The sequence below is a fragment of the Thalassophryne amazonica genome, chromosome 17 (assembly GCF_902500255.1).
Source record: "Thalassophryne amazonica chromosome 17, fThaAma1.1, whole genome shotgun sequence".
In the NCBI taxonomy this organism is placed as follows: Eukaryota; Metazoa; Chordata; class Actinopteri; order Batrachoidiformes; family Batrachoididae; genus Thalassophryne; species Thalassophryne amazonica.
In genome coordinates, this window is record NC_047119.1 from 51,913,909 (window position 1) to 52,055,557 (window position 141,649).

General features: G+C 42.7%; 1 protein-coding gene and 1 long non-coding RNA gene across 6 annotated transcripts; one reads left to right on the forward strand and one right to left on the reverse strand.

Annotated features, from left to right (window-relative positions):
* Positions 1-13,294: 13,294 nt before the first annotated feature.
* LOC117529317 lies at positions 13,295-20,584 on the forward strand. Its single transcript, XR_004565991.1, has 3 exons — positions 13,295-13,795; positions 19,581-19,587; positions 20,573-20,584. It is a non-coding gene; the product is annotated as an uncharacterized LOC117529317 (long non-coding RNA).
* Positions 15,734-92,370, reverse strand: grin1a (glutamate receptor, ionotropic, N-methyl D-aspartate 1a). Of its 5 annotated transcripts, none has more exons than XM_034192065.1 (21): positions 92,032-92,370; positions 78,906-79,040; positions 72,403-72,579; positions 55,633-55,730; positions 53,568-53,689; positions 52,400-52,574; positions 50,783-50,927; positions 48,534-48,620; positions 44,535-44,670; positions 44,283-44,410; positions 42,581-42,745; positions 41,668-41,786; positions 41,212-41,324; positions 39,836-39,984; positions 38,436-38,593; positions 37,753-37,914; positions 37,333-37,442; positions 36,845-36,990; positions 22,767-22,793; positions 21,939-22,048; positions 15,734-16,209 (listed from the first exon to the last, which is right to left on the reverse strand). In XM_034192065.1, exons 1-21 carry the CDS (start codon positions 92,278-92,280, stop codon positions 16,002-16,004), a joined length of 2,919 nt encoding a protein of 972 aa, XP_034047956.1. In that variant the 5' UTR covers positions 92,281-92,370; the 3' UTR covers positions 15,734-16,001. The 5 variants fall into 5 exon arrangements, with proteins under 5 accessions (XP_034047956.1, XP_034047955.1, XP_034047953.1 ...); XM_034192062.1 differs by lacking the exon at positions 21,939-22,048 and adding an exon at positions 56,588-56,650 and having other exon boundaries at positions 16,074-16,209; positions 92,032-92,280; XM_034192063.1 differs by lacking the exons at positions 21,939-22,048; positions 22,767-22,793 and adding an exon at positions 56,588-56,650 and having other exon boundaries at positions 16,075-16,209; positions 92,032-92,280.
* Between the last annotated feature and the right edge of the window lie 49,279 nt (positions 92,371-141,649).

Consider the following 141,649-nt stretch of genomic DNA (forward strand, 5'->3'; position numbering starts at 1 on the left):
TGCTCGGAAACCAACAAACCAGAGATGTTTTGTAAAGAAGAATGGTCCAAAATATCTTCAAGCAGAATCCAGACTCTCACTGGAAGCTATAGGAAGCCTTTAGAGGCTAGTATTTCTGCAAAAGGAGGATCTACTAAATATTGATGTATTTTTTCTGTTGGGCTGCCCAAATGTATGCACCTGCCTAATTATGTTGAAAGAATTATTGAACACTTTCTATAAATCCTGTAAACTTCATTTCACTTCTCAAATATCACTGTGTTTGTCTATGTGATATATTTAGCTGAAATTGCTGATCCAAACAACCAATGATTTACAACTCCAATTCCAATGAAGTTGGGACATTGTGTGAAATGTAAATAAAAACAGAATACAATGATTTGCAAATCCTCTTCAACTTATATTCAATTGAATACACCACAAAGACAAGATATTTAATGTTCAAACTGATAAACTTTGTTGCTTTTGTGCAAATATTTGCTCATTTTGAAATGGATACCTGCAACATGTTTCAAAAAAGCTGTGACAGTGGTATGTTTACCACTCATTTAGAGAATCTGGAAAACTTTCTACACGTAAGCGGCAAGGCTAAAAACCAACATTGAATACCCATGACCTTCGATCCCTCAGGCAGCACTGCATTAAAAACTGACATCATTGTGTAAAGGATCTTACCGTGTGGGCTCAGGAACACTTCAGAAAACCATTGTCAGTTAACACAGTTCGTGGCTACATCTACATGTGCAAGTTAAAACTCTACCATGCAAAGCGAAAGCCATACATCAACAACATCCAGAAACACCACCACCTTCTCTGGGTCCGTCTCATTTGAAGTGGACAGACAGACGCAAAGTGGAAAAGTGTGCTGTGGTCTGATGAGTCCACATTTCAACTTGTTTTTGGAAATCATGGACATCGTGTCCTCTGGACAAAAGAGGAAAAAGACCATCCAGACTGTTACCAGCACAAAGTTCAAAACCCAGCATCTGTGATGGTATGGAGGTGTGTTAGTACCCATGGCATGGGCAACTTACACATACGTGATGGCACCATCAGTGCTGAAAGGTACATCCAGGTTTTGGAGCAACACATGCTGCCATCCAAGCAACGTCTTTTTCAGGGACGTCCCTGCTTATTTCAGCAAGACAATGCCAAGCAACATTCTGCACGTGTTACAACAGCGTGGCTTCACAGTAAAAGAGTGCGGGTACTAGACTGGCCTGCCTGCAGTCCAGACCTGTCACCCATTGAAAATGTGTGGCGCATTATGAAGCGCAAAATACAACATCAGAGACCCTGGATTGTTGGACAACTGAAGTCGTACATCAAGCAAGAATGGGAAAGAATTCCACCTACAAAGCTTCAACAATTAGTGTCCTCAGTTCCCAAATGCTTATTGAGTTTGTTAGAAGGAAAGACAAAAACAATAAAGTCTATCAGTTCGAACATTAAATATCTTGTCTTTGTGGTGTATTCAATTGAATATAGGTTGAAGAGGATTTGCAAATCATTGTACATTCTGTTTTTATTTACATTTTACACAATGTCCCAACTTCAGTGGAATTGGGGTTGTATAAAGGAAAATCACTGAAATCATCAGGGGTGCCCAAACCTTTACATACAACTGTATCTCGGTGACAAATATCTGAAGCTTTTGTCCAACAATCATTTCCACATAAATTAAGCATTATTTCATAATAAATGACAGAGGGGAAGCGATCAGAGCACAGCACCCAGAGAGTTGCTGCTGTGTTCAATGTACCTCCGTCATTTCAAAGCATCAGTGGTGACTCAATGATTATCACCTTGTTTCTGCTTAAAACTGACTTTTGAATGATTTAAGAGGTTTTACTTTGTCATCTGATGATTAATAATCACATTATTCCCTTTGATCGCTTTGGGTGTAGAGAGTCAGTCTCAGACAAACTGCTGTGGTCCCAAATGATGCATGCACAGTGAAGGCACGGTGGACCAACTTTTAGGGGGGACCGTTTGGTCTGCGACACCATGCTTGGGACTGGCACTCAGAATGTACTGGCTGCACATCCCATGTGGTTAATTACACACACACAATATAAACAATTCATGTAAAAACATTATGTATGAAAATTCTAAATTTTACACACACAAAACAAACAATTTTGAAGTTTTACACATAATGTTTTATGGTGTTTTTTGTTTGTAGACTTTTCTATTTTCTCCTCCTCTTTTTGTATTACTTGTATTTCACTTGTTTTGCTGTAATAAGTGAATTTCCTCATCATGGGATCAATAAGGTTTCATCTCAAATGGAAAAAGCACTTACACACACACACACACACACACACACACACACACACACACACACACACACACACACACACACACACACACACCTGCATCAAGTATACATATAGTCACGTCTTGCCAGTTAAAAAAAATGCTTGCAAAGACGGAAAGAAAAAATATATCACCTGCAGAACATGTAACTGTCAGGCTGCGTTAGGCTTACAGACACAGAGTGACTGGACACAACTGCAGGACTCACAGACACAAGCGTTGGAGTAAGAAAAAGGCTTTATCTTGAAAACAGCACAGGTTCGATACATGGGTGGACAGTCGGCACAGGCAGGGGCAAGACAATGGCGTGGTCAAAAACAGGCAGAGTTCAATGGCACAGAGAGAAAATGTAATCAGAGGTGAGGCGAACGCAAGGTCACAAAAACGAGGCAAGGTCATACACAGCTGGTTGGATCAAAAACAAAACAAGAGCACGGATACTGAGGCTGGGACGAGGGCTGAAACACGGGGTGATGAGCACAACAAACTGGCGGGGAACAAGGCAAGCAGGGTTTAAATACACAGACGGAAATTATGGAAACTCGACACAGGTGTGGAGAACATTGTGGAAGGGGGGCGTGGCAAACAGAAGGGACTGACACACCCACACCAAACCCTGAATACCAGACAAGAGAGTGCAGCAAGACAAAAGCAAAGTGAACAGGGCCCAACTCAAAGGTGAACCTAAAACCAACGTGATCTAAAAAAAATGCCCAAACCACTAAAGAACAAAACCCAAGTTCTAATAAATAAGAAATAAAATAAAGAAGACCTAAAATGAAAGAACAAAGAATTAACCACCAGAAAACAAATGTAAAGTACTGAAAAGAGATCTACAACAAAATTAAAGGCTCAGATTAAAATTGAATGGAACTCTCAAACTGCAATAGCAAAATAAACAGATAATTCAATATATGATAAAAACAAAACAAACAGTTGATTCAACTAATGATACACAATGGGACAAAACAAAGGCTGGACACAAACTAAAATGGAACTTGATTCATGACTAAAGTGTGATAAACAGAAAACAAAACTAATGACCTCAATATAACAAACAGAAAATCAAAGACAGAGGAAAGTATTCACAGAGTGGCACCTCCCTACTTAGCTGACCTAATTTAACCCTACGTACTGGCCCGGGTTTTGTGTTCTCAAGGTGCAGGACTACCTACAATCCATAGTGTGAATAAAAATTCTGCAGGTCACAGAGCTTTCTCTTATCATGCCCCTGTTCTTTGGAATGATCTCCCTGAATCAATAAAACAGTCAGATTCTACAGAGACTTTCAAGTCCAGACTTAAGACGCACTTAATTTCCCTTTCGTATGGCTATACTGGCATAGTATTGTAATACCCCTAGCTGCAGGGTGGTCAGCCAAAGACCGTGGTTCTCTTCCAGAACTTTTATTTAACACACAAAAAGAGAACAGAGTTGCTGTTGCAGCCACAACTCACGCTGAGGACACCTCCTCTTCAAAAACGAGCTGCTTCCTCTCACTCTCCTTCTTTTTTTGCCCACTCTCTCACTCCCCCTCCCAACTCGTGAACAGTTAACCCTTGCGTGCCAACGTGAACATTAGAACTATGATCATTACACTGCCCCCCCTTTATTAAGCCCCTTGCCCTCGAGGGGTCAACAAATAATCCTCAAACCGTGGAGGTCTCCGTCTCTGTCTCTGTGGCCTGCATGGGGCTGGCCCATGCTCATTCCCAGATGGCAGCAGAGGCATAGTGGATGTTACTGGAAATGAGACTGGGGAATCTGGTCCTGCTGAGCGTTCTGGGCTACGGAGTGGGGTAGAACTTTGTTCAAATGAAGGGAGAGCCCCTCCCCTATAGGGTGCCAATCTATCCCGGTGGAGGGCTACTTTCCTGCCCTTTGGGGGCACTTGGACCCTATAAACCACCTCCCCGACACGCTCTAGCACCCTGCATGGGCCATCCCAGTGACTGTCCAGTTTTGGACAACGCCCCTTCTTACGTTTGGGCGTATAGACCCAAACCAGTTCACCGGCCGTGAAGCTTCTGCCCTTGCTCCTCAAATCGTAGTTCCTCTTTTGTCTCATGCCAGCCTTCTCCAGCTGGTCTCTGGCAAATGTGTGGGCTATCTCGAGACGATCCTGCAGCTTCCTTGCATACTCCGGTCCTGGTGGGTCCCGTGTTGTGTCTGGTGGCCGCCCAAAAACCAGCTCAGCTGGGGTCCGGATTTCCCTAGCCAGCATCAGCATGGCAGGGGTGCAGTTTGTAGAGCTCTGGACAGCAGAGCGGTAGGCCATCAAGACCAGGGGAATGTGTCTGTCCCAGTCACGCTGGTGGGTGGCAGTAAGGATTGCTAGCTGCTGCTGCATTGTACGGTTAAAACGCTCCACTAACCCGTCACTCTGTGGATGTAACGGTGTGGTGCGTGTTTTCTGCACATTCAACCGGTCACACAGAGCTGTGAAAACCGTGGACTCGAAGTTCTGGCCCTGGTCACTGTGGATTATGTCAGGTGTTCCAAACCGGCTGACCTTGCCCTCCAACAGGGCGTCTGCCACTGTTTCTGCTTCTTGATCTGGCAGAGCATAAGCTTCTGGCCATTTTGTAAAGTAGTCCATCGCACAGAGCACATACTTATTTCTTCGGTCAGACACTGGAAAGGGACCCATGATGTCCACCGCTACCCTCTCCATGGGCTCCCCAACTGCTTGCTGCTGTAGAGGGGCCCGGGACTGATCAAGGGGTCCTTTATAGGCTGCACAATCATCGCAGCACCGACAGAAATCCTCGACATCAAGGCGATGCTGACCCCAGTAGAACCCCTGGCGCAGCCGACGAAGGGTCTTATTACTCCTGAAGTGTCCTGAGCCTGTACCCCCATGGCACGCCTTCAGCACTGTCTGTCTAAGGGTTTTGGGGACCACTACCTGCCATCTCTCTTCCCAGGTGGCAGGCTCCTTCCATGCCTGCTGGAGCACCCCATCTAGCATGCGTAGCATGATAAACTTACTCCACAGGCCCTTAACAGTCCCTGACAGGCCCATCACCCCCTCCCAGGATGGTCTGACCCCGCTTTGGACCCACTGCCGCACAGATTTCAACTCTTTATCGTCTTCCTGCTGAGAGGCCCAATCTGCAGCCCCAACAACCTCTAGAGAGCAGCATGTTTGTTCAGCAGCCAACCCCTCCCCCCTGAGTTCCATTTCCCTGGCATCCCTGTGGTCGCAGTAGCTACAGCCATCCACTGCACATGGACGCCGGGACAGGGCATCAGCATTGGCGTGCTGGGCCCCTGGTCGATGCACGACACTGAAGTGAAAAGACTGCAGCTCCTCCAGCCATCTTGCAACCTGGCCTTCCGGCTCCCTGAAAGATACCAGCCACTGAAGGGCTGCATGATCAGTCCTGATTGTGAAGGGCACGCCACATAAATAATACTTGAAGTGCCGGGCAGCCAAAACAACAGCCAGAAGCTCATGTCTGGTCACACAGTAGCGTCTCTCACTCTTATTGAAAATGTGGCTGAAATATGCCACCACCCGCTCCCCTTCAGGACCCACCTGCGCCAACACTGCTCCCATTCCCACATCACTGGCATCCGTATCCAGCAAGAATGGCAAAGTGGGGTCCGGTGTGGTGAGAACAGGGGCATTTGTGAGAGCCTGCTTAAGGGTAGAAAATGCCTCTGGGCAGTTTGGTGTCCACATGAAAGGCTGGTTGTTCTGGAGGAGACGGAAAAGAGGGGCTCCAATGCAGAAAAAAACCTTCACAAACCTCCGATAGTAAGAGGCCAGTCCGAGAAATCTCTTGAGCTGCTTCTGGTTATCTGGGACTGGCCAGTCCCTGATAGCCTGAATTTTCACCTGGAGCGTGCTGAGGCCTTCGCTGCTCACTTTGTGGCCAAGGAACTCCACCTCCCGCTGCATAAAGTGACACTTCTCCGGGTGCAACTTCAATCCGGCAGCAGCAATCCTTCCCAGCACCAGCCTCAGGGAGTCCAGCACAGCCTCGAAGGACCTCCCATGGACAAGGACATCGTCCAAGTACACCAAGCACTCCTGTCGAGGAACCTTGGCCAGAACATTGTCCATAAGCCTCTCGAAGACCCCAGGCGCATTACACAGTCCAAAGCTGAGAACCTTGAACTGCCAATGTCCCCTGGTGGTGCTGAATGCTGTCTTTGGCCTGGATTCCTGGGTGACGGGCACCTGCCAATACCCACTGCGCAGGTCCAGTGATGAGAACCATGAGGAGCCGGACACCAAATCCAGGATCTCATCAACTCAGGGAAGGGGGTAACAGTCTTTTTTTGTCACCTTGTTTAGGGGCCTATAATCCATGCAAAACCTCCACCTTGAGCTATTCTTTTTAGGGACCATGACCACAGCCGAAGACCATGGGTTGTCTGAGGGCTCGATTATGCCCGCCTCCAGCATGGCTTGAACGTCACGATCAGCAGCCTCCTGTCGAATCATAGGCAAGCGACGGGGTCGCACTTTGAGGTCCACTACATACCCTGTGCTTCTGAGAAAGTCCAGGCCCAAGACACATGGGTCTTTCACCTCAGCCACCCATGCCGGAAAAGTCACTGTCAAACTCCCTACTGTGAAAACAAAAGTTCCTCTGCCCTTCATTTCATCCATCTGACCAGTCACTGTCCACAGCCTCACTGACGTCGGCTCTAGAACGGTCCCTTCTGGGATGACATCAGGTCTCATCAATGTGGCAGTAGATCCCGTATCCATGAGGGCTGGGCAGGAAACATTTCCAACCAGCACAGTAACATGGCAGCGGTCACCCACCTCTGTCCAGCCCACAGTCTCTACCGCATCAGCATGCGGATCCCGGTGAATGGTTGACGGGGTCCGTGTCATCCGGGCTACACGGACCCTTTCCCGTTTCCCTGCTGACCTTTAGCTTCTGGACAGCGACGGAGCATGTGTCCTGGCTGGCCACACCCCCAGCAGACAGCAGGCAGGTTGTGTTGCACTCCGCTCACACTAGGTCCCACTGACAGATTTTTCACAGCACGTACCAGCTCCTCTGCCCACACCGGTCTCTGTTCTGGCAGCTCTTTCACAGTGGTAGCCATCACTGGTGTAGGTGTTGACGGCTTTATGGCACAGGTGGCGATCTCCCTCTCTAGGGCCAGTTCAAGCGCCTCACCCAGTGTCACGGGGTGGGCGAGCTGTACGTGTAAGCGCAGCTCCACAGGTGTCAGTGCATGGATGAACTGGTCACAGACTAGCTCATTCAGGATTGTGCTTGGCATTCCTTCATATGCGCGTCTGCTCAGGCTCTCAATCTCATGTGCCAGGGATCGCAGGGGCTCATCTGGCCGCCTGACACAGTGTTTAAACTGACACCGCAGGGAGTCTTTCAGATTAAAAAGTCCAAAGCCTCTCTGCAGAGCTCCGACCAACATAGAGTAGTCCCCTCTCTCCTCCTGGCTCAGGAGCAGGAGGCAGTCTGCAGCTTCCTCTGTCAATGAAAGTGCCAGCTGCACAGCTTTAATCTTCTCAGACCAGCCTGCAGTGGCTGCTAACAGTTCGAACTGTGCCCGGTAAGCTTCTCAGCTCCCTCTGCCGGAGAACAGCGGTGTCGTGGAGCGGGTGACAAAGAGCTGCTGGGCGCCACCATCTTTGTTAGCCTCTGAGCCTGCGCTGCATTGAAGAGTGGGCTGCATGGCGTCCCGACGGCGGGTAACAGTGCTGTCCAGCCGCTGTGAATTCCAGCACTCCGAGGCAATCATGGTGTTTTCTGGAATGTCTATTGTGCACTCATCGGCCTCCTTCTTTACCTGCAGCCGGGGACTCGAGCTGGAGGACATCTTCTCCCCCCGCTTAAAGCAGCGGCTCATGCAGTGGGCAAATTCCGAGCTTCTGACACAAATGTAATACCCCTAGCTGCAGGGAGGTCAGCCAAAGACCGTGGTTCTCTTCCAGAACTTTTATTTAACACACAAAAAGAGAACAGAGTTGCTGTTGCAGCCACAACTCATGCTGACGACACCTCCTCTCCAAAAACAAGCTGCTTCCTCTCACTCCCCTTCCTTTTTTGCCCACTCTCTCACTCCCCCTCCCAACTCGTGAACAGTTAACCCTTGCGTGACAACGTGAACATTAGAACTATGGTCATTACAGTATGTTTCTATGCTTTATACTCTTTTAAATTCATTTTATTAGGAAACAGAGCGGGCCACGGCCTCAACTTTATCTAAATTCTGGGTCTTTTAGTGAAGCTTAAAACAGAAAAACAGAATTTCTTCTGTTTTTCTTTTTCTCTCCGTTTGAGGTGTGGCTCCATCCAGAGATGGGTGTGGCATCTGTTCCAGAAACTGTCCGACGCACCGGCAACACTTCCTGTATGTTCATTTTGTGAATTGTTTTGTAATTTGTGTCTGTAGCATGGTCCAAGCAGAGGGTCACCCCTTTGAGTCTTGTCTGCTTGAGATTTCTTCCTCAGAGGGAGTTTTTCCTTACCACTGTTGCTCTGGGGGTTGGTAAGGTTAGACTTTACTTGTGTGAAGCGCCTTGAGGCAACCTTGTTGTGATTTGGTGCTATATAAATGAAAATAAATTAAATTGAAATAGAGGATCGAAGACTGGGGACATGTACACAGACAAGAGACAAAACCAAAATAAGAAGCCAGATATGGTGCAGATCATGACAGTAACAGATTAATTTGATAATGTCCCACCTGCAAATTCACAAAACACGCAAACATGCAGCCTTGTTGGGAACAGCCACAACACAAGTACTGGAAATGCAAAAAACATTAAAATGCAAAATTATACTGAGCTGAGCGTGAACTCATCAATAACATGACTCAGCTCCACTGACCAGGTAAAACTTGTTGTGTGGGCCGCTGAAGAGGAGGTACTGCTGGCCCACCACCACCAGAGGGCGCCCTGCCTGGAGTGCGGGCTCCAGGCACCAGAGGGCGCCGCCGCCTCACGTGAGCAGCTACGGTGACAGCTGTCACCCATCACCTGAGACAGCTGACGGCAATCATCTGTGGGGTATATCAGCAGGACGGCACCTCCACCTCATTGCCGAGATATCGTTTCTACCTACGAGGTAACGTATCAAAGCTGACGGAGTGTATCCTTTTGGATTAGTGTATAGCTTGTGGAGTACTGTTCCAACGAGAGGTGGAGGTAACTTCCCTGCTGTTCGGAGTCTTGGGTGCAAACGCGCCCCCATCTAACTGTTCTTTGTTCCTCGCCAGCAGTACCAGGTCCGACACGCGGAGGCAGTGGCCACCTGGGAGTTCGGGACTTGGCGGCTCCAGTATTTCCGGGGTCCTGTGGCGGAGGAAGCCGTGTGGTTCGGGTCTTACCTTGGAGAGGCGTCTCCTATCTTCGAGCCTGCCCACACGACACTTTTGTGAATTGACTGTTGTCCATTTCGTGATTGGTTGTATTCGTTGTGCACGTTCACAACAGTAAAGCCTTGTTATTTGACTTTCTCCATTGTCCGTTCATTTGCGCCCCCTGTTGTGTGGGCCGCTGAAGAGGAGGTACTGCTGGCCCACCACCACCAGAGGGCGCCCTGCCTGGAGTGCGGGCTCCAGGCACCAGAGGGCGCCGCCGCCTCACGTGAGCAGCTACGGTGACAGCTGTCACCCATCACCTGAGACAGCTGACGGCAATCATCTGTGGGGTATATCAGCAGGACGGCACCTCCACCTCATTGCCGAGATATCGTTTCTACCTACGAGGTAACGTATCAAAGCTGACGGAGTGTATCCTTTTGGATTAGTGTATAGCTTGTGGAGTACTGTTCCAACGAGAGGTGGAGGTAACTTCCCTGCTGTTCGGAGTCTTGGGTGCAAACGCGCCCCCATCTAACTGTTCTTTGTTCCTCGCCAGCAGTACCAGGTCCGACACGCGGAGGCAGTGGCCACCTGGGAGTTCGGGACTTGGCGGCTCCAGTATTTCCGGGGTCCTGTGGCGGAGGAAGCCGTGTGGTTCGGGTCTTACCTTGGAGAGGCGTCTCCTATCTTCGAGCCTGCCCACACGACACTTTTGTGAATTGACTGTTGTCCATTTCGTGATTGGTTGTATTCGTTGTGCACGTTCACAACAGTAAAGCCTTGTTATTTGACTTTCTCCATTGTCCGTTCATTTGCGCCCCCTGTTGTGGGTCCGTGTACTGACACTTTCCCAACAAAAACTAACAGCGCTGTGATGCACTGAATGGTTCATCAGTAAAAGTACTCTGGGCACAAACCTCTTTTTGTCTTGGTAGTACTGCTGCTGAGTGTTGGAGCTTTTAGGATGTGTTGTGTGAAACAACAGCAAACACTTTATCAAATTAAATACACTACTCACATTTACTAAAGGAGCAAGTACAGCTTTTAGGTTATGTTATAGAACTGCAAGTGAATGTACATAATTCTGCATAAATGTGTTTGTTTTGATACTTGTGAGTAGTCTGGAGTGGTCTGGCAGTTGTTCATGTGATTAAAATCCACAAAATAACCCAAATCCAGATCATGTGAAAATTGCCCCATACCAAAACAGCTCAATATGCCAACAAAACATTTATTAAACCAAAGTTAAACATTAATCAATAAGTGTGCTGCAGTACTAAAACACTCCTGCTGATAATCTTGTCAACAGTACAAAAGCAGACCTGCTCCTTTGATAAATATGAGTATAGTTGCATGTACTGCAGTTTTATTTGTGTCATGTGTTTGCAAATGTTTTCTCAATTTGGTTTCTGAATTCTTTTTCAGATAATTTTCACAGAACATTGGTTATCTCTGCTATTAGTGCAGCAAATAACTGAAACATGGTGATACCAGCACCACATCCAGCACAAATTCTCCTTAGACATTGCTCTTTTGGAAAAGAAAAAAAAAATGGGCCACTTGAATTTTCAATAGGCGCCCACGTAGGGGTCAATTGAAGAATTACACAGGGGTTAAAATATAAAAATGCTCCAATCATATAGAAAACTATACCACATTATTTGTCTGATCATAAAGATTCCTAAAAGGTATAGTTTGGACTATCTGTGACTGAATGTTATGGAGGTATGGGGTAAAAACCTTAAGAATGGTAACAAAAGTCAATTTCAGTTTGTACAGGGGTAGCAAAAATGGTGCAAATTGTTGATTGAGCTACTTGGATTAATAAATGGAATAGTTTTGAATGTGTTGAATGCTTGGTCTCTAAAGTAAAGGTCTAATAATGTTGACGTCCATTGAATTCTATGACATGTAACATACGTTACCCCATAACGTGATAACTAAGCATAATACATGGTGCAAAGTATTCCTTTTTGAAACCCTATCAACTCAACCAATAATTTGCATCACCTTTGAAAAAGATTGGAGCAACTCTAACTTTTGACCCCTGTACAAACTGAAACTGAACTTTGTCACCATTCTTGTTGTTTTTACCCCATAACTCTATAGAATTCAGTCACAGATAGTCCAAACTATACCTTTTTGGAATCTTTACAATCAGACAAATAATGTGGTATAATTTTCAATATGACTGGAGCATTTTTATATTTTGACCCCTATGTAATTCTTCAATTGACCCCTACTTGACCGCCTATTGAAAATTCAAGTGGCCCGTCGGTTTTTTTCAAAAGAGTAATACCTAAGGTGTAATTTTGCCAAATTTGGTGCTTTGTATCACCATTTGAAGGATTCCTCTGTAAATATTCTGTTATCTGCTGCACTATATGCACAATTTGTCATTGCTTTTTGGCACTTGGCTTCCGACTGACAACTGGAAAGTCGACAAACAGGCAGAAAATTGGAACCTCCATCCAATTTTGGTGCTGTAGGTAAATCTATAACAGAAAAATGAGAGTGACTGAGGCACTTTTGATTGAGATAGAATGCAAAATGTACACCAAACGGGCTTTTCAATATTAAATCCAAATGTCCACAAAATCCACAGTCCAGATCAGATCCAAATCAAACTTTGTCAGGTGATATAATGTAAAATATACATTAAAAGGGGTTTTCAATGTTAAATTTAAATGACCACAAAATCTGTAATCTGGATCAGATCAAGATCAAAGTTTGTCAGGTAATAGTGAGTACCAGTCTGCACCTCACTTTCAAATATGAGAGTGATTGGGGCATGTTTGATTAAGATATGACATAAAATATACATTAAATGGGGGTTTCAATGTTAAATTTAAACGGCCACAAAATCTGTAATCTGGATCAGATCCAGATCAAACTTTGTCAGTCGATAAAGGATACCAGCCTACATAACACTCTCAAATATGAAATAAAGTTTATCTTTTTTGACAGTTATTAATTTTTGAAAATTTGTTCAATGTTATAAGATAGGTATTTTCCCAATTTTCCAAGATTTTTCCTGATTTTGACTTATGACCTTGAAAACTGAATCAGTTCTTGCCTATTAGGATATCAGTCTTCAGTAAAAATTTCCTGATATATGAAAAATTGTGGGGTCCAGGTTGTTCACAAACAGACACACAGGGGTGAAAACATAACGTCCTACCAACTTCATCAGTGGCGGTAATAACAGGAACAGGCTTGTTGGCTCTGGCAATGTGTAATTTTATTTTATTTTATTTACATTTGTAAACAAGGTAAGTCAATGTAAGATCTTACAAAAAAAGGTGTAAGTGTGTGTGTTGATGCATGCTTGCATGTTAACTGTTTGTGTGTATGATGGAAAACATTCTCTGTTGCATTCGCAATACATGTATAGAACGATCTCCTCAACCTCATCGACACGGAACAAGTTATTTATACATCATTCATTGTAAGCACACAGTAACACGTGCCAGAAACAGCAAAGTAATGCACTGATAGTATTAAAACACAGAAGCATGCATAGAACTCAAATTCTGTTTTAACACTTTGTGTGGTTCTGCAGAACTGCAATAAGAACCCATGTTGGATGAGCCTGGAGATGTTATAGCAGATTTTGTTTTAAATTCATGACTTTTCAGTATTTCAGCATAAAGTGCTATGCAGTGCCCAAAAAAAACAAACAAAGTACGCAGCAGTTGTTTCTCAGCCCCAGAAAATGGGAAACGGCCTGTTTTTGCATCCAACCAAGATCTGCACACAAGCTCTCACATGGAGCTGGAGGCTGCGTTTAATTTACTCTGGTTCCTTCGTGTAAAAACAGCTCTCTGGTGATTTTGCATGAAAGAACGAGTACTGGTTGGGTGAAAAACGTGGCCCTTTGATGCAGCCCCTCGAGACTGGAAATGAGAAAGACCACCACGGTGTACCCGAGGGAGAAGGGAAACAGCTTGTAACTGAGAACCTCCAACATGGCGACACATAAAAATACCAACCTTTGATCACAACTCTGAATCTGTCATGTAATATGTTCACCTGCAGCTTATCTCTTACAAATGTGGTTAGTCATAAAGCTGAAAGCAAGAAGTTCTTGTGAGAACTGAAAAAAGTCCCATGCATTCTGCAGATACTTTAAAGCTAAAGGGGAAACAACAGAAAGAGTCCGAGTGGAAATAATAATGTTTCCAACACTGCACACAGACACGTAAAGTTCTGTGAGTCAAATATATATACAAGCACACACATGCTTCCATCGTCTTCACCGGCAAACAAAACTGTCAAATCTGCATTATCATCAGTAAAATAAACATTATCAAAAAACAAACAAACAAAAAAAAACAATAAACCAACACACTGTTTCTATTAAAACACTGATATTCATTTAAGATTACACTATTAGGTATTGTATTGCAGTATATCCTAAGAAATAGGACATATTAACTCTAGTTTGTAGCATCTAATTGGAATTGATATATGATGACTAGAACCTAAACTGATTTAACCATAAATTTTAATTATTTTGATGTTTTAGTCCATTATAAATATTTACTGGCAACCATTTTCTGAAACCATATTATTGAACAGTGGAGATTAGAAAATATAAAAATAAAAAAATCCTGTCTTTCCTCCATGCCACTGGCTACATTTCATTCAAGAACACCTTTAAAATCAACTTGCTGATATTTAAAATTATCTTCCGAATGCCGTTAGTCTGATATTATTGGACACTGAATCACATACATTTAGATTTAAAGGTAAATATGAGCTCACAGGTCACAAAGACAGCTTTAATTTGAGGGTTATTGTATCCAAATCAAGTGAGCAGCATAAGAATTGGAATTTTTTTTTGTGTAGTTCAGGGATCATGTCCAGTTTTATACTATTACCCCATTGTTTAATTGACATCAAATTTCTGGCATCGGTGAAATTGTTTTGTACCTGTATTATTGGCAAATGTCCACCAGGTGGAGATATTGCTCCATTTCTAGAACTTTGAGAACAGGCTGCTGTGGGACACGATGAGAAACCTCTTGCTTATAGTAGTAGATGTTTACTTAATGTAGTTATGTTAATTGGTCCCACAAAACATCTGTTTAGATGGAAAACGCAATACAAAAAATTTTATAATGTCATAAATTGCTTTCCCCATTTATATAACCACATTTTGTGTCTACCAGTTGATATAACTAGATGAAGTAAATGTAGCTTTTCATTTCTTAGAGTGTGATCTCTTGGAGTTCACATTCGGTCACTGAGAAATGTAAAGTGTACTGTATATTTGTCAAGATCAGCCCAACTTTATAAACTGAGTGGCCATGCAAAAAGAAAGCTAGTGAAGGAAGCCATCAAGAAACTTTCAACTCTACACGAAAAAGAAACACTGATTTTAATTCGATTAATTTTGTTCTGCAAATTTGTATAAGGGTAATTACAAGTCAAAATATTAAGTTTAACTCAATGAACCTGTAAACATAAGTTCTTTTGGCTTCTCCCTTTTCACACAGGGTCGTAACAGCAGATCAATTGTTCGAAAAACAAATGTTTTTAACTTAATAAAGTAAGACTGAAAACAAAAAGTTAATGTAAAGTGGACAACCCACCTTTTTTACTTTTTTGAGTGTGAAGGAGTCAGAAGCTTCAGTGGTTGTGACTGGAGAGATCGTTGCTTAACCAGTCACAGCTTTATTGTCAGAGTGGAACAGAGAAAGATTAAATAAAATAAATAAAGATGGTCATGGGGTGGGGGTGGGTGGGTCCTTAAAGCATTTAATTTTAAGGTTTTTGTCCAAATAAAGGTAGTTGTTAGGGTATATATCCAGATGGTGTGTTCACAAACTGTGTTAAAAACCTGACAAAAGTGTTATCACATTCAGTTACATCGTAAACACGATGGAAAGATTAAGTTGTGTATCTCTAAAAGTACGGGGGCAAAAACTACCAAACTAAATGATCCCTATTGTGAATTAGTACTCCCTAAAATGCTTCAAGTATCAGGAACTTGGTTTTAATTGCGTACTGGAATGAACTGAACCTTGCGAAACTCAAGACAGGTTGGAGAACATATTTTTCTTCTTTCCAGTGGTTTGGGGTTGGAAAATACTTGCCAGTACTGTAATGTGTATACTAATTGTACATATTAAGCTAAAATGTTCAAATGGTTGGTATGGTCCTTTATCCTAGTTGACCAAAAACCATCAAACATTAACTAAAGTAGAAAACAAGCTTAAATAAGACGGCTGATAATATACAGAAGGAAGCCGTTGTACATGACTCAATGGGTTACTGTGTGCATGCTCAGGAACCCCAAACATTTAACGCCAGGTTATCCTGACTTTAACAAGGTGCAAGTTCGGCATTTCAGCCAGTTCTCCAGAAAGCGGGTTTCCTCAGACGTCTGTTGGCAGGCAGTGAAATGTTAAGCTCGGGTTTTGGGGGAACAAGGAGCAGGGTCTCCCCCACCCTCCTGTTCCTTGTGTGGTTTCCTCTCCCTCCTCGGGGAGTAAGGCTCGGTCGGCGTCTCCCTCTTTATACCACGGTGCTGACTGACGGGTCCGACAAGTTGAGTTGGCCCGTGATGTCAGTGGGTGGGTACTGCTGCAGAGGTGAACACAAAGGAGCAAGGAAGACACAAAGCAGTTTACTCACAAACGCAGCATTCGGAGGTTTGTCGTTCTTTTCAACTTGTTTTTACTCGAGAATTCATTTGGCTATTTAAACCTGGACTTGATTTAAGCGGGAGGGTTCTCCACCCCTCTCTGTGACACGCTTTATTTCTTTATGAGGTGGGTGGAGCAGACATAAACGCCTTGGAACAGCAACCTTTGAACCTTTTTATTTAACGTAACCATGTGATGACATCCTGTCATGTCTCTTTTATTTGTGTGCATGCAGAAAGAAGACTTTTCTCCTGATTGTAGCTAAGAAGGAGAAGACGCATCATGGACGCCTGTGCGTCCCTGCAGACTATCGCTATGACAGCACGTTCTACATTTTTGGGTGTCTGCATTACTGAGAGAGAAGACAGCATCCTGAATCCATGCAGGAGCTCAGTTTCTATGGCAACACTGAATTTCTTCTCTCTCTTCTTTTGAGTAGGTGGTTTTGGGTTTCATGACGGTAACTTGTGTTTTTGCGGCGCTGTGGCCGGTTTTTGTTTTAGGAGCAAAAACATGCTGCTTTGGTAGAAATGATTCCCTGCATCTCTTTGTGGAACACTTTGAAACTGAGCGTTATACTCCAACGTGTCATGTTACTCCAAAAGATGAACATGTTGACGTGGTGTCATTTACACGTCAGTCACACGGCGTGCATGAGTGTGCATTCTGTCAGTGTGTGATTACAGATCACTATGACATAATCACACACGGGTGTAACAATATATCGCAGTGTTGGCACAACAATACTGCAGTTAGAACATCATGAAATGATGTCACGACACATTTCCTGGATGTCTACAACAAGCAGGTTGAGAATGTTTGTGTTGTTAGTGTTGCTATTTCCGCTCCTGCTATTCTGTGTTTTGTCATTACCAGTGACGCAACATGTGGCTATATCAAGGTGCACATGCACAAAATGGTCAGAAGAGTTCTGGTTTGGCGCTGTGCGCTTTACTCTGAGCTATTTGTGTTTTTTCCAGGAGCATTTGAGCAAAAATGCACTGACGAAAATTTGCTGATTGTTGTAATTTGCCTTGCTAACAGTCACCTTGGCTGAAAATGAATGAATTTCTATATTTAAAATTAATATTACAACTGTTTCCTGTTTCTTCACCTTTGTAAAAACCTTGTAACTGTTAGAATGCCCTAAGCAGAAGGTCACCCCTTTGAGTCTGGTCTGCTTGAGGTTTCTTCCTCAATATCATTAGAGGATAGAGGTGGGCGATACTGGGAATTTTGGTATTAAGCTGGTACCAAGTAAATACAGGCCCAGTATCACCGATATCGATACCGATGCCGATACTTTCTCATATTTAAGCTTCATAGATCCAAAGGATCCAAAAGCCCTAGGATAGAATTTCGCCAAACATTGTACGTGACAACAAAATACTTTATTATCACACAATCAACATTTTTTGTTTAAAAAAATATCACTCAACACAACTTAATACAAAATCTCCTGAGGTAGAGGGCTGACAAACCACAATACAAGGGTGTGCTGCTCTGTGTTGTGTGACACAGGGCAGCGCTGCTCTTACAGAGAGAAGACTTTGATGAATCTGCGTGCACAGCAGTCAGTGTGTGCAGGACAGAAAAAAAGCTTGAGTATCGATCTTTTTACAGGAGAATCATTCAATATCAATACCAGCGTTGGTATCGATATTATCAATATTAGGATCGATCCGCCCACCTCTATCAGAGGGAGTTTTTCCTTACCACTTTCGCCTGTGTACTTGCTCTTTGGGTTGGTAAGGTTAGACCTTACTTGTGTGAAGCGCCTTGAGGCAGCTTTGCTGTGATTTGGTGCTACATAAATGAAATATATTGAATTAAATTGAACTGTGATCTCACCATTAATATACCGTTAATACATTATTTAAGCAATGATTGCACATTTATTTATTGTTTCATCTTTAAAATTTGAGTGCAGTTAACTCAACAAATGTAATTATTTTAAATAACAATGTGGTATATATTTTATTACAATGTTGACCAGCTTATATTGAAAACATGCATGCAAACTAAAGAAAACCTTATTTACTTCCATTTCAGTTCAATTCCCTTTATTCACACAGTACCAAATTGCAACAAAAATCACACTAAGGTGCTACACACAAGCAAGGTTTAAGCCTGATGAGCAAGCATGCTGCAAACAGTGGTCAGGAAATACTCCCTCATGTGTTGGTTCATTACAGGAAGAAACATAAAGCAAACCATATGCAACAGGGTGACCATCTGTTGTGCCCATATTAATGACATCTGTGCACTTTGCACCCCAGGGAAGTCAATCAAAAAAATCAATATGGGTGGTTTTCCAACTCTGTCAAAACATCATTTATTTTACAGTATGTCATACTGAACCGTGTCGATACTGTTACACCCCGAGAACTGGAGCAGAAAATCAGGGAAGAGGCTCGCTTTACTGTACCAAGGCATTTTCCGTGAGTTAAACATCAATTAAGTGTTATTGTAAGCTTAATGTGTACCTCCTTTTAAGATGATAGAGTTAGTACACTCCAACATATTGACTTAAGAAACTATTACAATACAACTGACATGTTGAGAGATGAAATGGCATCAAGACTGAATATTAAAATGAATAAATTTTCTAAATTAACAGTCAGCGTGGATGCGACTCATGCCCTTTTACCCATGAATTGCATGAGCATCTTACAGTCTTCATTTGAACCTCCTCCTGTCTTGTACCTTGGAGGCTGTGATATAGCGCACCCTACTGGTGTCAGGAGGAGGAGCATCTGAGAGACACAAACATTTCAACCATACTTAACGCTTATACAGGCGTCTTACTTATTTCTACATCTACAGTGAGTCTACTTACTATATGGCACAGCTAGAATGATTATTTCTACTTGTGTTACTATGACAGCATGCTTGCAGAGGGAGAGAGGAGCAGTGTGGCATGTGGGTGAGGGACACTGACACTCAAGTCCATTGATATCCAGTAATATAAAATAAGAACATTTATAGAAAATCAAAATAATGATCAAAGACTGAAGATGGTAAATCTTTTGATTAGATTACACTAAAAAGTCCTGTTTTGTTCATCCACTTTCAGACACGATTATTTTGGGCTCTTAAACCAGTGTTCAAACCCTCAATCCCACTCTTCTCTTCAAACGCGACCGATTCTATTGAGAAACCTCCAGGAGAGTGTTAAAGTGCGTCCAGTGCAGAAACATCCATAAAAAGACACAAGGAAAAGAGATAAAAACAAGCTGGTAAATTATGTTGTGATATGTTAGCTTAGCTGCTATGTCAGGCTACATCTCCCCTGGGAAACACATTCAGAAACACAGTGTTCGTAGAGAAACGCTTCACAACGCGGGTAATGGTGACTACAACCTCCAGAGGCTTTGTTATTTCTAAACAGGCCTTTGCCAAATTTTTGGACAGCGATCAGGTCTGTCTGGCACAGCGGATGGGGAGCAATGAACTGTGGGTCACCGGTTTGTCATGAGCCTACTAACTGCACCGAGCAGGGCTTTTCAACGCATAAAAGCTCACACTCTTACTGTGGCCTCAAGCAGAGTTGTAGAGGTTAAAATGTTGATACAAGCATTAAAGTCGCACAGAAATGGAACTCTTTTTTGCTCAAATTAAGTCAGGACTGGTTTGAGTTAATCAAGTCTAGATACCATACCACTATACTGAGATGCCTTGGACTATGCGGGATTTAAGTTTGGGTCCAGTTGCAAAAGTTTTCAAACAAAATTTTAATTAAAAAAACTAACTAATTTCAGTGTGATTGGAGCAAATAGCAGATTTATCAAAGAAGGCACGTTAGTGGAGAGTACAAGGCTGTTAGAAACTCATTATCTGAGTACCTGGCAGCTACAAGGACAGGACAGGCTACCAGAGCAGGTCCCACTCTGAGAAAGCACTTGTAACCTTTTTTAACATCTGTGCAATTCCTTCAGAAGAACATTATATACGTGGCTCATTATTCAAATAATCATTGAAATTTCTGACAAATCCATATGGGGCAGTGGAAATACGACACAGATTGTGTACACCATGAATTTGCATGGCAACCTTTTTCACCACTGTTGTGAAAATCATCTCTATGAAAAAAAATACATCTACTGTAATTACAACACAATAGCAGAAATTTAGGGGGAAAAAAAAAAAAGAAAAGTCTACCCACTGACACTCAACAGCTATACCATTGCTATATCACTGTGTCAGTTTGTTGCGTCATTACGTTTCCCTGCCCCTACCTCCTGTCGCCTGGCAACCTTGCCTTTGAAATGGGACCGCCGAGTCTCTTATGATGTAAACAGTTGATGATTCCAGCCTTTGAAGCGTGCACCCACTGAACTGGGACACAGCCGATCACTGATAAGATACCAGCTATGCTCCACATGTTCTTGTAATGTAGCCTTTTAGCTTTAATTCAAAGTGGCTTAACAAAAACAGAAACAAAAAAAATCACATTAACCATGTAGGAATTACAGCCATTTTTATATGTTCTGTATATAACAGAATGGGTTAGCTTGGTTAGCTAATAGCTGAATCACATTAATATGGAATTCAAAACATATCGAGGTAGCTAGCTGCTAGCGAGCTAGCTAGCTTGGGGCCTATGTATACTGATATAGTGACAGGTAAGATATGATTACAACCACAAACAGCATTAAACTTTTAAGGTTCTGTGTGACTTTAAGCCTGGTTTTTGTTTGTATATTTTTTTTCTTTCTTTGTAACACAGTAAGAGTTTAAAGCTTTAGAGTTTGTAGCCCAAAAAACAAATACAATAGGAAAGAAGTCTCTCCACCACCTGAAGTATTCCCTGAAAGAAGCATGCACAGTTCAGACCACAAGGACAAGAATTATGACAAACAAATTATGACAAAGCAAAAAATAAATTGATTAATAGAAATCCATGAGTGTAATCCTGAAATAGACCACACATTAGTTTTCTTCTCAGGAGGACTGGCCATCACGACTACCTTGGAAATGGGTTTTGAAAAATGACAAAACACCGGTGCATGCTGTTCAAACCAAAAGCAACAGCGCTAACTGAAACAAAGGAAGTGCAGGATTTGTGCAAAGAAAAGATGAATATAAAAGGATCAAGCAGTCAAAACAACAGGACACCAACACAAATATATAAATAAATAAATATATACATATATACGCACACCGATATATACAGGACCCACACCACGACACCACCAAAAAGGACAAAATCGCCAGGATCCACATCTAAACCAGAGGCAGGGAGGAAGAGCAGCCCAAGACAAACACCACTGCCAGACATCTTGCTTTTGTCGCCCCCGTCTTCCAAAAATCACTTGTCTAGACCGCAAACACTTGCGCTGGATTCCATCCCCCAACCTCCCAAACCAGACCCCACCTCCTGGCCTGGCCTGACCTGAGTTCCTGCACTGAGTTCCTATAGGAGACAGGCACCTCAAGATGCTAAATGAGATGACTGAGCGATGGTGAACGGACAGACAGGTGGCAAAGGCCTTGGAGCCATGGGATGGGTGAGTTGAACATGGGATTCTCTCAGATTTTATGGGAATGTCGGCAGAGAGGACAGAGGAGAGGAGAAAATGGGGTAGAAGATCGAGAAAGAGACAGGTTACGAGAAGAGAAAGGGAAGAATAAACAAGCGAAGATGCTGCTGCTTCATCTCCTTACCGTGTCTTTGGAGGACCTACGTCTCTTGATGCTGGAGGCCAGGGTGGTACTGATGGACCTAAAAGAGGCTTTCTTTTGGGGTCAGGCTCTGCTCTACCACTTTTCCTATCCTAAAATAAATATATGTAGAAACATTATTCATGTTCACTGGCTGGGGTGATAAGCTTGGTTTCAGTATCACCCATTCTTTCTTACCACCACCACCACCCGCCACCCACCTTACTTTGTTTCTAAAAGGAAGGGTCCTTATGAGAAAGACTACTAAAAATGTAAAATGCGCAATGAGGGAGAAAGAAAGGGATAAAGCCTGTTAGATGTAAGTGGACATAGTCTATAAGTCTGACATGAAAGCATTCATCTACATTTAAAGCAACATTATTACTGGTATTGGTCCAGATGGTAGTCCTCTAACAATGTGCAGACACATTCACTCGGCACCTAGAAATGCATTGGAATGGTTTGAGTGATGACTAAAGATGTCAGTGGGTGTGATAGCTGTGTAATGCTACTTTAACCAGCTAATCTGCCCAAACTTGCCTTAACATAGACTTTACACTTCCAACTTCATCAGCCAACTAGACAGTATGCCAAAATGTATGAATATCTAGAATCCGTTACTCAGTTCTGACTCAGGTCAGAGGTCTGGAACACATATTTTCACAGGCATTCTTTTCAAAATTAGCCAAACAAAATAAAAAGAAACAGTTTAACCATATCCTCGCAAGATTTTGAGTTCCCTCGTGCCATCAGAGTGCCCCACAGCTACTCTCAGCTCAATAACTCGGTGTTTGTGTGGGAAAAAAATAACTCATATTAAGGTATTCTTACATCCTGAGTCTCTAGAGAGGAAGAGGGCTGCATAGGGGGAGAAAAGAAAAATAAAATAAATTTCCATCCACTTAAATTGTTATACTTTAAAGAAGATCCTTAAGCAAAAGCCGAGGGAACCAAAGAGGGCGGATAAAAATACAAAATAAAAAACACTAGCAAAGCAAACATCCACATCCAAAGCCAGGCAGGTATAAAAGGTTTAGAAGCTGTCAGAGGCAGGAGAGCCACTAAAATGCATACAAAGAGGGAAATAAACAACAACAAAAGTCAGAAATTAAAGCCCATTAAAAGTCATTATACCTCATAAGTGGTATAATGGAAATTCACCCCACACACAAGGGAATGAGATGGCGTTTGAAATGATGCACAAAATGGGAGGAAGAAAAGTTTGATGAGGTGTGGTTTCCTAGTTACAAAAAACAAACAAACAAACAAACAAAAAAGGTCATTTTTGCTTTTTCTCTATTTCATGGTAAAAAACAAAACAAAAAAATGGTAAATGGACTGCATTTATATAGCGCTTTTCCATCTGCATCAGATGCTCAAAACGCTTTACAATAATGCCTCACATTCACCCTGATGTGAGGGTGCTGCCATACAAGGTACTCACCACACACCGGGAGCAACTAGGGGATTAAGGACCTTGCCCAAGGGCCCTTAGTGATTTTCCATTCAGGCTGAGATTTGAACCAAGGATCCTCTGGTCTCAAGCCCAACGCTTAACCACTAGACCATCACCTCCCCTCATGATTTATAAAAGAATCTAAGATGGTCAAATATGGTCTTCTGAGGGGGTGGCACAGCTGGACAAAATAACAATGACTTCAAGGCAATTGTGTTACAAATACAAGTTGGGTTTTTGAAGATAAGTGCCGATAAGAAAGGTAATTTTACTAGCTGTCTTCATATACTGTGCTTCATATTACGGTACCACTGACATCTAGCAGAGTTTCCTTCTAATACACAGTATGTTATGGTTCACTAATAACTTCAGTGACAAATCCTCTGGAATATTCTCAAAATATTACACTAAAAATAAATTAAATGACTTGACATTATGATTAATGCTGTTGTGACTATTATCCTATCCTAGGAGTTGAACTACCAGCAAGACCTGTGTTTGATTCCCAGTCACACTACCTTTCTGTGCCCTTGATCAAGAAACTACATAGAGAGGAGATACAAGGAATAGGAGTTGGACTGTGAGACTGTGGACCTGGGTTTGCGTTCTGGTCATGCTACCTCTCTGTCTTCAGATAAGACACTTCATAGATAAGAGATACAGGGGACAGGAGTTGGACTATGAAACTGTGGACCTGGGTTTGAGTTCTGGTCATGCTACCTCTCTGTCCTCAAATAAGACACTTCATAGATAAGAGATACAAGGGATAGGAGTTGGACTATGACATTGTGGACCTGGGTTTGAGTTCTGGTCATGCTACCTCTCTGTCCTCAGATAAGACACTTCATAGATAAGAGATACAAGGGATAGGAGTTGGACTATGACATTGTGGACCTGGGTTTGAGTTCTGGTCATGCTACCTCTCTGTCCTCAGATAAGACACTTCATAGATAAGAGATACAAGGGATAGGAGTTGGACTATGAGACTGTGGACCTGGGTTTGAATTCTGGTCATGCTACCTCTCTGTCCTCAGATAAGACACTTCATAGATAAGAGATACAAGGGATAGGAGTTGGACTATGACACTGTGTACCTGGGTTTGAGTTCTGGTCATGCTACCTGTCTGTCCTCCGATAAGACACTTCATAGATAAGAGATACAAGGGAAACGAGTTGGACTATGAAACTGTGGACCTGGGTTTGAGTTCTGGTCATGCTACCTCTCTGTCCTCACACAGACACTTCATAGATAAGAGATAACAGGGATGGGAGTTGAACTACAAATATGTAGACCTGGGTTTAAAGCTCCTAGTCATGCTACCTCTCTGTATCCTTGGACAAGATACTTAAACTGGATTGTGCCAGTATGCCCAGGTATAAATGGGTGCCAGCCTTTGGCGGCGGACATAACATGCGATTGACTATAGTCCCATTCTGGGGAAGTTGTTGGGTCTCATCTGCATCATGTTATAGTATAAACATATCCCCGATGGGCCTCAGGGTGTGTGTGAGACATACTACTTATTGCTCGTGGAGTATAAACTGTTTGACGTAGTTTTTAGTAAGTTGTAAACTGAGATTACGTTAATAAATTCACACACTAAACCAGCTACCACAGCTAGCTAACACATAGCTTCCTTGAACATGAGCTTCTTAGTGTGCCAACAAAGCAATTTGTAGTGAATGCCCTTTGCCACTGGACTGCCTTCTAAAAAGCTGTACTGAAATTCAAAAAATTTACTTCATGCTTTAGTTTTTCCTGGTACTGCTACCTTCAGTAACCACGAGTAGACTACATCAAGGACCTGTTCTGTTTTGTAAAACTTTGCAAAATCTTGTGGGTCACCCCTCTGAGTCTGGTCTGCTTGAGATTTCTTCCTCAATATCATAGGGGTTAGTAAGGTTAGACCTTACTTGTGTGAAGTGCCTTGAGGCAGCTTTGTTGTGATTTGGCGCTATATAAGCTAAATAAACTAAACTAAGGGCTGTAGCTCCTTCAAAAATATGTGCTCAAAGGAAATGTTCAGTTTATTAATTATTTGTCATAGACATTATAACATTAGGTGCTTATTGGGGCGACATGATGGTGCAGTGGTTAGCATTCTTTCCTCACAGCAAGAAGGTCCAAGGTTCAAAGTCCACCCATGGTCCAATCACTTTGTACAATTGGAGTTGCAACAAGGAGAATGGCAACCAGCCCATGTAAAACTGGAGAAGGCACATGAAAGGAGATTTTTAGCTTTACCGTGACAACATAACAGTGAATGTGTTTGTTTGTCTCTATGTGTCCCTGCAACAGGCTGGCGTCCTGTCCAATGTGAACCCTGTCTCACTCCCTCTGACTGTTAGGATAGGCTCCAGGCCCCTGTGACCCTTAATTGGAGTAAGTGGGTATAGAAAATTGATTGATTTATTCTTTTATTATTAGAGTTTATTTTGTTTTGTCTCTTGATTCCTGACAAAATCATTATAACTATTATTACATTATTTCCGCAAATCCGAATGGTTAATCGTGTGAGATTTCAGACCATAAAATATCGCGTGGACAGTGGCAAAATATTAAAACAATTTCACATCTGATGTGTTACTCCGCCCCCTGACCGTGTTGCTGTGCAGGTGTCAACAATGGCGCTGTTATCTGAGACTGATAGAAACTAGTGCAGCGACGATGATCCCAAAATGTGTGGATTTAATAGATTTAACTGGATTGATTGATGGATTTACCGTGGATTTAACTCAGTGCAGCTGATGGAGAAATCTGTGGGTCTGCTCACAGAATTTCCAGTTTGGCATGAAGACGCTGTTGCTAGGGTGAGCTTTGACGAGCCGACCACACCCTTTCACAATGATTCGCCGACTGAATTACTTACAGAAAAATAAACTGTGCAAACTTGGCTAATGCGTCGCTGGTAAAACTCAATTTGCAACCGTAAAATCCAGCATGAATGTCCGCAAATCATCAGACACAACAGGATTATTCCCTAGGCAAAGGCTATTAGCCCAGCCATTGGGCAGATAAGTCATACATTGAACATTACACGTCCAACCATTGGGCAAATTAATATAATGTCTTATAGTCAACCAACTGTGATCGTGTATTTGACACGTTTTGTGCATCTAAACTACGTTTTTTACACCACTTTTAAGGCTCTACTGCGGCGTATGTTTGACACATTTAACGGTACCGTCTTTAATTACTGCGAAAACACTGCAATGGATGAAAGCAGACAAACTTCATAAGTATTTTGAATGGAAGCCTGTTAACAACGATGAAACAGTTTTTTTAATAAAATGCTGCTTGTTGTCTGTAAGATGGTATTAGTTTGACACAGTTCCCTGGGTGTGATGAGCCAAACAAAACCGCTTTAGCCCCTCCGCGGGCTGTGAACCCTCCCGCAGCCGGTGAGAAAATATCCGCCCTTTTTTCCCTCCAGCGTTGAAACCAGAAGTGAACTTACAAGCGCGCTCATTGGTCGGTTGTGGTTGGGTGTATATGCTCGCGTATTTACTTTATTGAACCAACGGTTGGGTGAATAGCTGCTCTGTTTTCCCTAAATATGAATAACGAATGTATGAATTTTCTGAATATAAGTCACATCAGAGTATAAATTGCAGGACCTCCCAAACTAGTAAAAAAAAAAAAAAAAAAAAAAAAATACAGTAATAAAAAAATCAATGAAGGAAAAGAGAAGTTTGAGTTTGTCTTCTACAAATATCTGTTGTCACTTCCAAAATTTGGACAGTAGGGGCACTACAGCACCCAGCTAAATCTCTGGAATGGATGCAAAATTTAATTGGAAGATGAGTGGGATGATGTACGGAGGGAAGCCCTTTGGGTGGGCTGGGCAGTGTGGTGTGAATTTCAACATGCCAAAAGGTTTATGGATGGAGGAAAAATGCATAAGAGGGATCAAAAACATACAATAATAAACACAAAACAAACAGCATGGGAAATCCATCCTGGCCAGCACTGGCCTCGCAGTACATCCTTTATCATCAGGTCACATGACTAGGGCGTATTGACCCCGCCAACCACCACTGTTCTCTCAGCCTCCTGATGGCGTGATATCAGGTGGTGAGCAGAGCTCGGAGGGGGAGGTTGGAATAAAACTGGCAGATGAGTGATGGGTGCGCCAAAGATAATATAAAGTGTTTTCCTGTTGGAAGATGACATCTCATGTTAGTAAATGGTGAACGTTGTCCTGTGATAACAAGTGTTCCTAACTTGGTTCAGCTAAAAATCAATGGCAAGTTTACTTTCCTCCCATTTGTTACATGCCTGAGATCGCGGCGGTGCAGTGTGGCCACTCTGAGCCCTGATGAGGCGCTGCGTGTGCACAGTCCCGGCCATGCAGGGCATGCTGGACCATCATTCGAAGCGCAGTGTACAGCAGCCGCGTGTTGCTCGTCTAGAAACAGAAGCGAGCTGCCGCGGCGCATCGTCATTCGACGCCATTAGTATCAGCTTTGCTTCCAAGCCAAACTGACACCAGGTTCAGTCTCGTTTCAGGTGGTGCACTTCTGAGTAACATCTGTTTTGACTGGGAATGCCAAATCTAAGATGTGTTGCTTCTTGGCGATGAAGTGGTCAAAACGGTCAGAACCAGCAGATAATCAGTTATACTGTTGGGGTTATGGAATTATTTAAAAACTAATGAGTGCCATTCTAGTATTACCACATAAAATGCATATATAGTAAAATACATTTATGAAGTTAGTTTATGTCATTTTGTAAGAACCTTGAAAGAAATGCTACAATAATATAAAAATATAAAGACTTTGTTACTTATCTCATGTTTATGTTGTGTATATAGCAGAGGCACAATGATATATTGGTTGGCACCACTGTCGTGGCACACTTCCATGAGCATGAGCCAGTGTGTAGGTGCCTCAGTGCCAGCAACTGGAAAAGGCCAACACGACACAGGCACATCATCTGGCTACAGCAGATACATGGTAACGTTGGGAGGTGCGGATGGACCAGAGGTCTCCCTGAATGATTGCCAGTCATTTCCTAGGTTGGTTCCATAGTGGTGGATGTGGTGGCATACAGCACCAGTGCATGTTCTCAGACCTAACTTGACCTGCTAATATTACTGCTGTTATTAGGGCATGGTGGCACCGTGGTCGTGCTCTTGCTTCCCAGCAAGCAGGTCAGAGCAGAACAGGTGGCTCTGTGGGATAGGGCTTGGACAATCAATATATTGACCAGCATTGCATTTCTGCTATTTGTGGATGATGTGGTTCTGTTGGCTTCATCAGACAGTGACCTCCGTTGTGCACTGAGCATGTTTGAAGCAGAGTGTGAAGCAACTGGGATGAGAATCAGCACCTCCAAATCTGAGACTGTGGTCCTCAGTTGGAAAATGATGGATTGTCCCCTCTGGATCAGGGGAGAGTTACTGCCCCAACTGGAGATTAAGTATCTCCAGATCTTGTTCACAAGTGGGGGTAAATTGGAGCAGGAGATTGGCAGACATACTGGGGGGGGGGGTCTGATGTTTAACAGAAACTGTACCAGACCGTCATGGTTTCGAAGGAGCTGAGCCGGAAGGTGAAGCTCTCAATTTACCACTCAATTTATGCTCCTATCCTCACCTATGGTCATGAACTTTGGGTAATGACTGAAAGAACAAGGTGGAAATGAGATTCCCTTCGTCGGGTATCTGGGCTTACAATCCTGGACAGGATGAGAAGCTTGATTATCTGGGAGGGACTCTGAGTAGTGCTGCTGCTTCTTTGCCACAAAAGAAGTCAGCTGAGATGGTTTGGGCACCTGGTGAGGATGCCCCCTGGTTGTCTCTCTGGGGACGTCTTCAAGGTATATCCAACTGGGAGGAGGCCCCAGGAAAGACCCAGGACACACTGGAGGGATTATATTTCCCAGCTTGCTTGGGAACATCTGGGATCCCCTGAGAAGAGTTACAGGACTTGCACGAGGATAGGGACATGTGGGATGAGCTGTTTGGTCTGCTGCCACCGCAACCCGGATCCAGATAAGCAGCAGAAAAGAACTCGTCCCAGTCCACCCAGAAGTAAATTGGTACCTGTAATGGACTGGTGTCCCGTCCAGGGGATGTTGTGGATTCTCATCTGCTTCACACTACGGTATTGGGAGATAAGCACCAGCACCAATAGATCTCAAGACCTGTGTAGGACTTGAGGATGGTTGTTACTGTTACGAGGGCACAGGGGTCAGTTCAAAGCCCCCCGTACTGCAATCACCATGTAAAACTGGAACTGTATCAGGAAGGACATGCGGCATAAAAAGTGACAAACCAACACGCGGATCCATGCAGTCTCTGCAGTGGTAACCCTGAGCAAAAATGGGACCATCCCAAAGAATATTGCTGGTGGTGTTTAGTAACTCTTCTTTTCTTGTAGGAAGATGTCTAGTTTTTATATCTAATACAACCCCTGGCAATAATTATGGAATCACCGGCCTCGGAGGATGTTCATTCAGTTGTTTAATTTTGTAGAAAAAAAGCAGATCACAGACATGACACAAAACTAAGGTCATTTCAAATGGCAACTTTCTGGCTTTAAGAAACACTATAAGAAATCAGGAAAAATAATTGTGGCAGTCAGTAACGGTTACTTTTTTAGACCAAGCAGAGGGAAAAAAAATATGGACTCATTCAATTCTGAGGAATAAATTATGGAATCACCCTGTAAATTTTCATCCCCAAAACTAACACCTGCATCAAATCAGATCTGCTTGTTAGTCTGCATCTAAAAAGGAGTGATCACACCTTGGAGAGCTGTTGCACCAAGTGGACTGACATGAATCATAGCTCCAACATGAGAGATGTCAATTGAAACAAAGGAGAGGATTATCAAACTCTTAAAAGAGGGTAAATCATCACGTAATGTTGCAAAAGATGTTGGTTGTTCACAGTCAGCTGTGTCTAAACTCTGGACCAAATACAAACAACATGGGAAGGTTGTTAAAGGCAAACATACTGGTAGACCAAGGAAGACATCAAAGCGCCAAGACAGAAAACCTAAAGCAATATGTCTCAAAAATCGAAAATGCACAACAAAACAAATGAGGAACGAATGGGAGGAAACGGGAGTCAACGTCTGTGACCGAACTGTAAGAAACCGCCTAAAGGAAATGGGATTTACACACAGAAAAGCTAAACGAAAGCCATCATTAACACCCAAACAGAAAAAAACAAGGTTACAGTGGGCTAAGGAAAAGCAGTCGTGGACTGTGGATGACTGGATGAAAGTCATATTCATTGATGAATCTCGAATCTGCATTGGGCAAGGTGATGATGCTGGAACCTTTGTTTGGTGCCATTCCAATGAGATTTATAAAGATGACTGCCTGAAGAGAACATGTAAATTTCCACAGTCATTGATGATATGGGGCTGCATGTCAGGTAAAGGCACTGGGGAGATGGCTGTCATTACATCATCAATAAATGCACAAGTTTATGCACAGGAACTACTAGAAAAGAAATGTGCATGCCACAAGACTTTTAGCTAAACCTGATGACCACTCTGCCAAGACAGCTTACAGAAATGCCTGCTCCACACTGCAAAGCAAGCTCCGCATACTGCAGAACGACTGGTGGCTAGCTTTTGCGGCGAAGACACAACAACGTGCCGATGCCGGAGACATGCGCTCCTTTTATGAAGCCCTTAAGACCATCCATGGGCCAGCACATCAAGTGCAAGCACCCCTGCGCTCCTCAGATGGCTCCACCCTTCTGACGGACAAGGAAACCATTATGCAGCGTTGGTCAGAACACTTTGAAAGCCTCTTCAGTAACAAGTGCACTGTGCAAGAGTCATCAATCGAGAAGATTCCCCAGGTGGAGGTGAAATGGGAACTTGATGACCCCCCAACACTTGAAGAGATCCGAAAGGCCACCACGCAGCTGAATCCAGGGAAGTCTCCTAGCACAGATGGCATCCCAGCAGAGGTGTACCAAAATGGAGGTGAGGCAGTCCTCGACAAGCTTCAGATTCTCTTCTCCAGTTGCTGGGGAAAGGAAATGGTTCCACATGACCTTCGGGATGCGGTCATTGTCTCCCTGTACAAGAACAAGGGCAACAAGTCCAACTGTTCTAATTACCGGGGCATCACTCTCCTCTCAATAGCAGGTAAGATTTTGGCTCGAGTGCTGCTCAACAGGCTTACCCCTACCATAGCGCATGAAAATACTCCCAAGAGTCAGTGCGGATTTCGTGCCAACAGGGGAACCACCGACATGATCTTCATCCTGAGACAGATCCAGGAGAAGTGCAGAGAACAGAACATGGCCCTTTATGCAGCCTTCATAGACCTAACCAAGGCTTTTGACACGGTCAGTCATGAGGGTTTGTGGAAGATTCTTGCACGCCTTGGCTGCCCTCCAAAGCTCCTCACCATCATCTGCCAGCTGCATGAAGGCCAGATGGGACAAGTGAAGTACAACGGGACTCTGTCCGGCAGCTTTCCCATCTCAAATGGTGTCAAACAAGGTTGCATCCTCGCGCCCACTCTGTTCTCCATCTTCTTCAGCATGATGCTTCGTGAGGCCAAAGAAGACTTGACAGGCGGCATCTATATCCGCTTCAGAACCGATGGAAGTCTGTTTAACTTGTGGCGCCTTCTGTCCCACACTAAGATCACAGAACAGCTAATCATGGAGCTGCTCTTCGCAGATGACTGCACCCTCGTCGCCCATACAGAGCAAGCCTTGCAGTACATTGTCAACTGTTTTGCTGAAGCAGCAAGAGCCTTCGGCCTCACCATCAGCCTGAGAAAGACAGAAGTGCTATATCAACCGGTCCCCCATACAGCATATACCCCACCCCAAATCAACATCGAGGGTACCAGCCTGAATGCAGTAGAGCACTTCACGTATCTCGGTAGTGTTATCTCAAACAACGCATCTGTTGCCAAGGACCTAGACAGTCGCCTTGTCAAGGCCAGCAGTTCTTTTGGTCGACTCTCAAAGAAAGTCTGGCAGAATCATGCACTGCGCCTTTCCACAAAAGTGCAGGTCTACAGAGCCATTGTGGTCCCTCCTGTATGGAGCTGAAACCTGGGTTCTGTATCGCCAGCAGATCAGATTACTGGAATACACGCATGCCGAAATTAATTCTCTTTGGCGAGCTCAAGGAAGGGAGACGAAACCAAGGGGCCCCCAAAAAGCGCTATAAGGACCAGCTGAAGAAACAGCTCTCCCTTGCAGGCATTCAGCATCAGTCATGGCAGCATCTAGCTACAGATAGACTCAGCTGGCGTTCCAGCATCAAATCCGCCAGCCTGAAGTTTGAGGCAGAAAGAAGTGAGGCCTCACGCCAGAAGCTTCAAAGACAGAAAGAGCGGGCAGCAGCACAAGCCCAGCCTACACAAGTGTTCATTTGCCCAAGTGTAACAGGTCTTGTGCATCCTGCATCGGACTTTTCAGCCACCAGACGGCTTGTAGAAAATAAACTAAAAAAAAAAAAAAAAAAAAAAAAAAAAAAAAAGGCCTTCCCACTATCCTCGCAAGCGAGGAAACTGCCAACAACAACAAATGCACAAGTTTATGTTGATATTTTGGACACTTTTCTTATCCCATCAATTGAAAGGATGTTTGGGGATGATGAAATAATTTTTCAAGATGATAATGCATCTTGCCATAGAGCAAAAACTGTGAAAACATTCCTTGCAAAAAGACACATAGGGTCAATGTCATGGCCTGCAAATAGTCCGGATCTTAATCCAATTGAGAACCTTTGGTGGAAGTTGAAGAAAACGGTCCATGACAAGGCTCCAACCTGCAAAGCTGATCTGGCAACAGCAATCAGAGAAAGTTGGAGCCAGATTGATGAAGAGTACTGTTTGTCACTCATTAAGTCCATGCCTCAGAGACTGCAAGCTGTTTTAAAAGCCAGAGGTGGTGCAACAAAATACTAGTGATGTGTTGGAGTGTTCTTTTGTTTTTCATGATTCCATAAATTTTTCCTCAGAATTGAGTGATTCCATATTTTTTCCCTCTGCTTGGTCTAAAAAAGTAACCGTTACTGACTGCCACAATTTTTTTTTTCCTGATTTCTTATAGTGTTTCTTAAAGCCAGAAAGTTGCCATTTGAAATGACTTTAGTATTGTGTCATGTCTGTGATCTGCTTTTTTTCTACAAAATTAAACAACTGAATGAACATCCTCCGAGGCCGGTGATTCCATAATTTTTGCCAGGGGTTGTATGATCAGTTTAATTTGAGTTTGTTTTCTTAACTTCAACAGATCAACTGCACGTTAAATTTTCTCATTTGGTCATCTTGTGCCTGCAAATTTGTTCAAATGCTATTGAATGCTGTGACTTTAGCTCAGTGTCGAGACTAAATATTTGAATCAGCTTCAGAGGGCAGATAAATGATTTCCTGAACTGTTTGTCTCCACTACATCGCTGCACTTACAGCTCTGAAACGCTGCACAACCCTGAGCATGCAATGCTCATAATGCATGCACCATTGCAAAGCATTGTCTGGGTGGGGTGTTATTTCACGAATTTCTCTTGTAAAAGTGCCAAAAGAATGTGGCAGCTTGCACACACACGAGGGAACAAGAACAGATTTATGTTATTCCGAAGTGCACGTTTTCTGACTCACTACCTTTTGCTGAAAACTTTTATGGGTCGGCAATACTGCACAGTGCTTTCCATAATACACCACCCTGATGCAGTGTAAGCACATATTTGCATACAATCACATGTACAAGCAGAGTCCAAATGATGCCAACAATGCAACTGCAGTTTTCAATGATTGCTGCACTAAGGAAGGAGGAGGCCACATAAACTGTAATCTTAGATTTAAAATCAGGTCGGATTGTTTTGTTGTTAAATTGGAAGATGTGAGTAATCCAATCAGAGTGGATGTGAATATTCACTCAAACAGGAACAGACTGGATCAGGTCCACTAATTGGGCTGCATCTACAGTTCTTGCATCAGACCGCATTACAGCAGTTGGATTCAGAGCCGTGGAGATTGTTATTTTGGCTCCAGGCCTCACAGAGAAGGTTGATGAGTGTGCGTGAGTCATTTTTGTTCAGCCGTGCTGAAAAATCAACATCTCTGCCGTCTGATCTAAAAACACGCCTGTCTGTGAGCAGTTTAACATGTCCCTCTCCTTTCTCAGTGAGCCTCCCGCCCCGGCATGCATTCGCCTGCTGTGTGCGCCTGGAGAACGTACACCCATACGAGGACACTCATGACAGTGACATACAGTAGTCAGGTCGATGGCAAACACTCTCAGAGGACACTGATTTGCTCGCAGACATTTTTTTTTTGTATACTGTACCTTCCTCCAGCCCTGCTGTGTCTATTCAGCAGGGCCAAACACTGAGCTTTGTTTCAGGCTTTACAATGACGCTGGCTCCACAGCGCCGCATCACAGACACACAGTGTTATTCACCATCTCACGTAGAACCCGCGTTACTCCCGGCTGTTCAATTGGAGAGTGAATTCATACGGTAAATGAGAGGAGACTGTGGGAGGAGGTGCTGCTAGCATTGGCGTTTGGGGGCAAATTATGCTCAGCTGAGCGTAGCGAATCATTGCTCAGTTGCATCTTAAAAGGTCAGTTCTCCCACATTACACAAAACACATTTCATCACTTACTGCCAGTCAAGCAGACACTTTAGGTATTTATGTGCTCAAATGCCACCAGCGCGGGAACAGGAAGACTGATGGAATTTTGTTTGTGCCCCTCAAATTTGTGACATACTGGATTAAAAGAATTCAGCAGCAACATGCCAACGCTTTGTGTAAATTTTACATAGCGGAAATATGGTGTACCACAAGGATATGTTATGGAGCCTCTGCTATTCTCTTCAGGACATCTCAGCCAAATCCTACAAACTCAAGGATTACATTTCGAACAAGTAGTTCTGTTGCACTAAATGCTAGTTTTCTACTTTTTTTTTTTTTACAGCTGCACACCACTGCACAAATGGGGTATTATTTTTGGTCCTCTGTGCATCAAATAGTTTAGTGAGTGAAGGTCAGACAAAGACAAAGGGATTTGATTTAAGAAACACCCATGGTTGCTATTAAACACTAATATTAAGTCATTCATCATCTTTCTTTTGGTCTTGGGTGACACTGAAAGGTCAAACTCAAGGTTATAAGTGCTGATGACACATAGTTACATTTCACCTGCAAAACTGATCCTTAATTTGCACCTTAACAAATAAATGTAATTAAATGAAACATAAAATGAAATAGCAAAATACAGTGATATAACAGTATGATGAAGTGGAGGGAAAAAATGTTTATATTTTTCCCTCCATATATTATTTTATATTTATATTTCAGCATTTTTCTGGTAACTAAACATGAAATAGTCATAATGAATGCACAAAGAACAATCCACTGAAAAAAAGTAAAATCAGTAATAATCCCATAGCTGGAGTACCAGAAATATACCATAAAATAACAGGAAAAACTATCACTGTCGTGAGTTTTTCCTGTTATTTTACATTAGATGTATAAATTCAGTAACAAGATTTTATATAGCTTTAAACAAAACAAAACAAAACAAAAAAGCATGAACTTAGGTTTTTTTTTAAAACACTGTATATTACAGCATCATTTCCAAGTGGTTAGTGCGCTTGGTTTCCAGTGCGGAAGGTTCCTGGTTCAAATCCCACCCCTGCCCATTTCTCCATGTAATGTGGAGTTGCATCAGGAAGGACATCCAGTGTAAAACTTGTGCCAAATCAACACGCAGAACAAGTTGTGTAATGTGAGTGAACTGACATTTACTTAGACAGTTACGCTGCACGAAACCCCAACATGCTAAATAGTGTTAGTGTTACTCTTAAATAAAAAAACTAGAACAAGAAAAATTGCATGGTTGCACTTTGTGACCTTGTTATGCGGCGCGAGTCGCTGCTTTATGATTTCATTTTAATCTTTATGTTCCGTTTGAGCCCCGGCTGCTTGCCCGAAAGGAATCACTGATGACATTATGCAGGCAAAGGTCATTCATCATGATTGTCATCATTATTGTAATTTGTTTTTGTTGGCTTCAGATGACCGCATCATCTGACCTTATGAAACATGTAAGCTCCACCATGAACCTACTTGTCCATGCCATGGAAGTCTTATTTTGGATGCCCATTATGTTGGGGTCAAAGGCTAATAATCTACTTGTTGCGTAATGGCAAGTGGTGCCAGGGGACTTGAACCTGGCTCTGCTAATTTGTTACATACTAACAAGGGGGTTCCGGCTACTTCTTGACCTCCTGAAGTCTCCCGAGTCTCCTGCAGATAAACACAAACACATGTACGCTATTGACCTCAAGGAGTACTGAATGCCATTAAGAGAAGGCATCTGAGATCACGGCTCGTAATCCGTTGACCTTTGAGCTCCTCGACAACACGGAGGCTGAGGGACAGAAATCAAACCACCTAGCGCTCTAACAGTCTAGCTTCTGGGTGTGAGCTGGCAGAGGGGATCATCCCTACCTGAAGGTTCTTCCTCCAAACATTGACGGCCGCAAAGGCCAGCTGCATCTGCTTCCTGCGGGCGTCTTTATGGCGCTTGTAGGCGATTTCGATGAAGATGAGGAAGATCCCTGCTGCTATACCTCCAGCCACCAGCATGAAGACTCCTGTGGGAGACATCACACACGGACAAAAACAGTACAGTGCTGTGAGTCGCTGGCCTACAACATTGCCTCTGAGCATGAGTGCATGGTTTGCCTGTCATGCCCAGCGGTAGCCCAACCTGTTTCAATCAGCTCCTACTGACGGCAGCAACTGAAAACCACACAATAGAACAACTACACAAACCCACAGGACTAGATATTCTACTGCACACTTCCACAGAGAACCCATGTGACATTAAAACAAGGACTGGTAAAGGTATTGGACAAAAACGGGCTAGAGTACCTTACCACTGCAGTTTTTGTCCAATCACTTTTTACGATTTCGCAACACCATAAGGACCATACCTGCCATGTTCTCAAAGGTGAGTGTGGCTGGGGCATTGCTCCTTGAGTCACACTCCTGGTATCTCACCCAGGTTTTATCTAGGTCCTCCATGAAGCCATTCTCATGAGAACTGCAGGGGGTTGAGGGTAGGAGAAGAGAGGTGATAACGTCAATATACAAAACAATGATGGATCCTTTGAGCCGTATACTCCCAAACTGCTACTTAAATGACACACAGGAAGCTGGACAGGTGAATCGACAACTGCACACAAGCTAGACTGAGACAGAGCAGGAAAAGGGAGACACACAAAGAAAAGATGGCAACATAAGGCGACGGCTGTAAGTCATCGAAATGTGACTCTGAAATTATATTGGTTTAATAAAAAAAAAAAAAAGACCCCAAAAGTCATTCGAGTAATGCAGCTTTTGCTGGGACAGACCTGAGAATGGCCAGGGACACATTCTGTTTCCAGGGGCTGTCCTTGCGCATGCCAATGCCAAAGCCCGAACGGAAAAACAGCTCTCCCGTGGTCACCAGGTCACACTTCTGCGAGGCTTCAAACTCCAGCACCGCAGAGTCCCAGATGAAAGCATGCAGCTTGCTGTGGGGGAGGGAGGCAGGAAGGGAGGAAGGGAGGAGGAGGAGCGGGTTACGGTGCGACAGAACAATGATTTACAAACACGTTTACGGCTCCCAACCCTCTCTTGCACACCAGGGCGTGTGTGTCATTCGGCGTTTACCAGTCAACCTCAGCTTATGGCCCAATTGAAATCCAATGCCAGATGGGCGAAGGCGTGTTGGATTCCCCCCATCTGAAAAAGGCTGGCCTGGTTGTCACCTGTAAAAGGGTGCTCCTGGACTCAGCGTTAGCTCAGGCTCACACCAGTGCTGTTGGCACATCCACACCTGCTCCTGTCCTTGCACCTGTCTGCCTTGGCTGGTTGGGCGATGGACCAGGACCAGAAGGAATGCAACACCAAGTCCTGTTGCTTCCAGCTGGTCCAGAGATTCATGTCCCCTAACATGAGTTGAGCTGTCTGGCCCTGATCTGGGTCTATGTGCCAGATAGCTTGAGCAGTCGTCCGACTTGGGCTCCGGTCGGTTGGCCTGGCCGAGACTCACTTGTCACGCACAGCCTGGATGGCCTCGGCAGCACTCTCATAGTTGTGCTTCTCCATGTGACGATACATGGTACTAAGCTCCACCTGCCGGCGGAAGTAGATGTCGACTGAGCTCTGCTTCACCGTGGCGTAGATAAACTTGTCTGACGGATTTCTTAGCTGCATAAAAAGACAGAAGCAAGGGATTACGGTAAAACACAGTACAGTGATTACATGTGTTAAACTGTAATATTTTTACATAAATTAAACATACACTCAACAAAAATATAAATGCAACACTTTTGGTTTTGCTCCCATTTTGTATGAGATGAACTCAAAGATCTAAAACTTTTTCCACATACACAATATCACCATTTCCCTCAAATATTGTTCACAAACCAGTCTAAATCTGTGATAGTGAGCACTTCTCCTTTGCTGAGATAATCCATCCCACCTCACAGGTGTGCCATATCAAGATGCTGATTAGACACCATGATTAGTGCACAGGTGTGCCTTAGACTGCCCACAATAAAAGGCCACTCTGAAAGGTGCAGTTTTATCACACAGCACAATGCCACAGATGTCGCAAGATTTGAGGGAGCGTGCAATTGGCATGCTGACAGCAGGAATGTCAACCAGAGCTGTTGCTCGTGTATTGAATGTTCATTTCTCTACCATAAGCCGTCTCCAAAGGCGTTTCAGAGAATTTGGCAGTACATCCAACCAGCCTCACAACCACAGACCACATGTAACCACACCAGCCCAGGACCTCCACATCCAGCATGTTCACCTCCAAGATCGTCTGAGACCAGCCACTCGGACAGCTGCTGGAACAATCGGTTTGCATAACCAAAGAATTTCTGCACAAACTGTCAGAAACTGTCTCAGGGAAGCTCATCTGCATGCTCGTCGTCCTCATCGGGGTCTCGACCTGACTCCAGTTCGTCGTCGTAACCGACTTGAGTGGGCAAATGCTCACATTCGCTGGCATTTGGCACGTTGGAGAGGTGTTCTCTTCACGGATGATGTAAAGGAGATGTGTTACACTGCATGAGGCAAATGGTGGTCACACCAGATACTGACTGGTATCCCCCCCCAATAAAACAAAACTGCACCTTTCAGAGTGGCCTTTTATTGTGGGCAGTCTAAGGCACACCTGTGCACTAATCATGGTGTCTAATCAGCATCTTGATATGGCACACCTGTGAGGTGGGATGGATTATCTCAGCAAAGGAGAAGTGCTCACTATCACAGATTTCGACTGGTTTATGAACAATATTTGAGGGAAATGGTGATATTGTGTATGTGGAAAAAGTTTTAGATCTTTGAGTTCATCTCATACAAAATGGGAGCAAAACCAAAAGTGTTGCGTTTATATTTTTGTTGAGTATATATATTGTGGTTGCATCATCGTGTACACACCCTTGGGTCGTTGATGCCGGTGATACGTTCCTCAGGCCGGTCCAACACAAGGAAAGCAGCCAGGTTGGCAGTATAAGAAGCCACAATGATCATGGCAAAGCCAGCCCACACCATACCCAGAATTCTGGCTGAGAAACTGCGTGGTGCACCTGCAGAAAAATAAATTCAGCTTTAATCCCATCAGTTCACCACGTTTCCTCAACTGCCTGTATGCAAAATATTATCACCTGATTTTGATCAAACATTGCCTTTACATTGGGCGTATGGATGGGAAGAAGTGATTTAATCCTGGTTAGGATCATATTTCTGGCCCTATATTAACATATAGGTCAGGTCTAGGAGAATTTGCTGGTGCAGAGCAACGCCATACCCACCACACCACAGAATCACCACGGGTCGTGGATGGCAACGACCCAGGCAGAGAAGTGGTCCATCCCCACCTCTCAAAAGTAACCATCTCTCTGACACAGCCAGGTAAAATATGGACTTCTCCTTGGCCTTGTCTAGTTGCAGGGGTCCTCAATACTGAGGCACCTGGATGCTGGTTCATCTCCAGAAAAACATGCTACATGGCCAAAACGTTGTACCTTATGTTCCTTCACAATGCACCGAGGCTCCCCAAGTAACCAACTGATTGACATAAAGTCATTCCAGTGGTAATCAAGGACCCTCCAAGAAATGTGTTAAGAAGTTTTATTGCAAACAGGAGTTGCACAGAGGAGTCGAGAATTCAACGAGTCAGCTATTCTGCTCTGCATTGCCATTTCACGCTTGACATGGGCTCATCGCTGATCACATGATTTTTGCTGCACGTCATCTGACGCGTGACATTTCATGTTTTGTGTGGTCAACCTCATTTAATTTGTTAATATACTATATCCTTTACTGCATTTAAGGCCTGCAACACATTCCAAAAAAGTTGACACACTAAAGCATTTACCACTTTGTAATGATGCCATTCCTTAAAAGATGCATTGGTGTCGAGGACACCCAGCTGTGAAGCATTTTAGGTGTTATTTTGACCCATTCTTCCTTCAACCACATCTTAAGGTGTGCAACAGTACAAGGTCATTGTTGCATTTTTTTTTAATTCAAAATTCTTCACACAATTTTTTATTGGGAACAAGTCAGGAGGACTGCAGGCAGGCTAGTCCTGTGTCAATACCCTCTGCCTCTTCAGCCATGCCTTTAAAATGTGTAAGAACACAGGTTAGTGTTGTCTTGTTGAAAAATTCATGGACATCCCTGGAAAATGTGTTGTAGACAGCACTTGGTACTCTAAAGTCTTTTCTGTTTTAATGCTACCATCACAGAATTGTAAATGCCCTTTGTCAAGGGCACACAAGCCAGACCATGACAGAACCTGGCTTTCATACCTTCTCCTATGCCAGAGTTCAGCAGCACTCCCCAGGAGAACCACATAGCAGAAGATAAGGTGAGGGCATCTTCTTCTTCTTCCTCACTGTTTACTTTAAATCTCCCAAAGGGGCTAGAAGAAGATATCGGGAGGGTTGCAGGAGACAAAATGAGAACTAGCCACAGATCTGTAGAGGGGAAAACCCTGGCAGCTCCAGGCAGGGAAGGGAATTGATATGAACAAGCAAAGCCAGAGGGAGACAAAGTCCATGTAAAGAAAAGAGACAAGGACAGCAACACAGGGACAGAGCGGTGGGATGGTTGGAGTCGATCTTCACCTCGGTCTCCTTTCTCGTCCACACTGAGGGAAGATCTGCAGCGGTTGGGAATGCACATACTTTCTCTCTCTCTCTCACACACACAGACTGACTGTGAATAAACATTGACATGGGCTCACACACAGATCTCCCTTGTACCTGAACCGGTCTAGTAGATAAAGCATCACCGCCACCACATGCACCGAAAGACCCACCAACAGCCACAGCGTGCTTTGGAATGGCTGCATGAACGAGTCCAATGTACTGCGAGGGATTTCCTGAAAACACAGACCGCAGACAGTTATTGACTGACATTTGCATCTTATAAAGTCACTTAAAGAGGTATCAAGATGAAAACACTGTTGGAAATCAATAACTGGCTAATTAATGTTGGTATTTGTGGATTTTTTCTGTAAGGAGTCATATCATTAACCATCAACTGCTGTCAATTATGTAACCACCTTTTACATGATTGACAGCACTGATTGTGTCTCTTATCGCACAATATGGTTGTCATTTCACTACTCCAAGGCTTGATTACTGGCATCGTTTTAAGGTTGAAAAAAGTGAGCTTGCCTTTTTTATGGTGAAAATATTTCTCCAAATAGACTTTCAATTTAATTAATTTAATTTATATAGTGCCAAAATCATAACAAGGTGCTTCACACAAGTAAGGTCTAACCTTAGCAACCCCTAGAGCAAGCACAAAGGGGACAGTGGTAAGGAAAAACTCCCTCTGATGATATTTAGGAAGAAACCTCAAGCAGACCAGACTTAGAGGGGTGACCCACTGCTTAGGCCATTCTAACAGTTATAAGGTTTTTAGGAAAGCCATGTAGTTGACGGATATGTAGTTTTCAGCAGGTTGATTGAGAATGTGACTTTGTGCTACAAACAGATTGTTTTCTCAGCAACACTTAAAACATTTCCAAGACATTAGCAATTTCTCACTTTCCGCTTCCACATTGTTCTTCAAAGCAGACTTAAAACATTTCCAAGACATTAGCAAATTCTCACTTTCCGCTTCCACATTGTTCTTCAAAGCAGACTTTGAAGGTGGACTCTTACTTACTTTTTTAACAAGGATAGTTAGGCCTTGGTACTTGAACGGTTTGGAGAACTCGATGTACTGGGCTCGTTCGTTGTTTATAGTCAGAGGGGCGACGATCATGTCAGCCAGGCCACCCAACAGTTCTCCCATCATGCCGTTCCACTCTTTCTTGTTGCTGTTATTCACCTAAAATCAGCAACAATCAGCAATGAAGCTTCTGTTGTACAGACAAAGGAACATTCCTCGGCTTCGGAGTAAAGATAGATACATTGAAGGCATGATATTTGTATTTTGTGATGAACATAAACGCTTCGGAGTAAAGATAGATACATTGAAGGCATGATATTTGTGTTTTGTGATGAACATAAACCCGTGTGCCAAAAACTGAGCATATTGTTTTCACACATACAGTAAATTTTGTGAAGTGTACATATATTATGTTTCTATACTTGCTTATTTCATTTAAGGGTCACAGGGGAGGTGGAGCCTAACCCAGCTGTCATTGGGCGAGACAGGGGTTCACTGTGGACAGCGCCCGTCTATCACAGGGCCACTTATAGACACATTCATGCATGCCTACAGTCAATTTAGAGTCACCATGTCACCTAACCTGCATGTCTTTGAAAGTTTGAGGAAGCCAGAGTGAACCCAAGCAAACACGGGGAGAACATGCAACCTTCACGCAGAAAGCCACAGGCGGGAAGTGATCCCAAGACCTTCTCGCTGTGAGGCAACAGTGTTAACCATATTGGTGCAAGAAAAATACAAATGAAAGCAAACGTGTTGCTTTATATTTTCCTTGAGTATATATTCTTGATAATAAGTGGCCTTTGAGATCAGGAGGCACCTTGGAAGAGCTTCTGGAGTCATGAGGTTGCTGGACAGAGGTGTTTGGCGATGCTCACATTTTTGCAGGCGAACAAAGGTCCAAGTCTTCAGTGTCCCAGTGCTTCCTGTCTTACTGTACGGTTATGAAACTTAGACGATAACCACTGACCTAAGGCGATGACTGGATGGCTTTGGTACTAGGTCTCTTTGAAGGATCCTTGGGCACCACTGGAATGACTGTATCAAACGAGCCGGTACTAAGAGAGACAAAGATGAGGAGGATCACTTGCGTGGTGATGGAGCATCGTCTTCAACATTTTGTCCATGTAGCCCATTTCTCTGTGCGTGATCCAGCACGCAGGTGCCTGAGTGTTGAGGACCCTGGTTGCTGAAGAAGGCCAAGGGGACACCCACGTTTCACCTGGCTGCAGCAGATAGATGGTTATTTTAGACATGTGGGGAAGGACTGGTTGTCTACCTGGGTAGTTGCCATCCGAGACCCGAGGCGATTCCATGGTGTCATAGATGCAACAAAGCGGTGCACCAATGCATGCTCCCAGGTGTGACTTGAATTCAGCATCCATTAACACGACTGACTGTACAATTCCCCTCAATTTCCAAAATGTCATTATGATTTACTAAACTGCTGCATTTGTGCAGCAATACTTGAACTTAATGGATAAAGGCTGGACGTTAAAGGTCAAAGACACCTGACTGAATAAATTCTAATTGTTATGAAACTCCCAAGCGTTACTACAACCAATAAATATAAAAGTCAACCATGCAAATGTGGCTTATTTAAGGAATCTCAAAATCAACTTACAAATTTAAAACAATAAGTATGTACACAAGAACATAATAAAATGGAATATTTGCTTGTAGTTGGAAAACTAACCCGCTCCTGAGTCCCAAATTTCCCATCTGCCACCAGGTGCACCTCATACGTAAAGTTCATGGTCATGGCCAACTTAATAAGAAGGTCAACACAGAATCCATAGCAACACTGAGGTACAGTTGGGCGTCCTGCAACAAAAGCAGCAGTTTTCCAGTCACGTTGGCTGAAATGTGGTTCATTTACAATATAAATGAACCAAACAGCAGCCCAGATGTTCTGTAACAGATGTTATTGGTGTTGCTGATGTGTTACCTGGGATGGTCTCATTAGGCCCAGTACAGATAACCTTTTTAATTAAGACTCCGTTCAGTGTCATTTCCTCTTTGCATGTTCCATCCAGCATGGTGGGCTTCACATAAACAAATGGCTCCTGATGTATCGTCACAATCTGCAACATACAAAGACAGACACGTGTTTATCATTCAGGGTTATGGAGCAATTTTACTACACCAGGAGACAAAACTGTATCGCAAAAATCAATGTATTAAGTCAAAATAAACAGCTCTATATTTAATATCACAATTAAGGAGGCTATACATCTCAACAGTGCCAATAACTGTGTGTATCAAACAAATATTAACATTGTGATAGATTATGGGATGATGGGTCTATTTAGTTTAAGGTGGTCAACTCAATCTCATGGTCAAGACTGATTTATTGTTACCAGATATTCAAGATGATTTTCAAAATGCCAACCAAAGTAGGTAGTTTCTTAGTTAAAATGTAGTAAAACGACATACAAAGTGATTTTAAAAAATATTCCATGAGAAGAAGGTTTTACGACACAATAAAGACATCTGCACTTCAAAAGTTTAGAATTCAAAATGGTGCCCAAAATGATCACCCAAACAACCATCGCACCGGAGACCCCATTGCACAACCATGGATCTGCCTGTAGGTTGTGTGATATGGTCTCCGGTATCCCCCATTGTGGCCAATCTGTACATGGAGCTAGTGGAGAAGAGAGCCTTCACGGGCATCTCCTCCAGTCACTGGTTCAGATATGTCGATGACACATGGGTTAAAATCAAGCAACAGGAAGTGGAGGCCTTTACAGAACACATCAACTCAGTGGACTCCAATATCAAGTTCACACATGAGGATGCCAGAAACAACCATTTAGACTTCTTGGACTGTGATGTTATGACTGGAGAGAACAGGCAGCTCCAGACAGGGGTTTACAGAAAACCCACTCACACTGACCAATATCTGCTCTTTGGCTCAAACCACCCCCTTGCACACAAGCTCAGGGTGACCAGGACTCTTCAACACAGAGCCCTACAGGTGCCCACAACTACAGAGGGAGGGGCTAAAGAACAACAACATGTCCGGAAAGCCCTCACAGTATGTGGTTACCCACGATGGTCTCTGGATAAAGTGCAGAAGTCCCAAAGAACAAAGAGACCAGACAGACAGGAGACAGAGACAAGAAGAAGAGGAATGTCTCTCCCTTATTTAGCAGGAGTAGGGGAAAAACTAGAGGCTCTTCAGACAGCACAAAATCCCAGTTTACTTTAAACCTGTTAACACCTTGAGACAGAAATTAGTTCACCCTAAGGATAGGATCCCTAGTTACAAACAGAGCAATGTAGTGTATTCTATCAGATGTCAGGAAAACTGTAACGAACACTACATAGGTGAGATGAAGCAGCCATTGCACAAAAGGTTATACCAGCACTGCAAAGAGGGCGCTGGCGGACCTCTGTCTGCAGTTCATCTCCACCTTAAAGACGCTAACCACACATTTGCTGACAAGGAAGTTAAAATCTTAGCCAGAGAAAAGAAATGGTTTGAGAGAGGTGTGAAGGAAGCTTTGTAAGTGAAACAGTTGAAACCCAGCCTTAACCGGGGAGGGGGAGGGTCTGAGACACGCTTTGTCCCCTGTTAACAATGGGGTACTCAGGTCCAAGCAGTTTCACTCTTTTGTTCATGGTAATGAGTCATTCACGTTGTCAGGGGAGTCGTCAGGAGAGGCGTCAGTCCCATCGTTAGAAGGGACAGCTGCCCTGTCATTAGGAGGGTGCTAACTAGAGTACAATAGGTGCTAATTAGAGCAATTGTTAGTCACTGCCAATAGCAGTCTGCCTCTCAGTAGGAGGGGTCTTGCTAGGTTTAAAACTCCACCTTTTGTTGGCTTCTGTTTGTTCTTCTCTACAAGAGTCAAGACAGAAGTCAGACTACCAGAGCAAGAAATTTAGCTGAGGAAGCTTCTGCGATTAGAAGCAAAACGTCCTCGCATCAAGCAACTCAGTCCAGTCAAAGATTCAAGCTTCTCTACTATGGAAACCACCTGGACAACTGAGAGCCTTCACAGAAACATTGTCTCAGTCACCCAACTGTAAAAGGGTATCAGCCTTCGCTGAGGAAGTAACCTGCGTTGTACTGGTGTCCCACCCAGGTGGAGTTGTAGACTTTCATCCAGTTGATGCTAAGGAATCCGGAGATAAGCACCAGGACCAACGGGCCTAAGGGTCTAGTCACCCTACTGAGGTTTCAAATCCCGCAAAATCTCGCAAAATTTCAGCGAGGTCGCCGCTCTGTGAGATGTCAGTAAGAACTGCACAGAGATGCTTTGATTAGGCTGCACTTTAACCGCTGCACACGGACAACAGCATCAACATCGCAACATAAAACTCTTTGTGTATTGTGCCTAAAACTCTCATGAATATATTATCTGGGTTTTTAGACATTTTTATTGTGTGTGTTTTATGTAAACATGCGAGAAGCTCAGGTTGTTTCTCCATTATTTTCAATGGGAATGTCAGTGAGCCACAATCGCTTCCGGTTCATGTCGTTCTGGTGGAAAGTGAAGTTTGCTCTTTAACACCCTGCTTATTGTCCTTTACAACACTGTTTGTCCTGTAAGATGTCTGAAATTCGGTTTGCGTTTATGAAGTTTCACACAAGTTAAACATAGCAGACATGGAATATTTGGAATATTTGTTTTAGCAAGTTTTCAGGGCTCCCATGCATGCAGTCGCCTATAAATGTTATGAAAGACATAAAAAAAATGTCATGTGGTTTCTCCTTGTTGTTTTGATTGCAGCAACTCTCTGGCGAGCAAGGGATTATGGGATATCTTAATAGGGTGAATAGAGGACTTACTTCTTGCATATTGAGCTTGAGCCCAGTTTTTATTTTTGGGGATACTGTGATTGTTTTGTGGGGGTCGACTAAGATCCTGGTTCCAAACGTGGAGTCTGAGAGATCACAACAAAGATCACAGGTGGAGGTGCAACAAGATTTCGTGATTTGAGGTTGTCAAAAGTAAAAGCGCACATTACAGAAAGTCAGACTCTAAACCCGAATGTTCAAATTAGTTAAAAAGATTAGTGTAAACTCAAAGTTTTAAGAAAACATTTAACTTACTTAAATATTTCAAGTTTGTGTAACATGGTCTTGCTTTTTCCATAAATTAAACTCAGAATTTTTTGATTGACTTGAACTAAATGTATATTAAGTAAGCAAAACTTCAAAGTATAACTGAAGCACAACTTAAAAGAATTAAGTAATTATATATGGAGATATTAGAGGCGACGTAGTGAATACTTTAGCAGGTGTGGTAGAAAAGTGGTTAGTGCGCTTGGTATTGGTGCAGAACGTTCCTGGTTCAAACCCCGCCCCTGCCACATTTCTCTATATAATGCGGAGTTGTGTCAGGAAGGGCATCTGGTGTAAAACGTGTCAGCTCAACATGCAGATCCACCTCAGATCTGCTCTGGTGACCCTGAGTGAAAAGCAAGGAAGCAGCTGAAGGGACTTACTTTTACTTAATGAACGCTTTAGTTGAATTGTAATCATGAGGTACAAGTAGCATATAATCAAAACTTATGTTCTGGGAACAATTGATTTTAGGTTTATGAACTCAAAAATATTGAGGAAACTCATTACCTCAGTGTTTTTGAGTTCTGCTAACTTGTTTAGGTTTACATTGCACATTAACTGAGTCAACAAACAAAACTAACTAAAAAGTTCATTGTTTCACCTCTGCATTGTGTATATCTCACTTAACCTCAGGATGTGAACTCACAACCTCTGGCACTGGAGGCGGGCACTCTGAGCAGACAGCCAAAACCCGGGCTCAGAGTCCTTTAGCTGTCGGGGAGTGAGGTTTACTGATGACCACATGCACAGCGATCCCTACTGGCCTCCATCACATGTGGAGTTGTATTCACTGAGTGTGGGGGCTCCCCTTTAGAAATCTCATGTCCGTGTCTAAGTCCTGTATATACTTTAGTGTCAGTGTTTTACCTTTAATCGAGTGGACATCTGGAAGCCCTGCGGTTTCTCTGTCTCTCCTCCTGGCCAGATGATCTTCCTCTGATTGTTCATTACAACCTGCGGGGAGGCCACGCACACGCAGCGTTGGAGAAGAATCTGACAGAAGGTGTTCTGCTGCTGAGGCTCCAACACAGCAGGTGCACAACACTAATGAGTCAGCTTCATATAACCACAGCTTCATTTATTTCATCAGCTGACCTTTCCAGCATCATGAGGGGGTTATTAAACCTTTCACGGGGGAAATGAAGTGGTGAGAGTTTGTTCCGTGTTGCATGCAGCGTGTAAGAAACGTTTAACTGCTGGATAATCCATGCAGCCTCAATGATCTTTTTATAGACTTCTGACTATGACATTTATAACGACGTCCACAGTGTTGTCTTTTTATTTTTAACACCTTTCTTGAAATTCCATCAAAAATACTGTGATTTCTTATTTGTTTTTGTGTTTTCTAACTTGTACAAAAATGAACAAAATTATTTGTTTTTTGCAGGGCTGCTGTAGTTACAGTAAGTCACAACACAGATCAGATCCCCATCACCCTGACAAAGGTTTTTGTCCATGCGTCTGTCTGAAATACTTTACTCCCTCTAACCTTTGATAGATTTGAGACAAGTTGACCAAATTTGCTGCAATGATGCATCCCTTGAAGGTCTACGTCAAGGTTGATGATGAGTGACCTTGACTAAATACTGAAGGTCACAGAGCAAAAACTAGTGTCTGTGTGTGATGAAGATTGTACTCTCAATAACCTTTCAAGGAACTCAGACAGGTTCATCACATATGCAGCAGGGCTGCATCCCTTCAAGGCATAGGACAGCATCAGTGATGACTGACCTTGACCTAACTTTGAAGGTCACAGGGCCAAAAATATCTGTAACAGTGTACTCCCAATAACCTTTCAAAGGCATAACACAGGTTTACCAAATTGGGAGCAAGGACAAATTGTGTTGTGTATGATGAACACTGGCCTATCTATAAATCTCCAGGGATTTCATTTCTCTCCTCTCCTCTTCTCTTTTTTTTTTTTGTTTTTGTTTTGAAGGGGAGGGGGCAAATTCACTGATCAAACAATATTCTTTATTACTGGCGACCTTAGAATCACATCTCTGCCTACTGTGGATGATGTGGGTCTGCTGGCTTCATCAGACAGTGACCTCCAATGTGGAAAAATTTTAATTCAAATTCAATTCAAATTTATTCATTTATACAGTGCCAAATCACAACGAGGTCACCTCAAGGCACTTCACAAACATCATTTAAAAAGCAGAACAAATTGAATTAGAAGATTAAAAACACAATAAAAGAATAAAAACATAAACAAGTCAAAAGAATAAAAGAAGACACACAGTAACATAAAATACTAGTGATAAAAACAGGGGGAAAATGTGTCTTCAGTTTAGATTTAAAAGTCTCCACAGAGTCTGATTGATGGATCTATGCGGGCAGATTGTTCCACAGAACTAGGGCACGGTAAGAAAATGCTCTGTAACCCGTCAACTTTTTTATTCACCCTAGGGACAAACAGCAGACCTGCACCATGTGAACGTAGGGCCTGAGCTGGTACATAGGGCTCAACCAGGTCAGCCAGGTAGGGAGGTGCCAGTCCGTGAACAGTTTTGTAGGCCAGTAACAACATCTTAAAGTCTGATCTCGGAGAGACCGGAAGCCAATGAAGGGATGCCAAAACCGGTGTAATGTGGTCAAACCTTCTGCTTCGTGTCAGTATCTGGCAGCGGCATTTTGAACCAGTTAACGACCCCTGATGCTGGACTGAGGTAAACCACAATAAAAGAGCATTGCAATAGTCCAGTCTGGAAGAGATAAAAGATATGCACACATACATGCACACGCATGCGTGTATGTGTGCGTATCTTCATCAAAATTTTCTTTTTCATTTAAATAAAAAAACACTGTCTTTAATGATTGTGACAGCTTTGGCAGAACTGCAGAGAGATTTTGAGGAAAAGCGATCATTGTCCTAAATTCGCTGTATTATGTGAGTGGTGGTTGTGAACATGAATTAAAGAGGAATGATTCAGAAATTATGACGATGTATTAACTTGGCAGTAAATTAAAATTAAGGTTAGGTCTTTTTTGGGTCACATTAATATCAAAGAGCAACACAAAAATAACAATTTTAAGCCCCAAACTTCACAATACACAATCATATTCACCATTTTCCAATACAAAATTCCAGTCTGTGCTCAGAGTCAGATTACCTGAGTTCCGTTGTATATTCCGACTTGAATCAGTCGACTCTTCTGGTAGTTGAGAATACTGTAGTGGGCGTACTTTCTGTCTCCGTCATCATTGAACTCAACACGACCCGTGAGGCCTTCTGGGTATTTGGATGACATCAGCACCCTGTGCAAAATAAAGGAGAGGACAAACAATGAGTAATGAAGTGTACATGGACATCATGTACGCTGTGTTGGGAGTTGTGGGCATGTTGTGAAATGTGTGGATGATATCTACAAACTGAATGATAATTAAACTGAGCTAATGGAACACAATCACTTTGAGAGCTTTGTTTGTTTGTCTGTTCTGTCCTGCTTGGTCAGAATTCTTTGCTTTCTTGGGTAATGTTAATGTAGTCATCCTCTGACGTGGCTGAAGAAAATGTGCTGTAAAATGAAGAGTTAATCCTTATTTTTAGAACAAATTGCCCCATCCCAACTTTTTTTGGAATGTGTTTGCATGTGTGAAATGAAGTCATCAATATATATTAATAAATTAAATGAGGTTGAGCACACAAAACATGAAATATGTTTTGGGGTTATGCTGTTTGCAATGAAATAGAAGTCCAACTAAATTCAAGGATCACTGAGGGTTTTTTTTCTTCTTAATTTTCCATAATGTCCCAACTTTTTCTGATTTGGGATCGTGTCTTTCAGTGCAACATTTACTGTGTGTATGTGTGTGTGTGTGTGTTCATTGGTTAATGTTAGCTGCTCCCCAGTGACTTTCTTAGAATATTTCTATTTTGTGATACTGCAGTTGATAATTTTATTTTGCTGTTGGTGGTTGTTGTTTCCTGTTTTATTCTGCTAAGTGGCCTGACCCTTATTTCAATCCATTTTATTTCCTAGCCTCGTGTTGCCAACCATTCTCATGTCTCCACACCTGCTTCTCAACACCTGATTGTCCCTGCTCTTCCAATTGTGTCTCCATGTTCAGCTCAGTTGTTTCCCTTCCTCAGTGCCAGATTGTCTATCATTTTCCTAGTATACAGCTACCTCGCGTTATTCTCCTTGTGTTTCCAGGCTTTGATTATTTTGGCTCCTGTTGGTTACTTGTGCTTCTGCCTCACCATTAGCTCACCATTAGGCCCTGTGTCCATATAGCCCCTTTTTTATTGTGGGTGCCAGCATCTTCTTTCAATTGCCCCCCCCCCCCCCCCCCCCCCCCCACTCTGTCCCCACTGAAACTGCTGGGTAGAAGTGTTTTTTATGTTTCTCTCTGCTTGTTCAGCAGAAAAAAAAAATACTGCATGGACATGGAGCCTTAGTTGATACCTCAGTCTTGGGAGTGCTGATTATTTGTGTATTGACAACATTTCCTGTTTATCATCCTGGATTTAGCCTTGCCCTTTTTAAAACCATTGACTGATGACCCATCTATGAACTTTAATGTAGTAAAGACTTCACTTCTACCTTATTTTCTACCTCTGTGTTATTCTCTGCATCTGGGTGCCAGTTTTGTGCTTATGTTTCATATATTTTATGATTATCTTTGCACTTGTAACACGCTAATCACACCACAATGTTCCAATCCCACCACTTGACTGTGCAACTAATCAATCCCTCATCTGACCGCTTACTAAAAGCATCTCTTACCGTTTAAAGAGGGGCCCTGTTTTCCAGATGTTGGTGTTCCCCACACATCCCTTGGGAGGTTCGGTGATATTCTCCTTCTCAAAGAGCTCCTGGATGGACTGAGCCACCACAGCCACTGCGTCATTGATATGGGCTGACTCATTCTTCCCATTGATGAGCTGGAGGCCAATCAGACCTGAGACCCAGCCAACAAGAAGCGACAAAGAAGATCACTGACCAGAGCGCATTTCATCTTAAGACCCAATGTAGAATTGTAAAATCTTAGAGGACCTCCGGTTTAGGGATCTTTAGAAAAGGTCAGCTGCCTGAACCAACACACTGCCTGCTGAAAATAACACAATTCTGCAAATACTTCATGAGACAGAGCAACAGATAAAAATGGATTCTTTTCCTGATGTGGTCACTGATGACCTTTTCCCAGCATGCATTAAGGCCCCTGAAGTTGGATTTTTTTTATCTCTCAAAATCAGCAAAGTATTACATGTGCAAAACCAAATTAATATACACTGAAAAAAGAACCAATTTTTAAAAAAGCATTACAACTGGGAAAACCTAAATGAATGAAGTTGTTTGAACTTAAGTTAGCAAGTTAGATCAACTCTAACTTACAAACTTAAGTTCAAAAACTTAATTAATTCAGGTTTGACCAATTGTAATGCTTTTTTAAGTTGGTTCAACTGTTCTCGTTTTTTAGTGTACCATCAATTCTGATTTGAAAACAATTAGACAAAATTACACAAACAATCCAACTTCAGCTAAGTTTTTAAAGGAGGTCCATCAGGGTTGAGGACGCCAGCAGCAGAACGTGGTAGAGACGGGACAGACAAACAAAATTTTGCGGGAGGGGTTGGGTGTGTTTGAGTGCCTGGATTTAGATGTTTGACAGTTGTGAGCACAAAGCAATAAGTGAGAGATTTATGCAGAAACCCACGACCAGAGGAAGTCTGCTCTATTTTACCGTTCAGTTACACTTCAGTGTGGGTGCTGCCTTAAAAACTCACCATAAACCACAATCAGAACATCACAAACTTAAAGGGTGCAGGCACATTTAAACAGATCGACAGTTGATTGTGTGCTGCTTGTTTCTCTGTTCGTGCTCTTGTCGGTGTCGGACAAATGCTCAGGTTAAGCCTGCATGTTCTCGCCAATCTGTGTGGGATCAACGTACCGTCTGGTGCCTCACTCAGGGCTTTACCCGACATCTCCCGCTCGCCCACCAGCCACACGTAGCCCGAGCCAGTCATGTTGAGGAAGCGAGCGGCCTTGTACACTGCAGCAGCGTCCTCCTCACTGGGGGGGAACAACAAAAAAAATACAGTGAGCAAAAGTAACAGTCAATTTTAACGTTTTGTCAAAGTTGTATTTCTGTATGGCAGAAGCTGATACCAGGTCTGGAATGATACACTAACTCTACAGTATGATGCATATCACGATACACCCATAGCAATATGATATGTATCATGACACATAATTACATCACTGTCATAATCCTCGATGTTTTCTGTTTCCTATTTGCATCATTGATAAATCATTTACAATTCTTCTGCAAGAGATTGTTATTTCTTCCAGGCAGTAGTTGGCGTTTGGCACGGTGGCTTAATAGGCAACACTGTTGCCTCACAGTAAGAAGGTTGTGGGATTGTTTCCCACCCGGTCCTTTCTGTGTGCCGATTTACACATTCTCCCCCGTGTTCACATCACCTCCTCCCAATTCCGTAGAGATGCAGGTTAGGTGAACTGGTGACTCTATTGACCACAGGTGTGATTGCATTTGTCTGTCTATACGTGGTGGCCTGTCCAGGGTGAACTCTGTATCCTATGACCGCTGGGATAGACTCCATCTGCCCCGTGACCCTTAACTGGAATTAGCGGGTTTAGAAAATGAACAAGTTGATTTTTCACAGTATTGATACAAAGAAAAAAAATATATAATTCAATACAGGCCCCACAATACGATTATCACAATACGTGACATATCGTTCTATGCCTACCTGAGCCAAAGCAACACTGATGCACATTTATTTGTGTTGGGCATGTGTGAATTGGATTGTTAGAACCACTCTGAAACATTACTTTTTCTCTTTTTTATGCCTTTTCCCATTCAAAATGAGCACTCCAAGCTGAGAGTCTCTATATATCACTCCACTGTCAGAGTTTCACTCTGAATGAAATGCCATGAACTGAATCCATGGGATCCAGTAATTACAGATTTCTGAATAAAAACAATTTGTTTCACTTTGTCAGCTAGTTAAAAGTTTTTTGTAAATTAAACTGATGAAAAATCTGTGTTATTGATACATGAACCCCCCCCCCCAACCCCTAAGTAAGTACGCATTAAATCACAATATATAAAATAATGATTGTTTCATATTCAATTGTGTATGTTTGCTTTATTAATTTTATGTACAATGATTGTAATTTTAAGCAATTGTTACTTTAGTGATTAGTCAGTGGATGATGCCAATTACTTTATTATTTTTAAGTAAGTGTGATTGCTGTTGAATTAATTAATTTAGTTTCACAGATTTTTTTAAAAAGTATTTATTTATTTATTTTTAGAAATTTTCTCAAATAATTCTCTGACAGTTTTCCAGACCAATAAGTGAAACACTGGATGATATTCTTTTGAACTCCTGGATTATTATTGTTATATTTTTACTTAAATGCTCTCCAAAAAATCTCATACAATTTTCCAGACCACCAGATCAATATTTAAAACACCAGATGGTATTTTGAACTCCTGGATTTCACTTTATATTATTTTTATTTATTTATTTTACAAATTTTCTTCAATAAATCTCTAACAGTTTTTCCAGACAGAAAAACAGAACTCCTGGATTTTTTTTTTATTTTAATTGGTTTTTTTTTAAACAAATGTTGTCCAATAAGTCTCTATTTTCCAGACCAACATGTGAAACGCTGGATGATATTTTGAGGTCCTACATTTTTTTTTTTTTTAACAACAAATGATCTCCAATAAATCTCAAACAATTTTCAAACCATCATGTGGAACAATGGATGATATTTTGAACTTGAGGATTTTTTTTAATACAAATTTTCCCCAATAAACCACAGACACTTTCTCAGACCGACATGTGAAACATTAGATATTTTGCACTCCTGGATCACATCACCCCTTTTAAATCTGACAATTTACTTGACACATGTAAAACATTGGATAACATTTTCAATTTGTGGGTTTATTATTTATTTCTTTGAGTCTGTTTTCTCACCTGGCGGAGAGGATGATGACCCGGGCTTCCAGCTCTTTGGCCTCCAGCAGCAGGGCAGTTAAATTAGTCTCCTGGCTGAACTGGAGGACTTTCTCTGCCTGTGATCGAGGCATAAGAAAGGTCAAGCCAGCTACTTTTCCCGACATCGGACACCATGCCGCCTCTTTACCTGATCGGTTTAAGCTTGGTTGATTTTGTTTGAAAATGGAAGACAGAGATAAAAAGGAAAGCGATCCAGGGGAACCGGCTGAATTAAAAAAAAATTAAAAAGCTTGAAGGAACAAAAAGAAGAAGAAGAAAAAAAACCTTTTTGCATTTGTCTGCATGCAAACTGAAGGTTATCAAGGCTCCAAAGAAGGACGTGCATGTGCTAGGTAGGGGGGAGAAGGTCAATGCAACCAGTAACTAAAAACGGGTGAAGGGGGTGAGGAGGGGGAGCGTTCTCCCCCAACCAAAACAAAAAACAAAAAACTGCTGAAACTGGGACAGTGCGAGAGAACAGGAGGAAATAGCATCTGGGAAACGGATTTGTCCCACACTACTGGCTCTCCTTCATTTGCAAACTCTTTTCTGTGCGTGAATGTGTGTGTGTTCTGAGTACATGCATCCCTTCATATTTTTTTCTTTTTTAAGGAGAATGAAAATGATAAAAGCGGGTCGCTGTTGGCTGATTTTTTTTCTGTAATGACCGAAAATTATAGATTTCTCATAACAAAATCATTCCTCAGTGAAATCATAGGGAATGTCTCAAACTAAAAAACAATAAAGAAAACACGTGCTACCAAGAGAGAGAGAGAGCGAGAGAGAGAGAGAGAGAGAGAGAGAGAGAGAGAGAGAGAGAGAGAGAGAGAGGGGGGGGGGCATTTCTGGGTCGGCTGGTGACTGGTTTGGGCTGGTTTCTAGTTGCTACGTTTGGAAAGTTGGTGGGCGGCGTGCATTGACCATGCAAATATACCTTGGGTCCTCGCTTGTTGTCAAAGGACAGTTGGTCGAGGTTTTCATAGTTCCTTTTTTTATTCTGATGAGTAATGTGCACAGAGAAAATATGCAGACACAGAAAAATATTATAAACACTTGAAAATGGAGGGCAGTAAAGCATTCCAACAAATCTCCACTTTTCTGCAACAAATTGGGATCTTTAACAGTGGGGCTTGCAAAGAACATCAAATGATTACTATGTACAGTACTTTTTAATAAAGGTAATACTCTAATCAGCAAATCATCAGACACAAGGGGGTTATTCCCATTCTAATCCAATTCCAACGTTTGCATGGATCCGTGTCCACCACTGAAGGCTACATCTTAATCTGCATAATAATATAGTTGGATTAAACTGTTACGTAGACAAAGGGTGTGGTCGGCTTGTCAAAGCTTACCATAGCAACAGCATCTTCATGTCAAACTGGAAATTCTGTGAGCAGAATCCACATCAGTACTTTCGTATGGTGGTTTAAATTAATCCAGTTTTGCATCGTCGTTGCTCCACCACTTTCTCTCACTCTCACCTGACAGCAGCATCACTGACATCTGTTTAGCAGTGCGTGTGGTCAGGGCGCGGAGTAATACAGCAAATGTGAAATGGTCGAATATTTTGCCACCGTCCATGTGATATTTTATGGTATGAAATCTCACAACATTAACCAATCAGATTTGCAGAAAAAAATGTAATTGAATTAGAATATAATTAAATTTGAACCATAATTTTTTCCCACTTGGTTCATTACGAACAGAAACAGTACTTTAACGTTTCCAGTGTCGCCGACCAAACGGTCCCCCCCCCCAAATTGGTCCATCCTGCCTTCATTGCGAATGCGTCATCAGGCGCAGTTCACGGATTATCACCTCGTTTCTGCTTCAAACTGCACTCCAGTCATCATCTATCTTAGCGACAGATACCGAAGCTTTTGTACAATCATTTTCCACATAAATTCAGCATTATTTCATCATAAAAGCACCGCGGCTACACGACCTGCTAGCTGATGCGTTCACTGCATGTCGGGCATTTCAAAACATCAGAGTGTCGCCTCATTTCTGTGTAAAATGGCCTCATTTCTGCTTAAAACTGACTTTAGAATAATTTAAGAGGTTTTACCTTGTCAGCTGATGGTTAATAAACCCATTAATCCATTTTATTGTTATGGATGAAGAGACTCTGTCTCAGACGAGCTGCTGAGGTCCGAAATGATGCATGCACGGTGGAGCCATGGCAGACCGATTTTTAGGGGCGGACCGTTCTGGCTGCGACAATGGTTTTGGGTTCCACCCCAAAATTGGCGTTCCTGAACCAGTTAGAACAAAAAATATCGCTCCTGAACTGGTTAATAATGTTTCATGTCAGCTGTGGGACACTGAAAACATTTGTATATGACAGACCTGTATGTGGTGCTGTAATGCTCCAATGAAAAACTGAGAAGACAACCGAGCGTACTGTGGCAGGCAACAGATAATAAAGCTTTTCAAAATGGTAGAGAAGCTTGAATCTTCGACTGGACTGGGTTGCTTGACGCGAGGACGTTTCGCTTCAAATCGCAGAAGCTTCCTAAGCTAAAATTCTTGCTCTGGAAGTCTGACTTCTGTCTGACTCTTGCAGAGAAGAATAAAACAGAAGCCAACAAAAGCTGGAGTTTTAAACCTAACCAGACCCCTCCTACTGAGAGGCAGACTGCTATAGGCTAGTGACTAAACAATAGCTCTAATTAGCAACTATTGTGCTCTAGTTAGCACACCTAATGACAGGACAGCTGTCCCTCTAATGATGGGATGGATGCCTTTCTGATGGCTCCCTTGATGACGTGAATGACTCAGAAACAGAGCAATGTAGTGTATTCTATCAGATGTCAGGAAAACTGTAACGAACACTACATAGGTGAAACGAAGCAACCTTTACACAAAAGGCTATACCAGCACCGCAGAGAGGGTGCCAGTGGACCTCAGTCTGCGGTTCATCTCCACCTTAAAGACAGTAACCACACGTTTGAGGACAAGGAAGTTAAAATATTAGCCAGAGAGAAGAAATGGTTTGAGAGAGGGGTCATTCTTTGTAAAACGTTTGAAACCCAGCCTTAACCAGGGAGGGGGTCTGAGACACGCTTTATCCCCTGTTTACAATGGGATACTCAGGTCAAAGGAGTTTCAGTCTTTTGTTCATGGTAATGAGTCATTCACGTCATCAAGGGAGCCATCAGAAAGGCATCCATCCCATCATTAGAGGGACAGCTGTCCTGTCATTAGGTGTGCTAACTAGAGCACAATAGTTGCTAATTAGAGCTATTGTTTAGTCACTAGCCTATAGCAGTCTGCCTCTCAGTAGGAGGGGTCTGGTTAGGTTTAAAACTCCAGCTTTTGTTGACTTCTGTTTTATTCTTCTCTACAAGAGTCAGACAGAAGTCAGGCTTCCAGAGCAAGAATTTTAGCTGAGGAAGCTTCTGCGATTTGAAGCGAAACATCCTCGCGTCAAGCAACCCAGTCCAGTCGAAGATTCAAGCTTCTCTACTATGGAAACCACCTGGACAACTGAGAGCCTACACAGAAACATTGCGACCAACTGTGGGCATGAGGCCCTGGCACTGGTACGTAAGCTGGAAAAGACTGCTAAAAAGATAGCTAACTTTAGAAACCACTTAAGATTTAACCTGAGATGCAAACAAAACAATGTTATTCCCAAATGCATGAAGCAAAAGACACTATAAGCAGGTCACACAGCAGAAAAGATCCAGCACAGTTACCTTAGGAGGATTTTGGGTCTTAGAATTAGAAGGCTTCATTTTAAAATATTAGACCTCCAAAATAATCTGGATAGTCTGCACAAAATGTTAGAAACTTTAGTGAGGGAAGAGGCCCATAATAAGATCACAAAGTTCATAGTTAAAATTCAAATGGCTGAGCATTTAAAAAGTAAGGAGCGGCAAATCAGGAAGTTTCACAACCTTTTAGTGCAGAAAAGGCGTACTTTCAGTGGGAGTATTTTTAAAGATACCCCCAGACAAATTAGTGACAACAGGGAAATTGGGTAAAGAATCTCTCCAACAGGGTTCTTACACAGACAGAAAAGGATGTGCTCGCTAAAGGACTAAATTTCTCAGTGACCCCTAAACATATACTGACAGTAGATTACATCACTGCAGTAGAGTCAGCCATTAAACATAACAGTTTGTCAGAGTCAGAAGCTGGGGACCTCCGACTAAGAGTCACAGCAGTGCTGAACAGTGCTAAACCTCCTCCGTCCAACATCACAGGAGAAGAACGGAAAGCTTTGTCAGCACTGCAAAAGGACCAAAGCATCCTTATTCTGCCAGCGGATAAAGGCGGATGCACGGTGGTCCTGAACACATCGGACTACGAGGCCAAGATCAACAACTTGCTCAGTGACTCCAACACATACGAACGTCTGAAGAGAGACCCCACGAGCGGCTATAAGAAGAAAATCATTAGCTACCTCCAAAACCTGGAGAAAGAGGGACTCATCGACAGGCAGACATACTACAGACTGTACCCTGGGGACGCCACTCCGTGCATCTATGGACTGCCCAAAAGCCATAAACATGACGTGCCACTCAGGCCTATTGTATGTAGCACAGATTCCATCACGTACAATTTGGCCAAGTACCTCAAGTGGATTTTGGCTCCTCTAGTGGGTAACTCAGACCACCATGTGGAGAACACACAAGATTTTGTGAACAAGATAATGGACCTACAGCTGGAGGCAGATGAAACTATGGTGTCATTTGATGTGACATCGTTGTTCACCTGCATCCCCACTGCTGAGGCTGTCTCAGCTGTGAGGCAGAGACTGCTGGAGGATGTGTCTCTACTTGAAAGGACCAAACTCAAACCAGACCACATCTGCCAACTCTTGGAGATCTGCCTCAACACCACATATTTCCTGTTTAGGGGGAATTACTACAGACAGATTCATGGTTGTGCGATGGGGTCTCCGGTATCCCCCATTGTGGCCAATCTGTACATGGAGCGAGTGGAGAAGACAGCCTTGACATCTTTCACGGGCATCTCTCCCAGTCACTGGTTCAGATATGTTGATGACACATGAGTTAAAATCAAGCAACAGAAAGTTGAGGACTTTACAGAACACATCAACTCGGTGGACGCCAATATCAAGTTCACACGTGAGGATGCCAGAAACAACAATTTAGCCTTCCTGGACTGTGATGTTACGATTGGAGAGAACAGGCAGCTCCAGACAGGGGTTTACAGAAAACCAACTCACACTGACCAATATCTGCTCTTTGGCTCAAACCACCCCCTTGAACACAAGCTCGGGGTGATCAGGATGCGTCAATACAGAGCCCTACAGGTGCCCACAACTGCAGAGGGAAGGGCTAAAGAACAACAACGTGTCCGGAAAGCCCTCACAGTATGTGGGTACCCACGATGGTCCCTGGACAAAGTGCAGAAGTCCCAGAGAACAAAGAGACCAGATAGACAGGAGACGGAGACAAGAAGAAGAGGAGTGTCTCTCCCTTATTTAGCAGGAGTAGGGGAAAAACTACAGAGGATCTTCAGACAGCACAAAATCCCAGTTTACTTTAAACCGGTTAACACCTTGAGACAGAAATTAGTTCACCCTAAGGACATGATCCCTAGTTACAAACAGAGCAATGTAGTGTATTCTATCAGATGTCAGGAAAACTGTAACGAACACTACATAGGTGAACCGAAGCAACCTTTACACAAAAGGCTATACCAGCACCCCAGAGAGGGCGCCAGTGGACCTCAGTCTGCGGTTCATCTCCACCTTAAAGACAGTAACCACACGTTTGAGGACAAGGAAGTTAAAATATTAGCCAGAGAGAAGAAATGGTTTGAGAGAGGGGTCAAGGAGGCATTCTTTGTAAAACGTTTGAAACCCAGCCTTAACCAGGGAGGGGGTCTGAGACACGCTTTATTTCCTGTTTACAATGGGATACTCAGGTCAAAGGAGTTTCAGTCTTTTGTTCATGGTAATGAGTCATTCACATCATCAAGGGAGTCATCAGAAAGGCATCCATCCCATCATTAGAGGGACAGCTGTCCTGTCATTAGGTGTGCTAACTAGAGCACAATAGTTGTTAATCAGAGCTATTGTTTAGTCACTAGCCTATAGCAGTCTGCCTCTCTGTAGGAGGGGTCTGGTTAGGTTTAAAACTCCAGCTTTTGTTGACTTCTGTTTTATTCTTCTCTACAAGAGTCAGACAGAAGTCAGGCTTCCAGAGCAAGAATTTTAGCTGAGGAAGCTTCTGCGATTTGAAGCGAAAAGTCCTTGCGTCAAGCAACCCAGTCCAGTCGAAGATTCAAGCTTCTCTACTATGGAAACCACCTGGACAACTGAGAGCCTACACAGAAACTTTTCAAAATGGGGCACTGAGTAAAATTTGAAGAGAAAGGGTCAGTGCTGATCATCTGAGATGGGCTTATTGTGTATTTAAAGCGAAGCAGTGTGTTTGTGTATTTTTAAATAACGCTGTCCGTCTCGCAGAGAAGCCTGCGCAATCCCACTGCTGCCTGCTGGTTGATTGGCTTAGCAGTTAAAGCTACAGTCCTCACACAACCATTCATACAATTTGACCGTTTAAAATATTAAAACCATTCACATACTGAGTAAATATAAAGTCTTAACCTGTTATTTAGTTTCAGTCAGATTCATCATCACAGCCTGAGAAAAAGTTCTTGTTTTGGAAAACTACGTCTGGGAAATACTTTAATTCCTTATCGTGGATATTAGTGCACAAATGCAATGTTTTTAAAGAAGTCCCTCAGTGTTTGTATGCTCCAAGTGCATTCCTCAGCATGAGGTACAACACGACAGCACTTTGTCCCACCAACAACAACCAAAATATACAACAAGCGGAAGTGAACCTCACTGGGCTGTCGTCGTCTTCTTCTGTCAAGTTTATACCAACTGTTTGGGTGTGGAGCATTAACGGAGTCTGACGTCCTCTTTAGGTCATTGTAAATGGAAATCTTATCAAGAACGAAAAAAATTAATGGTATTTATTGGTTACCATTATTTTAAATAAACGGTTCTGGTCTGGAACATAAATAAATACAAAGTTTCTGGTTTCAATTTCGTTCCTGACAAAATACCAAATGTTTCTGGTTTTCATTCCATAAACTGGTTCAAAGTCTTGAATTTAATCAACAAGCTTATGAATAAGATGTACTTCGTGACTATCATGCATGAATGTTTTTGAAATAAATAGTAAATGGACTGCATTTATATAGCACTTTCCATCTGCATCAGACGCTCAGAATGCTTTACAATAATGCCTCACATTCACCCCGATGTCAGGGTGCTGTCATACAAGGTGCTCACTACACACTGGGAGCAACTAGGGGATTAAGGATCTTGCCCAAGGGCCCTTGGGGATATTCCGGTCAGGCTGGTATTTGAACTAATGATCCTCTGGTCTCAAGCCCAATAAGACATAAAATAAGACTGGAAAATATTCCTGATTATTAATTCTTACTTGCTGAACAGGCCAGACTTCATTTGAGGTGATGTCAGAATTGAGACCATTTTGGTTTCTGGTCAGATTTTGTATGACTGTAAACAATTCAGCACAGCGTAAGTTCCACCAGAAGACTCAGATCTTTAAGTAGTCATTCAGAATCAGTTAATTAACATCAGCTTTAATCTCTAAATGAAGCAGGTGTTTCCTATTAGTCATCAGCTCTCAACCAAACCAGTCACATTCCTTAAAATTTCAATGATCTCACTCACCTTTCATTGTTTACAGATCACCAACAAGACATCCCCTCCTCCACCCCACCGCTGATCCCTGTCCTCTGACTGAGGGTAGGCTCTGCACTTGATGTTTCCATCGACAGGATTTGTGATCATCTCAACTCTATACTCTGCCATGATGGGGACCAGTGCCAGATCTACATTATCTTCATGTATAAAAATGATTAACTGTAATTTTCCTCCTGAGTCATTCTGGTAGAATTGAGGAGTGCTGCTGAACACACAGAGCCATTCTGCAGAATCTTTCTGCCTCACAGGATCTGGTGCATCTTGCACAGCCACCTGGTTTCACAGTTCACACCTCAGTGTACCCTGGGCCTGTTTCTGTTGCTTGACAAAGTCGACACCGACCACGCATCAGCGCATCATTCAGGCTGGCAAGCAAACTCACGAATACTCCTGTCCAGAAACTATTCTGCTCACTTCAACTGCAAAAATATATTACACAAGCTCATTTGTTCATTTGACTCATCCTGAAGTTGCATGTCAAAATTCCTTTAAATGTTATCCAAACATGATGATTTTCCTCCAGTCTCATGGATAAGTTCACATATTCCAAAAACATCTGGGTTTATTTTTAGTTTATTTTCACAAATGAATTCATGACAATAAATAGGTTTTAGCTGGCAGATTTAGAAGAAACATGCACATGTGCCATATAAGACTTCTGCTATTGTGGAAGACTTCCAGATATGCACAAAGTCATTACAAGGATATAAACATTTGTTTGTTTATTTATTTTCAAATTTTATGACTTTTTGTGCATTTCACAGAAATTAAGCTCTAACCATGATCTTAATCCAAACCCTCACCCCAAACCATGAAAGCGAGAGTGCAGTATTGGCAGGCAGCTCAGACATCATTTAGGAGCCTCCTTCCTAATCCAGAAGTATGTAGGACCCTTCCAGAAATTGTGGTCAGTTTTAGGAGTGCAAAATCTTCCAAGTTTGTTCAGTTTTGCACACTCTGTAGAATTACTAATAACTGTTTCCCACGGTATGAAAAGATGAAAATTCAAGAACTGGACTGGGAACTGGACTGAATTATAATAAACAAGACTTCCAGAAGTGCACAAAATTATATCACACAGATCTAGAAGTATTTTCGCATTTTGAGACATTTCATGCATTTCCGAGAAATTAAACTCCAACATTCATCCTTACTCAAACCCCAAACCAATAAAGAGAAAGTAATTTCAAGGTTTCTAGGCAGTTGAGATGTCAGACTCATTCTGAATCCAGAAGAACACAATGCCCTTCGCTTCGAAATGGAGGTCAGTTTCAGGAGTGCAAAATCTTCCCAGCTGTGCAAAATAGTCCCACTTTTTCAACCTTCACATACTGCAAAGAACATTGAGGACATAATCGTGCAGCGACAAAATTAGTTTCTTTCTTGTGAAGACCAGGGTTTAAAAAAAAGAAAAGAAAGAAAAAAGCAGCCCTGCACTGGTGAATGCCTGCTTTCAAATTCAGCTGTCCCATTTCTTATAAACATGAGGTTGAAGCCTGTTGTTGGGCTAGCAATATGGTTAATGCCAGCAATATTTAGCAATAGGTACAAAGCAGAAAGAACTATATTTCCACCAGTAGTTCAAGGGCAATAAAGACCTCATTGGAACAATGCAGCATGGAGAGTACAAGACAGCAATAATATGAACATACTGTACCTTCAGGCTTAAATTCTGTACGCCAGAGATTTGGGTCTCAAAATAATGCTGCATTTACACATAATGACAACAAGTCTCGAATGCCACAAACTATGTATTCTTGGCCGCTGATTACGAATGTGATTATTTGAGGCAGAGGCATCAGGTGTTCTCAGGAACTGCTGCAACCTGTTACCACGCGTTACGATTAATGGCACATTTTATTACACACGGTCCGTCCTGTTGCGCACATTGTTACGTTCTGTCACATTGTGAATGAGGCAAATTGTCTCCACACACACACCCATATTCATCCTACCATCAGCTGCTGAACAATTCAGATCTCTCCAGTTTGCTCCTCAAAATCCACAGCAGAAGAACATTTTGATTGCACACTTAGTTGGGCTCTGTGCCATGGAGTGGCGCAGAGAGGAGGAAGAGACAGAGAGAGCCAGATGTGTGGCTCCACGCAGCTCTCGTCTCACTCGTTTTCCCAAACATCAAGCACAGCAGCAGGTGGAACACCTGCAGGAGCATGCTGAGCATTGGAACAAGACTTTTAGCTGACTAGGCATCACTGTCCTTCTTCAGCATACTGCATCAGTGAAACTGAATGCGGTGCAGCAGGGTTTAATTGTGCGCACGTGACAGAAGAACGCTGTCACGCTCTATTAAGGATCACCACTAATCAAGACGGATCAACATGCTCAGTTGTGACCTCTACGACATGTGGCAAATGAGGGTGATGCGTGACATTCGTGGAAGATTTTTTGACAGCCAAAAACATGCTCCACGAAAATCATGATGATCACGTACCAACAAGCACTATTAAGAAACCTATTCAGATGTGTTAACTCACGTTAAGAATGTCAGGAATGTGCCAAGAATGATGCGAATATGACATTCGGAAAGCGTCTTGCCTATGTGTCAACGCAGCACAAGTCACCAAATAACATTACACTAAAAATAGCTCCCATGTCTGTTAAAAGTCAAAATGAATGTTGTTCAATGAATACAGAGAATATTCCCTAGGATGTGGCTAGATATCTTTTTTTTGGTGTCAGAGTAAGTCACCAACCACCTTTTCACTAAAAGTAGCTCCTTCATCTTTTAGTAGTCAAACGTAGTCCAGAGAATTACAATAATACCTTGCTTTTTTAGTCAAAGTAAGTTACCAAGCAACTCTACACCAACATCTGTCAGAAGTCAAATGTTGGGGAAAGTGTAGTGACACGGACCCACAACAGGGGGCGCAAATGAACGGTCAATAGATGAGCCAAAAGGTAATAATTTAATGTTGTGAATGTGCACAACGAATATACAGACAATCTCAGAATCTGATAGCAGTCAATACACAAAGGTGACGTGTGGGCAGGCTCGAGGATAGAAGACATCTGTCCTGAGAAGAGCCGGAACCACACGATTTCCGCCGCCACCGAACCTGGTGAATACTGGAGCCGCCAAGTCCCGAATTCCCAGGTGATCACCGTCCCCGACTGTCGGATCTGGTACTGCTGGCGAGGAGCACAAACAGTGAGATGTGGGTGTGTGCACACCCAGTAACAAAAACAGTCAGAAGGTGGAAGTCACCTCCACCTCTAATCACACACTCGTGCAGCTCCTGTTAACCACTTATCTGGTTGGGGTGTGAAGCGAAGCCGTCGCTGATCACACCAAAACGCCAATCCCACAGATAAGGCAACACCCACAGGAAAACGGCTGCAAAGAAGTTCAGACTATAAAGTCAGTGTTAAGTTCAGATACAGCAGAGAATATTACCTTCACAGGTAGATGATATCTCGGCAGTGAGGTGGAGATGACGTCCGGGTTTTATGCAGTAGTACGATGAAGTGTACATGGGTGACAGCTGTCATGAGATAATGAGTTGACCAGCTGTCACCCCCCGGCTGTGTCCGTGGCGGCAGCGCCCTCTCGTGCCTGAAGCCCGCACTTCAGGCAGGGCGCCCTCTGGCGGCCCACACAACATCAAATTTAGTTAAAAGAGCTCCTAGGGTATTACCTAGGATGTAGATAGCTTGGGGGGGGGGGGGGGGGGGGGGGGGGGGGGGGGGGGGGGGTTGTGAGAAAGAAAAGTGAAAGCATGGCAAAATTGAAATTAGCTACATTAACAAAAAGTAAGAGTAATCAGCAAGATGAAATAAACATAACCCAATAAATTCAATTAAAATAATCAGCAACTCAAACTAAATCTGAAATCATGAATAAATAAATGAATAAATAACCCTTCCTCCCACCCACCCACCTACCTACCTCAGGGACCTTGACGCACAACACAAAGCAGCTTCAGTGACCTTTCAATCTAATAAATTCTTCAGTTTCACAGAGACTGAGTTCCACATTTCAATAGTAGTCTCTTGTGCTCCATGCACTCGGGCTGTAGACAGTTCCATGTGTACAATGTCCAAATACGTAAGAAGCCAAGCCTGGCGTAAAAGATCATGCGGTGGCTTCCACCTTGTGGTGACCAGTTTCTTGGCTGCTGCAAAACCAACCAGCAGGGTATGGCGATCAGACAGTGACAACCCAAGGGAAGACAGATCACTGAAAATGAATATGACAGGTGATAATGGAACATTAAGCCCAAACAATTTAGAAAGATTGGAGGCAACCATTGCCCAGAACACAGACACCAGAGGGCAGTCCCAAATCATGTGATAGAAGGTTCCAATACTGTTCAGAGAACATAGTTTACAGTGGGGATCAGAAATGGGCTTCATGGAGCGAAGCTTCTTGGTGTCATATAAGTTCTGTGGACAAAATTAAAGTGGATCTGTTAGTGATCTGAGTTTCTAAAGGCCAACAATATGCTAGACCAGACTTCCCTCCAATTATAATCTGCATTGAGCTTACAAAATTAACCGTTGGGAGAATATTCATTTTAATTATAGAGACTCGGCTGCATAGAGAATTGGGAAGTGAAGCCCATCTATTTAAATCTGAAGTAATTGTATTGAGGGTATTCTCCTATTTGGCAGTAGTGCTAACTGATGGAAAGATCTCAACGCCCAAATAAGTGAAATGTTTGACCACTGGGATGTTCACAGGGACAGGTGCACAGGCTATGGCATTGATCAGGTGCAACATGGCGGACCCTCTACCATTTATACTAAAGCCAGATAACAAATAACAAGTATCCGAGGGATAGATTGGGTCACATTATCCACATACAGTAATAGATCATCAGTATACAAGGAAATGTGATGACATGTTCCATTGATCGAGATTGGAGACAAAACTAGCTTGGGTTTTTTTTTATGTCAATGTAAGACACCAAGCAATTCTACACAAAAGAAGTTCCAATGTCTGTCTGAAGACATATGTAGTCGTGAGAACTCCTAGCATAGCACACCGGATTAAGCTAGCTAGCAAGCTAGCAGTACTCATGTGTCATCCAGTCACAGTGGACAAGAAATATAACATCATCCTTAAAGTGCAGCATGTGATATGCTATGGTGTAAGTTGGAGGGCATAAGACCTCTGAGCCAGTGGTCTGGGTTCAAATGTGTTAAAGATTGTCTGTTTTATTTCCTACGTCAACTATAAAATGTATATATGACAATAATCATAACAATGGATAAATACAAATATTTTGTAACCAGACAAACTGTTTCAGATCATCACTTCAAAAGGTCATTTCTGCCCTACATATGGATAGAAAACAAAAGTAAAAGTACTACATGGCATTATAATCATAATAATCATCATAATCACATGACCTAGAATGACCAATCAGAGGCACTATATACAAATATAACTGTGCATTATTAATACAACTACGTATTGATATCCACTGCCAAATTCGTCTGGAAGATGTTGTAAAAATTGGCAATATTATAAAAGATGTGAAATGAAAACGGCATAAAACTAAGTGCGGAACAAGTGGAACATCCTCATGAAGGCAGCCGACGATTAGACAGATATTTTAATTCAAGTCCAGTCTCATCTAAAACCCTTAAAGCATCGGTGCATCGTTGACAAATTTAAAGAGGAACAGAAAACCTCTTCATGAGCAATATTCCTGCACCACTGCAGACAAATAATAAAAAAACAAAACCATTTTTCCCCTTCAGGAGCTTTTCTGAGGAATCTATTTTTGTATCCCAGTCAGACATTAATATTTCATGTTGCATCGGCAGTAATTTGCTCTCTGACTCTTTGGTGGTGGTGACGCTTCTGAATACGTGACCTCAGTACAAACAAGAGGCCAACATTAAATATCCTGTTTGTTTTTTTTTACTCAGCCACAGCATCACAACCTAAAAAATACAGCTTGAACAGCAAATGCCAATCATAAGACCAAATCATAACTTCAAAAACTCTACATTGTTTTAAATAATGAAATTTAATCAATAATAAATACAATTAAATACATATTTTAGTTATTTTAATGATATCAGCTAGTCGTACATTTTATTGTACTTGTATTTTATTTCACTGTTCTACGGATGTGGGGTTTGGTTTTATTGTTCTGATGTTTTATTATGTTGAAACTGAAAAAAATATTCTTATAAAAATGATTGTGGTGTTACATATTTGGAGAACACATTACAGGTCTCACTCATTCAGGCTCATGCGTTTAGTTGATGCAACTTATTTTTAATGTTTGTGTCTTTTGTATCTTGTGTTGATATTGAAAGATAATCATAAAGTAGAGTTAAAGCAGCTTTTTCTGTTTTAAAATCTATATTCTGATTTATTTTCATCTTTTTTCATAAGTAACTTTGTATATCAGCTGACCCCATGAGGGGTCACGACCCAGCAGTTTGGGAAATGATGGTCTTGGGAGTGGTGCTGTCTGTAGTCACAGATAATATGCATCTATTAGAGCAGGGGTAGGCAACCTGTTCCAGAAAAAGCCATGAGGGTGCAGGTTTTCTTTGCAGCCACTGACTCCACCAGGTGATTTTACTGATTAATATCACTTTGAGCAGATGGAATCAGTTAATCAGTGAAATCACCTGGTGGAGTCAGTGGCTGCAAAGAAAACCTGCACCCTCATGGCTCTTTCTGGAACAGGTTGCCTACCCCTGTATTAGAGCCTTATAGTAGAAGGGACTTAAGTCGATTCCCTGAGCTTTCGCTAGAATTCCTTAAGAGGTACTCAAAGATTTCTGGGTGGTATCAGTTTGACTGTAGCCACCCCAAGATTGGCCACACCAGAGAACTTCACAATTGAAAATCCTGTTTTCAGCCTTCTCAGCACCCCCCCCCCACCCCCCACCACAACCCACAACCCACCTACCTACACACTGAATTGCCTTATGTCCTAGATGGCAACCACCAAGGCAGACAACCGGTCCCTCCCCAGTTCTCCAAAGTGGACATCTCTCTATCTGCCACTACTTTGAGATGTTGTTTGCTGCACTGTGTGGGTTTACACCACTCACATAACACAAGAAGTTTAGTTTTCTCATTATTCCATTTGCCCGGATGGCAGATGTGGCACCAGCACACGCTCCCGGACTTGACCTGATTTGTCTTTGGTGTGCAAACATGATTAAAAATGGACAGTTTCCTTGTCATTTCCCTACATCTCTGAAAGAGAAGTTGTTGAAACTGAGAATCGGGACAACGGCCTAACATTTAGAATAGTGCCACTTAAAGGAGAACAGTCTGGCTGTATTGTTTCTTATTCGGTCAGGCCTGGCATGCGTTTTGCCACGCATTGCTGTATCCCCCACACAACAGCCTCCTTCAGTAGCATAGTTAATGTCAAACAAAAGGTGCAGACATGTCCATCCCCACATCACCAAAGTATCCATCTGTCTGCTGGGGCGTGGTGTGTCGTTGGTCTTCTTCAGAAACTAGTGTCCTCAACACTGAGGCACCAGCAACTTGGGCCCATTGCCCAGACAAATGTGTCACATGCCCAAAATATTTCCTCACAATGAAACTGATGCACTTCTTCTGAGTCTCCCTAAAGAACCATCATTTGACCCAAAGTTATTCCAGCGGTACCCTATGATCCTCCAAAGAGACCTCGTATGAAAGACATCTGGACTTTACGTACATATCCAAGTCTCACAACCGTGCAGGAATACAGAAAGCAACAGGGTCCTAAAGACTTGGACCCAGGGTCCTCAACACTGAGACACCTGCGAGTTGATCCTCCATAGACACCTCGTACCACAACTTCCAGTCTTCATCTTCTGTCACTGGTGGTCACCACGGGGTCAAACATACAGTAAGACAGCAAGCACCAGGACCCAGAAGACTTGGACCTTCATTGTCCTGCATAGGTTTCAGTATCACCAAACACCTCTGTCTTGCAACCTCATGACTCCATAAGCTCCTCCTGGGTGTCTCTTCATCTCAGATACTGTTTTTTTTTTTTTTTTACATCTTCTGGCTGTAGGTAGTAGGCACTCAAAACCTACTTAAAAATGGATGTTTGTACAGTTTCTACAAGTTCTGCTGCCCTGTTAGGAAAACAAAACAAAACAAAAAAACAAACCTTCTGGAACATAATGTCCCAGATTCTCTTAAAACTTATTTTCTCCACTTGAGGATTTGGACAAAAATATCTGCCATTTAAAGGTTGGACGCTCTCACGAGATTCATGCAAATGTGTCTGACGCTGATCCCGCTCATTTAACTTCAGCAGCTTTATTTTTATTTTTTTACTTTTCTCTCAGCGAGGCTCGCATCCCACTCAGAGCTTCATCAGTTTCTGACTTAATTACATTTATGACTCATTTCAGCCTGTCACACATTTACAGCTCAGATCCCCGGAGAGCGACAAACATCGCAGTGGAAAAAGACAATTTGATTTTACTGGACGGAGTGCATTTCTCCGTGTGTGTGTGTGTGTGTGTATGTGTGTCTTTTCCTAAAGGGCAGCATCCAGTCTGGAGCCTGTTTGGGCTCAAAAGAAGATCAGCATTTTGTTGACCTACATACAGCGCTCAGAGCTACACTTAAAATGGACGCATCAGCCGTATCTGAAAAGGCAGAAAAAGTCTGTGCCGTATCTCGTGTGTGGTGTGGGGAGGGCTGAGCCTCAGCAACAAGGCGTCACGTCGCGACCCCTCGGAGAGGAGCCCAACGGCCGACTCTCCAGTGGCCCCCCGATCAAAGCCGTCTTCTCTTTGATGGTTTGCACGGCCCCACGTTAAAGTCCACTATTTGGCTTCCAATGTGGACAGACACAGGATAATTTGGACTATGGCAAAAAGCAACGTGAAGATGAGCAAATAAACTTTTGTCACTTTAGACGCTGTTGATGTTTCTAGGAATGTTAGCCAGCGTTTACACAGTGGTGAGAAAGAGGTGTGGCCACACAACAAAAACAGTTACATACACAGAAGAGCTTCTAAACGCTCAGTCTCTCTGGGGTGGACCCCTGGGAGCCGGAGCGTCTCACCTTTGTTTCTCTCTCCTCCAGCAGGGTCTCGAGTCTCTTTTGAGCGGCCCGGCCCTCATGGTCGTCGCTCACAATCAGGATGATGTGGTTCCAGTTGAACTCACGCATCAGGTCGAACCAAACGTGCGCCTGGTGGGAGTAGGGGGGCACTGTCCGCAGAAAGGACAGATGGATGCTCTGAGGAAACAGAAAGTAGGTTTAGGATGGAGTCAATGCTCACAAGGTGTAAATAACAGGACAAAAGCTGCCACAAGCAAAACAAACAAACAAACAAACAAAAAAAGATCACCAAATACTGCAAACTACAAGAGTAGCACTCCACACGGAAGCATTTACATCCACTGTGTCTGCAGCTCTTAAAGGGGTCATAATGTGCAAAGTAGCCGGTTGGTGCTAGTGCTAATCCCATGATTCAGGACACCAGTCCAACACAGCTTACTCCCACAGCCAAGGACGGTACCCATTCACAGCTGGTTGGACTGGAACAATGTAAATGAATGCAATGCATATCGGGTCAACGCAATGATCCGATATGAAAGGTGAGGGGTCGTGGCAAGTGACAAGTCATGGCAAGTGTCAGATCTATTTATCAGAGACCTGAAAAATGTTTGTCTCCAATTTTATAATTGTAATTGATTAGAATTTAATACTATATATTTTCAAGAAAACTGGTTTGCTATATTGACATGCCTTAGTGTCAGGACCTGCCCCAGCCTGGGGTTCATGTCTGGGTTTTCCCCTTATTTGGTCTAGGCTTTCACTGAGGGTTTTATAGTTTTACCTTTCATATTATTATATGTGGTCATGTGTAAGTCTTGGTTTGGTTCTGTTCATTTATGTACTTTGTGTAATGCTTCTGTTACCAGTTTTATTCCGTGCATCATTTATTTATGGTTTAGTCATTCATTGTATTGCCTAGTTCCTGGTTTTGATTTGTTCATCACTTATTTCCTATTTTGTCAATAGTTTGTTTTGTCATGTTTAGTGTATTCACTTCCTGTGTCACGTCCTCTCTTTTTAGTTATCACTGGTCTGTCACTCCTCGATTTGCCACCTTAGTTTTAGTTTTGCCCCTCTGTTTTGTTCGTGTTTTTATGGTTAATCAAGCACGTCACATTTTGCACCGTTGGTTTTTCTGTCATTTAATTATCTTGCCCCAGTTCATGTTGCTTTTGCCTTACTGCACTGTCTTGCACTTACCTTTGTCTTCCCTGGTCACGCCCCCTTCCAGCACTCTCTGCACACCTGTTCCTCATTTCATACTCTGATTCTTCCACTAGTATTTAAGCCCTCACAGTCCCTCACCAGATTGTTGCATGTTGCACTTTCCAGCCTCACACCTTTGTCCTGTTTTGCCTTGTAATATTTCTGACCTTGCCTGTGTTACCGACTTCCGCCTCATCTTATCCCTGAACTCTGCTCGTTTTTGACTTTGCCTCTGCCTCAGCCCTGTGAAGTCCTGTTGCTGTGTATTTTGGACTCCGCCTCAACTTGCTACCTGCCTGTACCTCCACTACGTTGACTGATTTCCTGTGTACCGAACCAATTGCCAGTTACCAGATAAAGTTACTTTTTCCTTACTCCAACACCTGTGTCTGTGAGTCTGCATTTGCCTCCTACAACTTTCAGGGTCAAGCCACCATGACACCATGACACTTAGGGCCCCTTCACACATACAACCCCTGGCAAAAATTATGGAATCACCGGCCTCGGTTGATGTTCATTCAGTTGTTTAATTTTGTAGAAAAAAAAGCAGATCACAGACATGACACAAAACTAATGTCATTGTTGGGAAAGTGTAGTGACACGGACCCACAACAGGGGGCGTAAATGAACGGACAATGGAAGAAGTCAAATTATAACACTTTACTGGTGTGAATGTCACAACCAAACACAGCAGATTCAGAATGTGCAACAGTCAATTAATAAAGGTGTCGTGTGGGCAGGCTCGACGATAGGAGACGCCCGTCTGGAAACGAACCGGAACCACACGATTTCCACCGCCACCTGAACCCGAGGAATACTGGAGCCGCCAAGTCCCGGAGTCCCCAGGTGGCCACCTTCCCGGCGTGTCGGATCTGGTACTGCTGGCAGAAAGCAAAAGACAGTCAAAGGGTGGGTGTGTGAACACCCAGTAACAATGGTGGGAATGCCACCTCCACTTCTCACTCAACACGTTGCAGCGGTCTCAGATGAAAAGGAGCGCCGTCTTGCACAGCCTCCGTAAAAACGACCGGTTCTCCTGCAAACACTCACAATAACAGATTTATAAATCACAAAAGGCTGAGAGTATTACCTCCAGATGAAGATGATATCTCGGCAGTTTGGTGGAGGTGTCTTCCTGCTTTTATACCAGATGTGATGATTAGTGACAGCTGTCACGGATGATGGGTGACAGCTGTCACCACGGCTTGTTCCTGAGGCGGCAGCGCCCTCTCGTGCCTGAAGCCCGCACTTCAGGCAGGGCGCCTTCTGGTGGTGGGCCAGCAGTACCTCCTCTTCAGCGGCCCACAGTCATTTCAAATGGCAACTTTCTGGCTTTAAGAAACACTATAAGAAATCAAGAAAAAAAGATTGTGACAGTCAGTAACGGTTACTTTTTTAGACCAAGCAGAGGAAAAAAAAATATGGAATATGTCAATTCTGAGGAATAAATTATGGAATCACACTGTAAATTTTCATCCCCCAAACTAACACCTGCATCAAATCAGATCTGCTCATTGACATTGACCCTATGCCATGACATTGACCCTATGTGTCTTTTTGCAAGGAATGTTTTCACAGTTTTTGCTCTATGGCAAGATGCATTATCATCTTGAAAAATGATTGCATCATCCCCAAAACATCCTTTCAATTGTCCAAAATATCAACGTAAACTTGTGCATTTATTGATGATGTAATGACAGCCATCTCCCCAGTGCCTTTACCTGACATGCAGCCCCATATCATCAATGACTGTGGAAATTTACATGTTCTCTTCAGGCAGTCATCTTTATAAATCTCATTGGAAAGGCACCAAACAAAAGTTCCAGCATCATCACCTTGCCCAATGCAGATTCGAGATTCATCACTGAATATGACTTTCATCCAGTCATCCACAGTCCACGATTGCTTTTCCTTAGCCCATTGTAACCTTGTTTTTTTCTGTTTAGGTGTTAATAATGGCTTTTGCTAAGCTTTTCTGTATGTAAATCCCATTTCCTTTAGGCGGTTTCTTACAGTTCGGTCACAGACGTTGACTCCAGTTTCCTCCCATTCGTTCCTCATTTGTTTTGTTGTGCATTTTTCGATTTTTGAGACATATTGTTTTAAGTTTTCTGTCTTGATGCTTTGATGTCTTCCTTGGTCTACCAGTATGTTTGCCTTTAACAACCTTCCCATGTTGTTTGTATTTGGTCCAGAGTTTAGACACAGCTGACTGTGAACAACCAACATCTTTTGCAACATTGTGTGATGATTTACCCTCTTTTAAGAGTTTGATAATCCTCTCCTTTGTTTCAATTGACATCTCTCGTGTTGGAGCCATGATTCATGTCAGTCCACTTGGTGCAACAGCTCTCCAAGGTGTGATCACTCCTTTTTAGATGGAGAGTAACGAGCAGATCTGATATGATGCAGGTGTTATTTTTGGGGATGAAAATTTACAGGGTGATTCCATAATTTTTTCCTCAGAATTGAGTGATTCCATATTTTTTTCCTCTGCTTGGTCTAAAAAAGTAACCGTTACTGACTGCCACAATCTTTTTTTCTTGATTTCTTATAGTGTTTCTTAAAGCCAGAAAGTTGCCATTTGAAATGACTTTAGTTTTGTGTCATGTCTGTGATCTGCTTTTTTTCTACAAAATTAAACAACTGAATGAACATCCTCCGAGGCCGGTGATTCCATAATTTTTGCCAGGGGTTGTAGTACAAATAAGTACAACTCAGGGTGAATCACAGCGGAACAGTTCATATGTGCGAACCACGAAAACATTGAGCCGACGGGCAGGCGTGAACGATGCCGCTGCGATGGTTCTGTGCTTGCAGGAACACAGTGCGAGCAGTTGCGCAAAGTGTAACCACATTGCGCAGCTGGTGTGAAAATAAAAAACATTAAAAAATACATGCTACCCACGGGATTCGCACCTGCAATTTCCAAAATCTCTGATTGCCAGTCAGAAACTTTACTACTGATATCATATCCATCCAAACACAGTATGTGTTCTCCAGCTGTGACGTCCAGAACCACAGATCTCCACAGTTGCTGCTGTGGGAGGGACACACCTCCTGTCAGTTCAGCGCACACACCAACGTGTCACTGTGTCTGTTTGCAAAGCCACACTCATGGGGCACTTAGACAAATTTCACATCCAGCTCGACAGTGACTGTCTACTGACTGTTGTTGTGCTAATAGTGCGAATAACCACACATTTTCTAAATGCCAAGTGAGCGGTGTTAGATGTTCGTGTGTGTCAGCTGGAATTTAGCCGACATCTGCCGTGAGAGGGTTCGATGGGCATTCACAGCGCAAACTGTCTTTCAGCTGCTGGTGTGTGCAGTTGTAGCAACAGGTGTATGAGGCGTTAGAGGAAGCTAAGATTTTACACGCATTGCATATGATTCCTGCTTCATGCGCACTTCATGCGCAATTTGACCACATTCGTACTATGTGTGAAGGGGCCCTTAAAAGTGCATAATGTCACCCCTTTAAATATCAGATTTATAATAATAGGAGATTACAAACGCCATAGACCACAAATTACATTCAGTTGGAATATTTATAGACCTTAAAAAGGCTTTTGATACAATTAATCATGACATATTAATCAATAAACTTGAACAGTATGGGATTAGGGGGTTGGTGTTGCACTGGGTGAGAAGCTACTTAAGTAACAGAAAACAGTTTGTGAAGTTGGGGGAATATACATCATCATGCTTGGACAATGCTTGTGGCGTCCCACAGGGGTCAGTATTGGGTCCATAACTGTTTCTAATTTATATAAATGATATTGTCAATGTTTCCAAAATATTAAAATTAGTATTATTTGCAGATGACACAAGCATTTTTTGTTCAGGGGGGGATTTGCAGGAGTTACTGAGGAGGATCAGTATAGAAATGGGAAAATTGAAAATATGGTTTGACAGAAACAAATTATCATTAAACTTAAGTAAAACAAAATACATGTTATTTGGCTATTGTAATACAGACATACAGGTTCAGTTACAAGTCGAGGGGGTAGATATTGAAAGGGTACATGAAAATAAGTTTCTGGGGGTGATAATAGATGATAAGATAAACTGGAAGACTCATATAAAACATATACAAAGTAAACTGTCAAGAAGCATTTCAGTTCTAAACAAAGCGAAACATATTCTGGACCACAACTCACTCCGCATTCTTTACTGCTCACTGGTTTTACCATATTTACAGTACTGTGCAGAGGTATGGGGTAATACTTATAAAGGTACAACACAATCACTATCAGTAATGCAGAAAAGAGCTATAAGAATTATTCATAATACTGGCTATAGAGATCATACAAATCCACTATTTTTACAATCCAAATTCTTAAAATTCACAGACTTGGTTCATTTTCAAACAGTACACATTGTGTATAAAGCAATAAACAATTTACTTCCAGCAAATATTAAAAATATGTTTTTTAACAGATCAGGGGATTACAGTCTGAGGGGGAAATTTAATTTAAAGCATCAGTGGGCACGAACAACATTAAAAGGTTTCTGTATTTCTGTCTGTGGGGTGATGATGTGGAACAGATTGGGAGTGGGGCTCAAGCAATGTCCAAGCATGAACCAGTTCAAACAGCGGTACAAAAATATGTTTTTTTCTGGGTATAGGGAGGAGGAAGGGTAATGAGGGTTAGGGTGCTTCACCCTACCCCTTTTCGGACATGTTGGGTACACAGTAGGAACTTTTTTGTTGTTGTCTTTACTGATCTATCTTGTAATTGTTGTTGTATCAAATGTTCGAAATAAACAGTTTTCATTCATTCATTCATTCATAATATGCAAGAGAGAGAGAGACAGACATACTTCAAATACACTGAATTATTTGGCATTTCATTCATGTCATTTCTTTAAAGTTTTTTTCTTTTTTTAAGTACTTTAACATGAGAGAGAAATAACTTCGCACCTCAGACTCCTCAAACGGGTGCGTAGGAGATAAGGGACAAGCCCAGCTAAACGTGAAAATGAAAAGGTCCCACACTCCCTCTTACTTGCTGTAGAAAAATGTACAGTCCTGAATAAATTTTTCTACAGCAAGTAAGACGGAGTGTGGGACCTTTTCATTTTCAAGTACTTTGTTTAAGCATTACTCCCTTCAGAAATGTTATTAATGAGTCGTTTCAGTTTTCAGCTGGAAACCCATTTAATCACAGCTCCCCTAATGGACGGTGATGGGACGCTTAATCTACAAAGCTTCTGAGGTGGCCCCAGGGGAGTTGTCTGCTTCCTCGCTCTCAGCTCATCCTCTCACTGAGTTTCTCGTGTCCATCATTCACCTTGTCTGAGTAGATGGACATGCGGGTGGTTAGCCCCACCACGGGGATGCGGTAGAATCCAGCGGTGTAGGAAACAGGCGTTGGGGTGAGATGGTCATTGGACTGTGGAGGGTGACTCACCAGAATAGCATAGACCTGCAGAGACACAGAGAAGAAACGATTTGTCATCCCGGGACAGTTATTACCGTCTCTGCACCATGGAGCTCTGACAATCTGTTTTATATCCACCAGTTTGTCCCATAATTTGAAAGGCTCACATGCAAAACCCAGTTATCTCCAACAACAAAGGAATTAATTAATGCTAGTAAAAAAAAAAAAAAAAATACACTACAACAATGCACAAAAATCCCAAATCAAAGAGCTCAAACACAGAAAAAGGTGCAACTTATAAAAAGGTGCGACTCGTGCATACACTGACAATTTTACCTGGTTTTCATTAATATTTAAAGCTACAGTGTGTAAGATTTAGGGATGTTTCACAGCATAATGCAATCTGCAACCTCACCACTAGATGGTACTAAATCCTGCACACTGCAGCTTTATGTATTGTTTATGAATGATAATGTTGGTATCCTAACTGATTACTTTGTGTTTTATTATGTTTCAAGACTAGAGCGGGAAAATTAATGATAACATTTCTAAGCATTTGTTTTAGAAATTATGACTAATGAGGCCCCATTTAGCATAGCACATAGAGTCTTCCTTGTTTAAGGTTAAGGCTAATGTTTAAGGTTTAGAAATGTATCAAAGCAGTGTTTTCCAGTTAGCCATGTGCTGACAAAAACTGATACATACTGGTATCATCCCCAGCCATACATTCTAACCTTTCTTTAATGGTGGCCAAGTGGTTAGTGCACTTGTTTTCAGAGTGGAAGGTTCCCAGTTCAATCCCCTCTGCCACATTTCTCCATGTAATGTGGAGTTGCATCAGGAAGGGTATTCGGCATAAAACTTGTGCCAATTCAACATGCAGATCCACCTTGAATTTGCTGTGGCGACCATGAGTGCACAACAAGGAAGCAGCCGAAGGGACTTACTTTCCTGATCTGTTGTATATTTTGGCCACTTATATGTGCTGACAAGCAAGGAGAGTGTGTTAGAGGGAATATTTTGAGGAGCTGATGAATGAAGAAAATGAGGGTGAGGCCTGAGGAGTGGACACAAAGTGTGCTGGTTCCTATTTTTAAGAACAAGGGTATTGCGCAGAACTGCAGTAACTACAGAGGCATAAAGATACTCCGGTGCAACTAATGTGTTTTTTTTTTTTTCCTCTTCAAGATGAAACCTTAATATTTCAGAACTTATTTTTAATTTTGTAAAATGTGATCGAGGGGAATGTTGTGGACCAAAAAAAAAAAAAAGAAAACGCTTTGAGGTAGATCTGGATCCAGTAAGTTGTTTTTTCTTTCACCATCACTGCAACATAGAGGATTTTTTTATTTTTTAAATGTGCTGAAGGACTTGTTGGCACAAGGGTGAGGAATGGGCTTCACTGAGTAGCCCTTTAGTTTAGTAACAGTAGGAATTATAACCACAAAACTGATGATTTCACCTCTTGTATAATAGTGTAAAACATAATGCAATGCTAAAATACCCTCGTATGAGCACTGCGTTCTTTTATTATTTGCAGTTGTTTAATTATTAAGATCCTATTGTCTCAGAATTTGTACGTTCAAATCAAATAATCATTCGTTCATGTTTTGCAAATCAAGGAATATTTGTAGATCACCCTCTGTGCATTTGCACATATTAATAATGTGACATACTTAACTCCATAGAAAGTTAGCTTTGAGTTAGCAAAAGTTATTGTGCAAGCTAACATCCACAAAATGTCTTGTAAATAACTCCAGAGGTGTTATCAGGTTACAAAAAAAGTGTTGTCAGTTTTAGAAGTGTTTATTTCTCGCTAGCTTTTACATATTATACCAGAAACAACTTCAGCTGTTAGCAAGTAGCTATACTCAGGCTTGGGGAGTAACGGAATACATGTAACGGCGTTACGTAATTAGGATACAAAAAAAGGTAACTGTATTCTGCTACAGTTACAGAAAAAAAAGACATTCAGATTACAGGTATATTTAGTAACAATGGGGATTAGTTCGCAGGATTACAATTTTAATGCTTTTTATGATATTATCTGTATATAATTTTTTTTTCTTTGAAACGAAAACGTCCCTTCATGGACAGCGACATGACGTCTCCTAACCGGGCAAAATATTGATGAAGTACCTGGATGTTAATGCATTTTCAATGGAGATTCGTGACTGAATACACTCAGAAAAATGCTAGCAAAATACGTGTTAAAATGCCATTTGACCTGGATATCGAGCCAGTAAAATTAAATGACATTAAATTATGTCAGGAAAGTATTAAACTTACTCTGACACACACACATTCCCAAATATTAGTGTTGAAAGTTACACGGATCTGCACTGTTCAAGCTGCTGAGGCGTCCTGCTGCAGCTGCTGCTGTTAAACACAGCGCGTCTCCTAAAACCTTTACTCTCTATATATATATATATATATATATATATATATATATATATATATTTTTTTTTTTTTTTTTACACAATTATCCTTTATTGACCGACTTTCATTCATGAACTCAGTGGTGTGGGTGCACATCTCTATGTGTGGGTGTGACTGTGAGCGGCACAGCGCGGGTCATTATAATGTCATTATTTTAAGGTGCAAATTTAAAAAATCCCCAGTCTTGTCGAACAATTTTAATCACTAACGACAAGTATTTTAACTAGACATTGGTCTAGCAGTGGAAAATATCAACTAGATATAAGTGAAGAATTAATGGTCCGTGTCATCGGGCGACACAGGTACGGCAGGAAACATACAGCTGTTTATCATCCAAATATCACAGACAAAGTAACAAGAAGAACCAAAACCACTTACTTATGGAAGGAAACATTGTCTCCCTTGTTCCTCCGTTTGTGGCTTTGCCAACATGCGCAGCTTTCCGGCATATTCCACCTGTTTCTTGAACTTCTATGCACGCAAATCACTAACTTGTCCGGAATTAAAATGGCGATCACGCCTCCTTACTGACAGGATTTACTTAATGGTTTTCATTATGCTGTTGTTCTTATTTTGAAAGTTCAATAAGTGGACTGATATGTTAAACATGGTGCGAATGCTATGTGAAAGACTAAAGTAAGATAATTTTATGTTTACTGAACAAGTAGCAGACTTTTTTTTTGTTTTGTATATTGTTCTGCAAGCCACTTTTAATGACAAATTCATCCGCACACCGCCTGAGTTTTCATTATTCTTCATTTGTTTGGCATTTTTTCTTCAAAATTTAGCAGGTGAACACTGGGTGTGTTTAAAACAATACTGTGGTGCTCTTAATTCATAATGTGAAGTAAAACAGAGCATGCCATGTAAAAGAAACAGTTTTATTTTTGCTTAATAAACTGTACTATGTGGTCAAGGCTATTTATATTTAGTTTCTTTTGTCTGTATTAGCATATTTGATATTGGAGTAATCCAGAAGTAATTGAAAGTAATCAAATTACATTACTTTAATATTATGGTACTTGGATTACGTTACTGATTACATTTTTCAACAGGTAACTAGTAACTGTATCGGAATACATTTTTAAAGTAACCTTCCCACCCCTGGCTATACTAGGAAGCGACGTCACCAGGCTAACCTCGGCAAAATGCCTTGTAAATAAGTTCAGAGGTGTTATTAGGTTCCAAAAACAGCATTTTCAGTTTTAGAAGTGTTTATTTCTTGCTAGCTTTTACATAATATATGAGAAACATGTATATAAACACAAAAAATGAAACAGTTTTGAAGAGACCAGCGACTGACATCACAGTGCTGCTCTACACTGATTGGTTGTCACTCACATCACTCAAAACCAAAACGGATCAGTTTGAAAAAGAATATGACTTTTTAAACCTCTTAAACTACGTCAAGGTTAGCCATCTTTCAACTTGTCCAAAGTCTGTGTCCCAAGAATGTTCCCTGTGAATTTCAAGTCTGGCAGTAAAAGGACAGGAAGAAAAGCCTTCACAATACCGACGGCCATATTTGATGGCCTCGAGTAAAACTTATATAAAATTTTTTAACAGTGAATATTTACATGAACGATACTTGAGAAAATTCTCTCATGGAAAAAGAAAAGAAGAATTTAGGCTCATCTCTGCAGGAAACTCAACCACTGTAGACCCAAAGTGTACAAAAACAAAAAAGAGAAAAGAAAAAGGTTTTCTGCATAGAAACACGGCAGAGATGCTTCTCTTAAAGCCCGATCATGACAAAAGCCTCAAGCGCCAGAGACAGAGGAAGAAAGTTGGCATTTATTTGATATGAGCGGCCCGTATGTTTGGGTCAAAAATGAGGTCTATCATCCAAGGACTGCTTGCAGGCATCTACTCCTCCATCTGCTGCAGCCTTCCCTCTCAGTGGCTGCTTCGCTTTATCTCATCAGATTAAACCCTCTCCTGTCTAAATGAGGCATCCTTCCTCCTCGGGCCGAGGGAGCGCTGAGCCATTGTTCCTTTTTTCAGCCTTGAAGTTTTTTAATTTTTTTTAGATCAACATACGACAATTCACTGGACGTGACAGTGTTATTCGCCAAGTCAGTTTTGATGAGAGTCATTACCCTTTTGGGGGGCATGGGGGGGGGGGTGTTGCACTGAGGCTTTTTGTTCTCATGTAGCCTCATTATATGAAAGCTGCAGACACACAGACTTCACACCTCCATATGCTGTGACCTCGTGTTGATGTGCTATAAAAAAACCACGCTGAGTATGACACGAGGGGACAGTTTATGCCTTTCGTAAAGACCCTGCATTTGCTTGATTTGCAGCACGTGCAGTGCGATGCAATTTGTACAGGAAGCAGCGATTCTCATCATCCATCACATCAAAAATCAGCACTGATGTGATTTTTCACATTATTGTTGCACCACATCACAGCTGCAGCTGAATAAAGGCCAACACAAGCTGGATGGCCGCACTCGGGCCGACTCCTGCCAGAATGCGATGCCAACCATACACACAATGAAAACAGAACCATGGCCAAGTCGTTAATTGTGCACAACATATTGCCTGTTTCACTCCTCACTGCATCCTTTGCACTTCAGTTGATCTGCAGCTGTGCATCATGAAATGTGGCCTCTCATTTCAGATATGCCCCCAAACCGATGGCTGTTTTTGGATGGCTCTGTTGGGAATATTAAAGTTATCACAGATTCAGTGACTCATGCTTTTATTTTGATAGTCTGTATTTCAGCTGACGTCACTCTGGTTCATATCACCTGTCAGCCATCAACCTCCCAAGTGCTCCTCCTTCACTCATTTCCTGCTGGATCCTCTTGTCTGTTCCAGAGTTGGCTTCCAGTCATCTTCAGTCCAACCATAATAATTATGTTTCTTAGCCCATTTTGCTTTATTTGCCTTTTGCTTTGTGACTTTGTTGATTTGCCAGACCTTTGGCATGAAGCAACAAATGCACTAGTGCACGCACCAACCCTGCGCTGACTGTAGTCTTTCCATAAATAATGCACTTTTACCTATTTTTCATAGTTATTTAAAGCTACAGTGTGATTTAGGGGTGCTTCACAGCATAATGTAATCTGCAACATCACCACTAGATGGTAGAATCCTGCACACTGCAGCTTTATTGTTTATGAATCAAAATGTTGGTAGCCTAATCGATTCCCTTATGTTTAATTATGTTTCAAGACTAGAGGGGCCAAATTAAATGTAACATTTCTAAACATTTCTGTTGAAATTGTGACTAACGAGGCCCCATTTAGCACAGCACATAATGTCTTCCTTTTGATGCAAACGCCAGAACAACGTTTAAGGTTTAGAAACATTTCAAAGCAGTGTTTCGAGTCAGCCATGGACTAACAAAAATATTGGCATCATCCCCAGCCATACATTTTATCCATTCTTTAATTCTGGTTGTTTCTTTCATGTTCTGTTGTATATGTTGGCCCCCTTATATGCCCATCGACTTTCTCCGAGAATACGTTTTTACTGTAGCTGATGTTCACATGCAGGTGGGCGTCTCTGGGTGGAGCACGCTAACAAGCACACATGTCCAATCTTCAGCAGGTAGCAAGCAAACTACATGTAAGCAGAACCACAGCTGTTCCTAATGTTCATCATCCACCCAACATACCCTAAATATCCACTAGGGGGCAGACCCATTTATGGAATGTTACAAAGTTATTTTTTTTTTTTTCAATTTATTTTGTCATCAGTTACTATCTGATTAGGTCATTGTCATTATATGCTCATTTAATTTGATATTTTACAAGCTGATAGCCTTCATTGTTTCTGAGTTATTGCTTACACAATGCCACCTGCCCACTCATTCATGTACATGCTGTTGTGCAAAACCTATGCTGCAACACAGGGAATATTTCAGATTTTTTCCCCTCTATTAAAGTGAACACCAAAATGAAAAATCCTATTTCCATGCTTGAAGCTTGCCCTGTTTACCTGTATATGTCAAATCCACAGTATGTTAAAGGGACCCTATTTGTACAAATATAGTTGTGGTTTAATATTAAACACCCTCAAATTCACACAGTTCTGTGCATTCAGAGAAATACTCTCCTGTAAGCTAACTTTGATCTCAAATAGTTTGGTTTATACTTGTGACATGTTTATACTTATGTCACACAAGTCCACATTTACCTTTACATTTAAAGCAATAGGCACAAAAAACACATACTGTCTTGGACTTGTGAACATAGCTTTTTTAAAGCTTGTATAGCTTCAGCATCTGATTATGTTAATAAATATTTTTGATGGAGCATCCTGTCCTCGAACACACAGTACACACCGTTTACTCCAATCAAATATGATTTTGCAGTAAGCTCGCCCCTCCCAACCTACAAAATCACACTCGTGCTACATCATCAGCCGTAGTAACCAACTTAACATATCAGAGAGAATGTGTTTGGGTGTCAGTTGACAACATCATGATTTCCATGTGGAACCTTTTCCATGTGGAAGCAGAGGTGCAGGTGGAGAACCATGAAAACATTTTATGAGTGTTTGCGAACACACACACACAAGCCAAACTAATCTACAGTGAGGCAAATAAGTGTGTTTCCCACCAACAAAGAATGGAGAGGTCTGTAATTTTTATCATAGGTACACTTCAACTGTGAGAGACAGAATCTTAAAAAAAAAAAAATCAGAAAATCACACTTTCATTTTTAAACAATTTCCATTTTATTGCATGAAATAAGTATTTGATACAATAAAAAAACAGACCTTAACTTTTGGTACAGAAACCTTTGTTTGCCATTCGGTACTTTAACGTTTCCCATAATCCCCCTGGTGGCCCCCTTCGCTTCGCACAATGCACTGCAGCGCCAACAGAGTTCCACCATTTCACAGAGCATGTAAACAATGGCGAGCAAGAATGTGGATGGCGTTGATCCAGTGAGTTCACGGGCGATTATGATGATGACAAATTCTCCCAAGTTGAGAAGGTTATCTGGAGGAGGTGTAGCACCTGTGATGGACTTCTGCCATGCCCTGATGTTGTCTTGTTGACCATACTTCATGAGATTTGTTTACATTGTGCCCTGAACTGGAACTCTGCTGAAACTGACCTCTTGCGTGAGTCACGGACCGCAAGACGGCGCGAGATTCACAAATGCAAACAGCAAATTACAGAGGTCAGACGTTTCCTGTAGATCTTGACCAGGTTTTCACACACTGCAGCAGGAATTTTGGTCCACTCCTCCATACAGATCTTCTCCAGATCTTTCAAGTTTCGAGTTTCAACTCCTCCAAAGATTTTCTATTGAGTTCAGGTGTGGAGACTGGCCAGGCCACTCCAGGACCTTGAAATGCTTCTTACAGAGCCACTCCTTAGTTGTCCTGGCTGTGTGTTTTCAGGTCATTGTCATGCTGGAAGACCCAGCCACGACCCATCTTCAGTACTCTTACTGATACGATGCAGCTGTCCTGTCACCTTTGCAGAAAAGCACCCCTAAAAATAATGTTTCCACCCCCATGCTTCACAGTTGGGACAGTGTTCTTGTGGTTAATTTCATCCTCCAAAAAGCTCTATTTTGATTTCATCTGACCACATGACCTTCTCCCGTGCTTCCTCTGGACCATCCAGATGATCACTGGTGAACTTCAAACAGGCCTGGACATGTGCTGGTGTGAGCAGGAGGACCTTGCTGCCTTGCAGGATTTTAAACCATGATGGCCTCATTTGTTACTAATGTAATTTCATGCAATAAAATGCAAATTAATTATTTAAAATCATACAATGCAATTTTCAGAATTATTATTATTATTATCATCATTTTTTAGATTCTGTCTCTCACAGTTGGAAGTGTACCTATGATAAAAATCACAGCCCTCTCCATTCTTTGTAGGTGGGAAAACCTGCAGAATTGACAGTGGATCAAACACTTATTTGCCTCACTGTATAACATCCTGGTGTAAATACGCATGTGTGTGACATCTGAGTGACTGAGATGATACTTAAAGTGTGTTACAGGCTTCATAATTCACGGATCCATTCTGAGTTTGCCATGCTTCAGATGCATGAGCGAGTGGGTTCAGCACCACTCCAAAATACAAAAGTGGAGCAAGATATTAAGGAAGAAATTAAGATATTAAGGGAGAAATATTGGATAAATTGTGCATAGTGCAAATTTTGCTTTTTGTATCACCAGTTATCCATCTTCATGATGAAGTGGCATAGAGGAGGATTTTCTTAAAAAGAAGACCTGAAAGTTCAGCTACAATTTGCCAGAAGGTACATCTGAGATGCAAGCCTGGATTTGATCTGTTTTGCTGAAAGAAAATCCTTCTCTGCTCTACTCCACTGTGAAGCTAAGAGTGGTGATGGAAAATGCAAAGCTTGCACTGTGCACAATTTCTCCAATCACAGCCACAAAAGACTATAACTTCTTTTGGGTTGTCTGGGTGTCTTGGTGGCTTTCCTCACTCTTCTCCTTCTTGCACAGTCACTCAGTTTTTGAGAACTGTCTACTCCACAAAGATTTACCACAGAGTGCCATACTGTTTGTATTTCTTCATAACTGATGTAAATAAAGTCAAGAAATATTCAGTGGCAGCTTTACCATCAGAGAGCCTCGTCCACAACTACCACAAAAGACTCCAAGCTGTCAGTGATGTTAAAGGGGGCAACACACGGTATTAAGAAAAGGAGTATGTATGTAAACTTTTGATCAGGGTCATTTAGGTAGATTCTGTTGTCATTATGATTTAAAAGGAGTTAACACAGTTGTTTGACAAAAATGACTTCACCCAACCACTAACCATGATTGATAAAAAAAGTTTTTTGTGTTATCATTCATATTCTCTAATAAATGGCACAAACTTTTGAGCACAATAACATGTCATTACTATAGCAACCGACGTGGATAAGAAGGAAAATGAGGATTTCCACATGGACACACAGATCACATCTGGTCACTTGTTGCTGTATAATATATACATGATGTGGACAGTCAACCAATGAGATCAGATTTGAGTCAGATATGCAATAAATCAAATCTGAACTGAACAAAGCTAGTCTTTACTAGCGATGTCCCGATCCGATCACGTGGTTTCAGACTTGATCGAAATTGGACGTTATATCCTGATCAGGAATCCAATATAGATTTTATCCTCATTATTTTGATCAGCACTATTTCTGTCAGGGATTGGGCCAGGTCAGGGCGTTGAACCCTTATTTTTCCCCTTTTCGTGGTTTCCCGTCTGCTGTGCCTTTGATTTATTAGTTATTATTTTCATCATGTGATTTTCTGTCATGTTTTTCTTGCCACTTTATTCTTATGATTCACTAGGTATTTCATTTTCATCATATGGTTATTTATTCTTATGATTCACTAGGTATTTCATTTTCATCATATGGTTATTTTCTGTTTTGTCACTTTGTTTTCTTTGTTACTTTTTACTTTGGCCTTTCACTCTCTTCTAGTTTTCAGTCATTGTTTAGTTATCTCTTGTTCTTCTTGGTTATAATATTTGTTGTACTGTTATGTCAGGATTTGTTTTGGTTATTGTATTACTGCCTAGTTTTCTTTAGTCAGTTTTTGTTTAATGTCATTTTAGTATTTTGCTCCGTCTTGTATTCTAGTCCATGTTGCCAGTTCTTGTTTAGTCTAGTCCATGTTCCTGTTTGACTCTTATTCAGATGTAGCTCAGTTTTGTTTTTGCCTCTTGTTCCTACTTCACATCCTGCACCTGCTTTCATGTCCTTGTCTCACGCCCAGTTATTTATGTTCACTTCACATCCTGCACCTGTCATGTTTTTCTCTCACTTTAACTCTGTCTGCTTTGTCTTCTTTCACTCACGCTCTGTGTACCTGTTCACATATCTTTGTCTTTTCTTCACTCCACCTTAAGTTGTCCTCCCTCACTGTCTTGCACAATGAAGTATCTTCGTTCACTAGCCACGCCTCCTTCTTGATTGTTCCTCACGTGCACCTAGTTAACTCCTGTCCTATTTAGTCTCCACCCAGCCACCACACCCTTGCTCGTTTGTTGTCTTTGTACACTCACCAGCGCTTTGTCTAGTCCTGTTTTTGCCGTGTATCCAGATCCTGCCTTGTATTTTTTGACTGCGCCTTTTGCCTTGCCCATGATGTCTGTGTCTGCTCTTGCCTTTGAACCCTGCTTGCCCATGACTGTGTTTTTGCCTGACCCTGTTTGTGCTTCTGCCTCGCCGACTGATCACCTGTGTATCGAACCAGAGCCTGAATTAAAGACCATGAGTACTTCTACATCCAGTAATCCGAGAGTTTGCATTTTGGGTCCAAACACTTCGGGTGCCTGGCACCTGCAAGGCATGACAATTTCAAGCTCATTATTGCAGATTAATGGGCCTTTCACATGTCGGAAGCGTCAGAGGCATCAGGAATCGGTCTAAAAAGCATTATTTTCAATGAGAAGTATTGCTTTTTAGAGGCGTCAGAAGCCGAACTAAAGCGACGCTTCTGACGGAAGTGCGCATTGCCGCTTGTCAGCAGGCTGACGTGGTCAAAGTTCAACCCAATCTTTTTTTATTTTTATTATTTTTTATTGAACAAAAGAAAAAACACAAGTTCAACCCAATCCAACTTTCGACGCTCTGAGCTGTGACGTAGCTTCGTGCTGTCCAATAGGAACGATGCGTCGGGCCAAAACACGGAAGACTAGTGGCAGAAACCACTGATCTGTACAAAACAGGAGCAGTTTTCTGAAGAAAAATCCTTGGAAATGTTATTTGTTGCTTGTTACCTCAAAATTTCTGATTACTGTTTAAAAAAAGTTTAGAACACTTGTAATTAAAATAGCTAAATCAATAAATGGTTCTTTAGAAACCTTTCATCTGTAAATTAAAACCACCTGTTATTTCAGATTAGATCATTTCTTGTTTAACATAAGGAATCTTGGACATGTATTGTTAGACAAATAAAATAACATGGAAATTTGTACATTTTTTAAGTCTGGTAGATTATTACTTGATTGTTCAAGCTACCTCAAGGAGAAGTGCACTGTTTAAGTGATAAATAATAAAATAAAGTGATTAAAATGAAAATATTATATATTTAGCATTTGTTCATTGTTCATTCAGTTTTTTAAAGTATCGGATCAGGACTCAGTATCAGCAGATACTCAAAATCAGATGACTGAATCAGATTGGGGCCAAAAAAAAAACCTGATCAGGACATCCCTAGTCTCTACATTCATCACTGATGTGATTTTGGTTTAGAATTCAAGCAATCAGACTGGCATCTGCTATTACCATCACATCCCGGGGTATACAACTCAAATGCGTCCACAGAAGATAACCAGTGAGACTAGACTTGGAGTACCAATATATAGACCAGTGATTCATTACATGTCACTGTCCTTGAATAACACACTTCTTCATAGTCCCAGTCCACGCAGCTGGAAATAGGTCAGCGTTGGCTAGGGAAGTCTACAATATATTGGTGTCCCACACTGGAAAAATCATAGACACTCATCCCTGACATATTGCAAGATCTGGAGATCAACAACAGCATCGGTAGTCCTCAAGATCTGTGTCAGACTTCTTCTTATTCTTCTCAACTGACAGGGTTTCTGGTGAGTTAACAGAATTGTGTGCAACTAGTCAAAGGACGATAGCATAGTGCAGCCACCAAAGCTCCCTGAGGTTGAAGCACTGAAACATGATGGAGATTCACATTTTTGTCTTTTTAAATTGTTAAATTGTTGTATTTAATTCAGTTTCATTGTGTATACCAGCAGAATATTGGGGTGTATAAATAGCAGAAACAATCTGTGCTTAACTTTAGAAGGTTTTTGGTGATTTATCATGCAACTGCTTTCTGCCGCCTCACAATGGCAATGCACCAACACTGCACCTGACCACACCTCATTTTAAAAGCAGCAAGCCCCAAGCCCATGGGTGCACTGGTAAGTGCACATATATTTGCGCATTCTGCAAACTGTCACCGTGCATTAAAATGAAATCTGCATCAGTTGGAAACTCACAACGACACGTGTTTTGCAGTTGTGCAAAGCACATCTGTAGCTTCTAGTCTTCACGGAACCACCTCTTCTCCTGTCACCACGAGCTTCAGCTGGGCTCAGTGTGAGAAAGTGCACGTTTTTTCGCACAAGCTTAAAACCTTGTCTCATGCACATCTTAAATGACGTGCACTCTTTAACAGTTATGTTCAGGATTCCACGTTTAAAATCCTCACAATTCTACAAATTCTGCCGCTGTGCGCAAAACAGTCTCAACGCCTCATTTTTTTTTTTTACTTCTGCTGACTCGCTGTGAGAGTCGTCCAATCATCTGCGCCAGAGATGCCACCTGTCAGAAGGTGGAGGAGGGGGCGTGGCAAGCAGCACCTTTCAATTTAAAGCAACAAGCGCAGGCTGTTTCTTCAAAACCTGAAGATGGGGTTGGCTGTAAGGTGCATCACCTTGGTAAATTATATGCGCCATTTCTGCACGCAGTCAAAGCGTCCTGTCTGAAAACAGCGCATTTTCCACAAATTTCACCTCAGAAACACTCTGATGTCAGTCTTAACATGACACTTCCTGAGCAGGTGGACGCGCTGGTAGCGGGTGAGTGATGAGAGGAGCAGCAGTGTGACTGAAGTACCTGGCTGGAGATGAGGTCCTCGCACACGGACAGAGCCATCTGGATGGCGTTGGGTTTGTGCGTTACGGAGATGGCAGTCAGCTTGAATTTGTCCCTGCCGTAGACCTGGTTGGCCTGGGTTACGGCATCTTTGAAGACCTGCTCGTATCTCTTCTGGCTCAGCACGGCCCCGATGTTCACGATCTTCGGCTCACAGCCGGCCCGCGCACAGGAGCACCAGAAGAGCACCGCCAGCAGAAACAGACGCATCGCGTGGACCACCAAACAGCACAGTGCAGCCCGGTCGCTTTTCTCCCCGGAGGCGGGTCGGCTCAACCAGCTTCTGGACAGCAGCGCGGCTCAGACACGATCCAGGTGGGCGGCGTGAGTGAGGGAGGGGAGGAAAGGAAAAAAAAGGAGGAAGACTGGTTTTATGTGCAATGCGGAGGAATGTGCATGATCATATTAGGGGCAGGGGTGCCTAGAACGCACTGTCCACCTTTTTCCCTCCCAGCGGTTTTGGAAAAAGTCTAAAGGTGCGCCGGTGTCCTGCTGCAGCCGCTCGTCCGCGCGCTCTGTGCGGACACCCGATGCGTCTCGGCAGCTGCTCGCTGCTCCCGGGCTCCGTGGCTGCTGTCCTTGGTGCTGACAGCTGTGCATGCGCGCCGCGGCGAGGGTGCGCGCTCCCGTCCGTCTTTGCGCGTTGGCGATGATGATGATGATGATGATGATGATGGTGCCTGAGCGAAGGAATCCTGCTGAGCTGATCGTCCCAAACTCAAGAAACAATAAAATAAAACAAACGTATGTGTGCGCTACAAAAAGGCGCGTTCATTGCGCTCTGCGCACCTGCAGGTGCCAAATGAACTGCGGGCAGTGTGCGGGTCAGCTGTGCGCTTTTCAGTGAGACCAGGCGGCTGCGACATTTTCCGCACTGACGGCAGATGGGATGGAGAGGAAAGGCTTTGATCAGATCAAATGGGTTTCGGGTCAGAGTTGAGCTTGTTCGTGGACTTTCATCATGCGGGTCTCTGCGTCAAAACGGACACTCTGTTGCCGCGCGGCAGCCTTTGGAGCGCGCCGAAGTAACCGTGGGCGAATCCACCCGCTCCACGAGCACATTCAACCTCTTTGGTTACCTAGGAAACAAGGATCCCCCCCCCCCCACACACACATACACACACATAAACAGGTACGTGCACACAGACGGAATATTATGTTCTCCATAGTTAAGTGTTTCCATCCCAGCAGGAAGTGTTGAAATGAATCACTTCAGCAAAACGTGTCAGTGCATAAAATGCTTAATTGTATCAAACGGCGCTTTCTTCTTTCATATCCAATTATTAATTGAGTCAAAAATTTTAATATGTCCCCCAGGAGGGTGTGGGAGTGTTTATTACATAATATACGTATATATATATATATATATATATATATATATATATATATATATATATATATATATATATATATATATATATATGGAGGAGCAGATAAAAAAAATAATCAGGAATATAAATTATAAATCACACAACACAGAAATGTCTGATAAATTTATAATGCACATACAAAATTCCACCAGGAAAATGATTTCATTTCATGAACAGGATTTGACTGGCTTTCTGTTAATAACTTCAATATCAAAGGCTTCAGTTTAAAATCAGGTGTTACAAAATGTTTTGGATTGTTTTTTAATCTAAACAAGCTCACAACCAGAATTTAAAAAAACAGCATTCCACATTTCTGTGACAAATGCTTCCATAAGAAGTATTTTATGCTACAATAAGACAGTCTTACCAAAATACATATATATGTGTGTGTGTGTGTGTGTGTGTGTGTGTGTGTATATGTATGTATGTATATATATATATATATATATATATATATATATATACGAGGTCTGTTAGAAAAGTATCCGACTTTTTTATTTTTTGCAAAAACCATATGGATTTGAATCACGCATGCATGAGTTTTTTCACGCCTGTCGGTTGCGTCATTCGCCTGTGAGCAGGCTTTGTGTGAGCAGTGGTCCACCTCTCTCGTCGGATTTTTATTGCGAATAAATGACTGAACGATTTGGAGCTTTGCTGCATCAAATTTTTCCAGAAACTGTGAGAGACCTCCAGGTGGACAAAAAAAAAAAGCAACTCCATGTTGGTCTCACAGGACGGCTTTCAGATGGCTTTCAGATGGCTTTCGGTGGCTTTTCAGTCGTGTGACTATCCGAGAAATTGTGCATGAGCTGGACATGCCAGAACATGTCCCGTGAGGCTTCATCACGGCGTTGCTTTGCGCCATGCGGCTCCACCGCGATGCGCGGAATTCCTCCACACGTCTGTCTCAATGTGCCGAAAAAGTGCAGATGTCCACGTCTTCTGCAATTCCTGTGGAAGTCAGACGATGTCCTGGATCAACACAGCGTCCAGTGTGGAAATGAACGGCACATTCCACTGTTACAGGAGTTTTTGTCATGGAAAGAGGAGGGGAGGAATTCCGCGCGTCATGGTGGAGCCGCATGGCGCAAAGCAACGCCGTGATGAAGCCTCACAGGACATGTTCTGGCATGTCCAGTTCACGCACAATTTCTCGGATAGACACACAACTGAAAAGCCACCGACAGCATCTGAAAGCCGTCCTGTGAAACCAACATGGAGGTGCTTTTGTCCCGTGCCATGAGCGGCTCCGTGGCGCATCCCTCCGCTTCTCTTTCCATGAAAAAAACTCCTGTAACAGTGAAATGTGCCAAAAAAGTCTTGATGTCCACGTCTTCTGCCATTTTTGTGGAAGTCAGACGACGTCCCAGATCAACAAAGCTCTCACTTTGGAAATGATCTGGTTGTTTCAGCGGGGTTTCAGCCTGTCGATCGGCACTCAGAGTGTGCCGCGCTCTCAGACGCTGTGGGCGGTCTTAAAACCGGCTGGAGCACTCCTTAATCTGTGTAATCCCCATAAAATCGTTCCTGAAAGCCATCTGAATTTTCCGAATGGTGTCCACCTGGAGGTCTCTCACATATATGTGAGAGACTCTCACATCTCATATATATGTATATATATATATATCTATATATGTATATATAGATATATATATGTATATATAGATATATATATGTATATATATATATATATAGATATATATATGTATATATAGATATATATATGTATATATATATATGTATATATATATATGTATGTATGTATGTTAAATACATACGTAATACATAATATACATACACAAAGCTACAAAAGCACTAAAACTACAGTTCAACTGGAATACACTAATTAAATTGCAAGTCTAATTTCATACATTTGTACAACCCCAATTCCAATCCATTTGGGATGTTGTGTGAAATGTAAATAAAAACAATACAATAATTTGCAAATCCTTTTCAACCTATATTCAATTGATTACACCACAAAGACAAGCTATTTAATGTTCAAACTGATAAACTTTGTTTTTGTGCAAATATTTGCTCTTTTTGAAATGGGTGCCTGCAACACATTTCAAAAAAGTTGGGACGGGGCAATAAAAAACTGGGAAAGTTGATGAATGCTCAAAGAACACCTAATTGGAAACAGGTGAGTGTCATGATTGTGTATAAAAGGAGCATCCCCAAAAGGCTCAGCCTTTCACAAGCAAAGATGGGGCAAGGATCACCACTTTGTGAACAACTGCATGAAAAAATAGTCCAACAGTTTAAGAACAATGTTTCTCAACATTCAATTGCAAGGAATTTAGGGATTCCATCATCTACAGTCCATAATATAATCACCAACCAACATTGAATGCCCATGACCTTCAATCCCTCAGGTGGCACTGCATTCAAAACCGACATTGTGTAAAGGATCTTACCGCGTGGGCTTTCAGAAAACCATTGTCAGTTAACACAGTTCGTTGCTACATCTATAAGTGCAAGTTAAAACTCTTCCATGCAAAGTGAAAGCCATACATCAAGAACATCCAGAAATGCAGCCGCCTTCTCTGGGCCTGAGCTCATTTGAAATGGACAGATGCAAAGTAGAAAAGTGTGCTGTGGTCTGATGAGTCCACATTTCAAATTGTTTTTGGAAATCATGGACATCGTGCGTGTCCTCTTGACAAAAAAGGAAAAAGACCATCCAGATTGTTACCAGTGCAAAGTTCAAAAGCCAGCATCTGTGATGGTATGGGGGTGTGTTAGTGGCCATGGCATGGGCAACTTATACATCTGTGATGGCACCATCAATGCTGAAAGGTACATCCAGGTTTTGGAGCAACACATGCTGCCATCCAAGCAACGTCTTTTTCAGGGACATCCCTGCTTATTTCAGCAAGACAATGCCAAGCCACATTCTGCACGTGTTACAAGAGCATGGCTTCATAGTAAAACAGTGCGGGTACTAGACTGGCCTGCCTGCAGTCCAGACCTGTCGCCCATTGAAAATGGATGGCGTGTTATGAAGTGCGAAATATGACAACGGAGACCCCGGACTGTTGAATAACTGAAGTTGTACATCAAGCAAGAATGGGAAAGAATTTCACCTACAAAGCTTCAACAATTAGTGTCCTCAGTTCCCAAACACTTATTGAGTGTTGTTAGAAGGAAAAGTGATGTAACACAGTGGTAAACATACCACTGTCCCAGCTTTTTTTAAATGTGTTGTAGGCATCCATTTCAAAATGAGCAAATATTTGCACAAAAACAATAAAGTCTATCAGATGGAACATTAAATATCTTGTCTTTGTGGTTTATGCAATTGAATATAGGTTGGATAGGATTTGCAAATCATTGTATTCCGTTTGTACTTACATTTTACACAATGTCCCAACTTCATTGGAATTGGGGTTGTATATTTTAAAAGCAAAACTTTAAAAACAATGCCAATAATTTATAAAGTGCTTTGGTGCATTGCACATTTGGGCACCCCAACAGTAAAAATACATCAATATTTAGTAGATTCTCCTTTTGCAGAAATAACAGCCTCTAAATGTTTCCTATTGCTTTCAATGAGAGTCTGGATTCTGGTTGAAGGTATTTTGGACCATTCTTCTTTGCCAAACACCTCCAGTTCAGTCAGGTTTGTTGGTTTCTGAGCATGGACAGCATGACTGCCTTAGTAGATTTTGAGCAGTGTTTAGGGTCATTGTCTTGTTGAAAGATCCAGCCCCGGCACAACTTGAAACTGGAATCCATGTGACCCTCAATTTTAACAAGATTCCCAGTACCTGCACTGGCCACACAGCCCTACAGCATGATGGAACCACCTCCAAGTTTTACTGTAGGTCACAAGCGTTTTTCTTGGAATGTTGTGTTCTTTTTCAGCCATGCATACAGCCCCTTGTTCTGTCCAAATAACTCAATTTTAGTTTCATCAGTCCACAGCACCTTATTCCAAAATGAAGCTGGCTTGTCCAAATGTGCTTTAGCATCCCTTTGTTTGTGGCATGTACGCAGAAAGGGCTTCCTCTGCATTACAGCATCATACAGCATCTCCTTGTGCAAAGTGTGCTGTATAGTTGAATGATGCACAGAGACACTATCTGCAGCAAGATCATGTTGTAGGTGTTTGGAGCAGGTCTGTGGGTTGACTATGACTGTTCTCACCATCCTTCACTTCAGCTTAACTGAGATTTTTCTTGGCCTGCCACTTCAGGCCTTACTGCGCCTGCAGTCTTCCATTTCCTCACTGTGTTCCTCACAGTGGAAACTGACAGCTGAAATCTCTGAGATAGCTTTTTGTATCTTTCCCCTAAACCATGATGTTGAACAATCTTTGTTTTCAGGTCATTTGAGAGTTGTTTAGAGGCTCCCATGTTGTCACTCAGAAGAGATGCAAAGAGGGGAAACATTTGTCAATGGCCAACTTAAATACCCTTTCTCATGATTGGATTCACCTGTGTAAGGAGGTCAAGTTTCAATGAACTTACCAAACCAATTTTATTTTATCAGTGCTAAATGTATTCAAAGCAATAAAATGACAAGGGTGCCCACATTTATAAACCTGCCCAATTTTGTTTAAGTAATTTTTGCACACTTTCTATAAAGAAACGTCATTTCACTTCTCAAATAGTGTGTTCGTCTGCTATATATTCAACTGAAATTTCTAATCCAGACAACCAATGATTTATACAGGAAAATAATGAAAATTACCAGGGGTGCCCAAACGTTTGCATACAAATATATATATATATATATATATATATATATATATATATATATATATATATATATATATATATATATATATATATATAAGACACTACACTGTAAATATAAACAACTGATTCCTTATTAATACAGCTAATTATTCCAAATTTTCCTGTAATGTTGTTCCATCTCCTCTCTTCCTAAACATCGATGGACGAGGCACAAATGGAATCTTTCACAGTCGTACCTGCACGCTGTCAGTTTGGTTGCGGCCTGAAGCTGAGTGTCAAACACCACACACCACATGCTCAGCGGCGTGTTGTGTCACGGCCGTTGTTGTTTTCCCCTTTTTACTCTGTGTGTGTTTAAAAAAAATCTGTATGCGTAAGAAGCTTCAATAAATATTTTTTTCACCCTTTGCCAACATGAAATTTCCAATCTGGTGTGTGCCGCTTTCCCGTCACGGTCCAGTTCTTCCGCCTCTCCGCGGTGTTTGACATGGATTTGTTGATCGTTCCCCTGAACGCTGCTTTTGGTGGCGTGTTAGCACGAGCTTGCGTGTGCTGGCATATCTTTGTGTTTGGCAGGAGGCAACAAGGGCAGTAAGAGCGGCGCAGGGTTTTATGATGAAATTCAGACGCAATTTGAAGTCTCCAATCTCTGGAGCAGAGAGAGAAAGAGAGAGCCAGAAGAAGAAGAAGAAGGAGGAGGAGGAAGAGGATGGGTAAGAGGAAACGAGGTTGCAAGAAGGATCAAGAGGAGCGCAGAGACAGTTAATTGCTTCATAATACAGTCAAGGTTGAGCAACGTGTTTGCTGAACAACCCCTGTGGGTGTGTTTGCATCTGTGGTTGCACCGTTGCATCTTGTGCATGCTTTTGTGTGTGTGTATGTGTGTGTGTGTGTTGGTCTGCATAATTACTCTCGTTCCTCTGCAGCCAGCTGCTATAGCTGCAGGTTTTTTGCCAAGCTGACATTCATCCATTTGAGATAAACAGCTCGGATTTGTTTGGTTCGCACGGTGCACTGCATGCTTCTAAAGACGGCCGCGCAATGACGGGGAGGTGGGGTGGGGTGGGGGAGGGGGCACCCCACAAACAGGAGCTGATCTGAGAGTACGTCCACTGGTTAGCACGGTTTGGCAAGAAGTGAGGAGGGGTTACATCATCATCGGAAAGAGAGAAAGAGTGATGGAGAGATTAGCTGCTGAAAATATCAAAACAGTTTAACCTTGATGCTCTCAGTATCACTGCTGCATGAGTACGTGTCAAACTGCAGCGTAATGGCCCCAGACCTGATTGATTTTCACGTGTTGATCTCCACAACAAATTGAATGAGCCAGAATTCCAAAAAGGAAGCAAATCGACCATGGTGCGTTCACGCCACAGTAAGTAAATAAATGGAAAATGTTTAAGTTGTGACATTTACATGAACATCAAACCTTCATGAACATGAAAAATGAAAGCATCTGGTTTTCTGCTATGTTCAGTTTTTGAGACACTCCAGGCAGATTTACCAAACGGGATCATTGCATTGAAGTCTAAGACATGTTCAGTGACTTGTAAATGTACAAGTGTCCATCCCCTGACTTGTCTCAAGAAAACTGGACTGTAAAAGTGATGATTTGTATTTTGTGTGTGTGTGTGAGATGGAGGCCAGCAGGAGTTGCTGTCCATGTGGTAGTCAACAGGCCTCACTCCCCAGACAGGACAAGGGATCCGCTGGCCTCTCAGACAAGAGCCCGGGTTTTAGCCGACTGATCAAGGCGTCCGCCTCCCATGTCGGAGACGAGTTTGCATCCGAAGTGGAGCAAGTGGGAGGAGTCAAACACAACAACACAACACAGAGGAACCGCTACATGTTCATCTCTCCCTCATTAAAAAAACAGATACAATAAGTATCTGGGTTACTGTTGTCATGACACTATAATGTAGTGGTCAATCATGGCGAGGAAGATGGCCTCTTGGTTGATTCGGGTTAACGTGGGAATGTCGTGCAAACACACGGCCATTGACTGATCTTTAGACTGGTTCGATCGGGGTCTGAGGATCTGTTGCAGCCTTCATCCACCTTCACAGCTGCTGAGTTACAAGCGGTCACCTCCTCTGCCTGATCCACCAACCCAGGGGCTTCTTTTTTTACTGGAGCCCTGTTAGCCATCCTGTTTTCAGAGTTCCTGTTGGGCTTTTATGATTACTGGAGCAGCCGTCGGGTGGACAAGGTCCCCACCGTATTTCACCCAAACAGGCTCAACTCAATCCATTACCCAGGTGTCATGATGTGGAAGAGGTGTTGGACTTTGACACCCTGTAGTGGTCATTACCAGTACCCTGATAGTGAGTACCAGTTGCTCCAGGTGTGCATTTTTTGTGCAGGTCTTGCATGGCAGCACCCTGACACTAGTGTGTGTGTGTGTGTGTGTGTGTGTGTGTGTGTGTGTGTGTGTGTGTGTGTGTGTGTGTGTGTGTTAAAAATGTACAGTTTTGAGCCTATCTACACCAAATTTGGGGTCCTGACAGCACAGGATTCTGTGTCAGGATAAAATATGTTTATTGCACATTTAATGCAATATGATCGTTTCTTCTTCTATTTGCTTTTAATCGACAGGCAGCCATGCTGTTGGTATAACGGCACTGTGGACTAAATGTAAAGAGGTGGAGTGTTGGCTTGAGTCACTGAGGTCACTGAGCTGTGGATCTAATACAGTGCATCCAGAAGGTATTCACAGCGCTTCACTTTTTCCGCATTTTATGTTACAACCTTATTCCAAGATGGAGGAAATTCACCCCCCCCCCCCCAAAAAAAAAAAACAAATTAAAATTCTACTCATAGCACCCCATAATGACAACATGGAAAAAGATTTTTATTGGAAATTTTTGTAAATTTATTAAAAAAAACCCCCTCAGAAATCATAATATTCACATTGAATTTAAAGGACATGATTTTACTACAAAGAAGCCCTAAGTCATTTAAAAAATGAAAAAATTCAACCCTGTAAATGTTCAAGGGTACAAATCTTTTGGTGATACTTTATTTAAAAAATGGAATAGTACAAATGTTATATACAAAGGGATAGAATTGTCAAATAGAGATTAAAGGGATTGAATTCTTGTTACATAAATGAATAGAATTCACATATAATACACATTAAGGAAAGAATTTGCTACACATGCTTTAATGTTTCCAACGATTAAAGTATTGAGTTTCCCTATTTAAGCACCTTACTTGGTAAAAGAAGTTGGTGCTATCAGGACGAACATCAGAGTGAGACGAAAAACATTTCTTCACATCCCAATTGATTTATCCTGAATATATCATAAACGTTTCTTCACAACCTAATCGATTTATCCTGCAGTCAAGATGGCACAAAGAAGGAATACCGCCACGGTATATTATTTCATTGTTCAGCTTCTTTATCCAGTCCTGTATTTTATTTCATTTTTATCCTCACGGTAATATTATCTTTTAAACTGCCACAAAAACACCTCAGCAGGTTTCAGCGGTCGTCAGCATATGACACGTGTCTCATAACTGATTAATGGATATATGAATATAGCAAACATATGAATATATGTTTGCTTTTTAAGTGTTATATTGAGACCCATTTTAGCATGAATTTAAAGATGAATCAGTTAATTAGATTATTTTGAAACAGTTTTTGACCATTAAGAGGTTTTTTTTTTTTTTGTTATCCGCACTGTCAATATCTTGCTTTATTTGTTAGTTAGTCGGTCCTTAAACAGTTTTGTTGGTATAGGATCAAATAAACAGGTTGTGCTGTTTGTTGACATTACGAGTTTTGTAAAAGTTTTGCAAAATACATAACATATATATATGTACATATAATGTAAACGCGAATATTAATACCGCTAAATACGAGGTCTGTTAGAAAACTATCCGACCTTTTTATTTTTTGCAAAAACTATATGGATTTGAATCATGTGCACTTGCATCAGCCAAGCTTGAACCTTCGTGCACATGCGTCATTCGCAACCAACAGGCAGGTATAAAGTTTGCATTAATGTTATCTTGGTTCTTCCTGGGTGGTTCTTATGGCAACTGATCCAATCCCAAGCAAGGACTATTTGTATATAAAAATGTATTTCCTAAAATGATACATTTTGGGTTTCAAATGAAATTTATGTAGCTTTTTACCCCTCGAAATCCTCAAAAAGCTTCGCCCCCTGAGCCCCCCACGAGGGAGTTGCTGTTGTGAAAGTGTCGTGACACGGACCCACAACAGAGGGCGGTAATGAACGGACAATGGATAAGCCAAAAAGTAACAATTTAATGTTGTGAATCGCACAACGAAGTACAGACAATAACAATATGGTGGAATGTCAATTATACACAAGGTGACGTGTGGGCAGGCTCGAAGATAGAAGACGTCTGGCGAGAGAAGAGCCGGATCCCACACAGCTTCCACCACCAATGGATCTGAAGAACACCGGAGCCGCCAAGCCCTGCGCCCCAGGTGGACACTGTCTTCAGCAGTCAGACCCGGTACTGCTGGCAGAGAACAGAAACAGTATTGATGAGTGCGAGTTCGCACACTCAGTAATCCCACAGTCTGTGTTTAGTTTGGAGGGAGCACCTCCACCTCCAATCACACACTCGTGCAGCTCCTGTCTAACCACTTATCTGGTTGGGGTGTGAAGCGAAGCCGTCGCTGATCACACCAAACGCCAATCCCACAGATAAGGCAAACACCACAGGAAAACGGCTGCAAAAGAGTTCAGACTAATATTCAGTTTTAAGTCAGCAGAGAAGTTACCTGAATGGTAGCTGATTTCTCGACAGGGAGGTGGAGTTGCAGGCCGGCATTTATGGTGGTGGTGATGTGAATGAGTGACAGCTGGTGCTGATAACGAGTGACAGCTGTCACTCCCGGTTGCTAAGACACCCTCTCATGCTTGAAGCCCGCACTTTAAGCAGGGTGCCATCTGGTGGTGGTGGGCCAGCAGTACCTCCTCTTCAGCGGCCCACACAACAGGACCCCCCCCTCAACGGGCGCCTCCTGGCGCCCGACCAGGCTTGTCCGGGTGCCGGGCGTGAAGCTCCTCTTCACCCAGGAGCGTTCTTCGTGTCCATATCCTTCCCAGTCCACCAAATACTGGAATCCCCGGCCCTTTCGACGAACGTCCAGGAGTCGGCGCACAGTCCAAGCCGGCTCCCCGTCGATGATCCAGGCAGGCGGTGGCGCCAGTCCAGGGGCACAGAGGGGAGAGGTGTGGCAGGGTTTGAGTCTGGAGACGTGGAATACTGGATGTATCCGCAGTGAAGCTGGCAGCTTCACTGCGGCTGGACTGAGGACCTTCACGATGGTGAAGGGTCCTATAAATCTGTCCTTAAGCTTCTGGGATTCCGTTTGTAGAGGTATGTCCTTTGTGGATAACCAGACCACCTGCCCGGGCTGGTATGCAGGGGCCGGGGAACGCCGGCGGTCTGCATGGGCCTTAGCCCTCGTCCGGGCTCTGAGCAGGGCAGAGCGGGCGGTACGCCACACCCGACGGCACTTCCTCAGATGGGCCTGGACCGAGGGCACCCCAACCTCTCCCTCCACTAGCGGAAACAATGGGGGCTGGTACCCCAAACACACCTCAAACGGGGAGAGGCCGGTGGCAGATGAAACTTGGCTATTATGAGCGTACTCGATCCAGGCCAGATGGTCACTCCAGGCCGTCGGGTGCGCGGAGGTCACACAGCGGAGGGCCTGCTTCAGTTCCTGGTTCGTCCGCTCTGCCTGCCCGTTCGTCTGGGGGTGGTACCCAGACGAGAGACTGACGGTGGCCCCCCAGTTCCCTGCAGAAACTCCTCCAGACCTGGGAGGAGAACTGAGGACCACGAACCGAGACAATGTCCGATGGAATCCCATGCAGACGCACGACATGGTGGACCAGGAGGTCTGCAGTCTCCTGGGCCGTCGGGAGCTTCGGGAGAGCCATGAAGTGGGCCGCCTTGGAGAACCGGTCCACTATCGTGAGGATGGTAGTCATGCCCTGGGACGGCGGGAGGCCCGTGACAAAGTCCAGGCCGATGTGAGACCAGGGGCGATGAGGCACGGGCAGAGGCTGGAGGAGGCTTTGGGCCTTGTGGTGGTCGGCTTTGCCCCTGGCACAGGTGGTGCAGGCCTGGACATACTCCCGGACGTCGGCTTCCATAGACGCCCACCAGAAGCGCTGCCGGACCACTGCCATGGTCCTTCGCACCCCTGGATGACAGGAGAGCTTTGAACCGTGACAGAAGTCAAGGACCGCAGCCCTGGCCTCTGGTGGGACGTACAATTTGTCCTTCGGACCTGTCCCCGGGTCCGGGCTCCGTGTCAGGGCCTCCCGGACGGTCTTCTCCACGTCCCAGGTAAGGGTGGCCACGACAGTGGACTCGGGGATGATGGTTTCAGGGGGGTCTTACAGCTCGGTCTTGACCTCCTCTTCATGCACCCGGGACAGGGCGTCAGATCATTGGTTTTTTGTCCCGGGGCGGTAGGTGATCCAGAAGTCAAAACACCCGAAGAACAGTGACCAGCGGGCTTGCCTGGGGTTCAGACGCCTGGCGGTCCGAATGTACTCCAGGTTCCGATGGTCCGTGAAAACTGTAAATGGTACCGATGCTCCCTCCAACAGGTGTCTCCGCTCCTCAAGAGCCTCATCACCGCAAGAAGTTCCCGATTGCCGACGTCATCGTTCCTTTCAGCCGGGGTCAACCTGCGGGAAAAGTAGGCACATGGATGGAGAACCTTGTCGGACTCCCCGCTCTGGGATAGCACTGCTTCTATCCCTGAGTCAGAGGCGTCCACTTCAACTACGAACTGCCGATTAGGATCGGGCTGCACCAGAACCGGTGCAGTCGAGAACCGGCGTTTCAACTCCCTAAACGCGGCTTCGCACCGATCCGAGCAGGTGAAGGGGACTTTTGTGGAGGTCAGGGCTGTCAGGGGCTAACTACCTGACTGTAGCCCTTGATGAACCTCCGGTAGAAATTTGCAAAACCGAGGAACTGTTGTAGTTTCCTACGGTTTGTTGGTTGGGGCCAATCTCTCACCGCCGCAACCTTGGCCGGATCAGGGGCGACGGAGTTGGAGGAGATTATGAACCCCAGGAAGGACAAAGAAGTGCGGTGGAACTCACACTTCTCGCCCTTCACAAACAGCCGGTTCTCCAACAACCGCTGTAGGACCTGACGTACATGCTTGACATGGGTCTCAGGATCCAGAGAAAAGATGAGTATATCGTCTAGATATACGAAGACAAACCGATGCAGGAAGTCCCGCAAGACGTCATTAACCAACGCTTGGAACGTCGCGGGCGCATTGGTGAGGCTGAACGGCATGACCAGGTACTCAAAGTGACCTAACGGGGTGTTAAATGCCGTCTTCCACTCGTCTCCCTCCTGGATCCGAACCAGGTGATAAGCATTCCTAAGATCCAATTTCGTGAATATTTGGGCTCCATGCAGAGGCGTGAACACTGAATCCAACAGGGGTAACGGGTATCGGTTGCGAACCGTGATCTCGTTCAGCCCTCTGTAATCAATGCATGGACGGAGTCCGCCGTCTTTCTTGCCCACAAAAAAGAAACCAGCACCCATCGGGGAGGTGGAGTTCCGGATCAACCCGGCAGCTAACGAGTCCCGGATGTAGGTCTCCATTGATTCGCGTTCCGGACGTGAGAGGTTGTACAGCCTGCTGGACGGGTACTCAGCGCCCGGTATCAAATCAATGGCACAATCGTACGGACGGTGTGGGGGCAGCGTGAGTGCCAGATCCTTGCTGAAGACGTCAGCAAGGTCATGGTACTTGGCTGGCACCGCCGGCAGATTGGGGGGGGACTAAAACCTCCTCCTTAGCTGTCACACCGGGTGGAACTGAGGATCCTAAACACTCCCGGTGGCAGGTTTCGCTCCACTGAACCACAACCCCAGACGGCCAGTCAATCCGGGGATTATCTTTCAACACCCATGGAAAACCCAAAATCACTCGGGAGGTAGAAGGTGTTACATAAAACACAATCTCCTCCCTGTGATTCCCAGACACCACCAATGTCACTGGCTGTGTCTGGTGTGTGATTAGTGGAAGAAAGATGCCATCTAGTGCCCGCACCGACAATGGTGACGGTAAGGCCACTAGAGGGAGCCCAACCTCCTTTGCCCATCTGCTATCCAGCAGATTCCCCTCCGACCCCGTGTCCACCAGTGCTGGGGCGTGAAGGGTTAGATCCCCGCTCAAGATCGTGACTGGGAATTGTGCACATCTTCGGGGTTTCCCCGCGTGGGTGTTGTGACCCACCCTTAGCCCAGTCTCTAAGGACGAGTGCTGCTGTTTTGACCGTTTGGGGCATTCTCTCTGTGTGTGCTCGGTTGAGCTGCAGAGAAAACACTCTCCACGGATCAGCCTCCTTTGTCTCTGATCTGATCACTTTTTGGCCCTGCTCGTTTCCATAGCAACATCAGCAGGGGGAGCTGTCGTCACGTGGAGAGCCCTGGCTGTGGAGCGTGGGGAAGTCGGCTCCCTTTCGGACCCGGGAGGAAGAGGGACGGCTTGTGCCTGACCACGCCCCTCGTCTCGCTCCCGTCGGTGTTCTGTTAATCGGTTGTCTAACCGTATAACCAGGTCGATAAGCCCATCTAAATCCCGCGGCTCGTCCTTCGCCACCAGGTGCTCCTTAAGGACCAGAGACAGTCCGTTTATAAAGGCGGCGCGGAGCGCAACAGCATTCCAGCCGGCTCGCACTGCCGCGATGCGGAAGTCAACTGCATACTTCGCTGCGCTCCGACGCCCCTGCCGTATCGACAGCAGCACGCTTGAAGCGGTCTCTCCTCTATGAGGGTGGTCGAACACCTGTCGGAACTCCCTCACAAACTCAGTGTAAATTGTTAGGAGCCGTGAATTCTGCTCCCAGAGCACCGTAGCCCAGGCGCGTGCCTCTCCTCGAAGCAGATTTATAATGTAAGCCACCCGGCTAGCGTCTGACGCGTACATGACGGGACGCTGTGAAAAGACGAGCAAGCACTGCATCAAGAGGTCCGCGCACGTCTCCACACAGCCTCCGTACGGCTCCGGAGGGCTTATGTATGCTTCAGGGGAAGGTGGGGGGGTTCGTTGAACGACCAGTGGAATGTCTGTCTCTGGCATTTGGTCAGCAGGAGGAGGTGCTGCAGCCGTGCCCTGAGCATGTGCTTCCACCTGGGCGGTGAGAGCCTCCATCCTACGATTGAGAACAATGCTTTGCTCGGTGGCTAACTCCAACTGAGCAGTAAAAGCGGTTAAGATGTGCTGCAGCTCACCTAACATGCCTCCTGCTGGCGCCTGTGCACCTCGCTCTTCCATTGACTGTTCAAGCGATGGTTGACACCCCTCGGGATCCATGACGCTGGCCGAGAAATCCTGTTGTGAAAGTGTCGTGACACGGACCCACAACAGGGGGCGGTAATGAACGGACAATGGATAAGCCAAAAAGTAACAATTTAATGTTGTGAATCGCACAACGAAGTACAGACAATAACAATATGGTGGAATGTCAGTTATACACAAGGTGACGTGTGGGTAGGCTCGAAGATAGAAGACGTCTGGTGAGAGAAGAGCCGGATCCCACACAGCTTCCACCACCAACGGATCTGAAGAACACCGGAGCCGCCAAGCCCTGCGCCCCAGGTGGCCACTGTCTTCAGCAGTCAGACCCGGTACTGCTGGCAGAGAACAGAAACAGTATTGATGAGTGCGAGTTCGCACACTCAGTAATCCCACAGTCTGTGTTTAGTTAGGAGGGAGCACCTCCACCTCCAATCACACACTCGTGCAGCTCCTGTCTAACCACTTATCTGGTTGGGGTGTGAAGCGAAGCCGTCGCTGATCACACCAAACGCCAATCCCACAGATAAGGCAAACACCACAGGAAAACGGCTGCAAAAGAGTTCAGACTATTATTCAGTTTTAAGTCAGCAGAGAAGTTACCTGAATGGTAGCTGATTTCTCAGCGGGGAGGTGGAGTTGCAGGCCGGCCTTTATGGTGGTGGTGATGTGAATGAGTGACAGCTGGTGCTGATAACGAGTGACAGCTGTCACTCCCGGTTGCTAAGATGCCCTCTCATGCTTGAAGCCCGCACTTCAAGCAGGGCGCCATCTGGTGGTGGTGGGCCAGCAGTACCTCCTCTTCAGCGGCCCACACAACAGTTGCCCCTCGACCCCACCCGGGGCCCTGCGGTCCACTGGACCCCCAACTCAAGGATTTGAACTCCCCCTTTCACATTCCTATATACGGCCCTGACCACTTTCATTCCGATTTATTTCACATTGGTGTTGAAACCTGGTGGTGAGAATCTTTCAGTATCTCATGATTCGATTCTGGTTCATGGGGGACACGATTTGATTCCAAAATGATTTTCAATTCGAAACTATTTTCAATTCAAAAACTGAGTTTTCGTTCTAAATCAGTTCAGAGCTGCTACTTGTTCTGCTTTTGAAATGAAAGAGTCATTGGATTTGTTTATTCTTTATGCACGATCAGAACTGGCTGGAAGCTGGCTAAAGTGATGCAGTGTGAACACGTCCTCATGGATTCATATTTGTTCCTTGTTTGTGTTTGCAGATGATGAGAGAATGTGAGGAAATGATGCAGCAGCTGATCGGTCTAAAGAGTGAGTTACAAGCACAGCTGTCAGCCTTACCACAACTCGTGAAGAAGGAGCTGCAACGTGAACGGCAGGACATGATCAAAGTGCTGACCTCCATGAAAGATGTCTTGACGAACGACATGGTCTCTTGTCGGAGACAACTCCAGAAGGATGTCTCCTCAATGACTGAATTCTTTAAAATGGAAGTGGAAGCAAAAAAGAACTGCTTTCAGCAGGAACTTGACACCATGATGCAGAATTCAGAAGTGGAATGTGAACAATTGCAGAGAAACAAACAGGCACAAAACCACCTGTTCCTGGAGGAGGTAAAGAAAGAGCTGTCTGCTATGAAGGATTCCTTGAAAAAGGAACTATCAGTGGAAAGGGAAAGATTAATGAAGAAGCAGGACATGATCAGGGAAGTCGTCCGTAAAGAGCTGGACGCTGTAAAGGCTTGCTTTAAAGACGAGCTGAAGACCATGGAGCAGAGTTCTCCAAAGAAGGTGGAGGAACTCTTGTACCCGAAGGACCTGGATCACATCAGTCTTTGCCTGCAAAAGGAGATGATCACCAAAGAACAGACTCTGAGGGAGGAGATGGCCACCTTGGCGACTAAATTCCAGGAAGAGATGGAATCCAAGCAGGCTCGTCAAGACGAACTTTTGAAAGCCATCGAAGACCTCCGGCTTCAGAATCAGCAGCTGAAGGTTTGATGTTTTACTAATGAATTTACTCAGCAACCATGGCTCACTGTTTCTTATTGCTTTCAAATGAACATGCAATGTTCTTTTTTTTTTTTTTCTTTTTTTTTTTAGGAACTTGTTTCACACAAGACTGAGACCAAAAGCTTCTGGAGGTGGTTGTGTGAAACATCATCAAGGGCAATGAGATGGCTGTGGAGCTTTATTTACTGAACCTGAAGGACCAACCAGCCTACGTTAGCTGTTTGAAACACTTTGGTGCATCTCTTGGCTTCAGCTTAACCATTTCATCAAGTTAAAATCAAGCCATCATCAACCAGTTCATAGTAGATTTTCATCGATTAAGAGATCCTTGTTGATGTAGTCGTATCTTTTATTTTAAAAATCCATTCTCAGTTCATATCTGTTAATTGTTGCATCCTAATTTGTAATAAAAGTCACCCTTTTCTATAATTTGTCCCCTTAATTTTGGGCTCTGAACATGTACAAATGTATAATTCCTAAATGGTTGATGTGATGTTTCTGTTGATGTTTCTGTTGATGTGATCATTTTATTATGCAAACAAACCATATGTATAGATGCAGTATGAACATATATAATATATTTTTTTTTTCCTTTAAGAAAAAAAGCTTCCATTAAATTTCACATAAACTGTGGATGTGAAACACATAGATGCCCTATTTGTATACTAGTCATGAAAAAGCACAGTGGTGTGGAATAACTCACATGATGCTTCATTTTCCAACCAAAAGGCAGGAAGGAATAACAAAAGGCAGCGTGCAGAGCATGTTTATTCTCTCTTTCTGCCTCAGGCTCTTCAAACCCAACACATTTTCTGTTGCACTGCAAATTCATTTGAATTCAGTCATTTGAAAAGATAAAGAAGACTTTCTCTGTCACTTTTCTTTTTTTTTTAAATCAGGAGCTCATTCTTTTCACCTTGTTTGTCGAACGCTGCCCAAATTTCAAACATGGGGGAAATAAACTGCTCGCCGCCTTCACGCTTCTGCATTTTAATGTTTTGTGCTGCAGCTCTCCTCATTTCAGGCGTCGAGCATTGCTTCCTAAGCCTGTTAATAAAACTCTTTCCCTCCACTGCTCAGGAAGATATTAATTAAAAATACATGTATATTTTTGTCAGCATCTGCACATTAGTTAAAGTGACATAAATAAAAAAATCTGATGAAAAGCAGGTGATGGAGAAATTTCAATTCAATATATTTTAATTTGATTAGTGCCAAATTACAACACCCCAAGGCGCTTCACACAACTAAGGTCTAACCTTAGAAAGATGATTGGCTGTCAGAAGTGAGCCATTATTTTGTGTTTTTCTGTCACATTTTTACATTTGGAGAAGCTCTGAAATTTTCCCTTAGTTGGCAGTAGGAAAAAAAAAATCAAATATTTTATTTATTTGTTCTTTTGCCTGCCCCTTGGTTACTGGAGGTCACCGCAGTGAATCCCTTAGACATTTATGTCAGATGCCCTTCCTGACGCAGTTCCATTACCATATTTTCTTAAGACACACTCCAGCGCGACTTGTATCCTGAAAATTCACACATTCATTATTAATAATAATAACCATATACGAGGGCTGTCAATAAAGTTATGGTCCTTTTTATTTTTTTCAAAAACTATATGGATTTCATTCATATGTTTTTACGTCAGACATGCTTGAACCCTCGTGCGCATGCGTGAGTTTTTCCACGCCTGTCGGTGACGTCATTCGCCTGTGAGCACTCCTTGTGGGAGGAGTCGTCCAGCCCCTCGTCGGAATTCCTTTGTCTGAGAAGTTGCTGAGAGACTGGCGCTTTGTTTGATCAAAATTTTTTCTAAACCTGTGAGACACATCGAAGTGGACACGGTTCGAAAAATTAAGCTGGTTTTCAGTGAAAATTTTAACAGCTGATGAGAGATTTTGAGGTGATTCTGTCGCTTTAAGGACTTCCCACTGTGCGAGACGTCGCTCAGCGCTCTCAGGCGGCGTCATCAGCCTGTTCAAGCTGAAAACCTCCACATTTCAGGCTCTATTGATCCAGGACGTCGTGAGAGAACAGAGAAGTTTCAGAAGAAGTCGGTTTCAGCATTTTATCCGGATAGTCCACTGTTAAAGGAGATTTTTTTTAATGAAAGACGTGCAGACGGGTCCGCGCGTCGGGACGCAGCCGCCGCGACGCTCCGCCACAGGAAAAACACCTCTGTTGAAAGCCTTAAGGACAAGTTGGAACATGTCCTGCCCGTTAAACAATTTCTCATATACTCACTCCACTGAAAGCCATCAAAAGCCGCCTGGATTTTACAAATGGTTATCAACACGGAGGTGTTTTTCCTGTGCCGCCGCACCGGATCCGTCCGCACGTCTTTCATTAAAAAAATCTCCTTTAACAGTGGAATATCCGGATAAAATGCTGAAACCGACTTCTTCTGAAACTTCTCTGTTCTCTCACGACGTCCTGGATCAATAGAGCCTGAAATGTGGAGGTTTTCAGCTTGAACAGGCTGATGACGCCGCCTGAGAGCGCAGCGCGACGTCTCGCACCGTGAAAAGTCCTTAAAGCGACAGAATCACCTCAAAATCTCTCATCAGCTGTTAAAATTTTCACTGAAAACCAGCTTAATTTTTCGAACCGTGTCCACTTCGATGTGTCTCACAGGTTTAGAAAAAATTTTGATCAAACAACGCGCCAGTCTCTCAGCAACTTCTCAGACAAAGGAATTCCGACGAGGGGCTGGACGACTCCTCCCACAAGGAGTGCTCACAGGCGAATGACGTCACCGACAGGCGTGGAAAAACTCACGCATGCGCACGAGGGTTCAAGCATGTCTGACGTAAAAACATATGAATGAAATCCATATAGTTTTTGAAAAAAATAAAAAGGACCGTTACTTTATTGACAGCCCTCGTATGACTATTCATACAGGACTTTCCCATGAATCAAAGCACTAAACAAAATAAACTCTAATAATAAAAGAATAAATGCCAATAATAAAAAAGTACACTTCAATAATGCATAAAAGAAGACGTGATGATATAGAAAGAAGATGCAACTTATACTCCAGTGCGATTTATATATGGCTTTTTCCTCTTCAAGGGGCATTTTTTAACATGTACAACTTATACTCAGGTGCGACTTGTACTCTGAAAAAAAAAAACAATTTACATGAGATTAGATGTGCAGCTCCTAGAGTTCCAAAGTGGTCTTCCAGCCAAGAACTATTCAGGACCTGATCTGCTGAAGACCAGATCAATAAAATTACCATTTATTAACCCTCTGGGGCCAACGCCGTCGTATACGACAGCTGAGACCAAGCTTTACTAAATTATAAATAACGTTTTAATGATATGAGATAGAAGCTTACTTTTTTAGCTGAAAAATGAACTCCGCAGACTTTTGAGCCACCATCCATCATCTTTGTACTCCTCATAGAAGCTGTGTGATGATGTGAGCAATGTGAGTGTCCAATCGGAATTGGTTCACCGTCACATAGTTTTCCAAAATCCAATCATAGGGCAGATTCACCTCACGTGACACAACAAAGATTGTTTTTAGGAGTGATGTGTTACTAGTTTATAATAGTTTGCCGTGTGTTTTGAATAAATGTGTGTGGAAAATTATTTTCTGCTTTACTTTTTCCTTTCTTACTTCTGATTGTAAACCTTTGTTAGTAAGTAAGTCCCTTCGGCTGCTCCGTTGTTTTGCACTCGGGGTCGCCACAGCAAATCCAAGGTGGATCTGCATGTTGAATTGGCACAGGTTGTTACACTTATAAAACACAACAATAGCATATATATATATATATATATATATATATATATATATATATATATATATATATATATATATATATATATATAAAGTACAGCTTGTCCTGAAAAAAAGAGACATAAAACTTGATTGTGGGATGCAGGGAGAGCTGTTAACACCAATAATAAAACATTTATGCCAGGTGAGTGAACTGTCCAAAAAATGCCCTCGGACCCCAGAGGGTTAAAAAAAATAAATAAATAAAAAAGACCAACTGGGAGAGGACGTGATGTAGGCAGTGAAGATGGCAGCTTCGGTTGTGAGCTCCGTGTAGAAGCCAGCCTTTCTACTTTTATAAGGGCGTGTTCCACTCGCTACCTTTGCTGAAACTACACTACACTTTTGATTTTAAGATACCATATCTGAAAATAATATTGAGAATGCCCACGCACCAGCAGAAACTCAACCTCCGCCATGGCGCTAACAAAGAAAGCACAGCTAAACCTAGTGATGCTACACCGAACTCTCCTCCTTCACCACTGCCCACATCAGAGACGGGTAAAATAAATGATCAAATGGCTGAGGACATCGCTAAGATATATGCACTTTTGAAAGAATCTTCCAAGAAGCAAAATCACAAGCTGTCCTCCATAGAGGCATCAACAAGGGCCGTGGATACTAAGCTAACGGAGTTAACAAACCGTCTCTGAGACACTGAGTCTCATATTGCTTTTCTTGAAGATGCTAACGCCACACTGGAAGCTAATCCTCCGGCCACCCGAGCGGAGATTGAGGGCTTGCTCGAGAAAATAGATGACATGGAAAACAGATCGCGCCGAAAGAACCTACGTTTTGTGGACTTTCCAGAAGACTGTGAAAAGTCCAACACACTCACTTTCATGCGCAAAGTTATCCCGGAGCTGCTGAATATTGAATTTGCTGGTGGGCTGGAGATTGAACGCGCGCATCGGACCTTCGGCAGACGAGCTCCCGGCGATAACCCACCCAGAGCCATCCTCATTCACTTTCTGCGCTTCCAGGACCGGGAGCGTGTTATAGAGGTGGCGTACAGGATGGGGAAGTTGGATTGAAATGATCATCATATTATGATTTTTCCAGACTACTCCAGACGGGTCGCGGAGAAACGGGCAGCGTTTAAATAGTGTAAACTTCTGCTACACCAGAAGAAAGTCGCCTTCACACTCAAATATCCTGCTGTGCTGGTCCTGAAGCTGACGTCTGGTAAACAAGAGTTTACAGATCCCAAGAAAGTGCTGAACGTGATCGCTTCAATACCGTGAGTGGACATTGATTTGAATGAAGGTATGGACACAGACTATACAGTTTCAGCAAAGGACCTTCAACGTTATTAAGGAATTTCTATTGAATTTTTGTTTTACACTTTACTGAATACAACAGTCCTTTGCCCTTGCTCATAGCTTTTTCAAATGTACAAGGCTGCTGCTTTAGCGCATCACCCTGAGTTTGTCACATTGTTTACAGTCATGATCATAGAGTTTTTTGGTTTAGTTGATGCTATTTTGGGGCATCATTGGGTGACTATTGTTCTGGGTCCCCATTTACATAATGCTATTGTTATACGCTTATCCCTATATTTTTGTTGTGTTTTTTAAATTTTTGTTTCTGTCTTTTAGCCAGTGAGGAAGTCTTTGGTTGTGAATTGTAGTAACTTTTGGATTGCAATACGCACTGATTATGATGCTGGCTAATTCCCAAAGCACTCTAAATTTTTTAACCTGGAATGTTAAAGGTCTTAATCACCCAGTCAAAAGGAAAAAGGTCTTAACATTTATAAAATTAAAAAAGTAGATGTGGCACTACTCCAGGAGATCCAGCTGATTGATACAGAATCAAAAAACTCTGTCCAGACTGGGTCGGCCATGTGTATGCTTCTTGCGGCAACAGCCAGAGCAGAGGGGTTGCTATTCTTATCCATAAGCACTTGCACTGTTGTGAAAGTGTAGTGACACGGACCCACAACAGGGGGCGGAAATGAACGGTCAATAGATGAGCCAAAAAGTAACAATTTAATGTTGTGAAATGTGCACAACTAAATACAGACAATCTCAGAATATAATTACAGTCAAATCACAATGGTGACGTGTGGGCAGGCTCGAGGATAGAAGACGTCTGTCCGGAGAAGAGCCGGAACCACACGATTTCCGCCACCACCGAACCTGGTGAATACTGGAGCCGCCAAGTCCCGAATTCCCAGGTGATCACCGTCCCCGACTGTCGGATCTGGTACTGCTGGCGAGAACAAAGACAGTCAAGTGTAGGTGTGTGCACACCCAGTAACAATAACGGTGGGAATGCCACCTCCACCTCTCACTCTATAACTTGCAGAGTACTGTAGTAATTCCTCAGGGGAAAAGAGTGCCTTCTAGCGCTCTCTCAGCTTCCACCGACAGAGGTACCGGTACTCCTGCAAACACTCACAATATACAAATAATATTGTAACACAAAACGGCTGAGGATATTACCTCCAATGAAGTATGATATCTCGGCGATGAGGTGGAGATGACGTCTGGGTTTTATGGAGTGAGATGATGAAGAATGAGTGACAGCTGTCAAGAAGTAATGAGTAACAGCTGTCACTCCCGGCTGTGTTCGTGGCGGCAGCGCCCTCTCGTGCCTCAAGCCCGCACTTCAGGCAGGGCGCCCTCTGGTGGTGGGCCAGCAGTACCTCTTCTTCTGGCGGCCCACACAACATGCACCTTAAATGTCTTAAAGAGGTCAGTGATGAGTCCGGGCGACTGGTTATAATCCTGGTAGAGAGCCAAGGCTGCAAGTTCATCATAGCAAACGTCTACGCTCCAAATTCAGTCGACCCCGCATTCTATGCACAATTCGAACATAAAATTAGTGAAATGGGTAACTATCCTATTTTAACAGGTGGTGATTTTAATCTGGTCATGGACAACACCCTAGATCGCAACATCCTCTCACAGCGCTCCCGTAGGTCCGGCTCTATACTGCAAGACGTGCAGTGCCCTTGGCCTGGTCGATATTTGCCGGTTATGTAACAAGGGTTACATTCCTCTGCTCACAATGCATTGTCTAGGATTGACTATTTTTTTGTGTCAAAATCCTCCGTCTCCTCAGTAAACTATAGTTCCACTGGTAACATAGTACTCTCCGACCATGCTCCTGTCTATTTACATATGGCCTTGCCATGTCATCTTAAAAAATGTTCCAGATGGAGGCTTAATTCAAGTCTTCTTCTCAACCCTGAGTTTCTGTCCTCCCTAAAAGCAGAGATTTCCCTATATGTTGAGACAAATTGGAGCACAGCCCCCTCAACTAGTGTGGCCTGGGAGGCCTTTAAGGCCTTTATAAGGGGCTTTGTTATCCAGTATGCTTCATTCAAAAAAAAAATCTGATACATCTAAACAGATTGATCTAGAGAGAAAAATAGCTTTATCTGAAGCTGCATTCAAGCACAATTCAAACTCTGCTAATCTGTCATCTCTTGTAAAGCTTAAGTACGAACTGAACTCAATCCTTACACAAAAAGCAGAATTTTCTCTGTTCCGTCTTAGACATAAATAGTTTGAGGAAGGGGATAAAGCAGGCAAAATGTTAGCCAGATACATCAAAATGAAAGAAGCGCAGATATCATACCTGCAATCAGAGCACAGGACAATTCTATGGTGTCAGATCCGAATGAAATCAATTAAGTTTTTAGAGAATTTTACACCACTTTACTCATCTGAAATGCAAGCAGAATTTCAAGAGATCCATGGTTTCTTGTCTTCTCTTTCTTTACCGCCCTTGACCAAGGAGCAAATAGACCTACTTGACGCTCCTATAACCAAAGAGGAAATTGCAAAAGCAATTAAAAGTCTTCCTACTGGCAAGGCACCAGGCTCTGATGGATTCACTGTAGAATTTTACAGGGCCTGTGCTGACGAACTCTCACCTTTACTTTTAGAAACCTTCACAGATTCATTGGAAGAGGGCCACCTACCCCCCTCTTTTAGGGAGGCTTTAATTTTTCTTATTTTAAAAATAATTAAGATCCATTAGACTGTAAAAACTATAGGCTAATTAGTATGATAAACTGTGACTGTAAAATTCTTTCTAAAATTTTAGCATTAAGATTGGACAAAGTTATGCCCGTTCTCATACACCCTGACCAGGTAGGCTTTATTCGGTCCCGTGGTGCTTCAGACAACATTAGGCGACTCATTGACACCATATGGTCACTCCAAAACGACCCCTCACTCAAACATCTCTCCCCAGCAGCAGCCCTCTCCCTGGATGCCGAAAAAGCATTTGACAGGGTAGAGTGGCAATATCTCTTTGCTGTCCTGGAGACCTTTGGCTTCGGTCCAAAATTTATCTCCTGGATCAAACTTCTATATGATGAACCCGTAGCTTCAGTGACAACAAACCGAATCACATCTCAGCCTTTCAGACTTTACAGGGGCATGCGCCAGGGCTGCTCATTAAGCCCCCTGCTATTTGCTCTAGCATTAGAGCCATTAGCAGTAGCTCTTCGCAAAGAGTACAACTTTCCAGGTATTGAAATTCACGGCAAGACCCACAAGATTATGTTATAGGTAGACGATGCCTTAGTACTGATTACTCAGCCACAAAAATCAATCCCAATTCTTCTTAAAATTATTAATACATTCTCACATTTCTCTGTCTGGTTATAGAGTTAATTGGAGCAAGTCAGAGGCTCTCCCTCTAACATCTTACTGTCCTAAAACACTGTTCACAACAGGGGATGGCACAGATTTTTGTTGGCCCCAGTTAGGAATTAAATACCTTGGAATTCTATTTCCCCATAATCTATCGAATATAATTCAAATTAATCCAGAGCCTTTATTAGATCATTTTACAGCAGACATTGAACGATGGTCTACTCTTTTTCTGTCTCTTTGGGGCCGGGTTAATGTTATTAAGATGATTAGTGCTCCTAGATTTAATTACCTTCTACAAGTCCTCCCTCTTAAAATTCCAGCTGGTTATTTTAGGCAATTTGATAGGCTGTGCAATAGGTTTATATGGAATGGCAAACGCCCTAGATTGAAGTTGAAAAAAATTACAAAAACCTACAGACTTGGGAGGTCTTGGTGTCCCAAATTTAACTCTATACCACTACGCCTTCAGCCTCTGACATATAATTCACTGGGCCCTCCCACCAGAGAGAGCTCCCCCTTTTTTGATCTAGAGAGTTATCTGAGTAGTCCTCTCCCCTTAATTCATCTTACTACCATGAAACTTTCCTCTGAATTTCAGACACACCCAGTAATATCATTTTTACAGCATGTATGGAAAAGGATCTCTGCTATATTGGGCACTAGCTCCCATCTTCATTCATTAGCCTCCATTTGGCTAAACCCAAGCCTACGTATTGAAAAATCACCATTTATTTGGAAGCAGTGGGTTAGGAAGGGCATTCTTATGCTAAGAGATCTTTATGAAGGGGGAACCCTCAAATCATTTATGGATTTACAAGCTCAATATGGTTTACCTCAAAATCAATTCTGGAAATACTTACAACTTCGACATCTGTTATGTCAAGTCTTTGGATCTCCCACAACCCCTCCCTCTGTTTTAGAGTGGCTGACTCAGACACTGGACATTATCGGTAAAGGTTGTAAAGCCTCAATTTTCTATTTAATGCTTCTCAAGAGCTCAAATAAAGACCTTCATACCCTCAAACGAGCATGGGAAATAGATCTTAATGTTCAATTCAGTGATGTTGAGTGGACAAATATTTTACAAAATGGAAAAAAAAGATTTTGAATAGATTATACTGGACACCACATCAAATGTATAAAGCAAAGCTTATACCCTCTGCAAACTGCTGGAGGTGTTTGCAGGGGGAAGGTACACTCATCCACATGTTGTGGGATTGTCCACAAATTCAGTGCTTTTGGTTGGATCCATCGACATATTGAACAAATTGTTAAACATAAAGTGTCATTTTCTCAGAGGCTTTTTGTGATCAGGGATCCATCACCTTTGCAAGACTCCCTGTTTAATGATAAGGAATAGACTCAGACTGTCTTGTTGTTGGGACAAAAACTTACTATCCTACTGGAAATCTCCAACAGCCCCTCCGGTGGCTCAGTGGCTCAGGGAGCTGGGCAAACTAGCTGCATTGGAACGCCTTTCATATAAACTACTGGACAGAATGGACTGTTTCTATCTCAAATGGAATGCCTATTTTTATCACAATTGACAACCTGATCAACTCTATGTGAAGGAGATGTGTTGCACTACATGAGGCAAATGGTGGTCACACCAGATACTGACTGGTATCCCCCCCCCCCCCCCCCCCCCAATAAAACAAAACTGCACCTTTCAGAGTGGCCTTTTATTGTGGACAGTCTAAGGCACACCTGTGCACTAATCATGGTGTCTAATCAGCATCTTGATATGGCACACCTGTGAGGTGGGATGGATTATCTCAGCAAAGGAGAAGTGCTCACTATCACAGATTTAGACTGGTTTGTGAACAATATTTGAGGGAAATGGTGATATTGTGTATGTGGAAAAAGTTTTAGATCTTTGAGTTCATCTCATACAAAATGACCAAAAGTGTTGCGTTTATATTTTTGTTGAGTGTATTTGCAAAATTGCCAAGTATATGGGTTCAAATCCCACTCATACTACCAGTCTGTGCCATTGGACAAGACACATAATCTTCACTGTCTCAGTCCACCAGCTGTAAAAAGGGAACCAGCCTCAGCTGCAGTAACATGCAATGGACTGGGGTCCCATCCAGGAGGAGTCAGCAACTCTCATCCACTTTGTGCCACATATGCTGGAGATAAACACCGACCCAATGAGCTTCAGGGCCAGTATAGAACTTCATTAAAAACTGACTGAGTGCAGTAACTCCTGCTGCAGATCTGATCAAAGTGTATGTATGCAGCCTGAATCCAGGAACCCCACTGGACAAACTAATATTCAGCACATGTACATAAGTTTATAATGTGCTGCTTCTGCAAAATATATATTTCCTAAATGAAGTGACACAGTAACTGTCACATTTTCTTCCAGCAACCAATACACAGACCTTTTCCATATTGCCAGATAGAAAGACAGTAAGTACCAAGTGGAAGTGAAAAGAAGCATAATTGTTTTAATTAACATTCTCTTCAGCTATTAACTCTCACAGCCTTGGCATGACTGTCATAAACAGTTAGTATCAAAATCATCTCTTGCTCTGGATCCCAGTGCTGTGACAACTCGTTCTGACATGAAGATATGTTGCCCTCCACTGACTGTCCTCCACCTACACCTCAGCAGAGTTGGGCCGATCTGTAGTATAGCCGTTCCAGAAGTTTGTTTGCCATCAGGCAAATAATGTGGCTCTTATCAGGCTGAGAAACAAACTCAGAAATAAGTGCAGGCAGCCAAGGACACAAAGACATTCAAACCGAAAGCAGGACACATAACCCACACAGAGAAATGCACACATTAAATGGTCCACCCACGCAGAATTATTCCAGACTCATGTACCACCACGTACAGAAGTATTCCAGACTCATGTACCACCACGTACAGAAGTATTCCAGACTCATTCACCACCACGTACAGAAGTATTCCAGACTCATGTACCATCATGTACAGAAGTATTCCAGACTCATGCACCATCACGTGCAGAAGTATTCCAGACTCATGTACCACCACGTGCAGAAGTATTCCAGACTCATGTTCCACCATGTGCAGAAGTATTCCAGACTCATGTTCCACCATGTGCAGAAATATTCCAGACTCATGTACCACCATGTACAGAAGTATTCCGGACTCATGCACCATCATGTGCAGAAGTATTCCAGACTCATGTTCCACCATGTGCAGAAGTATTCCAGACTCATGTACCACCATGTACAGAAGTATTCTGGACTCATGCACCATCACGTGCAGAAGTATTCCAGACTCATGTTCCACCACATGCAGAAGTATTCCAGACTCATGTAGGATATGTCAGGATATGTCCTTCAATGCGCATATTAAGCAAATATGTCGGACTGCTTTTTTGCATTTGCGCAATATCTCTAAAATTAGAAAGGTCTTGTCTCAGAGTGATGCTGAAAAACTAATTCATGCATTTATTTCCTCTAGGCTGGACTATTGTAATTCATTATTATCAGGTTGTCCTAAAGGTTCTATGAAAAGCCTTCAGTTAATTCAAAATGCTGCAGCTAGAGTACTGACAGGGACTAGAAGGAGAGAGCATATTTCACCCATATGCAACGCGTGGAATTCCTCCACACGTCTGTCTCAATGTGCCGAAAAAGTGCTGATGTCCAAGTCTTTTCACAATTCCTGTGCTAGTCAGACGGCGTCCCGGATAAAACACAGCGTCTAGTTTGGAAATGAACGGCACATTCCACTGTTACAGGAGTTTTTGTCATGGAAAGAGGAGCGGAGGCTTCGCGCGTCGCAGTGATGCCGCATGGCGCACAGCAACGCCGTGATGAAGCCTCACGGGACATGTTCTGGCATGTCCAGGCACATCCACAATTTCTCGGATAATCACTCGATGGAAAAACCACCGACAGCTGTCTGAACGCCATCTCAAAGCCATCCTGTGAGACCAAAACGGAGGTGGTTTTGTCTCGCTCCAGTAGTGAATCCATCGTGACGCGCAAAGCCTCCGCTCGGCTTTCCATGACAAAATCTCTTGTTAAAAGTGAAATCTGCCAGAAAACGGTTGATGTCCAGCTCTTGTGATAACCAGAGAAATGGCACACGATGGTCACAGATCCACACAGCCATCCATTTAGAAATGAAATGGTCATTCAGCCTGTCGATGGCGGCTTCGGAGTGTGGCACGCCCCACAGGCGCTGGGGGCCGTCCTTAAAGCGACAGTAACACTCCTTATTTTCTACCAAGCCCATAACATTTTCACCGATAGCCAGATACATTTTTCTAATGGTTTCCAGCTGCCAGTCTCTAACAGTTTCTGAAAAAATTCTGATGGAAAAAAAGCCCAAATCATTCCGCCATTTCCTGACAATGAAAATCCGCCGAGGGGGCTGGACCACTCCTCACTCAAAGCCTGCTCACAGGCGAATGACGCAACCGACAGGCGTGGAAAAACTCACGCATGCGCACAAGGGTTCAAGCTTGGCTGATGTAATCACACGTGATTCAAATCCATATAGTTTTTTTTAAAAATAAAATGGTCGGTTTCTTTTCTTGCAGACCTCGTATATATATATATATATATATATATATATATATAATAGACCTCGTACAAGGTGTATTAGAAAAATATCCGACCTTATTATTTTTTTAAAAAACCATATGGATTTGAATCACGTGTGATCACATCAGCCAAGCTTGAACCCTCGTGGGCATGTGAGAGTTTTTTCACGCTTGTCGGTGACGTCATTCGCCTGTGAGCACGCCTTGTGGAAGGAAGGAGTGGTCCAGCCCCTCGTCGGAATTCCTTTGTCTGAGAAGTTGCTGAGAGACTGGCGCTATGCTTGATCAAAATTTTTTCAAAAACTGTGAGGCACATCCGAGTGGACACCATTCGATAAATTCTGCTGGTTTTCGGTGAAAATTTTAAAGGCTGATGAGACATTTTGGATTGTTTCTATCGCTGTAAGGACTTCCCACGGAGCGGGACATCGCTCAGCGCTCTGAGGCGACGTCGTCATCCTGTTTCAAGCTGAAAACCTCCAAATTTAAGCCTCTGTTGACCCAGGACGTCGTGAGAGAACAGAGAACTTTCAGAAGAGGTTGGAATCAGCAGTTTATCTGGACATTCCACTGTTAAAGGAGATTTTTTTTAATGAAAGACGTGCGGACGGATTGGCGCATCGGCTCGCAGCAGGCACGGCGCGCCCGCCACAGGAAAAACACCTCCGTTGGAAGCCTTAAGGACAAGTTGGAACATGCCCTGCTGTTAAACAATTTCTCAGATACTTACTCAACTGAAAGCCACCAAAAGCCGCCTGGATTTTACAAATGGTTATCAACACAGAGAATGGGAATGTGTGTGTCAGAGTAAGTTTAATACTTTCCTGACATAATTTAATGTAATTTAATTTTACTAGCTCGATATCCAGGTCAAAATGGCATTTTAACACTTTTATTATTTTATTTTGCGAGCATTTTCTGAGTGTGTTCAGTTGCGAATCTCCATTGAAAATGCATTAACATCCGGGTACTTTATCAATATCTTGCCCGGTTGTAATCCTGCGAACTAATCCCCATTTTTACTAAATATACCTGTAATCTGAATACGTCTTTTTTTCTGTAACTGTAGCGGAATACAGTTACCTTTTTTTGTATCCTAATTACGTAACGCCGTTACATGTATTCCGTTACTCCCCAAGCCTGTGTACCACCACGTACAGAAGTATTCCAGGCTTATGTATCATCATGTGCAGAAGTATTCCAGGCTCATGTAACACCACGTGCAGAAGTACTCCAGACTCATGCACTACCCTGAGGCATCTGCATCAATTTGACCAGTTAATGCTTAGCCTAGGCTCGTGTGTCATACATCACACGGACAAAATGAGGAACCTTGGGTTAATTTCTATGCCCCGTGCGGCACTTGCCCCGCGAGGCAGGGCATATAGCATCCGGGTTGTCCGTCCGTCCGTCCGGCCAGCCAGCCGCAATTCGTTCGCTGCAATGTAGCTTGGCACCTATTGCTCGCAAAAACTTCATATTTGGTGGGTACATGCCTTGGAGGAGTACTTCGCATGGGTTCAAAGGCCAGTGACCTTGACCTGCTTTTCAAGGTCACCAATGGTCACAACTGTCAAATCCTTTGCCTCATGCACCGCCACGTGCAGAAGTATTCCAGACTCATGCACCACTACATGCAAAAGTATTCCAGTCATGGACCACTACTTTTGTCAAACTCTGGCAATATCTGTTTAATTGTGTTGCAGTGTAGTGACTTCTAACACTCAGAAACAGCCCATTTTTTTTAAAGGCTGCATGCTTTTTATGCTTTTTAAATGTTTCAGTCTGCAGCTCATCACCAGGACATGTAATGAAAGTTTGAACATCCTTAACCAACTGAAGTAATTTCATTTAATGTCTCCAGACTTTAAAATGCACCAAAGTGCTTTGAGTTGGAGAATCAGCCATGTGTGAAAGATAAAGTGGGAGCAAAGAGGAGGAAACAGCAGAAGGCGCATGTCACACTTAAACATCCTTTCACCTTTTGCAAGATTGCATCACGTTTAAGTGCAAACGTCTCTGAACGCCTCTGACTTTATGTTGGACAGAAGCCGTTACGCTGTCTCGTGTCAGCGTGAAGACGTGTACTGTGAATGAAGCTCACTCGAACACACTGAGCCAGCAATCGATTCTGGTGGTACAGGGCTCAGAAAGTTAAATAGAGTTAAAAGAGTCAGCTCCTGCATGAGTCATCCACAGATGGATGGCTGCCCATCTAATGGGTTTCTCATGTCGTAAAACCTTTCCTTACTTATGGATACGAAATCCTCTCAGAAACCTGAAGTATTCATGCTACAGGGAACAGAAAGAAACTTCCAGATTCCAGTGTCCATCTTTTCTTTGAACATTTGACTGTGAGCTTCGTGACACTAGAATCTTGCAGACTGAGCTTCGTGAAACCAGACCTCTGTAGACCGTGAGCTTTGTGCCACAAAAACCACACAGACTGCGAGTTTTGTGACACCAGACCTCTGCAGATTGCGAGCTTCGTGAAACCAGACCTCTGCAGACTGTGAGCTTCATGCCACTAGAACCCCACAGAATGCAAGTTTTGTGACACCAGACCTCTGCAGACAGAGTTTCGTGACACCACACATCTGCAGACAGCAAGCTTTGTGACAATGGAACCCCGCAGACTGTGAGCTTCCTGACACTAGAACACCGCAGACTGCGAGCTTTGTGACCACAGACCTCTGCAGACTGCGAGCTTTGTGACACAAAACCCCTGCAGACTGTGAGCTTCGTGACACAAAACCCTTGCAGACTTTGAGCTTCGTGACACAAAACCCCTGCAGACTGCGAGCTTTGTGACACTAGAATCCTGCAGACTGTGAGCTTCGTGAAACCAGACCTCTGCAGACTGTGAGCTTTGTGGCACTAGAACGCTGCAGACTGTGAGCTTCGTGACACCAGACCTCTGCAGACTGCGGGTTTCATGCGACCAGATCTCTGCAGACTGCGAGCATCGTGACATTGGAACCCCGCAGACTGTGAACTTTGTGACACTAGAACCCCGCAGACTGTGAGCTTTGTGACACTAGAACCCAGCAGACTGTGAGCTTCGTGACACCAGACCTCTGCAGACTGCAGGTTTCATGAGACCAGATCTCTGCAGACTGCGAGCATCGTGACATTGGAACCCCGCAGACTGTGAGCTTTGTGACACTAGAACCCCGCAGACTGTGAGCTTCGTGACACCAGACCTCTGCAGACTGTGAGTTTCATGAGACCAGATCTCTGCAGACTGCAAGCTATGTGACACTAGAAACCCACAGACTGTGAGCTTCATGACACCAGACCTCTGCAGACTGTGGGTTTCATGAGACAGACCTCTGCAGACTGTGAGTTTCATGAGACCAGATCTCTGCAGACTGCGAGCTACGTGACACTAGAAACCCGCAGACTGTGAGCTTCATGAGACCAGACCTCTGCAGACTGTGAGCTTCATGACACCAGACCTCTGCAGACTGCGAGTTTCATGAGACAGACCTCTGCAGACTGTGAGTTTCATGAGACCAGATCTCTGCAGACTGCAAGCTACGTGACACTAGAAACCCGCAGACTGTGAGCTTCATGAGACCAGACCTCTGCAGACTGTGAGCTTCATGAGACCAGACCTCTGCAGACTATGAGTTTTATGACACTAGTACCCCTCAGACTGTGAGCTTCGTGACACTAGAACACCGCTGACTATGAGCTACATGAGACCAGACCTCCACAGACGGCAAGCTTTGTGACACTAGAACCACGCAGACTGCAAGCTTCTTGCCAGACCCACAAAGACTGTGAGCTTTGCAACACCAGAACCCTACAGACTGCAAGTTCCATGACACCAGAACCCAGCAGACTGTGAGCTTCATGAGACCAGACCTCCTCTGACTGTGAGCTTCATGAGACCAGAACCCTGAAAACCATGAGTTTTGTGACACCAGACCCTTCACAGACTGCCAGCTTCATGACAACAGATCTCTGCAAGCTGTGAGCTTCGTGACACCAGATCTCCATACCTGCCAACATTTGAATGTGCTGTTTCACAGTTGTGAATCTCACGCCATCTCGCGGTCCATGACTCACATAAGAGGTCAGTTTCAGCAGAGTTCTGGTTCAGGGCACAATGTAAACAAATCTCATGAAGTATGGACAACAAGACAACATTGGGACACAGCAGTGGTCCATCACAGGTGCTATACTTCCTCCAGATAACCCTCTCAACTTGGGAGAATGTGTCATCATCATAATCTCCTGTGAACTTGCTGGATCAGCACCATCCACATCCTCACTAGCCATTGTTTACATGCGCTGTGAGATGCCGGAACTCTGCTGGCACTGTGGTGCATTCTGGGAAGCGCAGGGGGCCACCAGGGGGATTATGGGAAACATTAAAGTACTAATACGGGACACCCATGCGTGGCCGCGAGCACCAACGGCACAAAGGGTAACTCGGGGGGTCCGGAGGCGTGCCCGGACCCACACAACTGCAAGACTAATAGGCGTCCCACACACACACTCATGCGGGACAACAGAGTAAATACCGCACAATGCGGGACGGTTGGCAGCTCTGGATCACTGTTGGCTGTGAGCTTCGTGACATAAGAGCCCTGCAGAATGCGAGCTTCATGACACCAGAACCCCAAAGACTGCTAGCGTCGTGACAACCGGGAACCCGCACACTGGGAGCTTTGTGAAAGCAGAGCTCCAAAGGCTGTGCATTTTATGACACCAGAGCTGTGCAGACTGTGAACTTCGTGAGACCTAAGTTCCACAGACTGTGGTTTTCATGACAACAGAGGTCTGCAGGCTCAACTAGACAAATAGGAAACATCATTGTTCTATTTAACTTATTTTCTTTCACAAACTTGTTTTAGACAGACAACTCACTCTGGGTATGAAGAGTAGCAGCAGCACACTGAGTTTGGCCTGTAGGCTCAGACCTCATCACTGCCTGCAGATTCTTACATCTGATAGTCGAGCGCTGTGATTATTTATACACATTAGTCCCTCCCAGTCGGAGCCAACAGGCACATGCCACAGGTACATACACAGCATCAGCTGCAACTCATGCTTTCACTGCTGCTCCCTCAATTTTTCCCTCTGAGGATGAAATTATAGGGTCAGCATCTCTTTCAAGAGCTTGATAAAAGAAGATCAAGCTGCTGCGGCGGTGATGACGATGATGTTGAGAAGAAGAGGGTTAGTACGAGATCAGTGACAGTAAGAAGAGCTTTGATCTAATATCAAACCGTCATTTATGTCACTGGGTTCTGCAGAATGACAAAAACTATATACAGGCAGAACAAATCCAAAAGGCACATTAATTTAATGTTGTGTGTGTGTAAACTATATATATATATATATATATATATATATATATATATATATACATATATATATATATATATATATATATATATATACATATATATATACATATATATACATATATATATATACATATATATACATATATATATATATATATATACATATATATACATATATATATATATATATATATATATATATATATATATACATATATATACATATATGTATATATATATATACATATATATATATATATATATACATATATATATATATATGTATATATATATACATACATAGTGCATCCAGAAAGTATTCACAGCATGTTACTCCTTTCACATTTTGTTATGTTATAGCCTTATTCCAAAATGGAGGGAATTAATTTTTACCCTCAAAATTCTACAAACAATACCCCATAATGACAATGTGGATTTTTTTTTTCAAATTTATTAAAAAGAAAAAAACTAAGAAATCACATGTAAATAAGTATTCACAGACTATGCCATGAAGCTCAAAATTGAGCTCAGGTGCATCCATTCTCCACTCATCATCTTTGAGATGTTTCTACAGCTTAACTGGAGTCCACCTGGGGTAATTCAGTTGATTGGACATGATTTGGAAAGGCACACATCTGTCTCCACAGAAGGTCCCACAGTTTACAGTGCATGTCAGAGCAGAAACCAAGCATGAAGTAAATGGTAAATGTACTGCATTTGTATAGCACTTTTCCATTTGCATCAGATGCTCAAAGCGCTTTGCAATAATGCCTCACGTTCACCCCGATGTTAGGCGCTGCCATACAAGGTACTCACTACACACTGGGAGCAACTAGGGGATTAAGGACCTTGCCCAAGGGCCCTTAAAGATTTTCCAGTCAGGCTGGGATTTGAACCAAGGATCCTCTGGTCTCAAGTCCAACACTTAACCACTATACCATCACCTCCTCTGAAGTCAAAGGAATTATCTGTAGACCTCAGAGACAGGATTGTCTCGAGGCACAACTCTGGGGAAGGGTACAGAAACATTTCTGCTGCTTTGAAGGTCCCAAGGAGCACAGTGGCCTCCATCTTCCGTAAATGGAAGAAGTTCGGATCCACCAGGACTCTTCCTAGAGCTGGCCGCCTGTCTAAACTGAGTGATCAGGAAAGAAGAGCCTTAGTCAGGGAGGTGACCAAGAACCCGATGGCCACTCCGTTAGGGCTCCAGCATTTGTCTGTGCAGAGAGAAGAACCTTCCAGAAGGACAACCATCTTTGCAGCAATCCATCAATCAGGCCTGTATGGTAGAGTGGCCAGACGGAAGCCACTCTTTAGTAAAAGGCACATGGCAGTCTGCCTGGAGTTTGACCAAAGGCAGCTGAAGGACTCTCAGACAATGAGAAACAAAATTCTCTCGTCTGATGAGTCAAAGATTGAACTCTTTGGTGTGAATGCCAGGCGTCATGTTTGGAGGAAAGCAGGCACCATCCTTACAGTGAAGCATGGTGGTGGCAGCATCATGCTGTGGGGATGTTTTTCAGCAGCAGGAACTGGGAGACAAGTCAAGATGGAGGAAAAGATGAATGCAGCAATGTACAGAGACATCCTGGATGAAAACCTGCTCCAGAGCGCTCTTGACCTCAGACTGGGGTGACGGTTTATCTTTCAGCAGGACATTGACCCTAAACACACAGCCAAGATATCAAAGGAGTGGCTTCAGGACAACGCTGCAAAGATCTTTGAGTGGCCCAACCAGAGCCCAGACTTGAATCTAACTGAACACATCTGGAGAGATCTGAAAATGGCTGTGCACTGACGCTCTCCATCCAACCTGATGGAGTTTGAAAGGTGCTGCAAAGAGGAATGGACAAAACTGTCCAAAGATAGGTGCACCAAGCTTGTGGCATCATATTCAAGACTTGAGGCTGTAACTGCTGCCAAAGGTGCAACAACATCAATGGATTGGGTGGCGCAGGCCCCTCCTGCTGCAGCCTTCACCCACTTTGCCTCAATTCAGACGGACTGCTTCAAGTTTAGTGCACATAAACAATGTCAAATGTATATGTGTTGTCTTTAATTCTGATGTGTGCCATTATTACCTTCAACTAGTAATAAATGTGGATTAATTGCTGTATTTTGTCTGAGGTAATTGGAATGTAAACGTAATATCGTTGTTGCACTTGTGTAATGACAGTGACAATAAATCTCATCTTATCTCTCAACTCAAAAAAGTATAGAGGGTGTGAATACTTATGTACATGGGATTTCTTACTTTTTATTTTTAATAAAATAGTAAATGGACTGCATTTATATAGCGCTTTTCCATCTGCATCAGATGCTCAAAGAGCTTTACAATCATGCCTCACATTCACCCCGATGTCAGGGTGCTGCCATACAAGGCACTCACTACACATCGGGAGCAATAGGGGATTAAAGACCTTGCCCAAGAGCCCTTAGTGATTTTCCAGTCAGGTGGGGATTTGAACCCATGATCTTGTGGACTCAAGCCCAACACCTAAATGTCCAAAAATTAAAAACAAAACAAAACAAACTTTTTTATGTTATCAGGGTGTTGTGAGTAGAATTTTGAGGGGAAAATGAATTTACTCAATTTTGGAATGAGGCTGTAACAAAACAAAATATGGAAAAAGTGAAGCGCTGTGAATACTTTCTGGATGCACTGTATATGTACACATATATAAATGTGGTGGTGTTTGACAAGGGAAAGAAAATCGCAGTTGTGATCGATGTGGCAATCCCAGCTGACAGCAACATCAGGAACACGAGAAAGTATCAACGGCTGAAGGAGCAACTGGAGCAGATGTGGGAGGTAACGTCCAAAGTGGTAATAGGAGCACTCGGAGCTGTAACCCCTAAATTGGAAGAGTGGCTCCAGCAGATTCCAGCCACAACATCCCAGGTCTCTGTACAAAATAGTGTAGTCCTAGGAGCAGCTAAGATACTGCGCTGAATCCTCAAACTCCCAGGCCTCTGGTAGAGGACCCAAGCTTGAGAAACACACACATACCACCCTACACCCTTCCTTCTTCTTTCGTATATATGTATATATATAAAATGTAGTGGTGGGCACAGCTAACCAAAAAATAGCTTCGATAACAGATAATCAGCTAATTGAAAAGTTATCTTTTATAAAGCTAAACCGATAAACCACACAAAAATTTATCGGAAGCTACAGATAACCGATAAATTCCAGTATTGTCTCCGGTACACTTGTAACTACTAACAAGCTGATTTTGAAGTTTTTTTTTAAACACTATGATTGCTTCTGGGAGCATCAAAGGCAACAAGAGACCCAAACAATAAGTCAGCACTTCTGTTTTTGAGCATCCTGGTCTCTGCTGAAAACTCCTGTTTACTACATAGCTTCCAGCAATAAAGCAGTTGAGAGGAGCAGCAAAGATCAAATCTCTACTCAATAACAGTGTTGCCATGAGGCGGAGGTCTTGGAAAATAAAGCAGTGGTGACTTATGGTTTGGTATATAAATAAAATTAATATGGATAGAATAACTCCATTAATGTCAATTCTGTCATTTGTACAAAGTTAAAATATAACATATATCTTTTAATGTTGAATAATGCACTAATTCTGAAGTTTTATAATAAACACAGACAGATGGCAAAGGAATATGGGTATGTGCCTCTGCTAACACTGATTGATTGACTCATTCATTCTATGTAAACACCAACACGTTAATGTGAGGTGTGTCGTGTGTTGGTGTTTACAGATAAATGTGCTTTGTAAAATATGCCATTTTTTATTTGTAAAAAAAGGCATTTTCAAAAAAGAAAAAAAAAAAGCCAAGTTGTAATTAGATAACCATCTGATATAACCGGTGTCAAAATAAATAGAACACTGCCATGATCTACTGGTGCCAGATGCTTAGTACTTAAGGTGGGCTTACAGTGTGCGAGTTTTGGCCCTTTTTCAGCCGATTTTTCACTCATGTCTAAATCTTCATAGTCAGTTGATCTTTTGCTTACACACTTTTTACTTTTTACAATATTCCTTATTTCATCTTTTTCCACATTGTCAAGGAAAATGCTATTGACCGTATTTACAATTGTATTTAATTTATCTTCTACTACTGGTTTATTTCCTACCAGATTTGATCCCACCTTTGAGAAATAATCATTAAACTCATTTACAACTTCTTTTATATCATTTATCTCTTTATTCTGGTCGGCCGTCATGAGGGTATCCCGATGCTGAAGCGCTACAAGCGTCCAACCTCTCACACTGTCCATGTGCAAACACCAGAGAGAGCATAAACAGTGATCATCTCTTTGGGAGAGCAGCTTCTGCCCCCCCCCCCCCTTCAACTCATGTAAAGTCTTGTTTTTTTTTTTAAACTTTGATGTCTCCCATTGAGAGTTTTTTGTAAAAATAAGAAATGTAAATAAAGTTAGAAAAAAAAAGCTTCTGTTTGCATTTTGCTTCTGGAAACATGAGTCCGACATGTGGTTTTGGATGTACAATGTGTGTGAGAACATAAATAATGCGCTCTGAACTTTTACATCGTGTGGTTTTGTTGTGCAGTTTGAGCTGTAGCCCAGTACAGTGATTGAAAATATTGTACAGTGTCTGCCCAGCTTTTGGGCAAATACTGCCATGAACACTACTGGCCAGTAGATGGTAGTAGAGATCATGAAAACTTTCCAAAACAAAATGACAGGTAATCCATGTCTACTACGTTTAAGATGCGTGGAATTTAATAAACGCAAACACAAACACAATAACAGTGTCTATAAACTCAGAGAATATATTCACGACAGTTTTAGGCACAATATAGAAAGAGTTTAATGCTGTTGTCCGTGTGGAGCCTGATCAGAGCATCTCAAATGCATTTCTTCTGTTGTGAATGTACTGAGATACCCATAATGCACTGCTGCTGGCACAGCATCTCCACACTAAAACCTTCAAAATTAGTGCATTACTTTAAAACTAAAACATATATCTGATATTTTCACTTTATAAACCTCTGACATGACATTAATTTAAATAACTTGTCCGAAATTAGTTCGGTTAAAATTTTAATTATACGTTAATCCTGTATGCCTCTGGATGACCTGGGTGATATTGCTAGCGTAACAGTATGGAATCAAAAGAAATGTTTTTTTTTTTTTTCTCCTTTCTTGTAACCAGTTCTCCTTTGTCTGCAGAGAATGGAGCAGTTTTTTTTTCTGGAACCAATTGTACTCTGTTTACGGAGGGTAGAACTACACATCTGCTACAAAACATTTAACAGGTAGGTGTTCAATTGATTTTAAATTTTATAAATGTTTGTAATTGTTCAGCTTTGTTTACCACATACATTCTAACATACAGTCTAAAAATTATCAGACCAAAACTTATTGGAAGATAATTAGTCCGATAATGGTTTTCAAAATTATCTGAAAAGCTAATCCAGTAATGAAAACATTATCTATAATTAGCGGAACTGTGCCCACCACTGTGTGTATATATATATATATATATATATATATATATATATATATATATATATATATATATATATATATATATATATATATATATATATATATATATATATATATATTAACCGCTCCCGATTTACAGTACTGATAACTTGCAAACACAATTTGAACAACATATTTTAATTCCTCGCACTCAAAGGTTTTTTTTTTTGTTGTTAATTCCAGGATGCTCTGCTAAACCTCTCAGATAAAAAAAAAAAAAAATGTTGTACCAAATGTCACAAACCTACAGTGGAAAAAAAAAAAATCTGTAGCGGTAATGTCAAATATAACACAATGCCAATACCCTTGGCAGTATGTGCATTGTGCTCTTTAAACCTTGCAGTTCTTTAATTAATTATCATACTGTCTTGTATACAATTTGCACATATTCAATAAAGCCCCTCTATCAATCAAAAACAATATTTACATTTTAAGAGCAGAAGTTGTGCAAATCAAGGAATATTTGTAGATCCTCATCTGTGCATTTGCCGGTATTAATGAGACATATTTAACTCCATAGGAAGTTAGTGGAAGTTAGCTTGCATGCTAACGTCTGCAAATTGTCCTGTAAATGACTCCAGAGGTGTTATCAAGTTAGAAAAACAATGTTTTCAGTTTTAGAAGTGTTTATTTCTCACTAGCTTTTACATAATATATGACAAAGAGGCTATATTTACACACAAAAACAGAACTTTGCAGCTAGCTACCAGCCTAATGTCACCATGCTAACATCTGTGATGTCAATTTAATTTATGTCAAACAAATTTTAGCTGGTTTAGTAGGTAACAATTTATTAAAATTTGTTTTTCCCATTTAAACAACCAAGTTTTGTGGAAAGTTTTGTCATAACTAGATTAAAGGGGAACATTACACTGTGAGAAATGCAATACTTTCCTATAAGAAACATACCAAAGAGCTGATATTCCACACTTTTTACACTGGTACCTGCAAGTACATACCTTTATCGGACATTTGAACTTCACTCTCTCCTGAGCACACCCAGGCTGCCATCTTTGTAGAATATCCAGGTATTTCCCGCTCGGCACTGACGTCATTGACGAAAGACCGTACATGAGCTGGTGTGACCAAATAAGGACGTGGGAAAGGTCACGAGGCAGAGGGTCGTCTCTCTTGTTTGAGGCACCATTTCAGTATGTCTTTCTTCAACACTGCTGAGCTGCGAGGTTAATCTTTTTGTAGTCTTCTTGCGGTGTGCAGGCCCATGTGGTTACAAATCGAACTGGTCCAGTCTGTGATTATGCGGAAAACACTGGAATCCATGGAAGCCGAGTTTGAGACAGAGGATCGTCTCAGTCCCCGGGACATCGTAGCATATAGCCACCAGCCGAGGTAGACTGACAACAAGAAGAAGAAAAAGAAGAAGAGGAAAAATAACCAGGCAGAAGGCAGTGGGGAAGCGGGTGCGTCAGCCGCCACAAACAGGAATAAGCAGATTGTAGAAAGTGGGGAGGGGGGGGCGCCACTGCAACCGATATAAACAAGTCTCCTCCGGTAGATCCGGAATCTATTCCAGCCAGAAGCATGGATGACTGGATTCACGTCTGGGATGGCAAAAATGTTGAGACAGAAACTTAGCGCCTGAACAACATTCTTTGGTGCAGATGCAGAAACTGCAGGCTGATGTCAACGGTGTGTAACGTGCGAAAACAGACCTTGAATTCAAGCTTCACTTGTTAACTGGCCACAAACACCCCGCGTCATGCCCTGTGTTTTGCAGCACAGCAACGGAGACTTTAATTAATATACGGAAGTAAACTTGTTTGTCATGGGCCATGTACAAAAATGTAATTCCAACAGTAGACATTGGTGCGTATGTACAGTCTTTCGTCAATGATGTCAGCGCCAAGCGGGAAATACCCGGATATTCTACAAAGATGGCGGCCTGGAGGCACTCAGGAGAGCGCAAAGTTAAATGTCCGATAAAGGTACTTGTGGGACTAGTGTAAAACGTGTGGAATATCAGCTCTTTGGTATGTTTCTTATAGGAAAGTATTGCATTTCTCACTGTGTAATGTTCCCCTTTAACCCCTTAACGCCTATTGTCGCATATATGCTACAATATTTGACTCAAATATGCAACATACCAAATTGACCAGTATGCCTGATGTTGCATATTTGCAACATACCAGTATTATTATTATGACATTATAACATAAATTATTACCAAAATACCAAAATTACGACTTATTTTTTGTGCAAAAGTGAAATTAATAATCTCAACATTATTTACCATCTACTTAAAGGCAAAAACACACACAAAACATTTTTTATACACAGCTATATAAATTCAGGCATTAAGGGGTTAAGAAAATATAACATTTAAATTTTTTATAACTTAAAACCAAAAAATAAACTACAGTTGGGGTAAAAAGCTTTAAAGAAAACCCCAGATGAGGTTTGTAGGCAGAAAAAAAAATGCTGAAAATTTCAACATAATTTCCTCAGAGATCCACTGAACCTTACAGATGACACAATCTAAGAGAAATGAGTCTGGAGCCTATCCCAGCAGTCACAGGGCGTGAGGCGGGATACACCCTGGACAGGACACCAGTCTGTCACAGGACGACATAAAGACAAACAAACACATTCACACCCACACGCACACCTGCAGACAATTTAAAGTTTCCAATCCACCTAACCTGCATGTCTCTGGATGTGGGAGGAAGCTGGAGCATAAACACAGGGGAGACATGCAAACTCTACACAGAAAGGCCACAGGTGGGAATCAAACCCACGATCTTCTTGCTGTGAGGCAACAGTGCTAACCGCTAAGCAACCGTGCTTCCAATATAAGTAAAATAAAACTTAAAATAAGTGTTCTCAGTTAATTTTGTTCAATGTTTTACTGAAAGAAATGAAATAAATTCACTTTCTTTATGTTTCAGATAAAAAAAAAACACTAAAACATTTGAACAAGTGACAACTTGAGATTTCTTGAAATAAAATGTTGAAATTAGCCAAGTTGTTGCTCAGATCAGCATAAACATCTTATGGAGAGTCAAGAAAAGAAGTTTTCCTTCTCTTAAAGATGTATCAAGAACTGTGAAGAACTTTTCTTTTCCTGCCAGTGTGGTTTGCATTCTGTTAATCCCCAAAACGTGAATCGGCTGCAAATGGTGAATTACCTGCAAACCGTGAATACTGAAAAAATATCTCCCAAAATGTGAATTTCTTAATGATTTGGTGTTCTGTATGTGCTTGGCTGAGGAGCCAATGGTGTGAAGCTGCCATCTGTGGGATTATGACTGTGCGCTTCTCATTTTCATTCCACCACAGGGCTTCACACTGTTGAGGCGTGAAAAAATGCCTTAAAGTCGAGTTGTCTGAAGCTGTTTGTGGAAACATACATTTTGCTACATTTTGTTACATACATTTTGCCAGTAAATGGAGCTATTCAGTTTTCCCATGAAAACTCTCACTAAGAATGGATGTTATCAGAGTTTCGGCCTTGAAGGAGAGTCTGTGAATTTTATTGGTGCAGCTGCAAAAACAAGGTCATAAAAAAACAATAGAGTCGAGATGCAAAAGTCCTAGGCAGGCTGTCTGTAAGGCAATAATTTGACATGACACTGCCACCCCTCGACTCACGTGTTACACGTTTGACAGGTGCACCATCCAAGTCAAACCCCCGACCCACCACTGCCCCCAGAGCAGGTCACGCCCACTGGGGCCAGGCGCTTGACAACATAAGCGAGAGCCCGCTCGGGGCTCGCCTCACCGGGTGTTGTGACCCCACCCCCAAAAAATACTTGTGTGGAGATAGGGTTTGTGATCAAGATTTCCCAAAGTGAGTAATCCATAAAATGCTTTAAAAGAAAAAAAAAAAAAAAAAAAAATATATATATATATATATATATATATATATATATATATATATATATATATATATATATATATCATGAATGATATTCACGTTTTGTGACTTAAAGTTTTGCAAAACCTGAGCTCAGATTGTGTGGGATATTTTATTCATGGTTTGCAAGGGCGCAATTTAGAACTAGAAATTGGGGGGGGATAAAGGCCGGGGGGTCTGAGGGCCTAAAGTGGCCCCCAGAAGCCAACGGTTTCTAGATAAGCTCGATGCATTCTGAGCATCGAGAACAGTAATTTTAATGTTTTGAGACCATAAAGTGGACACAATTTGACTTATGCAATTTGAAATTGTGGATATAAGTACTTTATTCTGAGAATAGCCAGCATTTCCAGGTTTCAAATCTGGGCAAATGCAGTCCCAGAAAATTCAGAATGTGACAAACAAGAAACAGGTGTTGTAAACAAGTCAATGCTGCTAAAAATACAAACTTGCAGAAACAAAGATACTATTCTGACATGGTTTTACACATAAGACTTGCATAGCATGTTTCAAGTACACACATATATGTCAGAAAGTGGGGGGACATACCATATTCTGTCCCCCCTAGTTGAAAAGGTAGGGGGGACATGTCCCCCCTATCCCCCACCAAATTGCGCCCATGATGGTTTGAAGCAAAACTATTAACAGTTCACACACTTTCACGGTTTGCGCAAATTTTCATGAATGGTTTGTGGATAATTCGTGATTTGCAGCAGATTCACGTTTTGGGGGTCAACAACTCTCAAACATTTTTAATATGCGAAAGTAAAAGTAAGCAAACATTACAAAAACAGTTTTACCAATAAAGCACATTAGCCAGGTCTGGCTAAGCGAAAAGAGTCACCTTTCTAATGCTACAGGAAGTGTTTTTGCTGGCTAAAAAACACAGATAATGACGGCACATTGCATTCTGGGTTGATTTTTTCCTATATATAGTGTAGAGAATTCAATGCAGAATGTTTTAAAAAACATCTCCATGCAGTATGAACCACAGGACAGCACCCAGCAGGACGGCACCCAACAGGACGGCGCCCAGCCGGACAGCGCCCAGAAGCACCCCGCCCAGCAGGAGGGCGCCCAGCAGCACTGCACCCAGCAGCAGCAGGCCGGTGACGGGGAAGCAGAGGAACTGTCCTCTGACCGTGCAGCATGGACCACACGTGTGTCTGTTCACTTGCAGCTGGCCGTCCACAGTGAAGCAGCAGGACAACGAGGTTGCCGCAGCCTCGCCATCAGGGGCAGCACTGATGGTGAGACCAGAAGGCAAAGACTGGGAGACGTCGTCCCCGTACAGCTCCTCCTGCAGCCTCCGAACCTCCCACTGAGGGCACGGGGTGGTCTGCCGGCAAAACGGACACTGCAGGCTGCACGGGTCTTTGGCCCGCTTCAGGATGGCGTCGGTACAGCGCCGGCACAGCACGTGGTCGCAGTTGAGTAAGACGCTGCAGAGATCTCCCTGAGAGTGGAACAGCTCACTACAGATGGGGCACTCGTGTCGGCTCCCGTCACTCCCGCTGCTGCTGGCTCCTTCCAGCTTCTGTGGAACAGCCGTCTGTGCGTCAGCTCCATCTGTGCCGGTCTGCGGGTCAAAGCTGCGGTTCTCACAGAGCAAAGGTTGCGTGGCCGGGTCACTTTCTTCATGCATCTCAGTCGCCGGGTAGAAAACACCAAGAGAAATCTCCTCTTTCACTTCTTTATTTCTTTCCTCTTCCATCTTGACTTCTGCTTCAGCCGTCCTTCAAGATAAACGATAGTCTCTTTTTCTACAGACTTCATCTAACGTGGCCTCAACATGGCATGACTTCCCTCCTGACTAACCTGATGCTGGATGGTTGGTTCGTTCAGTCCTGTTCCCACCACAAATCCAGATAAGATTAACATATTCACAGATAAGAAGTGTGGTAACACACACACACACACTAAACGATGGCAGACGTGTTTATTCTGCACAGATTAAAATTACAGCAGCTACAAAAATAGACGTTAAGTCTTGTGCTTCTCACTTTGCTGATTTAAGTCACAGTGTGAACAAAACTACATCTACAGTATTCGGTTTTGCATTTCATCACATTTAAAAACAGACAGCAGCATTTAATAAAACCTCACAGCGTCTTCAGTGCTGGTGGAACAAACTCAGCAAGACAAAGACAAGTTGGTTTCAATACATTCAGTTTGCATAGATGATATGTTAAGAGCAACTATTTAACAAACCAAACAACTGAAGCAGTGAAGTTAAAACATTTTTCCCCAGATATTTTTGGAGTCCCACTGGGTTCAAGTCCTTCCCAGAGGCCAGTTATTCACAGATTGAAGAACTACACGGTCCTCTTTAAAATCTGAAAATCCATACCTATGCAAGTGAGACAGACTAAGATTAAATATTTCCATACATATGTCAGATAAATTTATTATTTATTTATTTTCTTTTTTAAATGATCTCTGATGGTCCACCTGCTGTACTAACGAGGCCCACACTTTGGGAATTACTGCAGCAGACTAAAAAACAAAACAAAACAAAACACTAAACTGAAAATCCAAAACCATGTACTTCCGATATGAAAGTGGTCTCTGGAAAAGTGCTGATGAGTTATGATGGTGAAAAATTAAGTGACAGATACATACACACATGGCGGAAAACCATTTTAAGGACATCCTCTTTCTGGAAAGCAGGGGACCAACAAACCCTTATATGTTTACCAACCCAAGATCCATGGGTCCTTCAGTTAGATCTTCTGCAACTTCAGTTGTTTCATTTGGAAAATGATTGCCGGGAACACAATGTGTATTCTAATTATAGATTTTTGACTCAAACATTCAAAATCTGTTTGGATGGTAATTTAAACTGCAGACTCCTGCTGGTGCGATCGTGCAAATATATTAATGTGCATCATTCAGCTTTACAAAAACATAGAGAGTTTATAAAAATCACTGATGTTGCTAAAAAATATTTCTAGTTCATAGCTGTGAATGATTTTAAATAAGTTAATCAATCAGAAGTCAAACTGAAGCATTTAAGTCAAGCATTTAAGAATAATAATCTGAAGCAGACAAACTATTAAAAAAAACACACACACATACAGTAATCCAATTAAATATTTTACACAACTGGTAAAAAAAAAAAAAAAAAAAGACAAACAAAACTGCTACAGAATTACAGATCTTGTTTTAATTAATCAAAGTCTCTGACAGGCACCTGAAAAAACTCAAAAAAACTGAACAGATTTTAAAGTAATTTGGTGGCGAGATGTGTTTTCAGTCAACGAGGAGATTATGTATCTGGATGCACGTCCTTTGGTGAGGGACTGTTGGTGCAAAACAAGAGATTGGCAAACAAAACCTTTAACTCTAAATGTGATGTGCATGAAATCCTGCAGCTCTTAAGACAGCAGCATTAAACAACAAGAGAAATGAGAGATTTCTGACGTCCACCAATCCGGATCCAGATCACTTGTGTAACCTTGATACACACATCCTGATCCAGAATCTGTATCCGAATCACCTCCAAAACGTAATAGGTTCTTCCATGGCCTAATATCTATCTGTGGTAAAAATTTCATAAAAATCCGTGCAGTTGTTTTGACATCATCCTGCTAACAGACAGACAGACAAATAAATAAACGCAGATGATTTTATTATGTCCTTGGCGGACGTAATTACGCTTGTTAATGACTTCCTGAGCTAGGCAGAAGCATTTTCTGCTTCCAAATTCCCCCCCTGCTGCCTCAAATCTCAAGTTGGCTTCACCTTACAGTTTCACAGGTTTTTGCAGGTATACGATCTGTGCAACATACTGCATGAACAGGTGTAATGGAATCTTAAAAATAAAGGGTTATTTAGTGTTTTAAGCAGTCGCTGCAAACTGCTGTGCAAACAGAAGATCTCCAGCGGAAGGCTCCTGAATAACCTCAACTATGGGTGCAGCAGATAAATATGTACATAAAATAAGAAGCTTTCCTTTTGTGATAGAAGTTTGAAATTTGGCACAACAGTACTTCTTGGTCTACTTTTTGCAAAAAAAAAAAAAAAAAAAAGAGCCATTAGCCACTTCAGTTTTCAAGATGGCGGCCATTTTTTTTTTTAATCAAGCCATATATTTTCATCATATATTTGCACGGTCATGGTTTACTTCCATGTAGTACCTGCTAAATATTGTACCGTGGAATGGGGGGTGGGGGAGTTTTGACATTAACTTCAGGGAGTAGTTTCATGGTTTTTAGATGGATTATTTTGTAGTGGATTAATCATTTTCTCTCAGAACTTGGCTGATGAAACCATCTCCAATCACTCCAGAAGAGGAATTGTCTACAGCTGCAGCTGTCCTCGTGCACTTCATGACGTGGAGAACGCATTTGGAATAGTCTTAACAAGGTAAATATTTATCATTTTTATATTGTAATGGCTTGGTAAAACATTTGCAGTTTCATTCCTTCTTATGAGTAGCTGTAAAATTATGTTTATTATAGATTTAACATCTCGTCATAATTGTTCAGATGAGCTGCGCTGTGACGCAGTGACTCGTGCAATGTTCATGTGTAGTTCACAAAATTAATGCGTGCCAGAGATTTTGAACATTTCAAAAT

Coding starts and splice junctions, on each gene's coding strand:
- grin1a (XM_034192065.1), bottom strand. CDS start 92,280: ATGCGTCTGTTTCTGCTGGCGGTGCTCTTCTGGTGCTCCTGTGCGCGG. Junction 72,580..78,905: donor TGTCCATCTACTCAGACAAG/GTGAATGATGGA, acceptor CTGTTTCCTCAG/AGCATCCATCTGTCCTTTCT. Junction 38,594..39,835: donor CCGGCATCAACGACCCAAGG/GTGTGTACACGA, acceptor CTTTTTATGCAG/CTAAGAAATCCGTCAGACAA.